The sequence below is a fragment of the Corvus hawaiiensis genome, chromosome 2 (assembly GCF_020740725.1).
Source record: "Corvus hawaiiensis isolate bCorHaw1 chromosome 2, bCorHaw1.pri.cur, whole genome shotgun sequence".
Classification (NCBI taxonomy): Eukaryota; Metazoa; Chordata; class Aves; order Passeriformes; family Corvidae; genus Corvus; species Corvus hawaiiensis.
The window spans coordinates 18,966,743-19,110,921 of NC_063214.1; the positions used below are offsets into that span (position 1 = coordinate 18,966,743).

The 144,179-nt window shown below is 42.3% G+C and overlaps 1 protein-coding gene across 6 annotated transcripts; it reads left to right on the forward strand.

The window, feature by feature from the left end:
- Nucleotides 1-867: 867 nt before the first annotated feature.
- Nucleotides 868-99,563, forward strand: UVRAG (UV radiation resistance associated). Of its 6 annotated transcripts, none has more exons than XM_048293623.1 (15): nt 870-1,077; nt 16,287-16,404; nt 17,855-17,889; nt 19,670-19,831; nt 20,631-20,705; nt 25,270-25,355; nt 39,747-39,852; nt 41,720-41,846; nt 42,734-42,818; nt 43,295-43,382; nt 43,951-44,011; nt 46,058-46,223; nt 67,587-67,665; nt 85,792-85,883; nt 97,607-99,563. In XM_048293623.1, exons 1-15 carry the CDS (start codon nt 997-999, stop codon nt 98,307-98,309), a joined length of 2,064 nt encoding a protein of 687 aa, XP_048149580.1. In that variant the 5' UTR covers nt 870-996; the 3' UTR covers nt 98,310-99,563. The 6 variants fall into 6 exon arrangements, with proteins under 6 accessions (XP_048149584.1, XP_048149585.1, XP_048149580.1 ...); XM_048293624.1 differs by lacking the exon at nt 870-1,077 and adding an exon at nt 11,396-11,415; XM_048293625.1 differs by lacking the exon at nt 870-1,077 and adding an exon at nt 18,744-18,823 and having other exon boundaries at nt 16,368-16,404.
- The last annotated feature ends 44,616 nt before the right edge of the window (nt 99,564-144,179 follow it).

A 144,179-nucleotide genomic window follows, 5' to 3' on the forward strand; every position in this document is an offset into this window, starting at 1 on the left:
ACTTCTTGAGCTCTGTCAGATTTGGTGCTGTGACCACTTTTCCTGGGGAGCCTGTTCTAGTGCCTAACCACCCTCTGGATGAATAACCTTTTTCTAATATCCAACTGAAACCTCCCCCAACTCAGCTTCAGGCCATTCCTTCAGGTCCTGTCACTGGTCACAAGAGTTAAGAGATTGGTATATGCCCCTCTGCTTCTCCTCCTGAGGATACTGAAGACCTCAGAAGTCTACACTCATTGTTCAGCCTCTTCTCCAGGCTGAACAAAAGAAGTTACCTCAGTCACTCCTTATAAGGCTCTCCAGACCCTTCGCCGTCCTCATGGCACTCCTTTGGACGCTCTGTAATAGCCTAAGGTCTTTTTTATATTGACATAAGATAGATGGATGTGACATGGGGCAGGCTGGCCTGTTGTGGGGCAGGTGTCACATGGGGTAGGTGGATATGATGTGGGGCAGGTCAGAGTGATGTGGACGGGATGGCGTGGATGACGCTACTGCCGATCCACAGTGTCGGGCCCAGCCCCGCAGCCCCTCCGGTTGCCGTGGCGACCACCCCTCCCCCCCCTTCCCCCCCTTCTCCTCCCCTGAACTATTTCCGTCCCACCACGTGATGACAACAGCGCCGCACACGTGATGGAGGGCGCTCTGTCAATCAAACTGAACCTCTTCCAATCACTGCCCGCTTCTTCGGGCACCGTCCCGCCTTCCGGAAGCGGGCGCTCTAATCGGCGCCGGCGCTCGTTCCAGCGGTTTGACAGGACCAGCGAAGAGGGGCGTTGATTGGCGTCACATTGAGCCAGTCGTAACTCCAGAAGGTGGGTGGCTCCCGCCCCTGAGGCCCGAGGACCAATGGGCGTGCGGAAGGCGGTGCTTCGCCCACCCCCGGCACTGCGGTAATATGGCTCCGTAGCGGCTGGCCGGGTCGGCGTTGCTGCCGCCATTAACCCTTGCGCGTCCGGCGGCCTCGGGGGAGTGGAGCTGGGACCCTACGTGAGGATGAGCTCGGCTGCCGGTCCTGCCGCATTACCGCCGGGCTCCGCCGCCCGCGCCCTGCATGTGGAGCTGCCTTCGCAGCAGGTACGGCGGGGCCTCGGGGCGGCGCTCGGAGGGGGATGAGATGGAGGAGGGTGTCCTGAGGTGAATCAGGGGTGTCCCCTGAAGTATGGGGTGTTCTGAGGTGAAGGGGGTGTGCTCTCTTAGGTGTGGGATGCCCTGAGGTGTACAGAGGGGCTTGCTCACTGACATGTGGGTTGTTCTGGGCTGAAGGGAGATGTTTCCTGAACTGAGGAGTGCTCCCTGAGGTGTATAGGGGTTCCTCTCTCGCGTGAATGGGGGTGCTCCCTGAGGTGTGGGGTGCCCTGAGGTAAAGGGGTGAACAGGTACTCCATGACGTGTCAAATGGGGCTTCTCCGAGGTCTGGGGGTATCTGAGGCAGAGTCCCAAGCTGATGGAAGGGGAGTCCCTGAGGCAAGGGGGAGTTTGAGCACTTTTCTCTTAGGCTGGTAGGAAGGCGAGAGGAAGCATGGGGCTAGGGGTCTGTGCCTGTCTCCTGGGGGATTCAGGTGGTGTTTCCTCTCCCAGGAAACTACTTCTGTGCCTACAAAGGATCTGGGGCAGATTAAAGGTGAGAGTTGCAACAGGAATAACACCCTGAAAATCGGTGTTAAACTAGGGCACCTCGTGAGGCCGGAGCAGCTCCTCTTGGCGGGGTGAGGAGCGAGTGTGGCTCTAACATGCGGTGTATTCTGAAAAGTGGTGAAATGTTCCCTCCCCATTACATCCTTCCGTTGCCTAACTCTCTTTTTCCTGTTTGCTGATAATTGGCTTTTGGTTTACTGGGCATCAGTCCCACGTTTTAATTTTGGAGAGCATTAGGAGGAAGGTTAAGCGAGGAAGCCTAGTTTCTGCCTGAGCATTTAGCAATCCCTATCAAACTGACTCTCTGCCCTTTCCCTTCTTGCATGTGCTGACTGTGCAGGTTGATTGTACAGGAGCTGGAGCAGGAGTGGTGAAGGAGGCAATAATTAGCAAAGTTTTGCTTTTCTTTAGAAATACTGTAAGATGTGAGTCGTGTTTTGGCTCATTGACTCGGTACAGTCGATGTTATTATGAGGTAGACACAGGATCTGTGTTACTTGAGCTACATATTACCAGGTGGGAATATAAAGAGTTCCTAGAGAAAAAATCAACAGATGTTAACTTGAAGTGGAGCTATAACTTCTCTTTTGTTAAACATGTTTTAGCAGACATCCACTTAGGGGCAAAGACAGGGAATGGAGGTGGCTGTTGGCCACCCAACCCTAATTTGTGAGCAAGTACTTATTCTGAAATGTGGGCCTGCTCTATGTTAATGAACATAAACACTGTTCTGTATGAACAGGAAACAGGGGATTGTCCATGAGATCAAGTATGGCCTTCTCCCTGCTGAATTTTTGGTTTTATTCTTTCTCAGGCTTGTGCAAGGACCAAGTGAATGCTGCAGGGAGAAGCCTGACGTATTAGTCGTTGGACTTCATTTGTGAAAGTGAGACCAAAACACAGGCTTTTTCTCCTAGGAGCAGAAACTTTTGTAGGAGTTCATAGGAGCAGAAACTGAGTCATCAGTTATAGGATATTCCAGTTGAGTAAATATTTATCGAGGATGCTTATGTGTTAATTGTAGCAAGTGTAAGGCTGTGACGGAGACTGAGGTATTGTTCTGCTGTGCGCTCTACTAACACAAGGATCGTATGCTGAGGGATCTGTGTACTGTGTCGATACTTGGAATCAAATTGAGAGGCTCAGCTGAACACACTGATAGCAAATCACCCTCTTTCTCTGTATTATCTGAGCTCAAAAGTCTGAACTTACTGAACTGCAAGATGCCTTGAAGGCGCTCAGCACACTGGAGCTATTTTCCTGCAAAATTATGAAAAAGAAAAGTCATTCCCAGTCTGTTGTACCACCTCTGTAATGCCATAGTCTGACTGATCCAAGCTATGTGGTGCTATGTAAGGTAAGGTGATGGTTTGCTACGTGCGAGCACAGAAATCAAATTGGTGATTTTTTTTAGTAGGCAGTTTTCTCTAGAACACCCAGTGCTACATTTTTTTCACTATAAGGATTGAGAGCAGGATGGTCTGAATCCTGGCTCTAAGTCTCTCTAAAGACAAATTCTCACGTGTGAACTTGAGGTGAGTGCTTTTAATGACTGAAGTGACTTTTAAAGGGCAGAAGTACTGAAGGTTTAATTTGGTTTTAGTCTAGCTCTAATTGTTCCAGTAACATTCACATTGATTAGAAAACAACATTCCTACTACTGACGCTTTTGCAGGAGTGAAAAGTCAAGTATAAAACCTTTTGCTACTGTGACCACACTTGTGGCAAAACTGACCTCTTCTTTAATTTGTTTGCGGGGCAGGATGACCAGGGCAAAGAATGCCTTTTGCTGTTGTATTCTGCATTTTAAGAGAAAGAAATAGAGGATATGGCTGTAAGGAGATGCATCTGATTAAGTATAAAATTCCCATTTGAATCCCTTAGTAATTGTGACAGGATGTTCTCTTTTGCTGTAAGAGTGAGCACAACAGAACTGAAAATGTGAAATAATTGCACTTTAGGAGCAGAGATTTTTTAGTAATATATCTTCTCAGCTGCTCAATGCAAGAAAACTGGGAGTGTCATGATAATTTAAGGATTTCTGAATGCTTAAAACAAACAGTTCAATCCTGTCATTGTAAGCGGTTCAAAGCAACGGAGGGGTTGGGGGACCCACAACTTTCAGACTCATATATCCTCAGTGGAAGGGACTGGACAGAAAAATGCAGCCTTAATGTAGAGAGGCAGTCATACCACAGTCAAATGATCTGTTGAATGTTACTGTGCTAATTGCTGGCCAAAACAGATTTCACGTGTGGTTGTCTAGTGACAGGAAAGCACATAGTCATGGACTCCAGAACCAGTTCCTGGGAAAGGGGGCATGTGAGGGAGGGAGATGTATCTGCTGAGTATGGATGTGGTGGTAAGGAGGGAAGGGGTAAATTGTGCCATTGTGCACAGCCATGAATGGTGTCAGACCAGGTGACCCAATATGTTCTGTATCTTTCAGTTCACAAACATCTCTTGACTGATAGTGACAGTTTCTGTGGAGAGATGCAGCAATGAGGTTTCACCTACAGGTGTCAGAAGTGTATGTTTAGGGTAGAGCAAAACAGAGCAACTGTTAGTGTAACTTCTCAAGGACACTCTGTAGCTGCCATTAACTTTAAGGCTGGGATTCCTAAATATCCAGTTGGAGTTTTATGCACTTCTAAGAGTTCAAGAGCAGTGCTTAGCATACATGGCTGCTGTGGCTTCTATACTAGCTTAACTCTGGGAGCATCTCTGCCCTCTGGATTTAACTGTCCAACCAATTCCTTACCCATCTTGCAGTCCACTTGTTGAATCCATCACTCCAGTCTGGAGAGAAGGATGTTGTAGGGGACCACGTCAAAGGCTTTACAGAAGTCCAGATAAATGACATCTGTAACTCTTCCCTTGTCCACTGCTGTAGTCACCCCATCATAGAAGGCCATTGGGTTGGTCAGGCAGGACTTTGCTTTGGTGAAGCCGTGCTGGCTGTCGAATCACCTCCCTGTCTTCCATGTGCCTTAGCACAGCTTCTCGGAGGATCTGTTCTCATCTTCCCAGGCACAGAGGTGAGGCTGGCATGGTGGTAGTTCCCAGGGTCCTCCTTTCTGTCATTTTTAAAGATGGGTACTATGTTTCTCCTTTTCCAATCACCTGGGACTTCACCTGACTGCCGTGACTTTTCCAATATTATGGAGAGTGGCTTGGCAACTAAATCAGCCAGTTCCCTCAAGACTCTGTGATGCATCTCATTGGCTCCCATAGACCCAGGCACATTCAGGTTCCTCAGGTGGTCACGAACTTGATTTTACAGTGTGAGGGGCTTTGTTCCACCAGTCCCCAGCCATCCATTCAAGAGGTGCAAGGAAGAGAGGTTGTCATTGAAGACTGAGGCAAAAAAGTTGTTGAGTACCTCAGCCTTCTCCTCATCTGTTGTTACCAGTTTTCCAGCATTATTTATCAGGGGGTAACATGTTCTTTGGCCTTCTTTTTCTGGGTAGCATACATGTAGAAGCCCTTCTTTTGCGTCCCCTGCCAGGTTCAGTTTGAGATTTCACTTGGTTTCTTTCTTTAAAGATGTGTATCACGCATACACAACATTTTGGGCAACATGGCAGAAGGGGATGATTCAAAGTGTGCTGGCAAATGTGTTTGACGGGTCTCGTGTAGGAGAAGGGAAGAAAGTTACTGTATGGGTCCAGGGCTGCACATGAATGAGACTTTGAACTAAAACAGTGAGAAAATAGTATCTTTTAAAACAATGTTACTCTTGTTATATATTCTCCTGAATAATATGAAAAAAAAGACTGACTCGTAAATATTTTACTTCCTCTTTCCTACAAAATATGGAGGGGGGGAGGTAGGGGAGAAATCAGAATAGTGGATGGAAAGTGTTGTATTGGAATATTACTTTCATTTCTCTTTGACACACACTGTCTTTAAATGCTGAGTGGGAGGGAAGTGCTGCTCTAGTGAAAACACCACAGTGTGAGTTGTGACCTGGTGATCTTAGTTGTATCCATACCCAGCTGTGTCAATGTTTAGTGTTTGTTAGAGACAAATTAGGAGGAGTAGTTGTTAAAGGCTCCGGAAAATTGTAATTTTAGCCCAGAAGGCTGGCTGGTAACCTGGGGCTGGAATTTTGCTATCGGCAGTGTACTACCTGTATTCCCTAAGGGATGCAGGTGTGTTTTGCAGACCAGATGGTCTGTTAGTAAGTTAGAGAGAGACAGTTCTGTCCGAAAGCCATACTAAATCAGTCTTCATGCTTTATCTGGGATGTTTGGGGTGGGTTAGGGAATGCTCTTAACTGAGCAACTTGTTAGCTAAAGACCGAAGTATCATTTATGAAAGGAAGTTGACTTATTTGTCCTTGATTTGTCATCCAGCAACAAGATAAGCATTATTATGCTTCAGGTTATTAATCATCCAATGCTGTTTGCTTGTGCAACCTAGAGCATTCTTAAGTGCTTCTTTAAGGTCAAAATTGCCTTTGCTTTGATTTTGTTGATGCTCTTGGCTCCGTAAGGCTCTGTTTACTTTTGGGTCCTTCCTTCTGAGTATCATCTTGATATTCCCAGGTTATTCCCACAGCTAATGTGGACTAATGCTCCCTTCCCCAAGGTTACGTTAAGAGGCTTAAGGGACTTCTCACCTGCTGCAGTGTGTTATTAATGAGGTGCAACTTGCACCCTGATGTTCTCTTTTCTATCCGGTGGGTTAGTTTCCATGCTGTGTCAAAGAAGCAGTTACAGTTTCAGTCTTTCATCTTGGGACTAAATACTTACTTAGACAAACTCAGAGAAAAACATCAATAAGGAAAGATGCTATTTCTAGCTATCCCTTCTAAAAGGTCTTGGTTGAAGATGGAAAGACTGTCAAGTTCCCTATTATTTGCATCTTATGTAAACACCTAGCAAGAAGAGCTTTGTCTGGCCAGTGGGCAGTACTTGTAAGATTTTCTTAACCATAGTTTAGAGCAATTATTTTAGGGTGTGCTGACAGTTGTTACTCTTTGGAGCTATGGTATTTGCCAGTTTGTTGGATGTGTCACTCTCGATGTTATAGTGACCATAACCAAACACAGCTGTTGAAACAACATACTTCATTTGCCCAAGACCCTGCATAGGCTCATGATTTTGCTTTTGAACCTTTCCTCCTAACATTAAGTTAATTCTGTGTTTTGAGTCTTGTTTTGCCACACCTAACCAGCCATCCTGTTTGTGTCTTCTGTACCTGCCCCTACGATATGTTTTAAATAACAGGCTTTTACAGTCTTTCTGCAGAGATTAGCACAAATTCTGGATATGAAAAAAAGGATTAGGGTGCAGAATATTAGTGAGGTGTGTGAACATTATGATCACTGCTTACATCAATTTTAATCTTAGTTGTTTTATTCATTTTGGGGTCTAGAATAAGTGGTAGATTTTCTGTGTGTGATTATGGGGTACAAAGAGAAGATTTCTTGTGCCTACGGAACAGTTATCAGCTGTTTACATAATTTCATGGGGGTAGAAGTTGAGTTCTGAGTTGCTCCTCAGTGTAAATGCAATTACTTAGTGAGGAAGGAGTTTAGAGAGTTATCTAGTAGGACAGGGTACAGGGGAGGATAGGCCAAAGAACACAGCTGTCTTTCAAGAGTAGTACATAGTCTTAAATATTTTTCAGTTATAATATAGTTATCTGCTCTAATTATTTTCTGATGCTACTGTTGTTTTAATTAATATTAAAGGAGAAGATCATGCCATAGACTTAACATACTTTGTTAGATCTAACACTGACTTCAGACATTGCATTCTTTAACTCCATACTGACCTTGCAAAGGACTGTTTTGCGTTCAGATAGCTGGAAAAAATTATACTTCTGTCAAGTATTGAGATATTCCTTATTCTTCCTGTTTCACTTTCTCCTTGTGTGAATTAGGGAAGACTTGATGTCTTTTGAACATCTTCCATTTGCTGACTGTTCCTGGTGAAGCTCTCAGTACAGTACAGAAGGAGGAGTAGCTATGGCATGGGGTATGGATGATTAGAAACCTGTATTGACCCTTGATGTGTTCAGGTGAAAGCTTCATAGCTGTTTTCCTTCTTAAGTGAAACTTTCAAAAGTCTTTCAGCTGCCCGGAAACATAAAGGAAAGGAACTGTAAACTAAAATTCACAATTGTGCATCTTGGAAAACTTTGAGCCCATATTGATGAAATAACTTTCACTTTTCTTGTGGCCATTTAGTCTGGGTAAATGACTCTGCACAGGTTCAGTGTATCTCGTTCCTTGCATAAGATCTTTGGGAATGTGAGGTATGTGATGTATGTGAGTGTATTGCACCTTCACAGGATAAAAAGTGCAGTTGTGTTCCTACAGTGCATCTTTGAACTGGTGGTGTCCTCAGATCTGATTCCTAGTAGAAATAGTTTTTTAAAGGCAGTTGCAAGAAAGTAGCTAAATCTTAAAAAGGGAAATGAGTTCCTGGATGGCTGTTGATGACTTGACATGAGGAAATTGAGATATGAAGGAATCACAGTTATAAGGAGAACCACAAGTGATTCATTGAACTAATTATGGCTGCATAGCTTTGAGGCACTTGCTGTCTTCAAGTGTGTGCTGGAAGGACATTAAACAGAATTCCAAAATCCTCCTTATGGTGTGTCCCACAAAATTGCATACTAAATGCTTCTGCTTTGCATCAGAAGTAGCTCTGAAAGCCCATTTGATTCTCTTGATTCTGAAGTGTGGAAAACTGTTACATGGCAAACCTTACAAATCTTCCTAGCAAGTGTGTAAATTGGAGTACAAGTATTTTCTTGCCCTTCCTGTGGTTTTTAAGTAACCATACATCTGAGTAGTGCCTAAACTTCCCATGTGCATTTCTTGGATATTAAAAGCTTTATATTCTGCAGCAGAGTTGACCCAAACCTTCTGTGTGGTATGCTCCACTTAAAAAAAAAAAAGGTATCAAATTGGAAAATGAGGCAGCTTGAAAACTTACATAAAATTAAGTAAGAATTCTTGTCTACTATTTAACTTCCAAGAGATTGGATCATGTGATTGCTTCTTAATATTCAAACTGGCATGGAAAGGTGAAAGCAAATAGTGAAAATCTGAGGAAGCTGGAAGGTGCAATAATTAGGTGTAGAGCAGTGCTGTGATAATAAATAATGCTCATATTGGCCAAATGTAGATAACATTTTGATAACTTTTTTTTTGTTTCAGGATTGGAGGTTTTATGCTTTTTAAGAAAAAAAAAATGACCCTCCTCAACCTGGCTGGTATGAGATACAAAGCACACAGCGCCCTCTGTTTAAATATGACTTAATTCTGACAAATACTCAGACATCTAAATAGCTGACATTGCAAACTCAGGTCTGTTCAGTCCAAGAACACTGGCTTTGCTGTAGTAACGTTTATGTTGCTAACTAATCTTTGCCTCCTGCTTTAGTGCTAAAATAGTTGGAAGGATTTTGCTTACATTCTTCCAGAGCTTCTGTGGGTCATAAAGCAAGGAACCAAGCTACAAAATTCATGTGAAAGCCAGATAAAAACAAAGTGTGTACTATCTTATACAGAGGTCAGAGCTGATCCTGATCTGAGAAAAGAATTCAGGGAATTTACTCCTTGACAGAACTGTCAGGGCACCAGTCTGAAAACAGAGATGGTGCCCAGAGATGAAGACTGTCTTGGTGTGTCTTGATTAGAAAGTATTTGGTAAGTAGGGTGCTCCATTAAACGCTAAGGAAGGAGACCTGGTCCTGAAATTTTAGCCACTGTTGAAAGTTCTGTGTTCTGGAAATACAGATTACTGCAATTATGCTTTTCAGCTCATCAGGCCTCTGAGAAAGCCCTGAGTGGTGATGTAATTTATGTGAACTTCTATTTTGCTTGTACAAGATGATTTCCCAGCCCTTAATTCTAGTTTTACTGTTGTATTTACATTTCAGGCAAAAGTAAGTTTATTTTTTTTTTAATCCCCCCTCCATTCTTTTTGAATTAGAAATGTTTTCTTGAACCTGTGTGATGCTTTACACTTTACATGGGTTGTATGGAAAGTCATCAGGAATGGGTGAGTGGGGCAGCCTTTTTCAAATCCAGTCGGATGTATAAAACTTTCTTCCTGGGAAATTGTATTTAAGCTTTATTCTGGAAAATGTAGTCCTATTTACTAAGTTCTTAAAAAATCTGCCTGTTCTAATATAATTTCTGAAACTTGGTCATGGCCATGAGTGCAGTGGCCCCACTGTCACTTTCTTAGTAACATCTGGAAGTTTTCAGCCAAACCCTCCATTCACAGAGGGGGCTCTTTGATGGCATATTGGATGGTTCTTGCTGGAAGAAACCAAACTGCCTGCCTTGCTTAAGTTCAGATACTCTCTTGACACCTTTGCAAATTTATTTAACATGTCAAAGGGCCTGCTGAGAGTAGAATTCATGAACAGCTTTGCTAAAAGAGCTAAAGAGGGAAGACCATGCTGCTGGGAGAAGGCAGATGTGGGACAAAGAGAAGACGGACGTCCCCCTTCTCCCAGCTGTGAGCCACTAGATCATCTCAGCTGCTGACAGCATGAGAGGCTCCATGTGGTAAGAATGGGCTTTGCTGTTGCTCATATTAATGACCTGAGCTTCACAATTGATACCCGCAGCCAGAGCTAGAGTCAGTGTGATGGCTGAGTACCAGAAATAGAAAATAGTGTTTGGCTGTGTTCTCATCCAGCTGGGATATACTGACATTATTTTTTTTCCCCCAGGGTTATCAGATTCTTGTAAGGGAATAATAAAGTGGTTAAGATGGAAGAAGAGTCAGAACTCTCTGTGCTTGCTTTTGCTACCCATTATGTGACCTTGAACAAATAATTATGAAATTCCATGAATACTTGAGGCTGTTGTAGGTAATCCTGTTCTCCTTGTGCTTCCATGAACAGTTCAGACCTTGTGTTAACAACAATGCACTTCTCTCTCATTTGACTTACTCCCTTTTCTTACCTCCCTGTTGTGCCATCTCTGCTATGATTTTTATCAATTATACCAGATTATTAGACAAAAAACAGTGAGTAGCTTTATCACTTCTGTTTCTCAGGCCTGGAGGAAAGCAAAGAGCGGCATCTGGATCAGCTTAAGCCATAAAGAAACTGAAAGTGTTGAAGTCTGCCTGCTCTGTCCTCTTTTGTGGTGGGCACATCTGTGTAGCTGTAGGGGGCTGAATTAGAGGAACTCACCCAGATGTTGAACTACCTTTTGGTTCTGGCAGCTTTACCTTGGTTCAATTTTCTGACACTCACCATAAGACTGCATAAAACACATTATGCAGGATGGGAGTAAGTGTCAGGATGCATTCTGACAATGAAGTGAAGGTGGCACAAGTCAAGGTGGCATTCTAGGCAGAGGTAGTGAAAGATTATGGTATCTTAGTGTTGAGGGAACTAAAGCATGAAGGGACCAGTTAGTTTCAGTCCTTTAGACCTCAAAAGACTTGGTAGACTATCTGGAATCATCTGATGAAAAAGCCGTCTTAACAAGGTTGATGATGAAAATACTTGATTCTGGAGCAGTCTGACTTGTTTATGGCCTGTGGTAGATCTGGAGGCGTTCCCAGAAAGTCACTGAATGGGAACACTAGATATATTACATAACTGCAAATAGCTCCTCAGAATGATGAAAACTTGAGTGCTTTTCTTTCTCTGAGTTTTGAGAGAAGCTGGCAATCGCTGAGCAGGGATGGTCTTGCTGCACTCCACAGCAGCTCTATTAAGATGCTGTTGTAGAATTCCAGGAAGCTGCTTTTCTGCCTCTGCAGGCATGAGGGATGAAACCTGATGGTAGGTTCTGCTCTTCAGATCTCTCCTACAGCTTTCCTGATCAGACTCTACATATCTTTGGGACAGCTCTCTGCTTATAACCTGTGCTATCTTTACATGCAGCAGTGTTTATAAAATACAAGCTACACGGGATTTCTCCTAATGGAAAATTAGTGGATCTCTTCTCCTGGTTTGCAGTCATTTATCTTCAAGATAGAAGGAAGCACTAATTTCTTTCATGTGAGTCAACGCACAGTTGCTATATAGCAGTTGCTTTTAATCAAATGCAACTTAGAATGGCAATTAAAGCAAATGATAACAAGGCCTGCTATGTAATTTCACTGCTCCATTGGCTTTCTTGGGAATTGCAAAGGTCTAGGACAATTGTAACCAAAATAACTTGTGTCACAAAACCCCTAGAATGAACTGTTAGACCTGCTGTACTACCGTGCTAAGCACTGATCCAGATATGCCACTGTTAAGGCTGCGTGTGCTGAATTGAGAGCTCTTGGAAAGGTTAAATAACCTTTTCCATAGTGTTAGTTCTGTAAAAATAACATTTTTGCTGTAGGATATCTCATTAAGATGCTTGCTTGTAGATGCCTGCCTGAGGTCTTCAGTCCTGTATTGCTGGTAGCCTGTAAACTCTTTGAGGAGGTAGTGGTGAAAATTAGCTATACTTATTGCATAATTGGCTTTTTTTTTAATGAAAGCAGATCCTGCACTATCATCCTGCACTTATGCTGGCCTTTTTGAAGTTAAGTGGCTCAGGAGGCTGCCAAGGCACTTAGATTGTTTTTTAGCACTTGTATTTTGATTTTTTTAAGCTGGGCTTTTTGGAATGTTCTGGCTGCAGACCATCTTATCCTAGGGGAATCCTCCCTCATCATGATTTCTTGACACTTTTATAGAAAGAGTAAAATAGCTGAAACTTGTCACTAAAGAAAAGGGACCACTTTTTAGCACTTCACCTAAAAGGAGAAGGAAATGAAAGAATTGTGGGTTATTTGCATCTATGGTATTCAACATAGAGTGTGCTGGTTTATTCTTTAAAATTAGTTGCTTTTGCATTTTGAAATGCTCTGGTACCTCATTGTGAACTGCCTTCCCCTTGGCTCGTGGCAGTGCCAGGCTCTGTTGCTCCACAGACACTTTAAGCTGGTGGTTTCATGTCAGCAGTTCTTTGCCTTTGGCATCTTGTTGCTGCACTGTTGTCTCCTTGGTCTGCACAGCTGCTTGTCCAGCCACATGGTGAACCATATTGAGAAACTGAGCTGGTGAAACTAACCCAGGGAAAGGGAAAGGTGGTTAGTTTCCATCCAGACTGGTTCCCAGATATGATTCTGTGAGCAGCTGCACAAGTGCTTATTTAGGGTGGAACGAGTAAGAAAGGGTGATGCAGGGCTGGCAGTATTTGGCTGTTGCCAGTGCTAGCTGAGCTGCAACACAATGGGGTTTTCATTTTGTGTATTCCAACATCTCCAGCAGAAAATTATATGAAACGCATAGGAGGTAACACTAGAGATTTAAAACTTCCCTTAAAATAATATTTACTTTGTCACAAAACAAAGCCCTTGATGAGGAATTCTAGAGCCTATTTCAGTTGTCTTTGGGTATGTCTTTGTAGCTGACAGTCTCCCAGTTGAAGCTAATTATCTTTGATCAGGAGAGATTAACTAACTCTGAATGTTGCCTCCGTAGAGTTTTGATGAAATCTGAATAATTCAGTATAATATCAGCGAACATAGTGGGCAAACTGGAAGTGTATTTTCAGGATTCAAGTCCCTCTGTCATCATGACCTCACACTAAAGAATGTGAATGATAAAATTGTCTATGTCTTTGGAAATTTGTTCCCTATCGGCCAGGCTAAATGGACAAGTAATGGCATAGGAGAAGGAGAGTGCTGGCTAAGCTGGAGATTCAAGTAGACATCCATTACCTGTTGCACATTGTCTCGGTTTGACAAAATTAGGAGGAAACGTCCTCAGATGAACGTATCCTCTAATGGAAGGCAGGTTTCGGCAACGCCTCCCCCACAGGTTTCAAAGGAGTTCCTTGGAGGAAAGTGGAAAAAAAACTCTGTTTATTTAACAAGCAGGGTGCACGCAGGCACGAGAAGAAAATGAAAAATGTTAGATAATAAAACCTCTCGCTGTGGAAAAGACCTGGTAGATTCAGAGTCCTTTCTGCAGGTGTGGCTCTGCTGTCTCCGGAGCTGGGGTGCGGCGTGGGCCCTCTCCGGACCTCGGTGTGGGTCCTCCCGGTGTTGGTGTTCCGGACCGGAGCAAAGCTGAACAGTTCTAGGAGTAAAAGAAGAAGCCTCAGTCCCCGGAAAACTTCTTACTTCAGCTAATGGACGAGAAGCTAGCTAAAAAGCAAAGGAATGCAACTGTCTTCCCTGCTGCAGAGCTGAGAGCTGGGGAGAGAGCGTGGGAGCTATCTGTGTTCTTTGAACACAGCCGCCGAAGGAATTTCACTGCCTTCCACCCCCTCCCCCCGATCTGGCTTAAAGGCACAGCCCGACGATAGGGACTGCAGTATCATACAGTCACCCCAGGACACACACTGAGTTCTGAACTGTGTTGTGGTCTCATAGCTCCAAATTTAATGATCCTCTTCCAATGGGTTTGGGAGAAGTGAGACTTTAACCTAAACTCCAGATCCTGAAGTCACAAACCATGGAGATAAGGACTCACATCTTGTTCAGAGGTGCAGGTGTAGGTTAGGACACTCGGCAGCTTTTTTTTTTTTTTTCCCAAACCTCATTGGCCTCGTGTACTGTGAGTGGCAAGAAACTTGTTCGACTTTGCTTGAGAGCTAATCAAGGAAACATACTACTTAAAGCAGGCACGCAAATTAGTTAGCAGTCCTTAAGAGAGCTGGAGAAAGTTGCCCTCTTTGTTAGTGTGCTATGTGGGCTGTTCTTTGTAAGGGATTAAAGGAAAAAAAAAAGATACCAAAAATGAAGGGAATGAGCATGGTAGTTGATTTCTGTGCTATTGAAGTTAATAAAAGAGAGATGGCACATAAAATTCTTGAATCATTTTTATAGGTAGCAAAATGCATGTTCAAAGACATTTCTTAAGGAGCGTTTCAGTTGCACATAAACACAGCCAGCAAAGCTAGCCAGCTTTGAGATTAGATGTGAAAAAATGTTCAAGGTCCATGTGGCTTCTTTTAAGTGAGGCTTAATCCTTCTGTTGACATTTTTAATACCAGTTTCTAAGAAAATAAGACCATGTAGTCCCATAGAACGTTTTGTGTTGGATGTTTTTTTTTGTTTTTAATTTTGTAAGTCATGTATATACTAGAGATACCTGGGCATCCTATCTCTCTGTTTTTAGTCTAAATCATAAATAGACTTTGAGTGGAATGAATCCATCAGTGATTTTTAGGCTGTCACACGAACAGAAATGTAATATTCCTCATACCTGTCCATGAAGGAAAACTACTATCTTGCTGAAGTGGTGTTAAGTGATATAAAGTGTCATACTGTGATTCTAAAACAGATGATGGCCTTTTACTCTTGTTTAAAGCCTTTTAAGACAAGCTGCAAACAGGAAAATTGTCTTTTGGTTTCAAAAGCATTTAAAATGTGCTTTTGGTCAATCTGCTTTTAAGGTGGATTCAGACTTACAAGTGAAGAAGCTTTTGGGAAAAAAATGGTGTAAGATAAACTCTGAGGTAAAAGCATGCACTAAACTAGTTGTTTGAGGCTTGTTGGTGGATTTTGGTGATCCACAAAGTATGTGGAGCCATTTGTCAACATCCCCATGGTATTGGGTGAGACACTGCTGAGTTGAAAGATTGATTGGGAAAATAGGACACTGAAGGAGTTGGTGAGAACTTTATGTATTTGAAGTGGCAGTTCGCTGAGTGCTACATTCATGGGAGGCTGTTTGAAGCATGGGTCTTCGAAGTTACGTTAGAAACAAAAGCTAAGCAGCGATTTAAGAGTGACACTCTTGCAAAATTGCTTTTTGCAATTAAAACTAGTTAAATTTTATGTGAAGTTAATAATGTAAAATATTTGTCAAAGATTAAGGGTGTGGTGTGCCTTGAAGCTAAGACTTTATGCACAGCTATTAAAGCTGTTTGGCACAGAGAGGTGAGAGAGAGAGATTGATTTGATCTGATGATTTTCATTCAAGGTGCAGTATTGTAGTAAACCAAGATAATGTTGGAGTTGGATGAAATCACTTAAACTAAATGTTTTAGTGACATATCCTACTGTCTTAATTCCAAGGGAAAAGGACTTTCTCATCATAGCAGATGGTAACTGACAGTTAAAATCTCAAATTTCACTGTGCCCTTAATTTTCCCTGAAAATCTTGATATGTCTTCCTGATGTATTTTATTTAAGGTTGTTAGAGCAATTTCCAGGATTATTGTGAAATCAGGAAGCTTTGTTCAGCCAGTTCCTAATGGCTCTGGATTAGGTGGTGGTTTATGGTTGAGCTCTTTGTCCACTAATGCTTGTTGAAAATAGCTTTGGCTGGGAAGTGTTTCCAGTGCGATGATGCAGAACATCTGGGTGATGCTGCTGCTGTGTTTGAAGCTGATAGTGTCACATATTTGCTTGAAACTGCTCGAAGAGTTTGGGTAATTAGACATGTGGGATAAAAATGACATACAGGACATGAGTAAGAATAGCTTCTCTTGAATATCAGTGTTGCTTAATCCAAGCTTGTAGGTGCTTGTTGCTTGTCCTGTGGCTTTGCTGAATCCTGGCTGTTGACACTTGCTGTCTGACAGAGAAAATGTAGTGTTTGGTGGGATACTTTTTTCACAACAGTGCTTTGTGAATCATTAAAATGCTTTGGAAAAAAAAAGAGAAAGGGTTTGTGTTCAATCTAAGAAAGTTCTTTGACTCTGTTTTTCTTATTTTTAGCGTCGGCTTCGTCATCTTCGGAATATTGCTGCACGTAACATCATCAATAAGAATGGTTATCGCCTCTTGGATACGTACTTCACTCTTCACTTGTGTGGTAACACCAAGATCTACAAAGGTAAACCAGGCTTGCTGTCAACCTTTTTGCTAGCTAATCTTTGAAATCTTTGAATTCTTATGATAGAAATTCTCTCTTTTTTCTTTCCCCTCCCCCTTGACAACTTGCTGCCATTAATTACATCACCTTTGCTAACACTGGAAAAGAGCTCTTTAGTTTCCTCAACTTCGTAAAAGCTTTCAGTGTTAGCAGCCATGGAAGCAAAAGAGATGGCAGGTTTGGTAGTCTCTTAAATCAGCCTGTTTTTGTCATTGCTCTTCCCCCAGTGATGATGTAAGAAATTGGGAACTTCCAAGGGCACATAAAAGTGAAAGCTTTTGGAACTTTAGTTGTCTTTTTTGGAGAAGAGTATCCAACCCTGTACATGCCAGTTGTTTTACAGAATATACATCAGCACACAATGTTATCAAAGTTTTCAAAAAATAGAATTGTCAGCCAATGACACGAAGCATCCAGGCATCTGTTCTAGTTTGGATAACTGTGTTCAAGCATTAGATCTCATCTCTTTCTTGCTTTGCTTTCCCACTACAGTATATAGCTCTTCATTGTGGAGAGATGTTATTAAAAAATACGTTTTTATTCTCCTTTTGGTGTGATCGGAGATGAATGTTGGTTTTCTCCTAATTTTTATTTTCATCTGGCACAATGCCAAATCTGGTATCTTGCTTTGTTTATTTTTTTTAGAAGGATAAGAATACAAAACTTTAGCTTGCTGCCTGGGCTTTGTTGTGGTGGTTGGTTGAACCTGTCACTTATGACTGTTTCTGTGGTGTTCAGTGTTAGGGACTGTTTTGCCCTTCACCAAAGCTTTATCCTTGGTCTCCAGTGGGCTGGGATATTGTACAAAATCTGTATTCCTGCCTCTAGAGCTGTCTGTCTAAAGTCTTTAAGCTCTTGCTTTGGCTGGGAAAGCCAAGCATCAGGAGTTGCTTATTCATACATCAGCAGTTGCTTATTCCCATTTAAATACAGGGTTGTTGGCACCTCTGTCAGGTAACTTGACTGTTCCCTCTCTGAGCACCTGGAACAGGTCACCCTCGCTCTACAAGAAAGCTCTGTAATTAATTTGTCCAAGCTTCTGTGTTCCAGGAAGATGGTGTGTGGCAAACCAGTTACTTTGCAAATGTCATCCAAATACTATTAAGTACCATGGCATGTTCTTTCCACAGAAATCGAAGCCTCAGTAAACTTTGAGAATTATCATGGGTATAAAGACGAAATGCTACATTTAAATAATGACTTGTAATAACTAAGTGTGAAAGAGTAATTTTAGTCAAAAGCATGACTACATTTCAAAGTCTTTCTCATGAATCAGTTACTAAAAAACTGGACCCACTAACGTTTGTCTTTCTTGAGTGTTAGTTATTTTAACTTTTTCTGTTTCAAATACTAAGATTTGTATCAGTATTTAAGGTAATCTAAAGGTGCTTTTTTACTTATTTTCCTTTAGAATTTTATAAGAGTGAGGTGATCAAGAATTCTCTGGTAAGTTCATTTAATGTGGAAAAACTTTGTTTTAAAAATTATATTTTCTGCAGTATATTGATTTCTCCACTGAATGACAACTGTTTAATGTGTCTTTCCACTGTTCAGTTCTGTTAGGAGCATTGTGTTCTTCTCCTCCTTTTCAGATTCTTTTCATGAGGGTTAGAATAGGAAGCTACTGAGTAGTAGAAATGCTGATTTCTATTAGCATCTTTGTGTTGTGTAGGAAAACAGCAAGGAACATGTACCTGCCATATATATACATAAGTTCTTTGAAGAACTAATAGCTGTAAGAAACTGAAGTTTGAAAACATTAGGTTTTCCAAATTTTTCAGTTTAGATTAGTGAAGGGGCCAGAACTGAACAGTTTATTACAAATGAGGAAGGGTAGTAGTAGGATGGGAGTAGGATGTTGCAAATGTTGGCTAAGGGAGTTTGAAAACCTGCTGAAGACTTTTTAATGCCTGCATTAACAAGGTAGAACTGCTCCATTTATAGCACCCTGGATAAATGCTTTGAAACCCTCCTGAATGGAAGAAAAGCTGTCTGCATACTCAAGACTGCTAACTTCTCCAATTTCTCTCTTAAGTTGATAGGATTTTTAGTTCTCTCTATTCTAAATCAGGAAAAGGAAAAACAAAAAGGGAAACTAACTACAGAACATAAGCGATGGAATAACAAAAATCTAAATAAAAGATGTCTTGAGGACATCTGTATATCACCTATGGGTATTTTAATGACCTGGTATTCTTGTGCCTGAATAGCTATGAAATATCCTTTCTTGTTAGGAGAACTTGATTAATGCATTTCTTCTGTAATACTTACTGGTAACTTTGCCTCTCCCTTCTTTTCAGAGGCATCTTATTCGAAATTGGCTCATCCCAGTTCAGGGATGCTTGGCCATTTCCAAGCTGCTTAAGTGCTAGAAGGGAAGGCAAGTTCTTTCATGGGGTGGTCGGTTCCTACTTTTTGTTTTGGAGGAGCTACTGTTTCTGTGTTCAGCAGAGGAGGGAGAGAAATATATATAAAAGCACTTTCCCATTTCTGCTTTTGGACACCCTGTTGTCTCTTGGCACTAGTAATGTTGGATTGACTTGGTTTTCTTACAGCTTGGGTCAGTTCTTTGGATGTTGTTAGAGATGAGTGGAAATTCTTGGAACGTTGTGTTTGCAAATCCGAGTTCTGATGGAATTTGCAGTTTAGCTTAATGTGTGCTGCTTCTGAAAAGCTCTGGGTGCAAGTCTGATCTCGTGGAATAAAGATGAGCTTTTAGTGACAGCATTTGAGGATTGAGCATCAGTCAAGGAGGAGTAGAATGTGAACAAATATGTCAGCAAATTGTGCAAATTTAATTATTGGGGAATAGATCAGCATTTAACTTTGGCAATACAAGCTATATCCTGGTTTTCAGAAGCTGAATTATAACTGTGAAAGGAATGTTACTTCCATTTTGAAAGTTCCTGATTTGGTTAAACTGAATTAGTAATTTCTGAAGTAAATTCTTTGATGTCTTGTAATGGAAGGAAGCAAAACCCATTCACAGTTTCTGAAGTACTTTACAGCATGTACCTTTTAACTGAGGAATTCTCTCTAGCAAACAGTGTAAGGAAGCAGCAGAGATTGCTGGCTTCAACTCTTTGTGAACCTTGAAATGGCTGTTGTTCCTCATTCTTAAGATTTTTTAAAATCTTTGAGGGGGGCTTTGCTACTTTTTGAATTGTCAATGTTTGGACTAGTGTCAGCCTGTTTAAATTGTATTTATCCTTCTTTGAATACTCAGAATCCAACATGGAGGAGTCTGGACTTTGGAATAATGCCTGATCGTCTTGATACCTCTGTCTCTTGTTTTGTTGTGAGGATCTGGGGTGGCAAGAAGGAGCACTTCCAGCTTTTGATTGAATGGAAGGTCAATCTAGATGGGTTAAAGTACTTGGGCCAGCAGGTAACGTGAAAACATTTTTTCTCAGCTTTCTTCTTAAGGAAACAAAACATCTGGATTAATTAATGTGTAGTATGCTAAGAAAGGAAATGAGTCTTCAAAGGTTGTATTTTAAAGTTTGATTACAGATATATGTTAGTTTACATCAGAGCTTTAAATCATAAAATCATGCAGTGGTTGGGGTTGGAAGAGACCTTAAAGATCATCCAGTTCCACCCCCCTACCATGGGTAGGGACACCTTCTGCTAGCCCACCCAACGTGGCCCACTTCCAGGCATGGGGCAGTCACAGCTTCTCTGGGCAGCCTGTGCCCTCACCATCCTCACAGCCAAGAATTTCTTCCCAATATTCTATTTAACCCTACCCTTTGGCAGTGAGAAGTCATTCCCCCTTGTCCAAAGTCCCTCTCCAGCTCTCTTGGAGCCCCTTGAGCCAGTGGCAGGGGCTCTAAGGTCTCCCTGGAGCCTTCTGTTCTCCAGACTGAGTTCTCGAGTCTTACCTCTGTTAAGTTTCCCGCTCTCTTAGTTATTTTTGTCACCTGTAAATACAATAATAGGAAAGACGCTCCAGCTAGTGTTTCTGATTTCAAAGTAGAATGGCTGAACATAGTAACTGTTGTTAAAGTATGAAGCAAACAGGTTTTCCATGGTTAAATTCAGTTTTCTCTTGAGATTTTATGTACTTCTAGAATTACAGGTGATGAAAAAACTGCTTTAGACTCTTGGAACAATTTTTGTTCATTTGGTGTGAAAATGTGCAGTAAGCTGGCTGTAAACTGATTTGTTTTCTTCCTTCCCTACAGATCCATGCAAGAAACCCAAATGAGATTATTTTTGGTCTCAATGATGGTTATTATGGAGCTTCATTTGAACAGAAGGTAAAGGTGTCTTGTATTTGTTCTGGCTTGTTGGTACTGGTGACAAACTGAAAGTCAATCAGTGAGCTTGATTTTTCACATTTGGATGCTCAGAACATTAAAATGCATTGTTTTGAGAAGAAATTTTTTTTTGACATGACAGATAAGAACTAATATCTTGCCTTGGTTACATGGATATCTGTGGTGTTTTGAAAAGACTTAGGGTGTAGCATTTAAGGTCCAAAAATCCTTTGGTTACTGAAAATAAGCTTTGACTATATTCTTTGAGGCAGCCATTTCATTCAAACATAGGACATACTGAAAATGATGTTGTTGTTAAGACTCATTTTCATGGCAAATATAAAACCACAAAGTTTTGGTTATCAGCCTGAAGCCTAGAGTTTGTAGGTCTTTACTGGGAAGCTGTTTATTTGCTCATGCTGCACCTGTTTTACTCCATGGGTTTTTTCCCTCAAGTATCCACTACAGTATTTGTGCCTGTCCAGCCAGTATTGCCTATGATTATTGCCTCATTGATGATGAAAAGATTTAAACTTACCTGTTGTAAATACTGCATCTGACAGGTTTTTTTAATCCCAAATTGTTGCTGGCAGTGCTGTGGTACAGATAGGTTGTGTTAAGGAGTCCCTGGTTGGAGAGGAGATGACTCCTTGACACACAGCTGCACTTTCTGCATTCAGTTTTCCTGAAGCAGGATGCAATTGTAGTTCTTCAGGATTTCGGTACTGACAGCCTGGGCCTGAATTCGAAGATGGGGACATTATCTTCTTTTTCTGATTGTTGTCAGGACTTGTTCCCTAGCTCATAAGGTTTAAAGGTACTTCTTGGTTTTGGTTATAGAATCATATAATAGAATCGTTTGGGTTGGAAGGGATGTTCAGGACCATCTCATTCCAGCCCCCTGCCATGGACAGCGACACCTCCCACTAGACCTGGTTGCTCCAAGCTTCATCCAACCTGGCCTTGAACACTTCCAGGGATGGGGCAGCCACAGCTTCTCTGGGCAACCTGTGCCAGGGCCTCACCATACTCACAGGGAAGAATTTCTTTGAAATATCCAGTCTAACCCTGCTTTCTGTCAGTGTGAAGTCATTCCCCCTTGTCCCAGACTCACAGAGTCACAGAATATTCTGAGTTGGAAAGGACCCACTAGGATCATTCTGTCATTTCAGGCCCTTCTCCAAAGTCCCTCTCCAGCTCTCTTGCAGCTCCTTTAGGCACTGGCAGGGGCTCTAAGGTCTCCCCAGAGCCTTCTCTTCTCCAGGCTGAACACTCCCAGTTCTCCCAGCCTGTCTCCAGAGCAGAGGGGCTCCAGCCCTCAGAGCATCTCCATGGCCTCCTCTGAACTTGCTCCAGTAACTCCATGTCCTTCTGATGTTGGAGATCGCAGGATGCAGCACTGCAGGTTGGGTCTCTCACCGTGCAGGTTCCTCATTCTGTATCTCTGTTGCAAATACAGTCATAGCCTGTCAGGTAGAGAAGCAAAGTAGGAATCTCTGGTAGCATTACTGGTGGACAAATTCTAAGTAATGCAGGCAATTGTAGTATAGTAATTGTCTTACCTGAATAAAAGAACCATAGCCAGAGCCTCTTTCTTGTTACTGTCAACTGATTCTTCACTTTTTATTCTAGAGATGTCATAAAACTTTTAAATTGTATATCCTTGATAATATATAGGTATTAGGAGTTTTTACCTTTCTTCCTCTCTTCTGTCCAGCAGCAACTTGGCTGTTGCTGAGATGCTGAAAAAAAATGTTATCTTTGAGTCATGTTCTTACTCAAGTTGCAAGTTTTTTACTGCCGTGGATACTAAAAAGGTTGGGTTTCAAAGGTTTCAAAACCCTTTGTGTGTGCCTTCTGAGAGCACTGAAGGGTACTCTTTCTTTACTATAGATGTCTGACAGTAACTCTTCCAGTGTTTACAGCTTCTCTTCTCAGTATAAATACAAAAGTGTGCTGCCAATATAGCTGCTTTGTTCTTGATCACATTTGACTTTCACATAATTGTACCTCCAACTTCTGGACTTGAACAAGTTTATTATTATTTTGCAGCAGTAAGTTTGCTGGAATATTTCAGCAGGGTTCTGCTACTTTCATCAGAACCATGTCCAATGTATTTTCCTGTTTCCTTTCTGGCACTAGACCACTGAAGCACTTGTTCCTCTCTGTTTCACCCTCTCTACTAATCATACACTGAACCTTTACTTGGCGTTGCTTGAACTGGACCAATGTTTAAATAAGATAGATGTGCGCTTCAGGAATTTATTCTGAAGCTGTTAACCTGGATTCAAAGTGTTCCTTATCCTTGAGCAGCTTTCTGAATCTGATTTTGTCTGAGGCTTCATGTTTGTGTGTAAAACCAGTATTCACCAAGATTCAACATAATCAATTCTGGATGCTATAGTAGCTTTCCTAAAGCCAGGTTTCTCTTCCTCTGGTTTCCTCAATGCCTTCCTGACTTACAGATTGCCTTTCAACCATTTTATGTTTGCTGCTTCCAACTGATAGAACTCACCCTTGTTCTTGCAGTGATACCTTTTCAGAAAGTACATTGAGGGAAGCAAGTTCTAGTTAATGACTAGCTTTCTGTTGTCTCCTTAAAGAAGTAAAAGCAGAATTAGTCAATACAGCTCTCTGTAGCTCAGAATAATTTGACTATTGTCAGAGGCATGGGGAAAAGAAAAATAAGGTGTATTTTTTTAGGGATGCTGAATTGTGGCTTTCATTTCCTTTCATCAAGAAGAAAAGACCCTCATCTTTGGAAAGCTGTATCTCTCTCTTTTTTTCGTCTGTGGTCTCCATCAATGTAGGTAGAGTCTTTCCCCACATATGCATATTCTTTAAGTATTTTTTAGCAGCTAGATCCTGGCCACTCTGCCCAAGCAAAGCCTTTTTGTGTGTTTACAAGTATATGTGCCTATATCTAGTAAACATGGCAGAGAAAATGACATAGTGCTCTTTTGGAGGGTAAACTTCCTAACAGCTAAGTCTGAAACCCTTACATTACATGTTCTATAAATTTCCTCAGGGTAGAACAGTTTGCATACAGCACTTGGTGCCTGACTCTTTGGAAAATTCCTTTCAACACTGTAGCACAGGGGAAAAAGAAAAGGCTGAAAGAGATTGCTGCTGCAAATTCTTTCACTTCTAAAACCAGTTATTCTAGGTCAGTCTTCTTTTTCTCTGAAAAATGTTGCACTTTGCTTTCTGAAGGCAGTGTTTGTTGAAACACCATCAACTTCATGCTGTTAAATCCTAGAATGGTTTGGGTTGGAAGGGACCTTAGAGCTCATCTAGTTTTACCCCCCTGCCATGGGCAGGGATACCTTCCACTAGATCAGGTTGCTCCAAGCCCCATCCTACCTGGCCTTGAACATTTCCAGAGACAGGGCATGATGATGCTGGTACCTTGTGCATTTTCAGTTTTCCACCATCCTAGTTCTTTCAGACATTAAGATGTTTTTATTTTGGTATTTTTTTATGGAAGGCTGTCTGGATTTCAGAATTTAGCATCCAGTATCTTGGGAATGGAAATGAGGAGCTGAGAGAGCTGCTGGGATGGTGTCCCTGTAGCAGTGTGATGTGCTACATAGCATGTAGAACTCAGGATTATTTAGGTGGAACCATATTTTTGGTGGAAAGGAATGTCTGCTGTATGGCCTATGGTTAACACAGTTGTGTCAGGAGATGTTGACGTTTAGCTCTGAATTTCAACATCATCTATATGGAGACAGACTCCTGTTGCGGCAAGAAAGAATCTGTAGGCAGGGATTGTGGTACTCAGAATCCATCTCTATCTGTTGCAAAGCTGGCTGATCACAGGTACCAGGCGGGCTGCTTTATACACTAAAATAAGTGCCTTTTTTCCTGCAATCCATAATCTTTCTGACAGTGCTGCTGGGTGGCTTGACCTGCTTAAAATTTACTTTATCATGTAAAGGAACACTTCCGAGTTTGTGGCTTTTCTAGGAATTTGTGTGACTGTGCCTGATATGGAAAAGCTCAATATATGGCATTTGAATCATAAGGCATCGGTGTTCGTCTGTTACTCTTTTGATCCCTCTTGTGCGGAATGGACACTTTGGTCTCTTAAAAGAACAACTTTGTGTTATTCTTACTTTGTAACTTCCAGAAACTTGTTCACGTTTCTCAAAACTAAGATTACTTTGATCTTTTAATGTGTTACAGCATGGATAAAGGATAGAGCTTTATCTCGTGGTCATGTAATTCTCTGGCACGTGACTGATTGGGCTCTCAGGTCTGAAGCTGAAGAATGGCAGTGCTGTCAGTTGCAGTTTTCAAGTGTTTCTGTTCATAAAATTCAGTTATGGATTAAAGTTCAAGAAAACACACTGTGTGTCTAGAACACAGATAAACTGATAGGTCTTTTATACCTTTTATAGGTAAGTGGTATTGTTTCTACTTACCATAGATAAAACATGTATAAAGAGAGATTTAAAATACACTAAATGCAAGATCATTTATTCTACTAAAAGTGCACGCTCTTAGTCAAGATGGATTTTTTTAAATTATTTTTTAAATAATAATTCTTCCTTGTCTTAAGGATCACTCAGATACTCTGAAGAACAGTCTTCTCCAGGTGGATCAGAACTGTGTTCGTAACTCTTATGATGTCTTCTCTTTGCTTAGGTAAGGTTTTTGATAATATTTTGTAAAAGTTATTGTAACTTTTCTAGTGTGTGTGTGTGTGTGCGTGGAAGGGATCTTTCCAAATATTAAAAAACCTCAACATTCTGGTGTGGAATGTGCAAAGAAGATACCAAGGTTTTGCCAATTTACTTGCATAGTGAGGAGCTGGGGTGTGGTGTATGTGTGTTCTGTGGACATCACTGGGCTTCTTACATGTGGATTCTTGAGTGCTCCGAACTAGGACTGGCTGTGGAGCTGGCCCATGGACATGCCTTGTGAATGTCAAAATCATGGAGCTTCTTTGTTGGAAAGTTTCTGTGGAAAGCCCCTTCTCTGTTCTCAACAGCAATAAAATTTGTTTAAATACAAGAGAACATATGTCGAGACCCAGTTATTCCAACACAGATGTGGTCTAAGAAAGGTACTGTGGTTTTTTGCTTTTGGGTGGCTACTTAAATGTCTGTGGTGATAAAAAACATGAAGTGTTAGTATTCAGTTAAGCAAGATGTCCTTTTTCAGATCTGCTTTAATGATGATATTAAAGCAGAATATTAGTTACTAGAAAATATTAGTTATGAAAAAGTATAATTGTTGTCCACCACTGTCAGTAGGTTGGTCTTGAGGAATCTTTGTATAAATTGCATTTTACAAGACAGGTTAATAACTTCAGGTCTGCAATAAAGGCAGTAGATGTGCTATGAAGGAAACCCTTGAGTAGGAGATGTTTAATATGCTGTCAAAAGTCTATGTAAAAATACATTTGACTTTTTGTATCAGTTGTACAAGTTAAATCCATTTGATCGTGTTGACAGTAGGTGTCAGTGTTGCCTGTCTGAAGAGAGGAAAAGTTAACTTAGGTTGCCTATTCAGATGTCCGTATTTAAGCTCTCTTAAAATTTGAGTGTGCTGTTTCTTGAGTCTGTAAAGCATATTTAAACTGAAGGCTACTTTCTAAATGTTTGTTTTCCGTGCTTTTAGTGGGAAACAACCAGGGGGGTGTTAGAAAGTTCTGATTACATTCTGGCACAGTCCATTAGAAGAGAGCTCTTGTACTAACTAACATTAAGTATACCCTGAATACTTTATTCATGAGTGTTTTTCACATTTTGTGTGCACATCTATGTAGTATGAAGCACGTTCCAGAAAAAAAACTCACTATTCTACTAACTGGTCATTAACTTGACCAGCTGGACCCCTGTCTAGCCCTGTGTAATTGATCTGTAATCCTTCTTCTGAACATGCCTGACTGGTTTTCCTCAAGCTTACAAGAAATGAAGATGTCAGCTGTGATAAAATTCATTTTGCTGAGTGCCTACCAGTGCTGTTTTGAACCCTGACTACTGGAGCTTCTCTCAGTTTGGGGGGATGGAAGAGTCCAGGCTCAGTCTCTCACAGTGCCTAAGCATGCTGTTGGGTTTAGTTTCTGATAAGCTCTGTCTCTGAGCTGAGACATCCTCCTTTTTTATTTTGTCCCAAAAGAACAGTGTTTTCCAGGCCTCAGAACCAGGCCTGCTGCTGATTGTATTTCAGTGGATTCTGCATGCCATATCAAGGGGGTTACATTGCATTGTGTAGTTCCAGCAGAAGTTAAAACTTGTAATTTGTGACTCTACCTAGGTGTCATTTTTGTCTGATTTCATTGTAGCTGGGAAAGTTTGTCAGGAACTAAGGCAGAGTCCTCTTGTGTAGTTTAGAATCCTTTCTATTCCCTCTCACATTAACTCTGCTTTTTTACAGGTGAATTTTCTATACTGCTGCTTACCTTTGATATCAAGCTGAATAGCCTGGTGTTTGTTTTAAAATAATCTCTTGTCCCTTTTTGTCACGTGTGAGGAATGAGACAACTCTTGGTTCTTAATTAAAATAATTAAGAACAATTTATTAAAAGAACAATCAGAAAAAAAAATTCCAAGTACAAAATAATTATAAAGCCAAAAAAACCCAAAAACCGGGTCTGCAGTGATTAGAGACCTTGTTGGCTGAACCGGCTCAGAAGTCCCAAGGCAGAGACCTTACAACGCTGTGGAGACTTCAGCTACCCCAAAATCTGAATGGTTAAATTGCCTCTTTGAAAGAGGTAGAGGCCTGTGCTCCTACCACCAGGCTTCACCAGCAGCTAATCTGAGGTGAAAATGGCCCCTCCGAGCTGGTGGCCAGCAGTTTTACAAAGTCTGGGTCCTGCCCATGACCGTCCGCTGTCCAGCTTCCATGGTCCTGGATGATTGGTGGTGTCTTGAGGTGAGGTAATCTCAGTCTGCCAATGGCTCGCTGCTGTCTAAGGGAAAGATGTCATCGGCTCCAAGGGCGGGAAAAGTCCTCATTAAAATTCCAGGTTGCCATGGTGCTGAGCTGCCGACCAATGGCCAGGTTCTAAAAATAACTCCCTGTCGGTTAGAAGGTCTCCTTCTTGGCAAAGCTCAAAACTCACTTAAAACTTAGAAAGGTTAAGAACACTTGGTAAAAGGTCTAAAATTGGGTTATAAATATTTCAGAGAACTCTTAAAAACAGGGTAATTAACTTGGACACATACAGGAATTAAGACATTGTGGGTTTTTACAATTTTTAGGGACTAAAGAGGGGAACAAACTTACGGAACTTAATATTAACAAAGGATTTTTAACGAGGAATTATGTAAAACACTCTTTAACCAACTAGTCAGGGGAATAACTTTGGAACTTAATAACTCTCAACTGGGTTGATGGGTAATTTGAATAAACAATAATTAAACAATTAACAATTAAAAGTTGAAAACACTTAATATGCAAAGGCCAACACTCCATTTCATATATGACATCATGTGTCCTTTGTCTCCTACCAAGTAATTTAGTTTGCCACCTCCTCCAGGAGTCCATGCTTGAATAACCAGCCCATGAACTCCTTCCAAAGATAGTTCATATGAGTGTGTTCCTCTTTGAACAGAAGAGAGAGATGGGCATAATTTGAGTTGTGATTCATTAGACAGAATGTACTTTGGGAAGAAATGAGTTTCTGTCTTCCTTCTTCTGTCCATTGGCTGTAAAGAGAATATTGAGGTGTCCACACCATAAAGATTTGCATCTGGTCACATAAATACCATGTTTTGAAGAGTTTCTCATGATATTTGTGTGTAGTAAAAATTCATAAGCTGCACATGTGGTTTCCTAATATTTTCACAATAAATATGAATATGAAGAACAGCTTGTACTGGCTTTATTTAAACTTCTACAAAAGGAAGCAAACCCTGGTGACAGTGGGATCTGAGTCCCAGTTGTTGTGGTGGTACTGTGCTGCCAGATGTGGCAAAGCCACTGATAGCCAAAATGGAGAGAACTGGTTCTAGCTCATCCCCTAACTCTTGACTGCTCAATGAGAACTTCTGTGGTTGATCTCTGTTTCAAAACTGCTTTTGGGGGAAGAAGTGATGTAGTTTTTATCCTCAGAAGTGAATAGATAAAATTCTGAAGCTTGTGAATAGACCTTAATGGAAAGTGTATGCTTGGCTCAAATTATGTTGATTAAAAAAATTAATTGGGAATGAGAGTGTGTGAACAGTAGAAATTTTTTGTGCAGCGGATTAAAATATTGCTTGTGTGTTCAGATGCTGAATTACATGGATTTACAAGTTAATTAAGCAGGAGGAAAAGGTTAAACATTCAGGCAACTCCTCTTTACACAAAGGAGGTCTCAGCACCTCTTACAGCTCATGACTTTTTTTGTTCTGGGACAGGGAAAAGATCTTCAGGCAAACATGATGCCGCTTGTAAGTTGTTTGTGCCATGTGGAATTGACGGATGTTCTTCCAGCCATTTGCTTTAAAAGGGCTAACAAACAAAAATTCACCACATCAACTGGATAGCTCAAATTTTGAGGTTTTTGTCCCTTGTCATATTTCTGGAAAAGAGATCATTTAAAGACTTTCTAAACATTATGTTGCTGGTAGTAATAGTTATAAAGTAACATGTTTTACCTTTCACACAGCACTTGGGATGGGCCAGATTCATCTGAGGTCATGTTCTGGACATGTCTCAATAATCAAGTTCCCAGCACGTTTGCAGCACTAATGAGAATAGGTTTATATTTAGTGTTCTCTTGGTTTTCTATCCTTCCTTTTCTTAAAGCTTTGAAAAATAGATACTTATTATTAAGTGGTGTTGGGAAGATGAGATATCACTAAAGAAAGGGCTTAAAATGCTATGTATTAAAATTCTACTTCAATTTCTAAATACAAGAATTAATATAGTGTATTCTGCAACAGCTTTTTGTGTTGCTGTGACACTTAGAGAGCAATTGGCCTGTGCCTCTGAATGTGTGAATGCCTGAAATCCTCCCATATTCTGCCTGGAGACAAAAAGTGCTCTAAGAACTAGTGAAAGTCTGCCCCACTGAAGTTTTACTTCCTGTAGTTTTTATTACTCTATTCAGAACTGCCATCTCTGTGGCTTAACTGTTCTTCAGCAGATGGCATGGTATGTTTATGGTATTTAGCCAGCCAGTTAGTGCAGATTGAAAACATTTTGCTTGTGTTTTTGTTTAAAAAAGTGTTCTTTAACAACAAAACCAACAACAAAATCTGATACTGTCACAATTTGAGTGCTGGGATGGGTAAAAAGACCAGCTCCAGGTAGCTGCTTAATATTGTTAGTGTCTAATCTGGCAGAATTTGATTTTAATAATATTTCTGGTATTAGTTAATGGGGCAGAGGTATGCTTCAAGTGACAGGCTTTGCTTCAGGGTTTGCCATCTGTAATATAGGTGTTCATTTAAAGAAGAGTGCGGTGTCTTGTCACTGAAGAGATATTATTTAAGAATACAAATGTTGGTAGTGTTTGTCTGTGATCCAAAACTGAGATATTCATAAAATCACCTTTGAGTGACCCAAGGCTAAAACATACTGACATGATATAAAATCAGCTTTTTGTTTAGCTCTGCTTACTTTAGGAAAGATGTTTTTAAATAGTTATTTTGCTTTTATTTAAACTCTTCCATCTTTATTAGCAGTTTTATTGAATAAAAAGAAGTTGATCTTTGAAAATAGAAATGAAGACAAAATATATGGTCAATGTAGGCTGCTGTGGAGCTTAAAAACTTATTAGTGGCTCCTCAGAGTAGTTTCTCTGAGACTAGAGTCACTGAGATTGCATATGCCAAATGTAGTAACTGCCTTTGTGCAGCTATTTTTAGCAGATAGAAATTATGCTGAAAGTGAAGCTGTTTTTCATAAGCTCTGAGGAGGGAATAGTGCAGTGCACAAGGGCCTCGTGGGCTTAAGCTGCTCAGTGCTAAGGTGTATCTCAGGTACATTGACTTGTCTTCTGTAAACCGGTCCATCTTGATCAGTGTCCTGTCTGACAGGAGCTCAGCCAGACTTTGCTATTGATTTATTGATTTTTTGCTATAATTGATTTAAGTAGCAGTTCCAAACTTTAGGCTTCCAGTTGTTTAGTGGGGTTAAAAGGAGGTAAAGGAGGAAGAAGACATGCTCTCATCACCGGCTATCTGACTTCAGAGAGTTGCAGAGCATCTGATAAATGCAGAGGCGAGCCATGCAAAGCTGTACTGCCTTTTGAACTTCCCTGAAGTTCCTCTATTTCCATCTTCATCTCCATGAAAGAAGTGAACCCAATGGAGCTAGGCACTAGATGGGACTACATGGAAATGAGTTGCTTTTGCTACCCTATTCTTTTTGGCATGCTGGTAGCTGCATAGAGATAAGGGCAGGCAGAAAAGACCTAGTTAGTTAAATTTCAAAATATGCACTGATAATTAAGTCTCCTGTTTCTAGCTTTTCCCTTTGCTATCCTTTACTCAGAGAAGGGTCCCAAGTCATAGCTGTGACCAAAACCTCTCTAAATACAGTTAGGGATGTTCATGCGGTGGAACAGTCACATACCATCCTTTTTATAGAATGTGAATGGGTCAGGAAAGGTGATCACTAATAAATAACCCAATGCTCTTGCAGTGCCTTGCTCTAGCTTTTTCTATGAGATCCTAGCAATCAAATTGCAGACTTTTGGACTTCAGTGTTGATACTGCTGCTGCCATCATCCTCTCCCAGTAGATGTGGAAATGCATCATCTTAACTGTGGAATAAGTTGTAGGATTCCTCTTACCTGCTCTTGAATCACAAAGTTCCTCTGCTAAAACATCCCTTTGCTAGTGATAAGCATTGGGAGGGTTTTTTTGTGATGGCCAAGTTTGATGTTTCTAAACAGGAAGATTTGCACCTGGAAGACTTAGCACTTTGTACCCAATAAGCAGCCAGGACCAGGCAGGCATCCCCCCTTGGCTTTGGACAGGCAAATCCAGGTGGTCTAAGGCCAGGATGAATTAATAAGAGCTGGAATCAGACCTCTAGAGTGCCTCTGTATGCTTAATTAAGCCGTCCTGAAATGGATGAACAGTTTAACAAGTGTCATCCTTCTTGGCCTGAAAACTTTGTGGGTTGGAATTGTGCTGTGGTGGCTTCCTGAGAAGCAGCGATGGAGATGAAAACTGGGGTCTGATTTTTCTCTGTTTTGACAGGTTCCTTAGGGATTTTTATTAGTGGCATCAGACTTCCAGACAAATACGTTCCCAGGCATTTTACTCTGTGGTGCTGAGCTGTATGGGAACTGAGGCTATTCAGTCATTAGAACACTCAACTTACAAGCCTGCCTTTTGCCAAAATCTGTAGCAGAGAGTGGCGTGGGTCATGGCAAGTTGAAACAGTCCATGAAGCATAAGAACAGTAGGTGTTTTTTTGTATGTTAACTGCTGGGTTAGTAGTCTGCTGCTGCTCTGATCTTCAATTTTCCTAATATATCATATGGAATAAACCACCCTTGCAGTGGCACATTTTTAGCATAGGTATATTGCTAGTTTTTGGTCAAATTTGGTTTCAAAGCGCTTCTGAGAGGAATTACACAAAGCTTTGCAGGACTTCAAAAGTAGCTTTATTCTGCCTCTTTATTTGTGACAATATGTAAAAGATGGTGTCAATGAAGCAATACTGAGAAGTCAGAACCCAGTCCTGCTCCTTTTTCTGGCTCTATGAAATTAATGAAAAACAGCACGTTGTAGAATCATAGAATAGTTTGGGTTCAGAGGGACCCTTTAAAGATCATCCAGTTCCACCTGCCTGCCATGGCAGACCAGGTTGCTCCAAGCCCCATCCACTCTGGCCTTGAACACTTCCAGGGAGGGGGCATCTACTACCATCTTAAGCAACCTGTGCCAGTGTTTCACCATTCTCATTGTAGAAAATGTCTTCCTTATCTTTAGTCTAAATAGCCAAGTGTCACTGAAGGAGAGTCTAAGTAATTTACTGATGGATATCTGAAAGTTTCTAAGAAGGAAGATTTTGTGAACATCAGGACTGTTTATTTTTGTTACATCTTTGTCATGGATTTGGCCATGAGAATGGTGCTGTGAGTTGCTTTCTCTTCAGCCTGGGCAAAGATTTTGGTGAATGCAATCATGTCTCTAAAATCCTCAGAACTATCCAACCACAACAGGGAAAGTCAAGGCAGCATTTTGACTGAGAACAAATAAAAGGGATTAAAGATCTTGCCCTGGGGAAAACGCTCCAATAAATTTGCTAATTAAAGCAAGGCAGGGTGGGGAATGTATGGAAATCTGAGAAGCTGCAGAACACTCCTGAGAGCATTATGACCATCCTTGTCAAATGGGAGTTTTGACTACTATAGCTGCAGAATTCCACTTCTCTTGGAAGAAAACTCAGATTTGAATTTGGGGGTGGCTTCCAGGAGAAAGTGCAGCAGTATGAAGCTTTGAAACATGAATCACCTGAATATTGGCTAGTGTTCCACCTCCTTCTTCCTCCACTGCGTAAGCCTGTACTCTGCGGTCACAAGCACTTTATCAGTTGTGTGACCTTGAGTGGAAGAACACAATCAAGTGGAGAGCAAGTGGTCTCTTTCTGGCGGGGGGCGTTAAACGCATTCAGTCTGAATTTGTGCATCTTTCTTTTCAGTTGTTTAGTGAATCCCAGTCTTAGGCTTGCTCACTGTCTCAGAGTGAGAATTGAAACTTCTATGAAGATTTGTTAGGAAAAGGCTCTTGAATTCTGCTGGTGATACTGTCCACCTGGCAGAGTTGTCTTCACATGTTTATGCACTTTGGAAATTTGATTTGCATCTAATTTACCTTTTTTACTAACTACAGTGTCTTGAATATGATTCTGTGTGCCCTGGCAGCAAGGTTTCTGTAATCACAAACTGAGAAAGAACAGAAAGAAGCTTCCTCTGTAATTGGCCACATTGATTTTTGAATTAAAAAAATCAACCCATTAATCCATCCATTTAACTGGAGTTAAATCTGTGAACTGGAATAAGAGAACTAGAGACATCTCACATTTTGTCGCTTCATTTCTCAAAAAAATTGACTGAGTTTTACTTTAAGGCTCTCCTCTTCCATTCATGCCCTGTGAGTATTGAAGGTGATCTATATCCTAGCTAGCTTCCTTAAATATTCCTTGAACTGGAGGCTGGAACTTGCCCTGCTGCCCATTTAATAAAAGTGTTTTTTCGTTTTCTTTGTCTCCAAATAGCTCGAAGCATTCACTGTTGCAGTCCTCAAATCCACATGGACTTGATTATTTTAAAACTTGAGTCTTAAATATGTAATGCTTACATGTAAGTGATTTACATGTAGGATTCAGAATTGTTTGAAAGAATGATGGAAAATTATCTGTGCTGTAACAGCACTGTCTTGTGTGAGTTTCTTACAGCATTGGTTCTTGTAGAGGCTTAATGTCATAAATGTCTAAGTCAGACTTGCATTTTATTTCTTCTTACTCCCTACTGTCTTTTCTTGCCCTACATCTGCTTTTGACAAATTGTAGGTATAGGTTTCCGAAGAAGTTGGAAAGGGAGTATATGATTATAAATTGGAATTTTTTTCTTGTGGGAAAGCAGATGTAGCAAATCATGGTTTAAGGGGTTATGGAAAAAATGTTATAGCTGGCTGGCACTCTCCAGAATCTGAATTTGTGGACTGATATAAAGTAGTGTGCCTTCCAGTTTCTGAATTTAATAGGAAAGTCTTTAATTTTTTTTTTTTCTTTAATAATAGGTTTGGGTACTTTACTTCCAGGACCCTACATGTCACTTATTGCCAGAAGTGTTCCATTCTATTTTCTAAATCCCATGTAGTAATTCTCAGTTTAAATGTAGTCTTGCTGTAAACAAAGGTTGTTCTGGCAAATAAGACAAGAGGCATTCTCTTGTGAGAAGGAGCTGCAGTATGTGACTGCTATAATTAATTGATGTATTTATGGCTAAAAGTTCTGTACATGAAAAATCCAGATGTGTCTGATAGAAGAAAAAAGATATTTGGAGTGGATGATAGAACTGCAAAATCATGTATCAACTGTCTGATAAAGCTGAGACTCTTTCATTAATGTAAATATAAGCATATGTTATCTTAATGTTGGGGGTTAAGATTTTTCCTTTTGTTTCTTTCTCTCATGGAATTTTGTCCCATGTGTTGCTAAGAGACAATAATGACTGCTACTTAATAGAGACAAAAGATGTAGCCAAGGAGGAGGGGAAGGGCAGCTGGTTGTACTATTGTAGCTGAGGGGGCATCTTGGGAAGGGCAGAGATACTGTGAGATTTTGGCTGGGGGGTTCGGGGCCAGGCTCGGCTTCTCTCTCTCTCGCTTTTGGGGTTGGAGGCGGGACAGCCAGGTGGTCTGCGGTCACAGCCTGGAGGGTTTGCTGCCACTACGGAGCATTGTCCTTCCACTGAGTCTCCTACTGTGCGTGAGCCTTTGCTCATTAGAGCAGCTGTTGAACTGGGAACTTATTAACACCCAATCTGACTGGAAAGGACCCTAACCATCTATTCAGGGGAAAACCTGGGAGCCCGACCCTCTTCCTATTCCCGGACAGCATTTCTCCTCAGCTGCCTGCAGCAGCCATGCTCCACTGCTTTTTGCTGCTGCCTTGGGCTTTTTCGCTACACTCTAACCCAGCACCCGGTGTCCCCCTGACCCCCGTGGCTCCTGCTGAGACTGGAGTTTTCTGTTACATTTTGTGTGCCACCCCGCGGGGTGTGCCTGCTGCTGCCATCCCAGCCACCACTCCGAGGTTTCTGCTGCAGTCCATTTTTGCCATCCAGCTTGCCTGCCATTACCATGCAACTGAGCTCGCACCACAGCGCCCCCTGCAGGCGCGGGGAACCATCGCACCCACCCTGCCTGGCCAGGAGCCACCAGCGCCCCTGCCGGCTGTGAGCGGAACTGCACCGAAGGGGAAAGGGCCCGACAGCCGAGAGAGGCTGGCACTGGGTTCCTGGTTCTGTTGGTTGTTGCTGGCATAGTTATTGTTGTTTGTTTGCCTTGTTTTATATATATATATTTTTTTTTTTTTTTAATATATATATATATATATATATGTATGTATGTAAAAGTAAAGAACTATTATTCCTTTTCTCATATCTTTGCCTGAAAGCCCCTTAATTTTAAGGTTATAATAATTTGGAGGGAAGGGGGTCACATTTTTCTATTCCAAGGGAGGTTTCTGCCTTCCTTGACAAACACCTGTCTTTCAAACCAAGACACTTAATAGGCACAACTCTCACTACACTCCAGCTTTCAGTTTTTTAGAGATTGCAGCCAGGAATGAATTTGCTATACAAACTAGTAAATCACTGCACTAATGCACGAGCAAGAGAGACCAGAATACTGCAGCGTGTCTTAAAGGAAAGTGCTCCAGCTGAACCTGAAGACTCACTGCAGGCTTGAAGAGAGTGAATCTGTTGTTACAGCACATTCCCAAGTTGTAAAGTCACGTTGGACTGCTGCACTGTTCAGTCCTGGGAAATAAGGAAGACTGATTGGTGTTGCATACAAGACAAGAACATTATGGCAAAGAAATCCTGTAATGATGAAGAAGTCCAAAACTTGGTAACCTTTTCCCCCCCACCCCCCTCCAAGCCAGTACCAAAGTTGGATTGATTGGTGGAACACTGTATGCTAGAATGGTTTCAAATCTTACAGCCAAGGTAGAAAGTAGGTTGTAGACCTTTTTTTTGGGAGGGTGGTGGTTGTTGGGGAAAGCAATTTGAAATCAGACTTGAAAAGCCTTGAGGAAATAACCTAAATAGCCTGTATTTCAGGAACCTGGGATCTAGAAAGTGAAGAGGAGAGATGTTGAAATTTTATGTGCTGGGCCTTTGTAGATCAAGTAGGGATGCAGCTTTGTTGGTCTTAGCTTATAATACATGGATTATGCTTTTAAAGTATCCAGCTGTCTTCTGAACTGTCAAAGGAAGGGAGAGTGTTTTGTGTCTTCTTTATCTCCCCCATCTCAGAAAGCAGGTGCTATGGGAATGGAAGTAGAACAGCAGCATTGTGGATCTCCACCTCCAGTCAGTCTTAGGATGCTCAGGAGTTTTAATGTCTGCTTTGTTTTCTGGTTCTTTCCCAGGCAGCAGCATGGAACTAGTCTGATGTTGGACAACTGCACAGCAGCTCTCAGGGCCCCAAGCAACAGCAGTAAATCTGTCACACTTCACGTTCCAATTGCTCTGCTTCTGGCTGACCGTGGCTGTGAGCTGCTGCACACAATGGATGACAACACTGTTGGCTAAACTATCCCTTTAAAAAGTCTGGAGTTTCTGCTGTAACTGGCTTGGCTTTCCCAGTTGCTGGAGGAAATTTGGTAGCAGGCCAGTGGCCTCTTCACACCCTCAACTACCTTTTAAAGTGCTACAGAAGTGCTAATTTTAGTAAAATATATTAAAAAATAAAGTCTTGAGCAATGTAGGAAGAATCCCACGTTTGCTGATGGCACATAGGTGATACCATCAGTTGACTCATTGTTAGCAGTTACTAAACCAAGCAGGACTGTGCTCAAAGCACAGCTTGTGCTGATATTAAGCTGTAGCATTGGACCTGCGTTTAGACTAGAAATGGAAACAAGATGTGATCAGTTAGGGTTGAAGTTTCTCTCTGTTCATTTTGTATAAGTTTTAATCCAGATTTATTGCCTCAGCTTGCTGATCTCCATTGGTGCAATCATAATTGCTTCCACCAAAGTCTGCTTGTGCAGAAGTGATGGACAAAATTTCCGTGTTGGCATTCTTATAGCTTAGTTTGTGTTCCCCTTGTTGGATGACCAAAGATTTCCACGTGCAGACTTTTTTTTGGCTGAGAAAAAGACTTCTGTTAATAGTCGCTGCTTTTGTGACATGAAGTCCCTAAAATTTAAATCTTGGAAGATTTAACTTTGGGTGTGATCATTACCATTTTAAAGTTCTTAGAACAACAGTGGATGTACCGGGATTGAGTCAACCAGTATCAGTCATTTTTCTGTCTTGAAGTGTAAATGGCCCTATTTGGCATCAAGGCAGCAAAGTTTAACTGTGCAAGAAATGAGGGGATGATGCTTGGCTTAAAAAGAAATCAATTTCTTATTAAAACCAGATTTTATTGCTGAGTTATTTTGTATAGCAGTTTTTATATGTTAGGAATATGTATTTAGATACTTGTTCAATTGGGTGAATCAGTATTCCATTGTATGTATTGTTTAGAGAAGTCAGTCTCAGTAGATGTTTGTTCCTTATCCTTTGGGCATGGGTAGGAGAACTTAGTTACTACACAGTTTGTAGATTGTTAATGGGTATTGATCAAATCACTGTGAGGAATTCACATGGCAAATGACCTTTCTAACAATTTCTCCGTTACGTAAATACTCTTTCAATGACTAGATCACCTTCCAGGAGGTTTTGCTGCCTAAATGGAGTGTTGTGAAAACTTGTAAGACTTTCTTTTAATCACCTAATGGACTAAATCGAGAATATTCTTCCAGTGTTAAATTACATAAAAAGGAAGGGGAAATGTCACTCAGTTATTACTCTTTACCTAAGAGTTTTAGCTTGGCTTTCTTATGTGTAGAAAGAAAACATGCCAGACTTTCAGAAAGAGACAAGTTGGAAAGTGGAAGTAGAAAACTTAGATCCTGTTGGATGACGTGACAGCAGAGCTCTGAGTGATGTTCAGGATGGTCAGGAAACCTTGGCTTTGACCTGCGTAGCAATGTGTTCCATAGCCAACAGCCTCAGGATGCATTCATGAAGGTGGGAGGTGTAAGAAGTAGTTCCCAGTAGGATCAGGGTTTCCAGGAGATCTCAGTTCTTCATTAGGTGTGTTAGACCAAGCCCATGGGTGATGCAGTACTCTTGGTCTCAGCAGTCTTAGCCCCCTCCCACCCCCTCAGCAGCCAGCAGAAATGTGTTGCTTGATATGGGGTAGGGTATAGCTGCCCCTGACCAGCTCTGTGTCTGCTGGTGCTATGAGCAATTTCAGAAACTCTAGAGAAACCAAAGAAATCACTTTGATTTTTGTTTTAAATTATGCTATTACTGGTGTTCAGGAGAAGCAACCGTATGAAGGAACTAAAGGCATCTGGTGACTTAAATGTATTCATTTAGAGTTACAACATGTAAAAGTCCTAAATCACAAGATCTTGTTTATTAATATTACTAGCACTGTTTGTTTCCATGTATAACTCCTCTCTTTTTCTAATAAATACATTAATTTCTACTCCATGTTAATTTTAAGAAAGATGTTCATGTCTCTCTTAGACCTGGTTCTGCCATCTTTTTTCTCTGCCTGTTTTTTTTTTTTTTTCCAATAAATATGGCAAATAATTGGTTTTCTCTCTTCACCCTGAAGCCAGTGCTAACAATCAGTAACATATCATCATCTTTTCATGCTTCAAACGTGATTCAGTTAAGAAACCTCTATTTTTGCTACAGAAGGGCCCATAGCATAGTGGGAGATAGTGAAGAATGTTTCATGTTCTTGGCTGGGGTAGCTGTGTGTTAGCTAAAGGATACTTGCACTTTTTCTAAAGCTGGCCTGTGTTAACAATGCTTGTGTGTATCTATTTTCATGTTAATGGTGATTTAACCAAATGAGATACCTGTAATTGCATGCTCTCTCACCTGCAGCCTGATCAGCATCGGTTGAATTGAAAAATTGAAGAGGAGATTTTGATATTTGATTGAATTTAAAGACTTGGTGGTTTTCTTCATAAACTATGCAAGTTATCACAGAATGATTTGGGGTTTTGGGACCTTAAAGCTCATCCGGTTCCAACCCCCTGCCATGGGCAGGGGCACCTTGCACTAGAACAGGTTGCTCCAAGTCCTGTCCAATGGAGCCTTGAACACTTCCAGGGATGAGGCAGCCACAGCTTCTCTGGGCAACCTGTGCTAGGGCCTCACCACCCTCACAGGGAGGATTTTCTTCTCAATATCCAGTCTAAACCTGCCTTCTTTATGCTTCCTCATTTGATGTTTTGAAATGGAAGCTGATAGTCCGAGTCTGCATTCCTGCTGCTGGTTTTGAGCTGTTTGCACGTGTGGGGAACCTTTATCACAGCTGTAACTTCTCCTTGCAGGCTCCACAGAGCTCAGTGTGCAATTAAACAGACTCAGGTAACTGTTCAGAAAATAGGAAGGGAGATTGAAGAAAAGCTGAGATGTACATCTACAAGGAATGAACTGGTATGTTTGATTTATTAAAACCTTATTGTATGGGCTTTCTGAAGCATCTGACTGATGTCTTGACCGTAAGCTTGGGGGTTTTTTTAACACTTGAAATCTTCCTTTACACCTGTCATTTCAAATGGAAACTCATCTGAGAACTGTGTAAGGTCATGAATTTGAGTTATGTGTGTTACTCGGATTGCTAAATTGGTTATCCCGTTTTTACCTTTATTTTGTACAATCATGCTATCAAAGCGTAAACTTTGCCCAGTGCACGAAAGAGGTCTTTCAGCGAAAACAAACTTCTAATGATTTATATGAAACTTGTCAGGAACCTGTGGTGGATTTAGAGTGAGGTGAGTCTACTGACTGTATCTTCTTGCACCCTGACTCCCTTTGGATGAACAGAATTCATGCAAATGCTGTTACTCAAGTGACATATTCGTTTCAAGCAGAAATTGTACTAGATCTTACAATGGCTTTTGACAATTTGTTTTGCCTGCTCTCCTCCTTTTTCCAGAGAAGTCTGTTGGCATTAGTTTCTGCTTTCTGTTCAGGAAAGCTGATCTTGGTTCAAAGCAATGAGTTGACAGAACAGGAGTGGTTTGTGGTGACTTCATTATGTTGGTACTCACTGGTATGTGTCTGGTGCCTTGTACAGGGAAGGGCACATTTGCAGTGTGAAGTTAATTTATTGCTGTAAAGCAGATTCTGGGTCGAGAGTACTCAGCTAAGTTCCAAAAGTGTTGAACTAGTTCAAGGATTTGACAAAATGGAAAAAATGGGAACTTATTTACCCACTGTAATTACAGTGGTTACCCTGTAGATGAAGAGGTGAAGAAGTCACCTTCCGTAAGGGGCAATGTAAAATCTCCTGTGAGTCATTCCAGCCCGGAGCTTCTTTGCCTTCTGCTGGTATTTTGACTGTTTAACCATCATCTTGTCAGTTACGGATATCCTTGTCCCTCCTTGCAAAGGCTTTTCATTTTTAAATATCTGAGAGCAAAACTGTATCATACAATCGTAGTATGTTTTTGGTTGGAAGGGACCTTAAAGATCATCCAGTTCCAACCACCTGCCATAGGCAGGGATACCTTCCGTTAGACTAGGCTGCTCCAAGCTCTGTCCAACCTGGCCTTGAGTACTTCCGGGCATGGGGCAGCCACAGGTTCTGTGGGCAACCTGTGCCAGGGCCTCAGCACCCTCACAGCCAAGAATTTCGTTCCCAGTATCCCATCTAACCCCGCCTTCTGGCAGTTTGAAGCCATTCCCCCTTGTCCTGGCATTTCGGGCCCTTGTCCAAACTCCCTCTCCGGCTTTCTTGGACCACTGGCAGGGGCTCTGAGGTCTCCCTGGAGCCTTTTCTGTTCTCCAGGCTTAACACTCTCTCAGCTATTTCTTTGTATCCTCTTACTCTCATCATCTTGAAGCTGGGAATTGAATCTAACAGTGCAGCTTGAACATCTCCAGCCTTTTTCCAGCTCCTGCCTCCACTTTGTATGGACTTCTTACTGCTCACCTTCCCTCTTGCTGGTGAGCCCTTTGCTAGGGAATGAATGCTCATCCTGCTGCTAGTGCTATGCTGTCAATTTTTATGTCCTGCTGAAGCACCTCTCTTAATTTTTGCTCTGGGCTCAAGAGAGGAGATGCATCCCACAGGAGGAACAAGCACTGTGGCACACAGCTGAGTTGCTTTCCTTCCAAAGCAGCAAAATGATTAAAGTCTTTGGAAATCCGTTTCCTGTGGTAATCTATGAACTCAGTTCTTAGTCAGGCAGGTGCTAGTCTTGTCCTGTTTTTTCCTTCCCTCCTATCACCTTTTTATGAAACTGCTTCTGTGCAGAGAAACTTTTTTTTTTTTTTAAATCTGTATTTCTTCCCACAGAAAAAGGAGAGTGAATGTTTACAGTTGAAGATCTTGGTGCTACGTAATGAACTGGAGAGACAGAAGAAGGCCCTTGGTCAAGAAGTAGCCTTGTTGCATAAGCAAAAAAGTACTTTGCTTGACAGAGGTAAGTGTAGAAACCTTAGCCTAGTTTTTGACCAAAATGAAAGTGCTGGTTTCTCTTCTATTTTTATTGTCTGGCTCTAATGTGCTTGTGTTTTTTCTTCATCTGAAATTTGCAGCCAGGTGTAATTTCTTCCCTCTCTCTGTTATACTGAGTTTTAGACAATGATTTCTGGTATCTTGTGTCTAAATAACTTCTTACTATGACACCTCTCCAAAGCAATCTTAAATCTGTGTTTAACTGACATTTTATGAGAAAATCAGAACTACAGTATAGTACAGTAAACATTGCCATGATAAAGGGACTTCATAATGTCATGAGAGAAGTTTCTGTACCTGTGATTTTGATTCCATTTTAAGTGTTAGAAGACAAAAATCCCTCGTAATATTTTGATATGTAAGTGACAGATGAAATGCTCAGTTATCTTCGTATCATCCTTTACCAGGCAAGTCTCCTATAGTGAAATGCTGTATCACTGCCTCTTTGGAGGTCACCAACTACATACGTGTCTGATCTTACTGCAGGATTTTTTGTTTTCAGTACTTAGCTGAGTCTAAGAATGATGGTTTTTACCATGTACTTTATTCTGGCTATGCAAGTATTAAGACCGTATAACTGGATTACTGCACTGTGTGATTGTGAGAGGAATAGGTATTAAAGGAGGATGAAATCTGATGGGTTGTATTTGGCTGGTGAATGGTGTGTAGTGCATGAAGACAGGTGCTCCTCCTGTGCTGGCATTCTCTAGTTTGGGACCATAATATGGAAAATGGGCCGGTAAGAATAAATGGAGGATTATTGCCAGCATTCTGTCAGTATCTACTTTTTAAACTTTGGATAACTAAGAAAATACTTTATTTTTCTTTTTCCTGATTCCTCGTGTTGCTTAGAAAATGCATTTGGGACTGAATACCAGAAACTTGAAGAGCATAATGAATCTCTCCATGAATTAAGAAAGGAATGCACTGCTAAGAGGTAAAAAGACCTATGTTTGTTCTGTAACTGGAAAAAAAAGACAGGGTTGAGAGTAGGCCATTGAAAATGGGACTTCTGGCACCAAATTCTTCCTCATGTTGCCCTGAAACTTTTGTTAAGACATCCCTGCTACAATTTGTAGATATCTAAAGTGATAATTACCAGTGGCAAGCCTAGAAGAGAAGAAACAGATGCTTGGTTGTATGTGTAGACTCTGATAGGACTTTTAGGTCTGTTTTAGTGTAACACAGTTTTGTAACCCCTGATTCTTGCAGTCAAAATATGTCTATAATGTATGGTACACCTGAAAACAAAAATGAGTTTTGTGTGCAGTATTATTTTTTTGGGTGGATTTACCTAACTTTTTGGAGGATAGGAACTGATCATTGGAAAGCTGCAGAAGGGATATGACAACTTAATACCTTTCTATGGAGCTTTTGAAGAAAATAATGATTTTGGAATCTCTTTCCCCAAAGAGAACAGTTTTTGAAGACAAATGCCCAGCAGGCTATTCGATGCAAGCAGTTGCTGTCGGAGCTATCCTACATCTACCCTATTGATTTGGTATGTTTTCAACATCCTAACAATCTGCTCGATGTGAAATGGACTTCCTATTTATTATACTGCAAGCAAATGTCATGCTTTGTTTGTGATAGAATCTTCTCTTTGCTCATCCTGTTTATTTCAGCTTTTTCTTACATTTGGCCCTTAGATTACAAACTTTACAGGGAGGCAACTTATGCCAGCACCTCTTACACAGTCTCCTCTATAAAAATAGAATAACTATAATTTAATGGATGTTTTCCATTTTGTGTACAATTACATAAAGTAACCCTGATAGTAGGCTAGCTGAGTGCACAGAAACGTGTTAAAATGTTGAGCTTCAAAATCTTTTATATAACAAATTAATATGAAGCTCCTCACCCTTTAAAAATTTGCATTTATTTTCTGAACTATGTGAGATGTGGATTAAAATACTGTGTCAGTCACTCTAAGTTTAGTTGAATATTTAGGGGTTTTTTTATTTTTATTTTATTGTTTGTTAGCTTTGTTGTTGTGTTTCATGCAGGTTTTTGTGTTCTGGATGTTATTGTTCCAGTCTCACTTTCCACTGTTGATTTTAAATTTACAGAATAACCAAAAGGATTACTTTGTTTGTGGAGTCAAGCTTCCTAATTCTGAAGACTTTCAAGGTAGCCGCATATGCTTAATGTAGTTGTTACATTTAATGCTGCTGCTAAACTTCGTAAAATTAAGAAAACTGGTAGCAATAGCTTGGAGTCCAAATTTTTGACCAGAAAGATCTAGACTAGAAGAAAACTTAGGAATCATTTATTGCTACTTCCTAGCTAAAGCAAAGGAGGTTTCTGTTGACTCTTAGTAAAGCACGTCTGTGTTCTAAGACTCCATATTGAAACACTGGAGCAGGTTACGTAGAGAGGCAGGGGAGTCTCCATCCTTGGGGATGCTCAGAACCCAGATGGATACAGTCCTGGGTAACCTGTTGTGGGCAAACTGCTCTAACCCGGAGGTGAGGACTGTGCCATTCCCAGAGGTGCCTTCCAAACTCAGTGATTCTGGAAAATATTAGTGTCTGACCTAAAATTCCATTGGAGCTGCCTTTAGTCCATAAATCTTGGCGGGGCAACAGGCATGAAGCCCCATTTGGTTTGCTGTAGTTGCTGGTGAACTTGCCAAATAAATACCTTGCAAAAAAAGACTTTGAACCTATCTGACGGTATGGAGTACATTGCAAGTGACCTTCTACTTTAACTGTCAACCCTCATCCTACTGCAGAAGCAAATATATCCTGTGCCTGCCTGTATAAAAGTTGCACAGGTAACTGCATACATTCATCTACAAATGTTTGACGTGAACTGGAAATTCATTAAAATCCCCTTGAGGATTTCTTGCCCCCAGTACTTGTTCACTCTGGTTTCTTGAGCAAAAACCTCCATTAATTGTCTAACTCTTTAAAACCACCCCATAGTAATTAACTTGTACTAATAATATGTATATCGGATGCTAGAATATTGGAGGAGTAATCTTTAAAACAAATTAATTTGTCAGTAGGACAAAAATCAGTCTATTGCTTTGTTTCCCGGATTGCACTAAATGTGGTAATGAACTCAGTTTGCTAACTCTCGAGGAATCAGTGGTGTGCCATCTTCTGGCCCATTTTCAGTTTCCTGGTATTAATTCATTGCAAAAGAATTACTAATTCTTTCTCCAAGTCTCTAGAAATATTGTATTTTGAGGAAGAAGTACTAAGCATTCAATTTAGTGAAATAGGCAGTTAAATTTGAAACCCAGCTGTCTGGCATGGGTCTTATCTCAGACTCAGTAGATACTATTTTTTAAAAAATCAGGCGTCTGAAGGATAAAAAAAAAAAATCCCTAAAAAGCCAGTTTTGCTGCGAATTTTGAAGCTTTTTTACAAAATCCATTTTGAAAGAGGTGTAACTTAAATATGTATAGCATGATAGGCTCTGTCATGAGCTCAGTAGGGTTGTTGAATATCATTATAAGCTTTCTTGCAGGTCCTCTGTTTCGCTGGTTTCATGGATACATCAGAAGGGATGAGTATTATGCTGTTTGTATCCCTTAAAAAGAATTAAAAATAAAGAAAAGAGAAAGGAAAAGCCTTTATATAGCCAAAAGATGTAGTTTGAATCGCAAGACCTATGTGTATTCCTGGCAGGTGAAGCTTAAGGTTGAAACCTTAAATATCAAATTGAAAATGTTACTTTAAAACAATGGGTTAATCTTAAGTTTTTCCAATTATTGCCAGAGAACAGAGTTCATAGCTTGGGGTTGGTGTCTCTCTAACTGATCTCACTCATGAATAAAGTTAAGGAAAATGCAAATTTCCCCTGATCCCACGCAGATGTGTCAAATCCATCTAGAGAAATGCAGAAAGCTTAATACTTGAACTTTTGTCTTGGGAATTTTGTTTTGCTTTTCCCATCTCTTCTTTACTCTCCCCCATCCAGGCAGTGTAGCTTTGAAAGTAAAATCTGCAGAACAAGCCATCACTCATTTTTTGTGCCTGGTCACAAGAGGCAAACACAACACAATGAAGTGCAAACACTTGCAAAGCCCTCCAAAATGACTCCAGGCCTCCTGTTCTTGAGTTCTGACTTCTGAGAGCTGCATTAATTGTCATTCTCTGAGCAATAAAGATGAATATTAGGTTTCAGTGAATACAATTAATAATGGAATCTTTTCATCGTTGACAGCAAAAGATGATGGAAGCATTGCTGTTGCCCTGGGCTATACCGCTCACCTGGTTTCCATGATATCCTTCTTCTTACAAGTGCCACTCAGGTATCCTATAATTCACAAGGGCTCCCGGTCTACAATCAAAGATAATATCAATGACAAACTGACGGAGAAAGAGCGAGAGTGAGTATGTTATAAACACACTGATGTACTTTGTTCAAAACAACAAATCAACACCAAAAAAACCCACCTTAAACAGTTTTGGGTAGTCTGAGGTGATATGGAATTTGAAGTTACTGTTTTCAGTAGCCGTGGAACAGTCGTTGAGTTTCTCTTGTTGGAATTCTGGAATGCAATAGAGTAACTCAGCTTTGTTATTCTGGGTCTGTTGGCACATATATGGGTTTAATTTGGTATCCAGTAATGCTAGAAAAACTTAAATAGTGTTTTTTAGTGTTTCATGAGTTTTGGCTTCTGTTTGGAAAACTTGCCTTCCGTGTTTTGCTACTGGCTGTGGGAATGAACTGCAGATACCAAGTGTAGCCTCACTGGAGAGCTGCTGCTAGTGCTGGAGTAGTGGTTGATAAATGGGAGAAAACAAATAGCTTTCTTTTAACACAGAATTTTTTAATCAATTGAAAAAGCACAGTAACCTGCTGCCTACTATAAATCAAAATATTCAGTATAGAGCTTTTCATTTGTTCTGTAATCATTGTCTTTGAACATGTAGCTACATTGTTATTGTTTTCCTTCTAGGAAACTATCTTGCTGTCTTTAAATTCACTCCCTGAATGTCTTCTGCGTTTTGGAACTTTGCCTATTTTCCCGCTGTCTTTGCACCTGTGTGCTCTAATATGAAATTAGTGGCAATTATTGGTTAAGGTTCACTTTGTTGCCTGAAGCCACTGAACTCCCAGGAACTGAACACTGACCATCGGTGGAAGGCCAACTGCTCCATTCAGTGGCACTGGCACAGTTTGCCCAGAGAGTTTATGGACTACCCATCCCTGGAAGTGTTCAAGGTCGGGTTGGATGGGGCTTGGAGCAACCTGGTCTAGTTGATGGTGTCCCTGCCCTGGCAGGGGCTTGTGTTGAAATGAGCTTGAAGACCCTTAACAACTCAAACCATTCTGGGATACTGCAACCCTCTATGTTTATAGGTGGCTGCAGTCAGGCTTGCAGCGCCAATAACTTCGTTTTTCCACAAAAGTTTGAAAAAGGAGCAAAGGAAATGACTGAGGAGAAATGAACTTTTGGAAAGTAGTTGACTCTCTTGACAGGAAGCTGTGAAAAGGCAAATTCTTCTCTTTGGAAATATGCAGTCAAAAGTATTACAACATTTTAACTAATTCCTCATAATCCAAATCAAGATGAAAGGGTTTTATTGTGCCTAGTTGACAGGATTGGGATGCTTGAAAGTGTCTGATTTCTCTTTGAAGGTTAGTGACTTTTGGCAGGACAGGCAAGGTAATTTGCCTTAAAATTTAAACTTGCTGAGGTCTTCCTGTTTTGACACCATAAAATACAACTATGAATCTTAACCAGTAATTGCCACTAATTCTGTAATTATGTCTTGTAAAGTAGTTTTGATACCATTTTAATGACTTATCCAAACACACTTCCTAGGTACCTTAATAGAACATTGACCTGTTTTGCTTCAGTGTAGTTCTTGAAGCAGATGGTCATACTCCTGCCTGTACATCACTTTGAAAAGAGTTGCAAACTAGAACATCTGTATATTGAAAACAAATTTCAGAGTAGTAGAGGTCCTTGTGTGTGGCTGTATAAAGATTAATTCAATTTCCTGTTCTCTCAGACAGATTGGAAAGTTTAGTCCTTCATGCTACAGCCTTCCAAGCTCTTGTGACTTAATACTTGAGTTCACAACAGATTCCTGAAAAGGAGAAAGTTTAGCTAAATATTATAATCCCTGTTGGGCTATTTACCTGTGTTGTGCAAGATTTTTTCAGGATTAGCTCCTGCTAGAGATCTTACCTTCCCAGCTATTGGAGAAACAATCCTATCAACCCCAAGGTCTTACGTCAGCTGCCTTAAATTGCAGTTTTCTTTCTGATAGATCATTTTTCTCCCTTGCTCCTTATTATGTTGAGCACAGCAGTTAAACATGCATTATTAAATTTCTTTATTTCAGTCACCTGTCCTTTAGCAGCTTTTCAAACTCCAACATAAATTGTTGAGTAATTGCAGTGAGGTAATCTCTATATTTGATCTTTACTATAACACATAGCGTCCTCATTATTGATTAGGTTAAATATTTTACTTGGCTTTTTTTTATTGCAGGGTGTTGGAGGTTAGGATTTTTCTTGGTTTTTTTTTTTTCTCTCAGGAAATTTTTCTCCCATTTATTGCCTAAGAGATGGGAACGATGGATACTTAAGAGAGACAAAAGATGTGGCCAGAATGGGGGAGGGGTTGCAATTTGCTACTATCTCTTAGCTGGGGGTTTTTCTCTTGGGAAATGCACAGATACCGTGAGAATTGGCTGGGGGTCGGGGGCTGGGCTCAGCTCTCTCACTCTCTCTCTCAGGATTGGAGTGGAGACACCTGTGGTTTTGGTGTTGGACTGCTGCTGCCTGGGGGATTCGTTGCCTCTGCGGAGTTTTTTGTCCTTCACTGCTTCTCCTTTCTGGGGGTGAGCCTCTGCTCGAAAGAGCAGCTGTTGAAGTGGAACCTTTTCAACACCCGGCCTCACTGGGAAGTGCAGCCTGACCCCTCTCTGGAAGGAGTGTCTCCTGGCTGCTTGCGGAAGCCTGGCTTCCCCTGCCCTGCCCTGATGTTTTCTGCCAGTTCTTCGGGCTTTTTTGCTACACTTTTTACTCTACAATTGGTATCCACCCGGAGCCCTGTGGTTGCTGTCACTGCTTTGGAGTTTTTGCTACACTTTGTTTTGCCGCCCCGGGTGCGCTTGTCTCTGCTGTTCAGCCTGCTGCTCTGAGGTTCCTGCTATGTGAAAAGCTACAATCCATTTTGCCATCCAGAGTGGCCCTGTGACTGGCTCTTTCCCAGGAGTTTGCAAAGGGAGCCCCTTTTCTCTCTCTCCTCCGGGCTGAGGCGCCCTTAACCATGTGGAGAGGTGGCCGAGCTCGCGCCACAGCGCCCCCTGCAGGCGCGGGGAACCATCGCGCCCGCCCTGCCCGGCTGGGAGCCACCAGCGCCCCCTGCCGGCTGTGAGCGGAACTGCACCGAGGGGGAAAGGGCCCGACAGCCGAGAGAGGCTGGCACTGGGTTCCTGGTTCTGTTTGTTGTTGCGGCCGGTGGTGCTGTTTGTTTGTCTTGTTATACATATATATTCTAGTAAAGAACCGTTATTCCTTTTCCTGTATCTTTACCTGAAAGCTCCTTAATTTTGAAGTTACAATAATTTGGAGGGAAGGGGTTCATATTTTCCATCCCAGGAAGGTTCTCGCCTTCCTTGGCAGACGCCTGTCCTTAAAACCAAGACACAGGGTTTCTCCAAGATCCTTATTAGGAGTTTCTAGAAATTGTTCGTTGGGGTTTCACTTGAGCAAATTCATAAGTACAGGTGTTTGTTTTTAAAGTTATACTGTATAAAGGTGTTAACTACACTTTCAAGTTTCTCTACCAACTTTTCTAAGCCCTCCTGTTGAGCTGGTTAAATATTTTGAGAGCTTTCACAAGGTAAGTAACTTCTGGGAAATGCTTCATTTGATTCAGATTGGTTTACTTGCATGATCCAGGTCACTGGTCACTTCTATGAGGACCTTGAGAATTTTCAATTTTTTCTGCTACAATAACTGTTATATTGGGACTTTGAAGTAGGAGGCTGTGGTGAGAATTTAGCACTTGTCTGACCACAGTACTGAATGTAGAATGAAGTATAGAGTGACTGCCAGTAGCATATAGGATATGGTCAGCCTTGTAGTTGTAGGGATATTAGTGTTTATAATTTGTTCGATAACTGTTCCCCTTTTGTATTCCAAAACCTAATTTTGGTACTACCAAAATGCTCTTAAGTTTTCTCCCATGATGTCTATTTTCATGACTTTTTGAATTACCACACTAAGGCAAGAATCTAATTTTTACTAAATTTCTCATTAATTCACTTCTTCCCTGGTCCCTTTTAGCATCTCCAGAGTGCATGCAATATGTAGGAAATAAGAATTCTCTGAAGTTCTGGAGTCTGAAAGATTTCAAAGCAATGAGTGCACTTTGAGTTGGTTTGCAGAAGATGCCGTGTTTGGCAGGAGTGTTGACCTGCTGGAGGGGGCAGGAAGTCTCTGTTGAGGGATCTGGACAGGCTGCATTGGTAGGACAAGGCCAGTTGTATGAGGTTCAAGAAGGCCAAGGGTTGTATCCTGCCCTTGGGTCACCACAACCCCATGGAACGCTGCAGTCTTGGGGCAGAGTGGCTGGAAAGGTGGGGAGGGCCCTGGGGGTGCTGATCGACAGTGGCTGAACATGAGCCCAGGTGTCCCCAGGTGGTCAAGAGGCCAATGGCACATGGCCTGTACCAGCAGTGGTGTGGCATCAGGCCCAGGGCAGTGGCTGTCCCCCTGTGCCAGGCACTGGTGAGGCACCTCCGATCCTGAGTCTCTCTCAACAAGAATGACATTGAGGAGCTGGAACATGCCCAGAGAAGGGGACAGAGATGGGGAAGGGTCTGGAGCACCAGGAGAGGCTGAAGGAGCTGGCTAAGCTCAGGCTGGAGAAAAGGAGGTGCGGAGGGGACCTTTTCACTCTCTACAACTCCACAGGAGGGTGCAGCCAGGTGGGGGTTTCTGTTCCCAGGTAACAAATGACAGAATGAGAGGAAACAGCCTCAAATTGTGCCAGAGAAGTTTTAGGTTGGATATTAGGAAACATTTCTTCTTTGAAAATGTTGTCCAGCCCTGGTACAGTCTGGTACAGGGGTAGAGTCAACATCCCTGGAAGGATTTAAAAGCCATGTGGATGTGGCACTTGAACATAGGTTAGTAGTGGCCTTGGCAGTGCTGGACGAGGGGTTGGGTTTGGGATGTTCTTAGAGATCTAAGAACCTTAATGATTCTATGATTCTATTGATATGTAACTCCCAAATTTAAGCTACTTAGACAGCAACATGTTTCACTCTTCAGTGATGAACAAGCATGTTTGCAGAATAAATCACCAAAATTCTTTGGCACTGTTCTGGTGGAACTGAAACCTAACACTTCATCACATGCTCAGCAACATAGTGAGAATGCTGAGATGAAACTATTTCTGATATGTTCTGGTACTGTGTCTCTCAAGCCCTGTATTTAATGCTTCTGTTAGTCTGCTCCCAGATTTTTAATAAAGAATGGCTCCCAGTTTAGTGCAAAATAGGGATTGTTATGTCTGGAGTGAGACATACTTTGTGACATTCTCTGTGTTGGTGTTGCTGCTCATGTTATGGTATTTTTTAATATAAACAGCTTGGAAATATATATGTATCCCTCTAAGAAAAAAAAAAAAAGTTTTTTTAAGTTTAATCACCTCTCAGGTATGCTTTGTATATCTGGACAAGTGAAATGCACATTCAGACCAGTTATTTATGTTGAACTTTTGCACTGTCATTCCTACTATGTCTCTTAAAAGATTTTCAAGGACTCTTAACTTCCCTGCTAGGTAACTTGGAACTGGAAGCCGTTTCAAGAAATAGTTTTACTAACATTATTTCTCTGTAATAATAGTACAGAGAAATCAAATAGTACACACAATCTGACTGATGCTACAACTTCTTCCCACCAAAATGTGTTAAGGGAGGACTAGTAGGAGCAGTAGTATGAAAGTGGCCACCTCAGTGTCAGACTTCAGGTTGGGGAAAAAAATGAAAGGGAAGAAAATGGTATCAATGCCTAAAAAGGTTTTATATTTAAAAGGTAGCAAGAATGTTGTCATTTGCAAGCATATCTACTGGAGCACTTAAAGACATTGCAGAGTTGTCTGATCTTCAGGAAGGGCTATTTTTTTTGTCATATGTTTAAATATTGAACTTGTTGCTATTCAATGTTATAAAGGTCAAAAGTAAATATAAAATTTAAAGGTAATGAAACAGGACCTGGACTGTCATGGAAGAAACCTGATCTAGTCTGGCGCATTTTTTGCAGGAATATTTGACATTAGTTGATCTGAGGTAACAGTAAACAACTGCAAAGGTTTCCTTGGCATTTTGTAGTTTATAGAAAGATTTTTTTTTTTCTTTCACTCTGCCTGACAAATACAGACAGCAAAGGCCAAATGGTTCAAACAGCTACCATGCAAGTCTTGGGCATATGCATTGAGGCATCTGACATCTTTGCAGTTGTTTTATTACTTTGATGTACCTCAGGAACCAAAAGTTGTATGAAATGATATAAGGGGGAGTGAAATTGAGGATGCTACCTTGGGTTACTTGTCCTGTCTAAATACCTTCTGTTGTCATTAAAATAAGAAACATCTGTCTGTTGCAATACTGGGTCCTCATAGAAAACAGGATCAAAATACAACTGAATAATAATAGTAACTAAAGGGGATAGGTTTGTTCCTGAAGTAATTTCCTGGAAAGTATTTCTATGATGTGGAGTTATACCTCAAATTTGTCTTTTTCTGCAGCTCATCTTGATCATTATTGAGCACCTCAAGCATGCCAGAAAATTGCAGTGATTAGTCAGTTTTTGTCTTGATGTTTGATTTCTCTAGGTGCTGATACTTTAAAGGCTAGTTTGATTTCATTGCTGTAGCCCTTGTGGGAAGGGCAAATGTATAAATAAAAAAAAACAGGTCACCCTCCACTGGGATGGTGCAGACTTGTTGCAACTGAAGAGTGTATCAAGCATGAACCACAGGTGTCCTTCTTGGGTCTTCAGAGTGGTTCTGGATTCCTTAAGGTTGCAAAGCGTTGAGTAAGTTTATCCTAACACAGCTAAAGTTGATGTACAAGGTCTGCAGCACCTTTCCGTGTGGGGAATGTTGATGTATCTCCACAGTTTATTGACTGAACCTTGAACTCAAACCTTAACAGACTGGATTACTCCAGTTTAGGGTGCTTTTCATTAGTTTAGGGAAACAAATTCCAGAGAAGGAGAAATTCAGGTTAAGTAAGTCAAGCAGGACATATTTTGAATCTGCACATACTCAAGCAGTTATTTTTGGTACAATGGTGTGTTTTAGACCTACTCATTTGCACTGCTCAGGAAAACTGGTTTGTTGTGTGTGGTTCACACAGTGTTAAACTATGAAAACTGAGTTACTGACAGTGGAAGTTCTGATGTAAGAAATTTCAGGCGTCTGAATAAAGCAAAGATACAGGACTCCTTGCCAGTTCTGCTCCAAAACTGCCTCCAAATTATCTTTCTCAATGCATTATCTTTAATGTCTTTTAAGTGTGGCAAGGTGGATTTGTGAATAAGTGGAGATAAGTGTTGCTGAACTGGCCTATGGATGATTTTGGTGCATTTGCAATCCACTTGTTAAATGAGCATAATTATAATAACAACCATGACAGTGATCCTCCTTATTGTGTCCTTACTCCAGTTTGGAAGAATGGGAAAATCAGGATTTCAGCTGCAGTAGACTTAGTACAACACCACTAAAGTGGTTATTGCTCTGTGCCTGGTAATAGATAAGTTACTTGCAAACAAAGCAGTCTGAAAAATCACAACACAAGCATGTGAAGAATTAACTTTTCACCGATGTTAAGATTTTCCAGCTCAATTGAGAAGTCTTTAATCATATTTGGTATTTCGGCTGAGATAATGAAATGGCAGCTTTGGGAAGAAATCTTGGCAAACTTAGATGGAGGGAGATGGTTGCTTGAGAACTCTAATAGCTATCAAAGAAAAGTTGATTCTTTGGGGTAGATTGAGTGTGTGTTAAGGGTTTAGCGTATTGCTTAAAGAATGCTTTTTGCCATGAACTTATCTTGAACTGTATTTTTACATTCTACAATTCTTGAGGATATTTAGCCAGAATCCTGGCTTATTTGATTCTTGATTAGCAAAATAATGCTTTTGCCTTCATTGAGTCAGCAGATATTGCTGTGTATAGATTAAGAATTAGATCAGGTGTTGTTTAATAAATTTAGATACTGTTAACACTGTTTCTGGGAACTAGAAGTTTTTACATGCTCCTGGCCAGTCTGAGAAAGCAGATTTTGTTTACTGCAGTAGATGAGACCACTGACCCCAGACATCTGAGACCAGCTGAGAAATGTTTCTGTGAAGACATACTAGTCTTAATTTACTCCCATTGGAACACTATGCTCCTGTTGAGATTTTTTTTTTTTTTTTTCAAAACATTACTTCATTTTTTTAAATAAGCAGGGACTTGAAGAGTCTTCTAGTTAAAAGTGATCCTTCAGTGGCAGTGAGATTTAAAGTTCTGACAGCAAGGTTGTCTGCTCTGTCCTTAGAGATAGTCCATGTGTTCTGACATCCATTGTGGCTTGTATGGTGCAAGCCTCAAATCCAAGCTGAAATATGTCATGGGAATGCCCAATTTACAAAAAGCCATCAGTGTCACTGGCTCCATGGATTCTTTTCTGTGGTTTTGAGGTGTTAGAAATGATTTGCTGAAGCAATAGAATGATACCCTCTTGTACAAAGTGGTGACTGTCTTTTCAGGAACTGCCTGACTTTCATAATCTGGGTCTTTGTTTTTATTTTCTCTCCAAAGTCTGTACATATTGGAGCTATCGTGCATTCCCCAGGAGCAATGTCACAGCAGTTACACTTGTCACAGAAAGATGCTTCTGCTTTTGATTATCATCATCTAAACTGTTCAGAAAAGCATTTTGAAAATACATTTCATAAACTAATGTTTTCTTTTCCTAGTAAACTAATTATCTATGTATTGTACAAAGCTTGAATGGGGATATGCTTTTTCCTCATGGCACTCTGTATTTTTGTCATCAAATTTGTTTTAAAAGTGTAGCTTTTTCTGTTAAGTAGGAGCTCAAAACCATATAGTATTTGAATTTTCTTATGATTTGTAACTCATAATGTTAACAGATGTCTTAATCGGTAATTACAAGCAAAATGCATGCTTGTAATCCTTTTCTCTGCCTTTTAATTTAATTTTGGGTCTTCTGTGGAAGATCTGTGCAGTCTCTGCTCTGAAGCTGATAGAGCTGTGGTGCAGCTTATCTGAGAAGGAAACAGGTTTTAAAGCTATGCAGCCAAAGCTTCTTGCACCTTGATCTTCAAGTGGAGTGCTAAGATGTTGGGAATGCTGGATATTTTGGTGCTTGTGGCTCTTGAGCAGCCTATTTGTCCTGGTATTTGATTTGAGGTGTCCTGGGGAATTGTGATTTCAAGTGAGCTGTCTGGACAGTGGTGGTCCTTCTCACTTAAAAGGCTTTCAGGGTTTAATTTCTCCTGGTTCAGAGAAGCCCCAGGACTTAAAAATAACACAAGCTTACTCCTCTGGATACGACATTCCATTAGAATGAGCAAACAGGATGTGGTGAGATTGGAGGAAAAATACTAGTTCTTTCCTCCCCTGCCTGCCCCCCTTGCAGACCCCAGAAGGAGGTGAGGCTGAAATAACTCAAACTTCAGTAAATATTTAAACCTTTTTTTGTACACTCCTCATACTTCAGACATATCAAGCAAGAACTTTTGACTTTTTTATGCCATTATCTTATCTGGCTTGTGCTGCTTAGTCCTATCCTGGTGTCTTGGTTTGAAAGACAGGTGCCTGTGAAGGAAGGCAGGAGCCTCCCTTGGAATGGAAAATGTAACCCCCTTCCCTCCAAATTATTATAATTTTGAAATTAAGGGGCTTTCAGGCAAAGATATGGGAAATAGGAATAACAGTTCTTTGCTAGTATATATAACAAGGCAAACAAAAAACAATAACTATGCCAGTAATAACAAACAGAACCAGGAACCCAGTGCCAGCCTCTCTCGGCTGTCGGACCCTTTCCCTCTCGGTGCAGTTCCGCTTACAGCCGGCAGGGGCGCTGTTGGCTTCCGGCCAGGCAGGGTGGGTGTGGTGGTTCCCCGCGCCTGCAGGGGGCGCTGTGGCGCGAGCTTGGGGAGCACACAGTAATGGCGGCTTGGCTGAGCCAGGAAGGGATGGAAGAAAGGCTTCACAAACCCTTTGGGGCAGCCGATCCTGGAACCCCAGCAGGACCCTCGGAAACAGCAAGCTGGAATGGCAGGAATGAGCACAAAATCCCGGGTGGTAGATGAGATGTATCAAACTCCACAGCTGTAGTGGGAGCCACCGGACCTCTCGGGAGGCAGGGAGTGCAGAGCTACAGTGTAGCAAAGATTCTGTGCAGTGGCAAAAGAATGGTGGGGGTGGGGCAGTGGCGGCCCAGCTTCCAACAGGGCAGGGAAAGGCAGGCTCAGGATCCTGGGGTTTTTCCTCTGAGGCACTGAAGCAGATGGTGAAAAGTCCCTCTTTTAGTGAGGTAGGGTGTTAACAAGCTCCCAGTGCAATAGCCTCTCCCACGAGCAGAGTTCTAGTCACGGTAGAAGAAAGGCAGCAGAAGGCAGAACCCCGTGGTGGTGATGAATTCTCCCCACAGTGACTGCAGCCTCTCTCCCCTCCAAATGCCGAGAGAACAAGAGAGCTAGGGGTTGCACTCAACCTCATTTTCCCAGTCCAAATCTTGCAACATCTCTGCCTTCCACAAGGAACCCCAGGTAAAAGAGAGTAGCCAGCTGCACCCCTCCACTGAGCTGTGGCCATATCTTTTGTCTCTCTTAAGTATCCAGTCATTGTCTGCTAGCAACATGTATGGGGGAAAATTCCTTAAGAGGAAAAAAAATCAAAAGGAGAACTCCTACAACTCCCAACACCTTGTGTAGAGTCTTGTATAGTATCCATGGTCTTAAGCTTGAAACTCATTTTTTCCTTAACTAACCCATTTTTAATAGTGTTGTGTGAGGCACATTTGTTCCCCTAGATCTCATAGATGACTCTGGTATGACACCAGTGACTTACAGTCACAAATATTACATCAGTTCTTTATCTGTAAAATAGTGAATAACTGGGTTTCAGCTGCATTCTGCCAAGTCTGCTCTGCAGCCACCTCCCTGCAGTCATTCTGCTTACTGTCCTTGAAAATGAGAAGTGAAAGAAAAAGCGAGGTTGAGTTTGTTATCTGACAAATTTGATGCAGTTGGGAAGGAAGTATCAAAGATAGTGTAAATATGGTGATGTGAAAATGCAGTGGTGTCAGCTTCATTTAATCTTTGAACTAAGATTCTGATTGGCAGTTAAATACTGGGTAATGTCTTGATGTACAAATGGACAGCAGTGATGATTGGTGTGCTCATGATTTGGGATTGGAACCAGCACTGTTTAACTTCTTAGTCAATGACATGGACAGTGAGATGGAGTTTGCCAATGACACCAAGCTGTGTGGTTCTAGAAGGAAGGGATGGCATGCAGAGGAGCCTGGACAGGCTGAAGAGGTGGGCCTGTGCCAGCTTTGTGAAGTTCAGTCAGGCCAAGTGCAAGGTGCTGCACTGGGATTGTAGCAATCCCAAGCACAAGTTCAGGCTGGATAGATAATGGATTGAGAGCAGCCCTGAGGAGAAGGAAAGTGGGTAGATGAGAAGCTGAACATACCCTGTCCATATGCGCTGGCACCCAGAAGCCCTCATGTGCTGGGCCGATATCATGGCATGGGCAGCAGTGGAGTGGGAAATTCTGCTCCTGTGTCTCACTCTGGTGAGACCCCACCTGCAGAGTTGCCTCCAGCTCTGGGGTCCAACATCAGAAGGATGTGGAGCTGCTGGAGTGAATCCAGAGGAGGCCACAGAGGTGCTCCAAGGGCTGGAGCCCCTCTGCTCTGGAGGCAGCCTCAAGAACAGAAGTCTCCAAGGAGACCTGACAGCCCCTTCCAGTGGATAAAGGGGCTCCAGGAGAGCTACAGAGGGATTTTGGACAAGGGCCTGGAGTGACAGGACAAGAGAGAATGGCTTCCCACTGCCAGAGGGCAGGGTTAGATGGGATATTGGGAAGAAATTCTTCCCTGTTGTAGTGGTTTGGTCCAAAATACTCATTACTGTTTACCTGACACTGTACCGTGCCGTAAATCAAGTCCCTCCTGATGGGAGAGAATTTGCTAAAAGTCCTTGCAAGGAGTTTTGAAGATAAGCCAAGACTTTTCCTTTAGTTTCAATGTTTCCAGATAGTTGTTTATTAAGTCTTATCAGAGGAACAGAGCCACTAGCGTGACCCAGGTACAGCATAGAAGACAGAAAAGCAGGAGTGAGTGCTAAGTATCAAGATTTACACAGCCTTTTAAAGATATTTTAACCAATAGTTACTAAAAACCTACATTATTTTCACTTTCCTGCCAATTATTCAGTAACACGGCTAGGAACTGCGGAATTTTCTATCCAATCATTCCAAACTACTTTTACTGCAGAACATGGAGTAGTAGTAGAAGAAGAAGGTTTAGAGAACAACAACAATCCTCCATTTTGATATTTTTTACTCTTATCTATGTACAAAGAGAAGCCCAAAACCTCTAAAATTTTCACCCTGTGACAATCTTACATAGTAATCTATCACCTAATTCACACCACTGTATTTTCTAGTTCTTGTCTGACTGTTGGTCATTTTTTCCAAGGTTTGAAGCTAAAACAGTGTTGTTCAGGGGGGTAAGAACCCTTAAAAACAGGCAGAGAAATATTTTTGGCACTCTGGGTTCCTACATTTACCTTCTGTGAGATAAGAATTAGGAGAAATGCAAATCAGGCACCAAACTTAAAAGAATATAAAGAAGTTTATTAACAGACCTGAAAGAAGAAAAAAAATTATACTACACCTTCAGAGCACTTCTCCTTCCCCCACCTTTCTCCCTTCTCCCAGTGGCAATGTAAAAAGACAACCTTTGAGATGTTAAGTCTGTTTACCACTTCCATAATAACCTTGTTCAGTCCATTTAGGAAGAGGAGTCTCTCTTGACCGTGCTATGAAAACATCATCACAACAAGACAGCCGCCCAGGTTGGTTCTCTGCTCGCATGCGAGTCCCTTCCCCGACTTGCAGCTTTTCCCACAACTGCTTTTGAGGGTCCACTCTTGAAATTACTGGGGTAAAATTTTAAGGTTGAGCCGTTCAGAAACAAAAGTTCTCTTCACCCATCTCTGGGAGCATTTCATCTCTAAGAAAAGAGGCCCTTCTCCTTCCCCAGGAGCAAAGGGTCTTCCTCATCTTCATCTTTAGGACTATCTCTGGGAGCATCTCTAGGAACTGAGGTTTTCTCCTTTCCCATTTGGAGCAAAAGTCCTCATCTGGTCCATCTCTCCCTGTTCAAACTTCTCATGAAATTACAGCTGCGTCAGCATCTGCCTATCTCAGCGCAGGTGCTTTTGCTAACAAGCATGAATTGAACACTCCACCCCCCATATCTTCATGAAATTACAATGGGTACTCTGACATATCATAGCTTCACAACAGAATTTCAGCTTTAAGCATCTCCTCTTTCTCTTCCCTCAGGTTTTCAGCTCTTCACAGCACTAAAAGGGTTAATGTCACCCAGGCCTTGCAGCTGGAATGAAGCTTATTGCTGTTGGTCACATGCTCTTTGCTGGACAGTGGTGCAGCTTCAGCTGAATCTTGGCCACAGTGGAGGGGGGGGAAGCCGAGCCGCTCTGGCTGCCCACAGCAGGGCTGTGGGGGGGTTTCTGCGGGTGGAGCAGGGCCCATCGGCTCCAGGATGGCCGTGGCCTGGCCTGAGCAGGGCCTGGGCCGGGCCCTCTGGCCCCCGCACGGGGCCCGCAGCCATCTGTCCCAGCACTGGAAATGAGTCAGAGCTGGGGGGGGGGGAGGGGAGGGGATTCCTATTCTTAAGTGTGGATCACAGAGGCGGTCACAACTTTAAGTGGCTCAAAGAATTGTCCATATTCAAGCTGGCCAGCTGATAGGTTCTGTCAGGTCACAGGAAGCTGTAAGCACCCCTTTGCAAGAACATCACTTCTGGGACTGTGCTTGCTAACCCATGACACCTGTGAGGGTGGTGAGGCCCTGGCAGAGGTTGCCCAGAGAACCTGTGGCTGCCCCATCCCTGGAAGTCTGCAGGGGCAGGTTGGATAGGGCTTGAAGCAACCAGGTCTAGTGAGAAGTGTCCCTGCCCATGGCAGGGGGTTGGAACTAGGTGGGTTTTAAGGTACCTTCCAACACAAACCATTTTGTGATAATTAAAGCGTATGTGTCCTAATTTAGCTTATAAAGCTGCAGATATTACTGGTTCTTAAAGTTCTGAACCATTTGGAAAGTTAAGGCTATGTAACATGATTCCAAACTAGGTTTGGAATTTTACTTAGATTTGCCAAATGAGATGTAATATGATACTTAAATTGTTCCACATTTCAGCCTGTGCAAGACAGTTGGATGTGATGTGTAAAAACCATTATTTTACTGACTTCTTCCCTTAAGAGCTTTCTGAAGTAGAGATTAAACTTTGAGACTTTAATATAATTTGGGATATGGCAGAGGTCTGAACAGAAGAGAGAATAAAAGATCTAAAACATATGGTGGATTGTCGAAGTAGAAGCAGGTGAAAGCAGTTAAAAATGAAGCAATTTCATAAGCTTTAAAAATAGTTTGTATTAAAGACAGGTGGTTATAGACAATAAAAGTGGGCCACCAGTATGTTGGTACATATGTGATATTTCTGGATGCAGAGTTCATAAATCACAGAACACAACAGTAAATGTATTTGGACTTGAATTCGTAAAAGATACTTGAGGTCTGAAGTAAACGTATGGAATAAGGATTCTTTCAACTTTTCCTAACATTTACCATCTGCCTGAACCAGGAATCCTGTAGTGATTTACTTGCGTGTTCATCAAGCACTGAAGTGGCTATGTAAACCAGCTACAGATGAGCTAAGGATATGAAATTAAACGAGATCTTGACGGCTGATGAGTACTTGTTGAGGGCCAGCTGGGAAAGGTAGGACAGTGAAGAGTTTTTAGTGGTTAGAGCAGAATACTTTGCACAATTTATATGAGTTGTAAGAATGGTCTAATGCTTAAAACACCACAAGTAGTCTAATCATAGTTTTAGCTTTGTGTGCGGGTTCTCGATCCCCACATGTCCTCCCTGGATGGGGGAGAAAGTCCTTGTCAGGAGTAAGAGACAAACGGGACTTTTGGATCTTCTTGGTCTTCAGATTGTTTATTATATCTTATCAGCAATTTACGTGCTGCTGGCATAGCATGAAGCAGAGAAAGTACCAAAAGACACAATACTGGAAATTCAAGGCCCTTTTAAAGGTAAATCACCCAATTGTCACCAAGAATGTACATTATTTTTACTTTTCTACCAATGCCTAATGAACTATCTATTCACGTAGCCCTGTACTGCAGCATTTCCTAACCAATCATTCTGTGCTACCAACACTGCAGAAAATGGAGTAGGTGAAGAAGAAGGAAGAGACCTGAAAAATGACAGGAGTCCTCCATCTTGTCTTCATCTACTAACCATACTAATAAACCTAAAACTCTAAATTTTTCACCCTGTAACAAACTATGTGTTATACTACCACCTAACTCACACCGTTGTAGATTCTAATTCATTCCAAAGCCTTGGCAGCCCTCTCCATGGACGAAGGTTAAAAACTGTTTCCCTGGGGGGATGGGCCCCTCAGGACAGGCAGAGAAACATTCCCTGCACTCTGGGTTCCAACAGCTTTGAAACAGGCCTTTGGTTTTCCAGAATCAGTATCTGTGGGCAACTTTAAAAGATCTCTGTCGCTGTTGAGGCGGTCACGACACATACAGACACACCAACTGCTCTGGGCAAAAGCTTACCCTTAATACTACGTAGCCTCTTTTATACAGTTTCTTAGTTGTTTACATAGTTTTAAAGCACAACAAACTTGATTCAACCAATCATCACACACCACTATGTGAACACAGGATAGTCTTGCAGCATGTTTTTCTACCTCTAATTCAGCTATGCCTCTTTCCCACAGTCCTTCTCTAACCAAAGTAACAGGCCTGAGCTGTGATTTTACAAAAGCAACAAGGCCTTCATTTTATAAGGTTTTACCTATATGCCACAGATCTCTTTTTCTGTAGTCAGTTTTCTGGTTTTTAAATGCATCAGTACTAGTGAGCAGTTTTGGTTGAAGATGCTGTATTAGGAAATTGTTGCCTGTGCTCTTACAAAACCAGGGGTTTAGTCCATTCAAAAGTCAGTAAGAGATGGGTTGCAACCCCTTCTTTTGTTAAGAAATCATTAATACTCCTTATAAGGGAAAAAAACCCCATCAGAATGGATTATAGATATGAACTGCAGGCATCACACCTCAAAATGTAAACTTGAAAATGAAAAATCCTTGCAAGAGGCTTTTCTTCATCATCTGCCCCTGAAATTTCTTGGTTTTACTTTCAGCAGCACATGAGCACAGTCTCCTTTTTTACATCTTGAATCATGAAAAAGACTTAACAGTGGAAGATGACTTAAACAACCTTCCTAACCCAAGGAAGGATGATAAAGTTTATTTAGAGGAAGGTTTTACCATAGCTGAGTGTACAGGGCAGTTTGAACTTGCCTTAGAGGTGATATATTAGACTTCCTTGTGCCTGTAGCTTTATGATTACAGGATGATCTCCTTGTATCTGGATGAACAGTAATATGGAGTGGTAGCTTGTGGTCTCATGGAGTGGGCTGCAGCCTCTGGATCAGATTCCTGCAGGGATGCCATGGAATCACAGAGCCGACTTCCGGCAGAAATGCCTTCCGGCCCCTAGACAAGCACAGCTGGCAAAAGCATTCATCTGAAATCCTGTCTGTTGCTCCTGTGCTGCCACCAGATAACAAATGTGTTGAGACATATTCAGGAGTCCTTCTTGAACTAAAAATTGGAATTTGCCTTGGTTTGACACTGAGATTTCTGTTCAACTGTTTGCATCTGAATGAGTCAACTGGAGTAGAAATGCTGACAACCAGCCACCATTGGCTTTTCATATTGACTGGAAACACATATAATAGGTTTCTCTTTTTTAATAGAAAGACTTTTAAACCAGAGTGGATGATTTAGTGTCCTGTCTAGTCTTTGTAACCTTGATGTGATTTACTGTAATGAGATTATACTTTAAGTTTCTTAGAGTTATGTGTGTTTCTTATGTCTACAGTGTGTTCTACTTGATCAAACACCATGTTAAAATAAAGTCTAATTAGACTAAAGACCAACTCCAAAGTAACAGCTCCCTGAGAGTCCTGTTGATGGTGTAGTGGGTACCTTTAAGCTTGGTACCTACCAGAATGATATACTTTATGCAAATATTCAAACTAAATATTTAAAAACTTAGTATTTGTGAAGTGTTGTGAGGTCCTTGAATTCAAAACTTAATTCCATTGTTGATGGTAGCGTGCTGGTTCTGTAGTTTCAGTGTGGACTATAAGTAGAATTTCAGCTCTGTTTTTTATTTAAAAGTCTGACTTGCTGTTACTTTTCCCCATCAGGGTAACTGTGAACCAAGCACGTAACCTCTGCCTCACTTTTTCACAACTCTATTGAGCCTTGACCTGCTCGCACTTGTTTCCTTACTCATTGTGTATCAGCAGATCCTCTATAGGTTTGAATATTTGAATAGATAGATTCATAGATAGATATTCATAGATAGATATCTATTGAATAGATAGTGCCTTTGATAGAAAAGCGAGTTTTAAGCTGATGAGTTCTGTATCCAGTAGCTGATGTACGCTTAGGAAGTGTAGCAGGAATTAATAGGGAATGGATTGAAATAAAGCGGTGGATAATGACTTGCTGAAACTAAGATTGCAGGTAGAAAGGAGGGGCTTATTCTTGGGAACGCTCCAAGCAGGAGAGATGGGAGAGAGGTCAAGTGGGTGAGGATGAGAGAGTTAAGGTTAGGGCAGATGGCCTGTCATCTCTTTTCTGAGCTCTGCTAAAATGAATTTATTCAGAGATTATTAAAAGTGTCTTTTAGCTGCTTCTATTATTTTGTTTTGTTTTGGTTTTTTTCTTGTCACATGTGAAAAATGACAATCAAAACCTCTTCTTGTGGGGCTGGGAATGCTTGGGTCTTGAACGTAATAGTGTTGGTTCACTAGGGGAGAAACTGTTCAGTCATTGTGGCATCACTGTGGAAAAACACAAGTTTTGTCCAAAGTGACATGCCATGGAAGGGAATATGAGCTATGTGCCTAAAAATGTCCTGCATATGTTTTGTGGTTTATTATAGATATGCAGTGTGATGCAGCTGGGTAACACTGGTCATCTTACTTGTATCCCAGTGAGCCATATAAAACAGAACGTGACTCAAAAAAAATTAGTAAAAACTTAGTGTTTGTCGCAGTCCTATAGGATTAAATAAGCAAAACATGAGACTCCCAAAACAAATGTAAGCTTTTAAGATCAAGAATCTTCTTTGTGTTATCTTAGACCTTCAAGGCACATATTGACCATCTGGTTCAAATCAGTCTGGTGTGCAGTTTGGATCACTTTTATCCAGAGTTCTCCACCTTCTAAATTCAGAGTGGGGCTTGTTTAATTTCAGCATCTCTGGCACAATTCTCATAGATCCTAAAGCCACCTTTCTGCATGCCTGCTGGCTGATTATTCCCTTAATCACTCCTAGTCCTTGTGCTTTTCCCCAGCACAGGCTCTTATCATTGCTGACATATCTTGAAAGCAGTGGAAACACCAGTGCAGAAGCAGCTCCAAATGGGTTAAACCTGTTACAAGTTACTACAGATGGTGGGTTTTTTCTTGCATCAGGTTAATGTTCTCTAAACCAAGATCTTCTTTACGAGTCACTATTAAAACTGCTATTGCTGTATTGCCTAGCTCTTTATATTCAGAAATACATCATCTACTGTAAACTCAGGGTGTGTTAGCACTGTATTTTAAGAAGCCCACATGCTATTGAAATGTCATATTCCGTAGTTGTATGTAAATGTCAACATATTTTTACAAAGGCGTGCGTGGACCCTTACTGAGCAGAAGCTGTTTTGTTCATAATTCCTGCCTGTTCACATGGCAGATGTATGGTTTCCTAGAGTGTGTAAGTACTACTCTGAGGAAGACCAGAGATCAACTTCTGAGCTCTGTTCTGTACTGAGAACAAATTTCCAGCACTTGATAACTTCTCTCAGATGTTCTTTTCTGTTGATTATAGAAAGGGTACCTGTAGCTTGTGTTTTTTCTTCTTTCCACTAAACATATCACACTCCTTCGAATTTTTCATCTCAGAATAAGTATCTATGTTTTGCTTTAAAGGAGCTTAGTGATTTTTTTCCCCCAAATATATCAGCAAGAATGGAAAGAAGGAAGGTACACTTTGGAGTAGAATAGGTAGGTGAACGCCATTTTGAATTTTATTATGTGTTTTGTGATTATAAAAATACTAAAATAATGTTTTTCAAAAGTATTTAGTATAACTAAATCCTTACACAGCAGACTCAGCTTTTTGCAGCATGCTGAAGGGAGAGATGAAGCTTACAGTTAATGCTTTCCTATGGAGCAGGCAAGAAGAATTTCATGTAGGGAGGCAGCAGTTCAAGTTGGGTTCAGTTATACTCACTGAAGCACTATAGTGTTCAGGTTCCTCTCCCTTGAGCTTATTGCTTGTGACCAGGTTTAATGGGTAAGCAAGATAACACACAAAGAGAGGGGCATAAAACTTAATAATATTTTTCTCTTGAGTCATAAATGTATATATGCCAAGACATCCACTGACAGTTTTCAAGACTTTCATGTGATGATGTTGTGAAAGCTGACCTGAGGATGTATGTGATTTAAAAGTGTTTCAAGATTAATTAGTCGAAGTTAAAGGATAGAAATGTGAATATTGGCAAAGAAGCAGGATCAATGTGATAAGCAGAAAAGCCTGATTTTCCCTTTTAAAAGGGAAATGTGTGGGAGATGTCAGTGAGCACCATAAACCAGTTTTTACCCCCTTTCTATACTACATGGATTGAAGAGCTGTGTGTATAGTAAAAAAATACATGGTTCCCATTACTAATGACTTAATGAAATGCTACCTTCTAGGGAAACATGGTTTGTGTTCCTAATGGTGCTTTTATTGTAAAAAAAGTCGGTTAGTTTTAGACTGTTAATTGTAAAGTTATCCTTTAAATCTAACCCTTGCTCTGTTTGGGTAGTGTAATTGGAGTTACTGAAATGAATTCCTCTTGCTTTGTATTTTACACTTGGAGTAATGTGTTGTGGAATTTTTGTAGCACGTGTTCATTTGGAAAAGTTTCATTTTCTTGCATGGGGAACTAGTTTGATTTATAGTTCTATTAAGCAAGGTGAGCTAGATACATACTATTCACAGAGATTTTTATGTTCCTCGACTTAAAGACATGTAGCAAGTTTGAAAGTAGCATAAAACCTGAAGCTGACGTCTCAATATTTGATCTGCTGTGATTGTGACCTGTTAACCTTTAGCTTTAATGGCACTATATAATTCTTATAAGTTGCAAATCTACTCTACTGTGGGGCTGATGGATGATAAAATCCACTTTGCCTAATCACCTCTCCAGAATGTGTGTTGTTTCTAGTAGATACTGATCTCCTGTATTTGTTATCTTATGTTTGAGAGAGACTTCGGTTTCTGGTGTAGCGTGGGGCTTATGCGGATAATTCATTCAGCATCTTGATTAGGAGCTGCAGGATGTGGTTCATGAAAAGACAAAAGCTTGATTCGCGCTGTAGTTCCCATAAAAATAAATTTTAGTTTGTACTAAGATTGCTGAATTGACCATGATGACCTCATAATCTCTGGTGCTGAAGAGTCAAAAGACAATCCTAAGTACAGGGTACAGCTGTTAAAGCTGTTTGAGAAGTGCATCACTTAAGCAGAGATTCTTTAAGCAAACATATAAAGTTATATTCTTTAATGCAGAAACTGTCAAAGAGTTTCAGTATTTAAGGGACTAATGCTTTAGTTCTCTTGTCTCACATAGCAGCGCTATGTTCTTATAAACTGTTTGCTACATGCGGGTGTTTAAAATGGTGAGCAATATTTATTACATAGGAAAAATAAGGATCAGTAATATAATATTTGCAAGGGCCATGGTGATCTATGATGCTGTGACTCAAGCCTTTGGTGCATGTGTGAAGTTTGTTGAATCACTTCTATTCTGAGTGTTGTTCTGGTAAGTGAGCCTGCAGATTTCTTCTCTGTGTAAAGGGTTTTGTGCTCTGTCAATCACAGGATAATGATCAAAAGAGAACATCTTTTTTAAAAGATTATTTTTGTTTGGAAATGAGCTAACCAAATGTGACTGGCTGAATGCAGAGGGATAGCGTGAGATCTGGAATTGTGCTATGTGCTTCTGAAATTACACTTTGATTGGTGAAAGGGATGTTGCAGCACTGGGGGAATTGTGAAGTGTCTTTTAAAAACCTGAAATACTTTAAAAAATGGAATTCCATAGCTGGGTTTTGACATCAGTTTTAAATGCTGATTGACTGGAGTTGCAGAGGGTTCCTAAATACATCCTGTGTAGTCAGCAAGGGAAACTTTTTAAATCTTTACCTTATCAGAAAAGGAGTCTGGGGCTTTTTGAAGTTTACATAAGCATCTGAATAATTTCACCTTAAATGCTTTTCCCCCTCTTTTTTTTCCCTGTCAGATTTCCTTTATATCCAAAAGGAGGGGAGAAGCTTCAGTTTGAATATGGAGTTTATCTTCTCAACAAAAATATAGCACAGGTTGGTACACTCGAGATATATATATATATTTTTTTTTTTTTTTTTATTTTTTTTTTTTTTTTTTTTCATCTGTTCTCTGCTTGGTGTCAGTATGATGTGAGTGTGCATATGCTGTCTTGTGATGCTGCTCTCTGTGGTGAAAACCTGTGAACTAAGAGAAATGTCCTTGAAAACATTATTTTCACTTACCTTACAGCTTTGTGCTTGAGATTTTCTTGTGGTGCTTAGAGAAGGACTTGCCAGATAATAATGAATCTTTTCTTTTCAAATGGTACATTCTTCGAGTCTATAGACTTCACACTGTTTTGAAAATTATAAATATTTTCTGGTTTTTTATTCTATTGTACTTGAAGATCCATTAATGTAATTCTTGCTCCTGTGTCTTTAATTTTGCTCTATTATTACTTCAACTAATATTCTACCCTTATAAGAAAACACAACACATGGAAAATATGAAGTATTGCAAATGTGTGACTTTAAAAAGTCCTGTCATACACCTTACTTCTTGTTTTAATGTATTTTAAAAAACATCCTTTACTCTGGAAAATGCAAGAGACTTTGCAAACTTGTATTTGAGATGGCAGTAATATCTGCAGCTAACACGTTTGGTATGGAATTCAGAGAATCTTCAGACAGCTGGTCTGAAAGAGGCCTGTGGAGGCTGTTTTGACTGGTACGTAGTCCTAGAGCAGGGTCAACTGCTCTTATGCTGTCCCTGCTGATGTTCTGTGAAGAAAAGCCTGTGATATAAGTACTCCTTAGTTCCAGTGCTTGACTGTCTTGGCCACTGAAGACATCTAATTTCTGACATCGAGTCCAAACCTGTTTTCCCTCTTTATATATTATAATAATCTGATCCATTTAAGTCTCTTTCTCTTTGAAAACTTCTATGCATTGAAAAAGCACTTTTCAACACTCTTCTTGTCTCAAATTCTCATTTGAATCCACATTTTCCTTGAGATGCAGTGCCCAAAGCTGGGTACAGTGAGCAACTGTTGCTTTCAAAACATTGAGTAGGATGGGAGAAATGCTTCCCAGATCTTGTCCTTTTACTTCCAGTTCATTGGGTTCTAATGGGTTTGTACTCTTAAAAGCCTAGCAGAATGAATCTTACGATTCTGTGCAACTAACAGCTCCAGGTATCCTCTGCACATGAACAAAATAGTCCATTCTGAATTTGTGCAGGTGACTCGTTTAATTTACATTTTACATGCTTTACCTTGAATGTATTCTTAAAGATGAACTTCTTTGTTCTTGATCATGATTCTGCTATGGTGGCGTAACACCGGAGATTGAGAACTCAGTCTCAGCTTTATTCTGGCTGCACCTGAACCTGGGTCCAGATTACCTAATTAAAATATTGGATAGAACTGGGATTCTGTTATTTCAAGTGGAGCCCCACTTCACCAGCACTTCAGTTGTAGCCATGAACCATTCATTATTACACCCAAGAGTACTTTCTCTGTATTCACTCATAGTTCATCAATATCCCATTTCCCCAGAATGCTTGTGAGCATATTATACCAGAAAATGCCAGGAGATTTAAATTTCAACAGAAATATGACATTTCTGTTTCTAACCTGTTTGAAATTACATTAGTCTTAGAGTTTTATTCTTGAAAAATATGATCTTTTTATGCTTAGTTTCTACTAGTTTTGCTTGTTTTTCCAGTTTTTTCTTCCATCACTTTTTTCGCCATTCCTTACCTAAATTGAAGTAAGGCTTCTGAGTCTTTCTGTGTTACTTGTTTTTTAAGCTTGGATTGCATTTACCATTTTCCAGACTTGCCCATGCTTAGTGTTTTTTGGACAATAACCTCTCAAATTACTTAAAGGCTAAAATATCTTAAGACAAAGTTAATCAAGTGCTGCTAATCTTGGAAATTCGCTTAGCCAGGCTGTTAATATATCTTAGACTGTGCCTCTTTGTTGGTGGTATTAGTAATGGCAGACAGCTGTTCACACTTGACCTACAGAGGGAAAATTAGTGAGAAAAAGGATTAGTCGTTCCTTCAAATGCTTTGATAGATCTCTCTCTTCATTACTATCAAATCAATGCTTTCCTTAATCTCTGCTTCCTATTTCCTTCTGCTTACACTGGTTCATTCTGTAACTTGTGAGTCGTGATGCTGCTTGCTTTGCCTTTCAGCCCTTCCAGGTTTTTACCTTGTTCTGGAGTTCGCCATTCAGTTATGTGATGCAAGCAAGAAGCTCTGTGGTTTATGTCATCGAAACAATGAATTCTTCATTGAGCCCATGGTGGTTGTCTTTCCTGTTCATGTAGTTTGGGTTAATTGACACTTGTGCCTGTAGTATTTTTTTTTATTGGATCTTTCACCACTTCACTTGGTTTCCTGTTTATCTCTTTGACTTGTCACCTCTGAATTATTATCACTCTTGGACCTACTGTAACTTATCATTCTGATTTTTTTGTCCTGTTTCTGAAGGACTCTGGGTAGTTGAACACACAGTCACTCACCCATGTTGCCTTCCAGTTCCTTGCAGTTGGTTTCTGAAATCACTGGCATGTGTTTAAACTCACAAAAGTAAATGAACACTTTAAGCATGTATTGAGTTTCCAAGTCTATGTGGGGTCATTGGTGCTGGTGCAAGCTAGTCAGTGGCCAGACTTTGAAGTGGTTGGTACAACACTAGTGGTTCACTTGTTAATACTTGAGATTGTATGCTGTTGGATATAAAAGCATAATAAAAGTAAACCGGAATTACTGGGAGTGCTTCTACTACTTATTTAATCATGGAAGTGTTACTGATGTCCGCATAAACTGTTGTAGTCACCTTTGTTTTGATGTCCTTGGTCAAATATTGCTGCTTTTTATAGTTCTTCCAAGGGGAAATTCCTTTATGAAAGCAGAACAGGTAGATAGTGTGCAGAAATGCATCACAAAACCTCTGTGCTCTGGGGCTGATTTGACCTAAAAACCCAAGATTGTTTGAATCCTTTGTGTGTTCCTTGGGATGCTGGAACTGTTGAATTTACGTAGCTTTTAGCAGACCTTATGGCTTCTTTTAGAGAAGCTTCCAGATATGCTTAGTTCTTGTGAATGTGTGAAAAATTAAGTTTGGATGGAGAATGAGCAGCTGCCTCTCTCTTACCTCCAGACTATCACCCAAAGGTATTGGCCTTAATTCAGAGAAACAGTCCTCTTTGTCAGGAGTAAATGTAACTCAGTGCTTAATTCCGTCTGTGTGCTGTGGGAAGGTTGGAGGTGCCTGGGAAGAATAGTGGCGAGTTTACTGGAGCATGAAGACAAGAGCTTGAATCATTCATGCAAGTTTTGATCACTGTGACAAACAAAGAGCCCATAAAAATGATCAACTTAAAGAAATACTTTGAAACTATTTGTTTAAGCTTCCCTGGTTTCACAGATTTTTATATTTTTTTTTTTTTTTTCACAACTACCTGGAATTCTGGCAGCAAGGAGAAATGTGAGTGTGGAAGAAGTGAGATGGGGTTGATATTAAGTAAAATTACTGACATAAAAACTCTTCTAGATAAAGTGGTACTGTTTTGTAAAACAGCAGGATAATAACAATGGAAACCACATCTTGCACTCAGGAGAATTCAGCTGGAATTAGAAACAGCTCAGTGCTGGCTTGGTAGAGTATTTTTTGGAGAAACTTGCTTTGCTGTTACATTCCGAAGTTGAAACAATGTGTGTTAATTCTGAGAGTTCATAATAACTTCCATCTGTATGTAAGCACAAATTGTTTCAATACCCATATTTTCTGTTTGTAAAATTGAATCCCTCACAAAGTTCACAGAGGAGCTTTTTGAGTTGGATAATGTTAACTAAGGCCATACATTTCCAGTTAAGATTTCAGTTATTTTACTCTCACTGGCATAGAAACATGGGATTTTTTTCAAAGAGAAATTAGTGACTTATGTCTAATAATGCCTGTCAGAAAAATTCACTGTCATTGTCAAAGGTGGAGTACAATACAGTTGCTAAAAATGGGAGTGAATTGTGCAGCTCTCCAAAGCATTAGACAGTGGGAGAGCATTTGGCAAGTACTAGCCCCATAAGCTCTGCAGCTCCTAAATTAGGGATGTGTATGGAGTATCTGAGGAAGCTGAGGCTTTAGCAGGAGAAAGAATTGAACTCTCATTCTGGTATTCAAAGCGGAGTAATGGAGATTACACCATGAAAACCTCTTGTTATGGTAGATGAATATTAGGAAAACCCTGAAGCGCGTGGTGAGGTTTTTTGTGGGTGATAAGTGAACACAGACCAGGGTCAAAATGGCATCTCTCAGAGTTCTCTTTGTTTGGAACATACAATGTGGGTGGCACCCAATTCTGCTGGAGCACAAACATGGACCTTGTGGAGCTGAGCTCTCACAAGTGCTTGAGCAGTGGTCTTGCTGCTCCAGGTTTTTTCATCTCAGTTAATTTTTTTTATAACTTTGAAGTGGGAGATATTGAGAGTGCAGTGGCTTTAGTTTTGAGTTTCAGGCCTGTAGAAAGAAAGCATCTTTACTGCTGCTTTACTGGCTGCTTTGCTGTCTTTTTCCTTTGTTCCCAGAGCCTTAATTGCTTTGGCCTGACTTCAGTGTTGGTTCTTCATTACATATAATGAGATGGTCTTAATTTAGTGACCTTCCTCCTTGAGGTGAGTGAGTCCCTAGTGATCACACACAGTGTTACTGTGGGAGAATAACTGGCCCAAAATTGTATACCCTGAAAGATGAGGGTGGTGAGGCCCTGGCACAGGTTGCTCAGACAAGCTGTGGCTGCCCTATCTGTGGAGGTGTCCAAGGCCAGGTTGGATGGGGCTTGGAGCAACCTGGTCTAGTGGCAGGGGGTTGGAATGAGATGAGCTTGAAGGTCCCTTCCAGCCCAAACTGTGGTTCTATATTACATGATTTCTGTCCTGTATTGGTCATTATGTCTAATGCATGTATATATGATGTGTAGCCATTGAAGAGAACATGTCCATCTTGTTCATGAAAGTTCCAATTTCTGTAGGTATTCAAGGGTTTGTCTCTTGCATGATACTTGACAAGTATTATTACTTGTCCAGTTGCAAGATTGCTTGTAGAGGACACAATTTCAATATAGCTGTAAAGCTGGTTTCTTTAGGTACCAGTAAGCAGGGAATTTACTGCAGCTGGTATTTTGCACAGGGCAGTCAAGTTATTTACACTCTAAGTATCAAATGATTTGCTATTTCTGTCAGCCACTGAAGGACATCAAATTAATTTGTCTCTTGTTCTTCTGGATTTCTTATTCTAAGTCTTAGCTTTACCACAGAAACAGAGGGCAGCTGTATGACTATTGTGAGACCCTTTTCATTCCTTTGCTGTGACCTTGGTCACTATCTCCATCTGGCTTTGTTGGACATGGCCTCAGGAATGTTGGTGTTCTGTCCTTGTCTAAATTACTAGCTCTTGAAAAGTAGACCTGCAAATAATTTGGACAATTTTACAACTCTTTGTTTTCCTACTGCCAACCCAATGAGTGAATGTCTCTAGTCTTACCTCAGTTCATAGAATCATACAACAGTTTGGGTTGGAAGGGAACTTGAAGACCATCTTGTTCATGGGCAGGGACACCTTCCCTAGACCAACACCTTCCCTACACCAATCCTAGACCAGCTTGCTCCAAGCCCTGTCCAACCTGGCCTTGAACATTTCCAGGGATGGGGCAGCCACAGCTTCTCTGGGCAACCTGTGCCAGGGCCTCACCACTTTCTGAGTAAAGAATTTCTTTCTAGTATCTAATCTAAATCTGCCCTCTTTTAGTTTACATCTGTTCCCCTTTTCCTATCCCTGTCTGCTTGTGTAAAAAGTTTGTTGCTGGTGTTTGTTAGTGGGATCTCTGTATATGGTGGCAGGCAGAGCATCACCTTCCAGGCATTACTTCCAGGTTTAGTGAAACCTGTGGAATTTGTTGCACTGCATGAGTTAAGGTTACTTTTTCTTCTGTTCAGCCTGAATGCCATGCTTGGGATCGTTTTGCAGGGAAGGCTTCTTTTCTAATCTTCATTTGTTTTGTCAGACCATATTGAGTTGTGTTAGACTGATATTCCTATTCACATTGGCATGGTTTGCTCAGCCCTGACCAAAGAATAGTTCTGCTTTCATCTGACAGTTATTAGCAACACATGTACTTTGCTATTTGACAAAAAAACAAAGTGTTACTCTCTTGTCAGCTCCCCCAAGGCTCTTTTTGTCATCAATAGAGTACAGATCCAGGGAAGTAACTGGTGTCTAGCCCTCCTCTTGTGTGTGCATGGCCACTGTGTCCACGTGGTGGCAGGTGGCATTTACGTGCTTTGCGTAACCTGCTTGAGAAGCTGAGCAGCCAGTGCTGCTTTCGTGGGAATGCTGCATTGTGGGTGAGTTGCTTGTCTAATGCACAAGGTAAGTAACATTCAGAGCAGCATAGAAGAAAAGCAAAATACTTGATATATTTTAGGTGTAGTCAAAGTGCTGTCTTCCTCCATAGCTGATGGAATTAAAGGTGAATGTTTATGTACTAGCGCCATATGTAAGAGACTGAACTGAAACTCAGCTGTTAAATGTGAAATGAGGCAAGAGGTTCAGTTTCTGGCTCTGTTAAACTATCAAACATGAGAGAAAATCAGCTCTATAATAGAAACTAATAAACTTTTCCATGGGAAGTTGAAGGGCAGAAATGTTAGGTCTAGAAATTTGTTTTGGCAATAAACACTATGGAGCAGAAGTGTCTTCAAGAGTTCTGTGGGTAGTGGTGTATATGCAGTGGTTATGGCCCTTTGAGTGTAGGATACTGTGACTTGCACACTACATCTTTTATGAGGCCCCTAAACTAAGATCATAAAACATACAGTTCAGAAAGAATGCACCGTCTGAATCTGAGGCCAATTTAGCTACATAGGGAGAAGTGTTCTTAAAGGAGCACAGGTTGAAGCCAGAGTCTAGTCCTTGTCTTGTGAAGTGCCAAGCTTTCATTTAATGCTAAAAGGAAGGGACTGCACCTGAAAAACCACAAAGTACCTTCTCCAGCTATGTAGAGCCAAAAGCTCTTAGGAGAGGTTTCATTCCTGAAAGTTTCCTAGGGTGACAGTGAGCTGATACTTAGCCAGATCATTTAGAACTGGGGAATTTATTTATGTTTTTTGCAAATTTGTTGGAAAGACTTTCTTATTTTCCTTTCCTATCGCCCATGCCAAGATAAAATATGTTGAAATGAGACTGGATTAGTTGTAACTAAAGTCCCACTTTCATTCAGCTGAAAGCCTGCCTATACTTGTTTGTAGGCAAAGGCCAATATTGACTTGCTCTGTGAAGGAGCAGATCTTGGGTCTTCAACCCATACAGATCCTGGCACCTGCACCTGAAGCCCAGGCAGTGCTGGAGGCTCCTGCAGCTATGGTGGGTGACTGAAGGGATGGTGCACTTCTCATATAGGACAGGCTGGGAGAGCTTGGATTTTTCAGCCTGGAGAAGATATGGCTTTAGGAAGACCGCAGAACCCCTTCCAGGGCCTAAAGGAGCTCCAAGACAGCTGGAGAGGGACTTTGGAGAAGAGCCTGGAGTGACAAGACAAGGGGGAATGGCTTTCCACTGTCAGAGGGCAGGGTTAGATGGGATATTGGGCAGAAATTCTTGGCTGTGAGAGTGTTGAGGCCCTGGCAGAGGTTTCCTAGAGAACCTGTGACTGACCCATCCCTGGAAGTGTTCAAGGCCAGGCTGGATGGGTCTTGGAGCAATCTGGTCTAGTGGAAGGTATCTAGGCCCATGGCAGGGGGGTTAGAACTGGATGAGCTTAAAAGTCCTTTCTAACCCAAACTGTTCTGGGATTCTATGAATAGGAGAGGTAGCATCATCAGCTGTGCTTAGTCAATCCTCCAAAATAATTTTGGGGGACCATCCTTGCAGGCATGTTCTGTGTGTTACATAACTTTTGTACTGTGTAGCTGTCATCATCTCTGTGCATTAGCTCTTCAGTCCACAAAGTTTCCTAAAAAAAAAGGAGTATGTCTTTAAAATAGAACCAAAATTGAATAATCAGAAGGTAAATGGATTCCTGATATAGTTGATCTGACATAAACACGTCTGCCAACTTAAGTTCCTTTGTAGTATATATAACTTCTGTGTTATAAAACTGAAGTGGGAAGTTTCTTATCAAGCCCTGGCACAATGTATCAGTGTAGGAAAAAGCTGTAGTGTATAATTTTTAACAAGTAGAGTGTGTGCACTGGAGGCAAAGCTGGACATTCAAACGTAAAATGTTCACACCTTTGGAATTCCAGGACCTGCTTTGTAAGCCTGTCTCTTCCTTCGGAGCCTTCTCTCTTTCTGCCATGTCACCCATTTCTAAATGGATAAAAGAAATTATGGTAAAATGCATGTCATTTCTTGAAACTTCACTTGCTTTAATGCATAAAAATTCTTCTCATCTGTTATTTGCAAGCAAGTGACAAGCTGTGACTTGTGGGGTTTAGATTTTTTTTTCCTGAGCTTCTGTTTATTTTCACTTCTTCCCCTGCATTCTTTGTTTTTCTGTTGTACAGTTTAATATGTATGTTTTGACCTCCTCGGGTCAGGATTTGTCTCATACTTCTGTGCATAAGATTTGGCACATCAGGGCACAAAACCTGTTTTGAAAGCTTTTGGTATGTCAGCTACTTAATCATCCATAAATGCCTTTCGGACTTTTTAAATACTGTGGTTGAAGTTTAGAGCAAGTTGTTCTCCAACAAATGGAATAAAAGTGTCTGATATGTATTGGCTCATTCACTTATTGATCAGTCCAGAATGTCTGGAAATCCAGAGCTTTGAAGCATTTTATTTTTCAAGAGACTGGAAATACTGAAGGGGTTATTGCATCTCTCTTTGCTGGACTTTCGTGTAATTCATGTAAATATTTGTGAAGTTAATATTGTGTAATTAGAAAAAAACAAAGTTCTGGTTCAATTTAGCATGTATAAATTAAAGTTTTCAGGAAGACCAGTCCTGAACCTGTCCTTGGTTTAATGCTCCCTGACCTCAGGTTTTAAGTTCAAAATATCATACATCATATGAGAAACCATTTTACATATTGGTGTGTTTTAGTGCCAAGTGGAGTTCACTGAATGCCAGTGTTATCCTAATAGGAAGCAAGTTTTTCATAGGTTAAACTGTTGATTCTGTACTCCTCAAATGAGAGGGCTTCCCATTTGAGTCACAATCTAATCTTTTTTTTTAGAAGTCAGTCTCCTTTGTCCACTGACAGTAACATAATAGATACCTGGAAAGCAGTTCAGCTGAAGTGCAAGATGTGGCTGGGAGCAGAGAATCCCCAAATTCTTCTTCCATTTAAGCTCTGTGTCATGGGCTGAATCATTTGCTCTTTGAGTAAAAAGCTTTCTTGAAGCAAGAGCCTTATCACCTGAGAGAGCCAGGTTCACAAACCTGGATGAATGAACGGCCAGAAGCTCAATTTCACCCATTTTAAAACAAGGGCTTTCCCAAAACAACATGAAAGAGCAAATAGCTGAAAGATTTTGTGTTTACAACATCTAATGGAGCTCATTGTTTGCCCACTGAAATGATTCTGCAGGTTCCTTTCCTGCAACATCTTAAGGTACGAGGTACAGCTGGACTGATGTCATATGGGAAAATTGCCTGGTTTTGGAGTGGACTTATTAAAATGTGAAAGTAACGAACAAATGGAGGAGGAGTGTGTAGCACTATAACCCTAACCATATATTTTCTCTAATTTCCATGCCGGACAAGGTGGGAGAGTTCTCTGTACATACCTGTGTATTCCCTGAGAATATTGCCCTTCTGGTATTCATAGGTTGATATTTGGTTTATATAGGTAAAAAGGAAATTTCAGGTATGCAGAATTGGGGCATAGTTCTTGGGGACCTAAACACATACAGAGGATGTCACGTTTAAGATGGAGGCACAGAATGTTACTTATCTTTCTCCTTCTGACTTTTGCACATCTGACCTCTTGTTCTGTGCCCGATGTAATGATTTTTAATACAAAAGCTCAGGATGAATGAGGTCATAGGAAATAAGTTTGCCTATGTCCTATAATCCAGTAAACATCAATTTGTGATACTGAACCCTTTTAAGAAGCTCTGACCTGAACCTGGAAAGGTTATGCTCTATAGTTTCATCTTATCAAGCTATAAATGCAAGAAGACTGCAGTAAACATGGTTCTAGTTATTTGAGTGCTTCACTGGGAAGCGAGGGAGATTTTTTGGAGGCTAGTAACTGCTCTGTCTTCTAAATTGCCTTTTTTTATGTTATTTTATGAAACAGTTGTGGCATATGAGGCGCACCTTTATGGGCATGGGGGCTCATATATGTTAAGCCCATAACTGCTAAGTTTTACGGGAGTATTTTACTTACACGAGTAGCTGTTTCTCCCAGCCTGTCTATGACAATGGTTTCTCATATCCTTACTGGGACACCACACTGAAACCATGAAGGTTAATGTTTGAGACCTCTCTGGAGAGGTGCTGTGTTTACTCTCAAGGAGGGTTCATAGATATCAGTGAGAGAGTTCTTGAGTAAACGCAGCTTTTGACTCATCTAAATGTTTAGTTCTACAGTGCGTTCCACTTGTACTCAAACACATACTCCTACTTCCTTATTTTCTTGAGATCTATCTCCAATAAACACTATATTGCTGTGAAACCAAAATCCAGTATTAAATATTGCTGCACTTTTAAAAATTAGACTGAAATTGCTTCCTAAATATTTGGTGGAATAGTACAAGTTGCTGTGCATTTAGAATTGAGGCTGCTGCTGTCTTTGAATAAAGATCAGACTTTGTGTTTTGGTGAATGCAAGAGGAAGAAGCAGCTTAATATAATTCTAGGACAAATCAAAGAAGGTAAAAGGGAATTAGGTCTGTTATCAGATGAGAATACAGTTTCCCTAATCACTGCTGAATCACTCCTGTATGTAAATTTCATGTATGAATTTCCCCTGCCTTTCAGATGGAAGTGAATTTAAATTCTCCAGGCTGAGAGGAGAGGAAAGGAGACAGGCTGTTCTTGGGGCAGGAGGAACCAGTGGTGAGAAAAAGTTTCCATCTCAATTTGATGCAGTTTGTGAGAACTGAATCAGCCAGAACTCTGTGAGGACCTTTTGCTCTGATGGTAGAGATCAATGTTTCTAAACTGTACTAGTGACTGTGTTGGTTCAGGACTGCGTGGCATCTCCAATGTTAGTTATCACTGTTACAAGTCAAAGTGAGAGAGTGAGGGGCCCTCAACATCAGAAGGATGTGGACTTGTTGCAGCGAGTCCAGTGGAGGCCGTGGAGATGCTCCGAGGGCTGGGACCTCTCTGCTCTGGAGACAGCCTAGGAGAGCTGGGGGTGTTTGGCCTGGAGAAGGAAAGGCTCAAGGGGACCTTAAAGCCCCTTCCAGTGCCTAAAGGGGCTCCAAGAGAGCAGGAGAGGGACTGGAATGACAGGACAAGGGGGAATGTCTTCCCACTGCCAGAGGGTAGGGTTAGATGGGATATTAGGCAGAAATTCTTGGCTGTGAGGGTGTTGAGGCCTTGGCACATGTTGCCCAGAGAAGCTGTGGTTGCCTCATCCCTGGAAGTGTTCAAAGCCAAGTAGGACAGGTCTTGGAACAATCTGGTTTAGTGGAAAGTGTCCTGCCCATTGCAGGGGGTTGGAACAAGATGATCTTTAAGGTCCTTTCCAACCCAAAGCATTGTAGGATTTTGTGATAACAGGAAATTATCTTATTGATGTCAGCCTCTCCCTTGTAAATGTGGGACAAATCACGTTAGTTCAGACTAAGCATGCTTCAAAAATAACTGATTGTAACTACCCTTTGAAGGTACAGCATAAAATGCGGTTGTTATCTCCTGTTACTGCTTTGATTGCTGTTTGTGTGCCTTATTTACTATTTCTAAATCAAAATTGTGGTGGGTGTCCTTTAAGATGGCTTTAGTGAAGGCTTTAGGCACACTGGGTCAGCTTGAGGAACTTGAAAGCATATGCTCAATGGATTAATGAAGGACATGGGTCTTCAAGGATGTGGATGCAACTTGCCTTTTTGTTAGTTTAATACTCTTTAATAAGTTGCAAAATAAACATCTGCTTTTCAGGTGTAACTCTGGGAGAGGGAGGCAGGTATATGAAGATAAGTCATAATTTCTATTGAAATAGCTGTTGTATTTGAGCACTTCCTCTTGCTTGGATGAGGGCACTACTCTCACTACTGTGGCAGTCCTCTATTTGGTCCTTCTGAAAGCAAGATTGAGGACTTTAAGACTTTAAGACTTGTTATAATCACAGTGGTTATTTTTCTTTTTTTTAGTTCCTACTTCCCCAAGAAGCTTAAAAAAAGTTTTAAAACCCATTTGGTTATGTTTACTTCCAAACTGTAATTGATGCTTACTGACAGTCTTTTTAAGTATGAAAAATGAAAATGATTTTTAGATGCTTAGTTTGGAGGTACATTATCTAAAGAGCTATTTACATGTTACACTAATGTTGTAGCTTAAGAGTTTTTCAGTAAACCCACATAGGTGTTCAGAGCTAGAGCAACTAGCCAGATTCAGTAAAACAAAGGCAAGCAACACATGAAGAGTTCAATAATCTAGAATTTTATAATTGCCCCCAAAAGGTATAAACACATGCAACTGTTTATATAGCAGCAGGCATTATTTCACTGATCCCCCATGGTTGTTTATATAGCAACAGGCATTATAACAACACTTCCTGTTTTCATTATTGCAGTGCTTAGTCATCTGAATCCCTGCCAGTACTCCTTCATACTCTGAAAAGTCATCCAGGATCTTGTAAAACAATTAACTGTCATTTTATTAAAAATTTTTAAAACTTTATATTTCTGTCCCAGTGTTTGACATTCTCTGAAAACCTTATGCAAATGCTTGGCTTGTGACCAGCTCTGCAAATTTGAAACAACGCTTTTGCTTCTATTTTTCTCTGTAGGTTTTCACATTTGTGGAGCAGATGTTCTTTTGAAATTCTTGATGCTGTCAAGAGATACTCCTCATATAGCTGAAAATAATTCAAAATTGCTTTTGACTGCCTTAATATTTCAAGATCTTTGCATAGTGTAGTAGTGGGTTGGGTCCACCTATTCTGTAGGTACAGGTGCTGCTACAACATCAAGAGCCAGTTGCCTGCAGTGGGGACTAAGGGAAGTCCAAAATACAGCAGATTTTGGCATAGACTTGAATATTATGCACAATATGTACTAAAGTGGCTGCTATTTTTGAACTTTAGTAACTTATTCTGGCTGTTAGACTGCTTTCACGTGGCTTAGAACAAGATGAATATAGCTGGGGAAACAATATGAGAAATGATGAGCAGATGAGTTTAGAATTGGAGTCCTTCTGCACTCCCTCCAAAAAAAGATATTTGAGTCCAGGTACTCTGTAGTTTCTGGCTGGAAGTAAATGTATATGCTTGTATACTATTAGTCATTAAATACTGCTGCAGGAATTAGGATAGGAAATGGACAGTTGTTCTTTGCATATAAATGCAGGACATTATTCTTTTTCTTAAGAGCGGCCGCAGAGTGGCAAACCCCCTAATTTTGATCTCGGGTGCAATCTGCAATTACCCAGAAATAGAAAGATAACTAAATGGTTTCTTTTTAAGCCAACTTAAATGAAAAACTTTAGTAGTCCTATTACTTCCTATGGACTTCATAGGAAAGTAACTGAACCTTTGCAGGTTTGTATTTTAGTTAACAAACGAGGTATCTCTGCTGGTAGATTTGATGAATGAACATTTTGCTGTGGAATTGTTACCTTTAGGAAGGCAGTAAGCTTTTCTGTTGTCTAACATGATTTTAGGTTTTTAAGTCTAAGTCCTGTTGATGAAATAAATCCTTGGAAGCTGCTTGGTTGGCAGTAGAGCAGAGATGCTCAGATTGGAGCTGGTTCACTCCTGGGTATGGACACCTTCCAGTGTAAGTTCAGACCGTTGCAGAGAAGGAAATACAGGTAGAAACTGGAGCAGCTGAATATTATTTTTTCTCATTCTAAAGAGTGTAAACCAATTATGCCCATTTCGTTACAATTTAACTTCAATTTGTTGTGTTTCACCTACAGCTAATACTGTGGTTTTGTTAGTATTAGTCTTTTATGGAAATTCAGTCTTTAAACACTTTCTTAGGAAGCTAATACAAGTTTTTTAAGAGTAAATCTACCTTTCATTCTGAGAACTGCTGTTTTAAATGCAGTTTATTTTAACATTTATGGGTTTTTGTGATATTGGAATATATATTCATAATAGAAAATACCCACTGGTATGATTAGCTGGTCTTCTGTAGAGAAGTTAGCCTTAAAATAAATGTATTATTCTATTTCTTCAGATTTTTCCCTACAGGTAATTCCTTAAATTCTTCTGCCTTGAACTGTTCATGAAATACGATGCATCTTGTCTCCTATATCTTGTTTCTGTGGAGTAAGTGTTGCTAGTAACTAAAATGAGAGCAGCACTTGGGAAAACAAAGCTGTATATAGGAGCTATTTATTGGTATGGAAATCAGAATTAATATTTTATTACTGGAACATCATTAATGATTTACTCAAAGTCCTGTGGAGAATACATGGTCTATGTGAACACAAATCTTGGACAGATCTTCGCTCCAATTAAAACAGGCATGTTTTGTTTGGATGGCTGGGTCTGTAATATCCTGAAGAAACAAGCTAATCTTTAAAATCTTAAATAAAATGCTGATTTTGCAAATTATTGCATTAGAAACTTAGTGTGGAGACAGGTGACTTTTAATAGCAGCAATTGAAATTTGAACTGTTTCTTAGGAGAGTCAAGGCAGCACACAGTTACCTCTGTCTGCTCTTGTTTTCCTGCCCTCTTAATTCTTATGAGCAAAGCAGCTTCTCCCTACATTCTTCTCTTTTTAGAATTGATTTTGATGTTAAAGGGTATTTGTGTGAATCCTACTGTAACAGGTCACAGGGGATCATAGAATGGTTTGGACTAGAACAGACCTTAAAGATCATCCAGTTCCACCCCCGCTGCCCTGGGGTTTCCTCTAGACCTGGTTGCTCCAAGCTCCATCCAACCTGGCCTTGAACCTGCCTTCTGTGGGCAGCCTGTGCCAGGGCCTCACCACAGTCACAGCCAAGAATTTCTTCCCAATATTCCATCTAACCCTGTCCTCTGTTAGTTTGAAGCCATTCCCCCTTGTCCTCTCACTCCAGGCCCTTGTCCAAAGTTCCTCTCCAGCTCTTGGAGCCCCTTTAGGCGCTGGAAGAGGCTCTGGGGTCTCCCTAAAGCCTTCTCTTCTCCAGGCTGAACATCCTCAGCTCTCCCTGCCTGTCTACAGAGCAGAGGAGCTCCAGCAGCCCTTGGTGCATCTCCATGGTGTCCTCTGGACTCCGTCCTTATGACTGTTGTTCAGTGCCTTCCTATTTATTGGATGAGGTGGAGTAACTGGCCCTGCATGTGTGGTGTTGGATGCTAAAAAAATTAAGCTTAAGGGAAGGTGTATGAGAAGTGCTTTATGGTTTGGGGAAAAAACTCAGTTCTTAGTAGTTTTTGGTTTTTTTTTTTTAAATTGTTGGAGGGTAAGGAGAAGAGGAAGAGGAGTTCTGATCCTTTAGGTAAAAAAAGTTGGTTTTTAGCTCCTTCCACCTCCATGTTCCCATTTGCTTGGTGTTGTACCTGTAGTGGCCTGCATCACGCAGCAAAGCAGAGATTTCTTTATCAGGATATGGGACACTACTACAGAATTACACGAAGCAGGAGTTAACCTTTGCTGCATTAATGGAGAGGTAATTTTGGATCCAGACTAAAACCCAATTTATCAGCTGATTTTTGTATGTTTTTTTCTGCCCATAGAAGGCACATAAGTTTTTCAGCAGTTTCTGGGTTTGTAAATACATCATCATCAGCTTGTATTGATGCAGACACAAGGCAGTATTGCTTCGCTTTTAATCTGTTGCAAAGTCAAAATAGTATGCAGGTTTTTCTAGAAGTTTCATGAAACTTGCATGCTAACTTTACTTAATATGCATCCCTACTATTGGAAATACAAAAATGTCTTTTAGTAGAAGCAGTAGTTTTGCTCATGTTTGGATACTGTGCTCACCCATGCCTTCCTCTGATCTGAGCTGTTGGAAACAGAGAGATCCCTTAATCCACTTTAGTTTTGTGCTCTGAAACCTTAAAATCTATGGATGAGTATAAAAAGGGGTATTCCATGAACTTCTGATTGTTGGAGGAGGAACAAATGTAAAGTTTTGAGTTTGATGGGTTTTTTCCTTCTTCATTTCTTTTGCTCCAGGCTAGTTCTCCAGTTAACCAAATCCACTATAATCCCATCAGGAGAATGTGGTGATGGTTTTGTAATTTATTTTGTGTGGTTGTCTTAATCCAGGTTCTGTCATTGTAGCAGAAAATACGAACCCAAGCCCACCGTATGATTTGGCTTTGTCCATATGGAAATAATAAACTGTAATAAATGGCTGCCTGTTGTACAATGTGGTACTGAGGGTGTTTTTCTTCCAAAGTAATTTTTCTTTCTGAAACTCAGACAAGCATAAAAATCATTCCCAATTTCAAGTCTTCTCTGTGAAAAACTGATTGTTTGGGAGAAGTCAGAAATTTTTGAAACTTAAGACACTTTCCTGCATCTTACTGTCAGGAATTATGGAAACAGGTGTGTAATTCTAAAGAAAAGAAATTTAACTTTGAGTGGGACTGTTCTGTGTTTCAGCAGGTAAATCTATCAGCATTGAATTTGTGCAGCATGTGCCTGTATTGGAGTCCAGCAGAGACTTCCAGAGGATGTTTACATATGCTGAGAACTGCTTATTAAGTTGGTAGTGCATCATTTTAGTAGTCTTAGAGATACTGGAATGTAGAGTGTCAGGGTTTTTTTATATTTTAACCTCACAAGAGATAAATTTCTCTGCAAAGTTTCCCTGAAATTTTGAGATTCAAACTTGAAAGACAGACTTTTTCCCTTCTGTGTACTGTTTTCTTCAGAGGTATTTTTAACTTGGTGACTTGTTAAACATGGAGTTTATAATTCCTAGCAGTGACAGTCATGTCATGTGGCTGTCATTTGATAGTTTGAGGGTAAGAACAACTTATAGGAGTCAATATTTGGGTTGAAGTACGCCAGTGTTTATAGCCTTTTGCTTCGCTACGTGGCATCTGATTTGAGTGCTGGATTTAATTATGATGCTAATAACAGGAGTTTAAATGTTGATATAAACTGTATAAGGAGCACAGATATTGATCAGTTGTGTGACAATATGTATTTTTATTTGTTGATATTACTATAAGAATTCTATTACTGATTCCAGCATATTGTGATACACTCAGACTGACAAGTACACACAGATAAATATTTGGAATTCATTAATATAGAATATTGTGTTGGAATTTGGTCTCTTCCCGTAATGGCTGTGTTTTTAAGCTGTGAGCCTGCTCTCCTGTTGCAGATAGAAAATAGGAAAATTATAAGGAGATTTAAGAGTCAGGTTGACTGATTATTTTGTCCCTGTTCTTGTGATGCCTTTTCCTGGTCTTAAAATCAAGTCATACATGGTTAGAAGGGGAAAAGGGATTTTACCTTGGTATTTATTTTAAGGATCCTTAGGTGTACACATCCAGGTCATATGCATCAAGATGCACCCCGCTGAGTCTATCTCCCCAACATTGGGTATAACATTATAGGTTTTACTAATTAGCATATCTATCAAAGATTCCCCAATGAGAGGCTCAAGTGAGCCCCCCTCCCCAAGGAACCTTCCCCTGGATGGTTCTATCTTGGTTTACAGAATGTGTTCTGGAGAGGACCTTGGGGTCTGGGGCACACTGATCCCTAACTACGAAGCTTCTAAAATGTTTAGTCTCTTAGCTTGACAAACAAGTTTAAGAATGTAGGCAAAAAGCACTAGGAATACAGAAGCTGTAAAAAGGTATAACGGGTATAAAAGAAAAGGCAAAAATCTTCATGGCATCACTTGGGCGGGTTTCCTAATACAAGTAGTAAATTGAACATTTTCTTAAGGAGAATAAATATCTTGAAAACTGCTGGATAATCATCCTAAACTTCCTAAAAACCTAGTAAATTAACTGACCGTGATGTTATGTTCTTTGGGATTTGGAAAGCTGTGCTAATTTTAGGGCTTTTTTCTGTTCTTGTAGCTTAGATATCAGCACGGGCTGAGTACTCCAGATCTAAGGCAAACTCTTCCTAACCTGAAAAACTTCATGGAGCTTGGGCTAATGGTTAGATGGTAAGTATTTATTTTTTGTAATTTAAAAGAAAGAGATGGATGCTACAAAAAAATTGAAGGTAATGATTTGTCACAAACAAGCATCTCCTCTTCACAAGCTGAGCATGCTTGATGAGATTGTGACCTTCCCAAAATACAGACCATGTAACTGTCCACAACATTCTACTGTTTTCTTACGCTCTTAAGTTCTTCCATATGATGGGCCCACAACCCTCCTCAGAGGTTGATGTAGCAGGGGAATCCTGTTTGAAAAAAAAAATGTTCTTCACTAGAGGGAGGTGAATTAATTGTTGTCTTAAGACTGTATTTAATGTTTGGTAGCAGGTGCACCTTCTGTATCAAACTGCTTTAGCAGAACAGGTCATAGCCCAGGCAGTCCCTGACTGTGTAATTCAAGTGAGCTGCATGGGAATCTGAATGATAATCAATACAACCTCTCTGTAGTATAATTGCTGCTAATGAAAATAGCTGTTGCATGTTGAGCATTGTTGCTAAATGAGAAGCTACATTAACAGATAACTGAAGGTTATAGTATCTTCCAGGGAAATCCCATGTACTTCTGCTCTGATTCACTCTGGAGGATTCAGACTCATCTTCCACTGTCTGCAGAATCAAATGGGACAGGTTTCTATGTTTTAAGGCTAAAGTTAGTTTAGGTTTATCTTGGAGCAGTTGTATGAGCAGGAGGCTTAACCACTTTTCCTTAAACTGAGGTGAACTTTACTAAATGTGGAAGCACAGTTTACTACCCAGTGTATTTCAACAAATAATGGTTTGTATTCACATGGTTTTAATTTATGCTCTTTGAATTGTGTGCACTCATGCAGTCTCTTGTTTTAAACAATTATTTCATCCTGCATTCTCATCTTATCATAGAATCATAGAATGGTTTGTTTTTCTGCCCTCTTAACTCTCATGAGCAAACCAGTTTCTTCTCCCTCCTGTTTTCTCTTTTTAAAATTGATTTTGATATTAAAAGGTGCTTGTGTGAATTCTACTATAACAGGTCACAGGGAATCATAGAATGGTTTGGGCTGGAAAACACCTTAAAGATCATCCAGTTCCCACTCCCTGCCATGTGCAGGGACACCTCCCACTAGATCAGGTTGCTCCAAGCTCGTCCAACCTGCCCTTGAACACATCCGGGGATTGGGCAGCCACAGCTTCTCTGGGCAACCTGTGCCAGGGCTTCACCACCCCCACAGGGAAGAATTTCTTCCCAATATTCCATCTAACCCTGCCCTCTGGCCGTGGGAAGCCATTCCCTCTTGTCCTGTCATTCCAGGCCCTTGTCCAAAGTCCCTCTTCAGCTCACTTGGAGCCTCTTTAGGTACTGGCAAGGGCTTCAAGGTGTCCCTGGAGCCTTCTGTTCTCCAGCCTGTTCTACAAGCTGAATACCCCCACCTCCAGGTTGCTGGTTGGAATCTTGGCTAAGGAAAACAAATACAGTAGTACAAGAAGCCTCTTCTTTGAGCAGTACTGTAAAAAGTGTTGCTTGATGGAAATTCAGCTCAGCCAACACAGGAAGTAAATAGGTCCTGAGAAAAGGAAGCTCAGTCCCTTGTGCAGTGTTACTCTGTAAGTAATTTCAGGTACAGCTGAAAAGATTCTCCCTGCTTTTCTTTTTTCCTCTAGCAAGATGCATAAAGAAAAGCTTTCTTCATTGGGAAATTATCACTGTGAGTTTTTGTGTGATATCCATCACAGTAGTGTAAAACTCCTCAGATGATCTGTGGTCCCCTCAGCAAATCTGAAAGTGAAAGGCCAGACTCTGACTTCTGTAGCACTTCTCTCTGCTCATTGGTAGAGAGTGGAAGGGGTGCAGGTCATGGTCCTACAGTCTTGAATAAGCAGAAGTGGATTGACACTGAAACATGTGAAATGGGAATAATTTTCACCTGTTCTTCCCTTCTGGCATGTGCTGGCTCTGAAGAACTGATCTGGAAACTTTAGTTATGCCTTGGAGGTTTTGCCACCATACAATCCTGTTGTTGTTTTCTATAGGTGATGCACAATCATTAACAAAACAAAGCACTTTTTTTTAGCTGGATAATATTTCCATGCAGGAATATTAAGCATGGTTCTTCAGGAATATCACATTCCCTTCTTCCCCCCACGGATGTGTATGCCTCATTTCCTTCTCATCTCCAGAACTGGTATGCATAGTTGTTAATTTTTAACTTCTTTTTTTTTTTTAACTGATGATTCCAAACAATGCTTCTTAGTGCTTCCTAATAATATAAATGGAAATGAGGCTTTACAGGGAGTCTAGCTTGAGGGGAAAACTGGCTAGACTTACATAATTGGGCAGAATACAGATGTGCACAGTCCTGTGGATAATACCTGATTATGTACATTGAAACAAGCAGAAAAACCACTAGCTGTTAAAATGAAGACTTGAGGGAAATTTTTGTTTTCAGGTTAATGTGAGTCATCTGATACCCTCTGACACAAACTGTAGTCAATAAAATATTTCCAGGTTATTGTTTGTTTGCAGGATAAGAGCAGGGAGACAAGAGGTTTTCTTACCCACATACTCACTTACACTGCCTGGTTTGTTTGGTCCTGTTGCTGGTCTTCATTTTCCTTTCTGAGCACTGTAGCTGGGTTTTCTGAATTTCACCACCATAATCTTTACCATTTTAGATTTAAAACAACCCCAAAAAATCCTCCCTGGCTTTTGTAGAAGAGCTCACCTATTTCATATATCTATCAGAGCAAATTTGGCTTTAAAATCCCTGCTTCAGTCTTCTATGAGTTCCTTCTATATGTTTTGCCTGGAGCTCTGGGCTAGCCTTTGACCCTTTGGAAGGTCTGCAGAGTCCAGTGTCTGTGCATCAAGGTTTAGTGGCTGGTTCTCTCTGCCTGGTGAGATTTGTGTTGTTTTGGTTTCTCAGACATTACACTGAAATGATTAATAAATGTTTTCACATTCCAACTTGTGTGATTTATTGCAGCAAGCTTGCAGGTCTAAAGCTGTACTTCCATCTTCATATCTCTCCTGATACCAATATCCTTCTGTGTTTACTTTTCTTCCCCCTTACCCCTACTGCAAAATATTATTGTGCTGTATGCAGACAAAATCAAGACAAATCTGTTGGTTCCCTCACACACTGTTAGAGGCTATAGAGCTGCAAAAACTGACTTTCCTGGTAATAAATCTGGATGTTGACTCTTAAGGTGAAAGATGATGAGCCAAAGTTGTTGTTGATTTAAACTGTCTCTGTTGTGGTCCCCCGAATCTTTTCTGTTTCCTTCTGGGAATAATTCTGTCTGTTTCCAGTTTTTTTAGTCCTGGAGTTTCACTGGCTTCCAGAAAAGTAGCTCAGTTTTTTAGGTTGGCTGTTGTGGATGCAAAAGGCCCTATGCAGATTTTCTCTTAAATTCTGCTTCTTGTGAGCAGGCAGTTTATTCCAGCATTTGAGACTGAATCATAGAAAGGTTTGGATTGGAAGGGACCTTAAAGGTCATGTTGTTCCACTTCCCTGCCATGGGCAGGGACACCTCCCACTAGACCTTGTTTGCTCCAAGCCCTGTCCAACCTGGCCTAGAACACTTCCAGAGATAGGGCAGCCACAGCTTCTGTGGGCAACTTGTGCCAGGGCCTCACCACCCTCACAGAGAAGAATTTCTTCCTAATCTCTAATCTAAATCTCCTCTCTTTTGGTTTAAAACCATTCCCCCTTTTCCTGTCCCTCTCTGCCTGTTTAAAAAGTTGCTCTCCCCATATCTCTTAGGTCCTCTTCAAATCCCCACTTTCATATAGCCTGTACATTTTTAATACAGTTTTATTTCTTTTTGCATGTTCAGATTTACCCTTCACAAGTTTAGGCTCTTTAGATCATGGCTGCATTAAATCAAGAGACTGACTCTTTTTCTCTCCTATTCTTCAGCTTATTTTGTTTTCGCTCTGTAACTTAGGAGGGATAGTATTTGTGATTAACAGAAAGTAAAGAACATGCTGCAAACCCAAGCAGTCCAGCAAGGAGATGTTTCCCTAGTGAACAGACAGTAGACTTATCTAATACTGGCAAATACAAGATACTCCTTTGGAAGGGCTTGTCTTAGGCAGAGAGATGCCCTTTTGTGCTGCATTTAAAGGCTTTCCTGAAAAATACTTGAGTGCCAAGGCTTAAATTTGTGTTTTGAGGGTATGTCTTGATTTATATACTTCTAGAATCAAGAGGAGCCCAAAACTTCTTAGTTATGAAAACTCTGGTGACTTAATTAATGAAGATTTCATTTTTTAAAAATGTGTTGCAGAATTTCTTAGCTGCCAAAAGATGCAATTTCATCTTAACTTCGTATTAGCAGCCTTCCTGCTGCTATTGTACATTATTTAACCAGTAATCTCTAAGAAGGTGAGAAACTATTAGTGCTTTTTAGCATGGTTGACATGATATTGGCTCTGAGCTGCTCATGGAGCTTCAGGCATTTCAGATGGCTATAAACCAACTAAAACACCTTCATTTAGTGTTCTTACTGCCATGAGGTCATAGTTTGCAACAAAAAAAGATCAAATGGTGCGTAAGTGTTTGCAGTTTTTTTAAGCATTCTCATAGCAAAGTGCTGTAGCTGTGGAGTTTGGCTTTTGGCCAGGCAATCAAAGTTTAGTATTTTGTCCAGCTGTGTTCCAGTAATGTTCCTCAGAGGAAACATTTTGTGGGGAGGAAAAGATACATATTTGAGCCTGTGAATTGTATTTTGTCCCTCATATTGCTTTACAGTTTCTCTGAGCCACTTGCAGACAGATTAAACAATCACAGGTGAATCTGACTGAAGAAATTCTATCAAAACTGCAACCAGAATGTGTTCACTAAGAAAATAATTTCAGAAATATTTGTGTCTTATTTCAGTCACTTTATCTTGCCTGTTTACAGTGGGGAGTATGTCTTCTGCCTTAGGGCTAAGAATGCTCAAACTGACTATTTATTAACTAGTGAAAATTAGTATTTTGGGAGAAAATAGCTACTACGTCATTTTGCTGCCAGAAAAACTTAGAGCTGAAGTCAGATAGTTAGAATTGGCTTTTGAGATTTGGATGCAATTGAAATATTGAAATTGGTGATGATGCTATTCTCCTATCTATAATGTCCAATAAACCTGAGGCTTCTCTTTTTTTTTTTTAATTTAAAAATCCTGCTTTCTGACAGGAACTGTTCATAGCCATATGCGTGACCAGTTCTAGTGTCATCCAACCTGATGACTAAAAGTCATTAGGACCTGATGACAGTTAATCAAATCAGTTTTTATACTCCACAAGTCACAGGCCATTCTTTTTGGACAGGCGTCCATGCCTGTTTGCTGTCTCAGGAGACCAACCAAGAAATTGTTGCTGGAAGCTGAATCAGCCCAACCCAAGTAATTCAGCTCAAGGCTGTGCCTTAGAGTAAAGGCCTGTACTCCTGCAAGCCAAATCCTTCTCACTGGGGACAATACCTGACAGTCTCTAAAGTTTCTGAGTAACTGGATGATCGTTTTCTAACATTACTTACTTTTTTATATATTTTTATATATTTTTTATTAATTTCATGAGCTGTGAAGCTCAAAGAACAAGGGGCAGTGTCTTTAAACTGACAGCTGGTGGGTTTAGATTAGAAATTAGGAAGCAATACTTCCCTGTGAGGGTGGGGACGCCCTGGCACAGGCTGCCCAGAGAAGCTGTGGCTGTCCCATCCCTGGAAGTGTTCAAGGGTGGGTTGGATGGGGCTTTGGAGCAACCTGGTCTAGTGGAAGGTGTCCCTACCCATGGCAGGGGGATTGGAACTAGATGGTTTTGAAAGTTGGTTTCAACCCAGACCCTTTTGGGATTCTATTCTGGGATTCTTTCTCTGGACTTTGCCTTGATGTGAATGCTGTGAATTCTTGTAACAGTACAGCCTCAAAACAGAAATGGAATAGACACCCTCCATCGGTTCCTTGTTTTCATAGGGATTAATAGCAACCTTGTATTTCTGAGCTCTGTGCCTCTCTCTTAACATTACGTTTGAACTAAAACCTCAATATGACTTCCATTATCACCTGGAGGGAGGTGATGGCACAGGAAAAGATGTAAGTTTAACCCACTATACCCAGAGCCATTATGGGTTTGTTTTATTTGCCTGCAAGACTATGACCATTGCTCTAATTAAAAGTCTATGGAGAGCTATTTATCTTCTCATGTTTGCCTTGTAGACACGTGTCACTCAGTCTGAGCTTGTTGCCTAGGTTGCCCCCTGTGATTAAGAAGAGGCATCCAGGGAAGATGACTTTCCCACTGGCTCTCAATAAGGGATTACCACCCTTCTCTCATTTTCCTTCTCCAGTGACTGTGGAAAGAGCCTAGGCAATTACTTCTTGAATGGCTGATCTCCAAAGTCCTTCATACATATTTACCTCTATCTAGATGTCTTAGTTAATATTTGATAAGCAGATAAACCATACTACTGACTTCATTCCTTTGTTCTCAGATTTGGGCTGTTACCCCTTTATTTATTCCTGATGGAAGCTCGACCCATCCTATTCATATTTATTGGTAACAATGGACAGTTTCTGAACTCTGCTCCCTATTTCTCCAGCATCTTAAAACCTGGTTTTAAAGTCTTAAGGTCTATTTCACCGCATGTCATTCAAGGAACCTGGCTGCAAGTGTTTTTTATTCTAATACATTAGTTTGAATACTTGCACAATAAATGGGGATAACTTCTGCTTTACTGACCTATGAGAAGTTATTTTGTAGATGAGAGAGATTAACAACTTACTGCTGCTATGTTTAAATCACTTGGAAAGATCATTCTGCCAGTTAAATTTAGTAAGGAAGGGAAGATTTTTTTGGCTTCTGGACTAAAGAGGTATTGTTCAGGCATACCTAACATGTTAGCTTGCGTAGCCTTGTTGTAACAACCTTTTAAAGAACTCTCCTGGTCCTGCAAACTAATTAATTTCTCACCCATTTTCCTGTAAGGTCTAGTTTTACAAAGGAATTTAGGAATGTTTCTTCTGAGGTGGAATTCAAACTTACATGCCCACTGCAACAATTTTTAAAGCTGTTTTTCTTGTGCTAATTAGACACCTCAGTTTTCATTTTGGTTTACTCGGACACTTAAATTTCTTCTGCCTCATAGAAGAGTTGCTACTGTGCCTAAATTGAGCTGATCAACACTTGCTGAAGAATCACAGAATATCCTGAGTTGAAGGGATGCACAGGGATCATCAAGTCCAACTCCTGGCCCTCACAGGACACCCCAACAATTCCACCCTGTGTCTGAGAGCATTGTCCAAACACTCATTGAGCTCTGGCAGCCTTGGGGCTGTGACCACTGCCCTTGGGAGCCTGGTTAGTGCCCGACCACGCTCTGGGGGAAGAACCTTTTCCTGATAAACAACCTACATCTCCCCTGACACAGCTCCAGCCATTCCCTTGGGTCCTGTTCCTGGTCATAGAGAGCAGAGATCGGAGCTTCTGCTCCGCTGCCCCTTGGGTGGCAGCTGCACACTGTGGGGAGATCCTCAACCTCCTCCAGGCTGAACAAGCCAAGTGACCTCAGCTATTCTGCAGGTAACTTGGGGTTTGGCAATTAGGCAGTCCTATGCCATACTGGAGTCTCTGTCCTTTGAAGAGTTCAATCTAAGATAAATTAATTTGAGCAAGTTTCCAACACAGCACAACAGGTAAGAGGTATTACTCACTCAAGATGGCAAAGAGACTGCCTTGGGTTTGATCTCTCCTAGAATTACCAGGAGAATTACCAATTGCAAAACAGTGTGCCCCTGCAACTTCAGGAGCTGGGATTAAACCTAGGTCTGCTTTCTGCTCTTCTTTATCTCTGTGTCCTCCTCATCTGAGATGGCACTTATTCTTGTGAGGTCTTGCACCTTGTGCTGCAAAGTGATGTATTCAACAGGAGGATCTACTCCATACCCATCTATAGGCTGCTGTTCAGGCCACTGTGTTTGTAAGCTGTCTGGGCGCAATTCTGACTGCTTATGTTCCAGGCAAGAGTTTTTATCGTTCAAATATTGTGTAAAGAGTAGATAGTCTTGTCACTATTTTGACAAACGCACATCTTAAATCCACAAGGTACAGCTTGAAATTCTTCCTGAATTAGATTTTAGCCTCTTAAATACCTATTTTAACCTGTGCATGATTGAATAAAATCCAGAGAAGTGGCAGAATTTCCTATAAACCTTTTAGTCGTTCTGCCTGGAAGGGGAGATGGGAAGCCCTCACTGCTATACAGGGTGTTACAGATCTGATGCTTTGATGTCAAATTCTTCTTTTACTTTCCAAGGGATACAAGTGTCCTGTACCATAACTTCTGTAGCTGCCATAGAGACTGTTTCTGCTGTTGCTGTGGAAGTCTCTTGGTGAAGCTGAACACAAACTGTTGGCAGAACAACTAACATGATACATCTCTGCATCTGGAATCCATTGCACATGAAGAAAAAAAAAGTTATCCTTCCAGTAAATCTTGTATTATACCTAGTCTTGGGGGTTTTTGCTGGTTTTTTTTGGTTGGTTGATTGGTTTGGTTGGTGGGTGTTCTTTAATTATTTTTTAATTATTTTTTTAAATTACTATTTCAAATGTGGGGATTGTTTCTCTGGATTGCAGCCCCCCTTGGTTCCAGTTCAGCAGGAATATGTTTCCATTTCCTGACATCTTGATAGAAACCAAGTGGAATTATTTTTATCATTGCTGTTGTAGGGGGTGTAGCACTGACCGTTTCGGGGAATGGCCCATTTCTTTTGGAAAAGGATGGCAATCATAGAATCATTAAGGTTGGACAAGACCTCTAAGGTCATTGAGACCAACCATTCCCCGAGGCCAAGGTCACCACTGACCTATGTCCCTAAGTGCCACATCCACACATCTACAATAAGTGGCCCTTGAGTTTGAAAAGAAGATCCTGTGGGAATAGTGTCCACCCCATCTTCTTGCATACTCACTATTTTAAATGCTAATGGGCAGCTGATTTGTCAGATAGGTCCAGACTTAAAAACAAATTAGATACAGCTCATTCTAGAGCTGCAAAATGCTCAAAACTCTCTTGCCTGAAGGCTCCTTTCCTCCAGGCTTGAATCAGGCTTAGGCTGCTCTTAGCAGAAAGACTAGTCCCAGCCTGTGCTTTGTACCCAGTTTTGTAAAGAAGAGGGGAGAAGGAAGTCCAGTTCTGTTACACAGAGCCACTGCTTGTCCTTCTTTCTGTGGCTCAAGGTGGGACATGCATCTTGCCACATCTCTTTGGCAAGATGTGCAAATCATCCTGTTATACACTGTCCTGCCCAAAGAGGAGAGAGATATTCAGCTCTGCAACATGGGTCTATCTAGAATAGGAAAGGCAGCAAAACCTTAGATCTCTTGCACTGAAATGCACCAGCTGCTTCTTTGCAAAGTGTCCTATAATTTGAGTAGTGATCTGTAGTACTTAGCTATCACTTGTCCTGAGCAATTAGTTCACATAAAAATGGGATGATATGTCCTTTGACTCAGTGAAGTGTCTAGAAAATCTGTCTTTGTGAATATTTGTGCATCTTGGAATTTGGGTAAATTCCTAGAACTTGTCATTTAACTATAAGATAAACAGAGTCTCATCAAATAAGTAATACAGAGTATTTATTTATTTTCTGAATGAAGGCAGAAAGCACTAAACTGAGGGAAGTGAGGGCAAAACAGACCATCCCTAATATATCTGCAGTGCAAATTGCCTGAGTAAAGTTCACAAGTGTCCTGCCACAGATTCTTGCGTTTGTCATATTACTTCATTCTAAATATAAGTGGTTGATGGTGTAGGAATTGGTTGAAAGACAAAGCTGTTAAGGCTTTGTGGAGTTTGCATTCAAAAGTCTGAAACAGCTGTTGAAATCTAAGAAGAAAGTTGATGGTTTTGCTGCTGCCTTCATGTGTGGCCCTTACTGTGGTAGCTGGTATGGGGTCTGTAGCTCAGACCCAGGAAACCGTAACGGGTCTGGAGAGATGGTCCCGCGAAGAACCGTCTTCTTGGAGCCTGTGTAGTTTTCCCTCAGCCACCGGAGTGCCTTTGCAGAGAGGCTAACAGCTCTTTAGTGATTTTCAGCTAGTGATTTCAGCTCTTGCTCTGTGAGGCAATCTCCAGGCCAGACCAGGAGGAGAGAGACGAGAGGCCCGTATAGCAGTTCCGCATGAGGCAGCTTTATTAGCCTACACCCTGCAAAGGGAGGCTAGGGACGAGCTTTCTAATCTCACAGGGGCAGAGGGCTAGATTTTATAGGGGTACAGGGGTGGGTGTGAGAGGGTAAAAGCCAGTGGGTTACAAAGGATCTGCATAGGATCTCCAAGAGGATCATGGGTCTGTGTCCTCTCTCGCCGTAACTGAAAGGTGGCTGCCTTTTCCAGGGGGAGTCTGCTGCGAGGTTGTGCAATCTCCCTATCTCAGCAGGCTTCTCTCCAGGGCAGAGGCTGGGCATACCCCACACCTTACCTCTCTGCTTCACTGTCTGCAAATGTGTATTCTGAAAAACAGCTTCTCCTTAAGGTGATTTGAGGGTTTTGTGGAAGAGACAGAAGCCCTACAGAGGCATTTAGGGGCAGCCTGGGAGGAGTTAATATGGCAAAGGAAATTCAACAGCAGTAGTACTACTCACTGCCTTCCCATGGGGACGCTTATTCTTCACAGAGGGACTTGTTGCAATCTACTTTATTCTATTTACAAAGGGGAGCAAAACAAGAAAAGTAATGTGGAAAAGGATCCGAGCTAGGGACTACTCGTAACTGCTGTTTCAAGATTTTCCCCTGCCAGACAGATCCCAAAATGTGTCAGGCCTTGAGCAGAAGGTGTTTCTTTTAAATGGAGTTCGTGAAGGAGTTTCATACTGACAGTGGTTGAATCTTAGAGTTGTATATTCAGCAGATTGATAATAGCTGTTTTTTAACTTTTTTTCTTTAATTTGGAAGGAGAACGAACCAGCTGCTTATGTTAATGTACAACATACTATTTGCATATAGGGTGATTATGTTTGGATAAGTATTGAGCTGATGAAGGAAAATTCTCATAACACACCCAAGATGACGTAAAGTTGATTTTCCAAATCATAGAGCTTGAGACGGTGAAAGTGGCTTGTGGAACTGTATTAAACAGTAAAGTCAGACTTGTAAATGAATCTTGATTAGTTCATGTTCTTCAAGAAACAGAGGTTGACATTTGTCCAAAAAGTTTTGGAATGACTGGCACAGAAAAGCAGAAGATCTGGCAAGAATAACCCTCTGCAAGTAGTGAAGTTGGTGTGGTTTTTCTCCTTTGTGCAGTTGTCAGGGAAGTCCGCTGTTGGATTCTTTACTCATAGAGGATTCAGCCATTATTACTCACTTTTGAAGAGTTTATGATGAGCCAGTACAGGCCATAAATACATAAATATATGGTCAACAATAATATTTCATAAAGTGCAGAATGGTCCTTTAAAATGGTGTTAACAGTACAAATTAGCATAATGTGATGGTTTCTTGGGTGATTGACTCACCAAACCATAGAGCTGTGTAGGTGTTCCTACACAACCTCACTGGTTTTCAGTACAGGTGTCCTCTGGGGTGTCTTCTGTGGTTCATACGGCACTAAACACATTTGGGGTTTTAGCACTTTAGGATATAAGTTGTTGGCCAAATGGAGCCTGGAGTTGTGATAAAATAATTGCTTCAGCCTTTGATTAAACATCTGTATTGCTCATGAGCGTGCCTGATGGGTGTGATCTATTCTCTCCTTCTGTTACAGCGATCGACACCATACATCCAGTGCAATTCCTGTTCCAAAGAGACAGAGCTCTAGCTTTGGCAGATTGGATATTGGCTTTTCCAGTGGGCTTCCTTCTCCAGATAAAGGACTCCGAAAACGAGCCAGCACAGGAAACGAGAGACTACAGTACAAAACTCCTCCTCCTAGTTACGACTCTGCTTTAACACAGCCTGTTGCTGTCACAGCCCTTGTTGGAGAGCTGGATAAAAATCCTGGACCCATATGTTCTTCCTTGGACACCTCTATGGATTCCTCCAAAAGAAATACCAAGAAAGGCCAGGACTTGTGCAGTAGTTTAAACGGAGAAAATGGGAGCCTAAACAATATCCAAGATAGGCAGGAATCATTTTTACAATGTTCTAGTGCAATAAATGGGGCGTTTCTGCCTGGTGAGTGTTCTGACACCATGAGCAATGAGCAGCCCTGTGAGTTTCAGCCTGCACTCAACCCCGTCCTTTGCTGCACTGTGGAGCAGGCAGAGGAGATCATGGGTATGGAAGCAACGGGGTTCAGCGCAGGAGATCAGCTGGAAGACTTTAACTCCATCCCAGTGGAGCATGCTGTAGCAGTGGAGTGTGATGAACAAGTCCTGGGGGAGTTTGAGGAGTTCTCTCGAAGGATCTATGCACTGAATGAGAACATGTCCAGCTTCCGCAGACCTCGTAAAAGTTCGGACAAGTGAGCTCGGACAGGGATTTGATAGCAGACATTGAGGTGAAATCAGTGATCTGGAATAGAAATAAAATTGCACTTATTCTTTATATTAATTATCAAAATAAAAAAGCTTAAGCTGTTCCTATGGTGTTAGACAAATGGACTTGAGCACAGTAACACAGGATTATGGTGTATTCACAGCCCAGGTAAATTTTCATTCTTCTTCAAGTCTTTTTATGTCTGGTATTTATAATCTGTTGGATGTTTTGTGGGGTTTTTTTTCCTTTGGCATTGGAATCTGTTTATAAAGGCTTTCCTGAAAACAACTTCTAGTGCTGATCAGCCCCTTCTATGAATATTTGTTAAATTCTTAATTATTATTTAGAGTTAAATTTATTTTAATCTTTTCAGAAGAAAAAACCTTAAATTTAAAATACTCTTTTGATAAGATGTCTTTACATTCTCCTGCATACTCCTGTGTTTGCTTGAGCAATGTAGTCAGTATTAGAGAAATACCATGAATTTGTTACAATTGGACAACTTTTTGGTTTTTGTTTTGGCTGTGCTCTGTAGCCTTTGAAGTTCTACTTTGCACTGAAGAGGCTTCAGTTGGTGGTGTGAAGTTGCTGGAGAATGAGCACCTGTGTGATATCTGCAGTTTCCTTGCACCTGGTTAATCAGAAATGACATTTGGGGGTTTTTCCACTCCTCCTTTCCTCCATACTTGCTCTTCCTGCCAGTGGAAACTTTGAGGAGTAAATCACCTCTAAGGTTCTGTATAATAATTTCAGCCTGACTGTTCCCCACTGAGGTTGGGCACAGATCTCATTAGTAGAAACTTAATGAACCCAGTACCAATGTGGGGTTCAGCTGCTGCCCTCCAAGGTATGCAGTGGGGACAGCGTCTCATGAGACACTTCAGACATCTTCCAGAAAACCCAAACTGGGAATGAAGCACTTTGGAATTAGGTGAATGTGTGGAATTGCTCCACCCTCTGTAAAAAGGAGGCACTTAACATTATTCATCTGAATTAATATTTTTTTTTAAACCATCTATACTTTGGAGGGAAGAAATTTCCAGTGGTTTGCTGGAGGTGCAGTTTGCTGTTGGGTCACATGTGTTCAGCTGCACTAATGGGAAAGCAATTTGCAGCCTGCTTTGTGATTCCTGGTATGTGTTTCAGTTTGGATTTCATTGCTCTTGCTTTCTATATTGTATACCCAAGAATCTGGGCTCAGCTGTGAGCTCTGAAATATAAAAATATATAGCAGAATAAAAATACTTCATCATGCCTGGCTTTTTTTTCCTCTCCCTCGTTTATTTTTCGTTTATTTTCTTTTGAACTCACAACCTAGTCTTTTCCTAACTTCACTGTAAGGCTAGCTGAAACAAACTTTTTAAAAATGTGGATATGTATAACCTCAGCTTTCTGTTGTCAAAACAAGATGTGTTTGTAAGAACCAGTATACATAATAGCATTGCTCTAGAATATGCATTTCTCCAGGTAACACCTTAATGATTGTATTAAAACTATATTCACATTACTTCTGTTAGCTTTTAATGGTTGTGTCTGTAGTTGAGTCATTGGATCAAGCCTCTCTGCAGCAATTTGTTGGCTTTGGTCTGTCCCAGGATGATGTGGTAGATGAGAGCACTCGGAGACCTTGATTTTGAAACACTGAACATGATTTCAGGTGCAAAGTTGGACACATCCATGAGTATCTTCTCCCTAGAATTAGCTCCTCTGTTCCAACCTCATGAAAACTTCCCCAAAGGAAGTGCTGCAACAGCTTAAGCCAACATCTTTGGAAAGGAATAGGTAGGAAGCTCTTGCTGTGCTTTGGCCTAGAGAGGGAGAAATAAACACCTGAAAGCACAGCACTTAGTAGTGATGAGCATTAAGATATTCTGTCCTGGGCCTGTACCATCTTCTGATACCAGTATAATTTCAGGTGAAATTTAGTAACTAGGTCAGTTTTGCACCCTGTGGGATGGGATCTGGTAAGCTTGAGGCAGCACAGACCTGTTCGTATGCACATTTATGTTCCTGTGTAACAGAAAGGCATTAGCTTGTGTGTGATGGTGACTTTTCAAAGCAACCCAAAGAGTAGTTGTGAAGCCACTATGTTTCATAGCTGAACATGGAGCATCTCAGTGCAATTAAGCAACATGTGAAATTAGGTTTGTACAGCATCAATGGGAATGGGACTTCTTTTTTTTCATTAGTTGTTTATTTCTCAGGTTGTACAAACCAAATGAAGTCTAGTTCTCCTCCCCGATGCTTTATTGCTGTTCCTGTTTAAGCCCTGTAATTGTTAATGTGTCAAGCACCACGGCTGATTTTTGCATTTGTTGCACAAAGCTGCTCAGAAGGGCTTTCTATGGATGTATCTTTAGTTAGCCTTAAATTATCCCTGTGTTTTTCTTCCACTTCTACCACTTTCCATGTAGCAGGTGGTGTGAGGTGGGACAGCATCACAGGGCTGATGAAGCATTGACCAGCTCCTTATGGCTGTGAGGGCAGGGGTTGTACAGACTGCAGCCATGTCACAGCTTTCTCCTTTTGGTGTTTATTTTTTTCACCCCCTGTAAATTACTTTGGAAATAGTGTCGTGAAAGAGAAACAAACAGTAGGTTTGAGGGTGAGATGATGAATCACAGTGTGCTTTCAGTTTTCAAGAGCCTTTCATTTCCTGCAAAGGTGTGACTCTTAAATGTGTGCAACTGTCTTCAAATGGAGAAAGCATTTCATTACAATCTTTACCCCTCATTAGAAATCCTTAAGATTTTGGAGCATATTAGTTTTGGAAGATCAGATCCCACTATATTTTTATAGCAAGCACAACAGCACTGGCTTATCCTTGCTTGACCAGGTATTTAAAATAAGCGAGACCAGAATATCCCATAGTAAATGACACATTAAAGCTATGTTGGCAATTTCAGGAAAGCTCATCTCTATTTATAAAATAAAACTGATTCATATCTCTTAACTTGTGTCTTCTTTAATGGCTCCTTTGTTTTTGTTTTCTTTACAAGCCTGGTTTAAACCACGGTGCCCTGCCCAGCCCCAAAACTCCTTGGCTTATTGTTCATCAAATCAATATTGCTCCAAATGTGAATGGTTGGGCAAGAGGATTTGCCTGAAGAACTGACTGCCTTGCTGGCTCCAAATCCTGTTTCAGAAGAGCTTGTGCTACAGTTCTTTTTCATGCTTCTCTCAAAAAGATGGCATGCAGCTAGAAAAATAGCTCCAGCCTATGTTGGGGCTGGGATTAAGCTGGATTTGTAGACATTTATGGATAGTGAAAATACTGTGTTCCTTCATCAGGGAAGCATTGCTACTTGTCCAGCACCTGTGATCCCAGCTAATAATCAACATATGTCTGCCCAAAATGCTGATGTGCACCTTGAACAAGAGTCTGCTGCATGAGTCTTGGCAGGAGTCTGTCCATGACTCGTGAGTCTCTGGTGGGAAGCGGTGAAGTGTGACGAGCTACAGGGACTCCCCAGGCATCATCAGGAATTTTGGGTTGTTTTTTTTTTTTTTTTCTCCCACCCAGTCTGTCTATCAGCAGAGAGTAAAAACCCAAGACATCATCTGTATAGTCCAGGAGCTGAAGTGGGAAGATACAGGAGAGAAATTTTACTTTACTGAAATACAGTTGCATGAAAGTGAAGAGTTAGGAATGGAAAGAATAAGATGGAAGTGCTGCTGGAAGAGTGGACTTAATCTAGATAAACTTTGAACCCCTCTGTGCCTCATTCTGTCACCTTTCAAATGGCCAGAGAGGGTATGTCTCCTTGCTTTCTGGATTTTGATCTTGTTCAGGTCGAAGTGTTTGCATGTGCTCTGTCTGCTCTGAAATGATCAGGTTTAGCTGGTATCTCTGGGCAGCCAGAGTCTCCAGTCTACAGGCAAGCTGTTCTTAATCCCAGGTAGAAAAGTATTTTCCAAGAGAAAAACCGTTATCTAATCAAATTTTTTAATTGCTGGTTACTTTAATATCACTTTATTGTGTATATGGTAGAATGCAACATTGGTTTACAATTCTTCATTAAACAGTATGAAAGCTTTTTTGCCCTAAATAATTGTGAGATGTCAGGTCAGCTCTGCTGCTGCTTAATTTAGTGGTGAATGTATTGCATTGACTGGCTCAACATTTAATCTGCAGGACTCTTCAATCTTGCTTTACTAGGTTGCTTTTAATAGAATCCTAGAATAGGCTTCTACGGGACCTTCAACATCATCCAGTTCCACCTCCTGCCATGGGCAGGACACCTTCCACTAGACCTGGTTGCTCAGAGCCCCATCCAGCCTGGTCTTGAACACTTCCAGGGATGGGGCAACCCCAGCTTTCCTGGGCAACCTGTGCCAGGGCCCCACCACCCTCACAGGGAAGCATTTTTTCCCCAATATTCCATCTAACCTTAACCTCTGGCAGTGAGAAGCCATTCCCCCATGTCCTGTCATTCCAGGCCTTTGAACAAAGTCCCTCTCCAGCTCTTTTGGAGCCCCTCTAGGCACTGGCAGGGGCTCTAAGGTCGCCCTGGAGCCTTCATCAGGCTGAAGAGTACTGTTTCTCTTTTTTTTTTTTTTTAAGGCAGAGCTGCTCCAGCTCTCACAGCATCTTTTGGTGATGGTGCTTGAACTGTGAGCTGAGCCTGGACTTCTTGAGTCCATCTGGCCAGCTGCCTTATGTATTGTGTTTTTTATGTCTCTATTAAAAAGAAGTTTGCAAATCAGGTTGTATGGTCTCGTCTCAGGTGTTAACTGAAACCATGGATGAGAACTGATTGGCAACTCCTGAGCTGCCATAGAATACTGATGCTTATATAAACAGATGTACATAGAACACTCCTCCTGCCTCAAAATTTCATACAAACTGTATTTATTTTTAAAATGCAGCAATAAGGTAGTTCAGTCAATTAAGCTGCACAAAAAGCTGTAAACCTTGAACATGCAGCATTGGTACAGGTAGAAAACCTGCCAGCCCAGCCATGGTGCTTCTGCCAGGCGCATGGGTATGGGGATTGCACCTTGTGGACAGGGCAGGCAGAGGAACTCCTGCTCTTGGGGGGATGTTTCTCTCTTCGTGTTTCATACAAAAGGTGGCAAGATGGAGACATCACGATGGATTATTGGGTTCCCTATCCCTACCCAGATCTGAATCCCAGCACTATCTCTTGGTGACTGTTCTGCTTGTGAGTATCTTTGGACTTCCTCTTTCAGGAAGGCACTATCTAGCTGGACAGTTGATTGCTGCCAATACTGCCAATGCTAAGTGCATCTAGTTTCGTCTGAGATTTGCACATGCTACAAGCAAGGCATTTTTTAGGAAAAAAAATCTCCTTTTCTTTACAGGGTGTCTCCAAAGGAGGACTTTCACAGACTTCCTCATCCTTCTTTGGTGGAGCTCTGCTGCAGAAAAACATCTGTCTATTTTTCAGCCCTTGCTTTTCTGGTTTTTCTTTCAGGAATCTGGTTTCAGTTGTTGGTCTGAAATTCTTGACAGAGTTTGGGGTTGTCTTCTGTAGTTTCATCTGACCTGGGTAGCTCTGCTCAGAATGGGGGTCCTGGGTTTGGAAATAATTTTCCTGTATTAATCTTCTCCCTGCAAATTTGCAATGATGGTGAAATTTCACTGCAACCCAATACATCCTCAGTGGTTTAATTGGATATGTGAGTGCACAGCAGAAAGACAGAGGACCCTTCTGTTGGTCTGTTTTCTACGGGTTCAGTTGTGCCCTGTGCGGGACTGAGCACAATTCCTTTAGGTGAGATGAAGCATCTGCTGGAGGTTTTGATAATATCTCAGCTTTGGGGTAATCTCACAGACTTTCTCCTTTCTTTCACAGATGTTGAAACTAATGCTGAAAAGAGTGTCAATAAACCAAGTTCACTACTGTCTACATTGCTTTCTAGGGAGTTCTCCTTTGTCTTGATGCCTCCTCTGGAAGATGCTGAGGGTTCCTGTACATGAGCCACTGTGCTTCTGGCTACAGCTTGACACCTGACCTCGAGAGATCTGAAATCAGATATGCCTGGTGTTAGAAGATCTCTGGGCCTGGATGAGTCAAAACTTCTGCCATGGGAATTGCTGGTTGTACTCTGCTCCAGAAGCACATTGGAATTACAGTATGGTTTAGATTGGAAGGGACTTTAAAGACCATCCAGTTCTACCCCCAGCCATGGGCAGGGACACCTTCTAGTATCTAGTGGTCTAGTGGACCAGGTTGCTTCAAGCCCTGTCCAGTCTGGCCTTGAACACTTAAGTGATGAAGTATCCACAGCTTCTCTGGGCAGAAGTCCTCAGTCCTTGGCAGAAGGCAGAGATGTTCCCTACTGTATTGCAACACCTGCACAGCATCAGATACCTGTTCCTTCACCTCAAAACCAAAATGCTGGTGCCAACACTGTTTTTTTTTTTTCCACTGGTCACTACAGATGAGGTTCTAGTGGTGAGTGTTAAAGCTGAGCTTAACAGAGGAGCTATGAGTTCCTCCTTGTGACCTGGCTGTGGTTGCCATGGGATAGGCATTTTGTCAGAGGAGTGTGTGTGGTGAGATGGACGTTCCAACCACTGTGATGGAATTAGAAAGCACCTTTCTGGAGGCAAATAAAGGTAAAGCCACACTGGCTGCAAGGGCAGTTGGGGCAGTGCACAAATGCTCTTCTCCTGATGATCAGGAACACAGGACTGTGCTGGCTCCAAGATACTTGACCTGAAGAGCAGAAACACTGCTCTTCCTTGCTGATGGGCTGTTCCTCCTCCAGCACAGGTTATATTGTGTGCTCAGGCAGGACACCTTCAGTTCCTGTGCAAGAGAAGGACGAAAGCAATTGTATGGTGGTTTCCTGCAGTCTGCGAACACCTTCTTTAAACCCCTGTTTGTCGGCAATTGAATCACGGACCCAGACCGGCAAGGAATCTGAATCGTTTATTCAAAGGAATGAGCTGGTTTTATACACTTTTCTAAGGCACAGTATTTCCTTATATGGCGTGACCTGTACCGTGTTGCCACATCAGCAACACACTTTCTCAATGTCCTTCTATGAGGTGATCACTCGCTGTTCACCCGTCCGTCAGCTCCCGGCAGGCTCCTCTCTGTTGGGGTCTGATGTGTGACACCTCCTCCCCCCAGGGTCTGGTGGACACAAGCTTCTCTGTGTGCCACCATGTGCTCCTTTGTGCTGCCATGTGCCTCTGCAGGCAGGTTTTACAGCTCACAACCCAATTCTATCTTATAATTCCCCATACCTCTTGGCAGGCTGAAAGTTACCTGGAATTCTCTAAAAACATTCCCTATTTTCTGCTTCTCTGTTACATTTGTAACCACAAAAAAATTACTTGATTTGGAAAGAGGTTGATAACGTCACATATTTTTCAGATGGCCTTGAAGGCAAGTGCCCTATGGATTCTGTATGGCTTCTCCGCCTACTGATGTCTGTCACATGTCCCTTTGTGCTTTGTGGGTGTTGGTCTCTTCTCCCAGGGAACAAGTGATAGGACAAGAGAAAACAAGATGTGCCACAGGAGGTTTACATTGGATAGCAGGGAAATTTTTTTTCCCAGAAGTATTGTCCAGCCCCAGCACAGGCTGCCCAGGGCAGTGGTGGAGTCCCCATTCCTGGAGGGGTTTTACAGATGTGTAGATGTGGCACTTGGGGACATGGGTTAGTGGGGGGCTTGGCAATACTGGAGGAACAGTTGGACTTGATCATAGAGAGCTCTTCCAACCTTCATGATTCTGTGATTTTATGTCTGTTCAAGAGTATTGACTTGGGCAGCTAAAAACTCTTGAAACTGCAGCATCTTATTTAATTCCCTGGTAAGTTTAAGCACATTCAACAACGTTCCTGCTGCACGTTTTTACCATCTACCTAATTTCGTTTTAACATCTCACCTTTGGCTTTCATATTCCTCATCGACCAGGTGGACCTCTCCTTTCACAGATCACCTTTCTTGGACTTTGAACACTGATAAAAGGCAAGTGCAGGTCCACAACCTGTGGCAGCACTCTACCTTTGCCTCCAAGTGTGCCTTTAATAACCTTTTCCCCTGAGTTAGCAGGAAATGTTCTCGTGCTGAAGTAAGTGGAGGGCCCTGGCTGGCTTGGCTTGGGATTGTTTTTATAATGATAACTTTGTTCAATAATGCATAGTGTGACAACAAAAAGCAGTTGTTTGGCTACCCTATTGTCCATGGAGGAGACTTGCTGAATTGGGGTAGGATTTATTCTGGGTGAGAATTCCAAGATGCTGTCAGCTTTGCTGGGGACTTAAAGGGCCAAAGAGGGAAGCTTTATACCTCCCTCATGTTAGACAGATATCAGGTACAGGAGTGCGTGGGCTCGCTCTGTGCAGCAGAGCTTCCAGCCTTAATGAAAAGTGTTGCTGCCTTGAGCAGAGTTTGTCAAGCTGGGGGGCAGTGGAGTAGAAGAACATTTTTCACCCCCTTTGGCTAAGCATCTTGAAAACTGTGCCTCAGCTGTGATTTTCAGCGTAAGATAAACAAGCAAAACAGACACCATTGACCCTTCCCTACCTGCCAAAACAATTGAGTCCCAAAACTTTTCATCATTTTCACTACAAGCCTGTCCAGTCCCAGAACAGGCTGCCCAGGGCAGTGGTGGAGTCCCCATCCCTCGAAAGATTTAACAGCTCTGTGGATATGGCATTTGGGGACAAGGTTTTGTGGTGGGTTTTGCAGTGCTGGGGGAATGGTTGAAGTCAATCATGTTAGTGATCTTTTCCAACCTAAATGATTCTCTGAACTGTCTTCTTTCCTGACAAAACCACTGTGAAACAGGTGTGGCTTTAGTTTTACTTAATATCCCTCACTTTAGTGCTAGTGTAGTTAGTGAAAGTAAAGCACTTAGAGGCTCTGGAATCCAAATCATAAAAGCAGTCACTGGAACAGAGGAGAGGAGGAAGAGCATGAAGTCTCCAAGGGTGATTCTTAATTATTTGACTAGGGCAAATGCTTCCAGCCTGAGCTGTTCCCAGTGATTGGAAGCAAGAAGGAGGAGTGGACAAAGGATGGAGATGACCAGCTCCTCATGTGGCTGAGTGTTTGCAGGGAAGAAAAGAGGCTGCAAGTGCCCTGCAAACGCCATTCCTGACCTTGGTAATCCATGGGGGTGCAGGGGCATGGTCTGCCATATGTGCATGTGTGGATGTGCAAGGGAGAAGAAGTTCAATGCTCTCTCAAAGCAAATAAAGGTCTGATCTTTTCCCCAGATTCACCATAAACAGGTTAGAGAACTATGGGGTAGAGATATGAATAAAAAAAGATTTATATTTATTTTATTTAAGTTTTTTTAAAGACTTCAGTTCCATGACCTTCAGTTGGAGGAACCAAACTTCACCTTCCTTTTCTTAAAGTATTTTCTCCATCCAGCTAATTATAAAATGTTGTAGAGTCTTTGTGAGAAGAATTTCGGAGGAAACCTCAGGGAATGTGACATTAACTAGGGAGAACATCAAGAATAATAACATTAGCACCTACTGAATAGAAACTTCAACACAACCATTTATTTAGAGATGGTGTGTATTTGGACAATGCTCTCAGGCACTTGGTTGGACTTGATTATCCTTGTGGGCCCCTTCCAGCTAAGGATATCCTATGATTTGCATTGGATTCTTCTCATCTAGATTGAAATTATTTTAAGATCCAGCATGTGGCTTGTACCTGGGATTTCAGCTTCCACTGAGCATCCCCTTGGTAGGATACCTTTTCCTATCCCTGAATGATGGTGTTACCCCTCTGTGGATGTGAGCCTGTGCTGCCTGCACAGCATACCCCATGGGTGCTACTCTGTGGGTGCAGTGAGCAACGAGTGGCAGAAGAGAATCAACTCTCACCCCAGAGTGCTTAGGATGGAGAATAAGAAATGAATAGAACTCCCCAGCTTTCCAGTCCAGCCTCCCTGCTTCTGTCTGAATCCAGGCTGATGCAGGGGTGTGGATGAAATCCCAGGCACAAGCTGTCAGCAGCCCTTGAACAGGGGCAGCATTGTGGCCACATGCCTGGAAAGGAAGGCATGTTATCCCTCTTGCCCCTGTGCACCTCTCCTCTGGCATCCCATGCTCTGGATTAATTCTTGTGAGCCTTTAGTACAAGGAGTGGGATCTTGTCTTCACCTGTGTCTGGGAGGATGGGAATAATGATTGTGCCTGGGACTTTAGGCTCCCAGAATGACACAAGTGGCTGTGATTTAGATGCATACTAATAGAGGGATTTAGCCTCCCAACACATCTGACCAGTCCAGAACTCTTTGGACAGCCTTTAATGAAACCTCCCCAGCCAAGGAAATCCTGTGCAAAGTAGGAAAGGTGCTGGGGAGAGGATGAGGGGGCTCATCTCCAAGATGTAGTAAGTTTGTTCAGTCTTAGCTGTTATACTTGCACAGGGAAAAATATAAATCAAGCCTGTGCTGGTCTATATCTGGCCAGTTTCACTCTGGAGTTCCTGACAGGTGACTCCAGGGTCCAGCTGCATTCTCTCAGTGCTTATTTTTGACATTGTAATCCAAATTGACGTTCAGCGCTTGAATATACAATAAGTTCATTACAGCTAAACCTTCCAGCTCAGGGATTTCCGGTTGGTAAGTCTCAGAAAAATCAGGATTCCCAGTGGTATCAGGCTGAAAACGTTTACAGATAAAATTCAAGTTTGCAAGTTATGCTAAAATGTTTTTGGAGCCAATGGTATTTTCAGCCCACTGCAGTAGTGCCTTATCCCTCCTTGTCCTATCCTACCCCTTCCTGCCTGAGATTGGAGGCGGAGGCCCCTGCCCTGCATAGCTCCTGAACAGGGTTTTGGTGCTGCTCTCAAGGGGAGTTCATTAAATTGCAGCAGATGAATCCACAGTCCTATGGCTAAGCACATTTCTTGAGCGTGTTTTTGGAACATTAAACTGTTTAATCTTGTTCCACTTTCTAAAGAGCATGAGAAAAATCTGCACAGCATCTTACCCAATCACTGTGGGATCACCCTGATAAATGCCACAAGCAGATAAGACTTGAGATATCCCAATTACCTCCAGGAGTGGGATGTTATCTCCCAATCTTTCCATGTCTAATGAAGGTTGCAACACAGTGGGGTTACTACTTTAGCTCTTGACCTGCTGGTTAATAAGCTGTTGTCATGAGGTGTGAATTTGGCCTGGGACTGGTCTGTGCCCATCTAGAACATGGACAGCAACTCTTCTGCTTCCACCTTCTCCCCTTGATGGAGCTGATACCTTATAAAAACAGATACAGCTCTCTTCATCCAATGGATCTCAGCTGGAATTTGAAGCTAGTTTTCTAATAAGATGAAGGTAAAACAGTCAGTGCTGTGTCCCAAAGGGGAAATATGAAGTGGCTCTGTGTGGGGTTGAGGGATGGGAGAGGAGCCGAGAGGTTCCCCAGCACAGGTGATGCCAGAGTCAGAGGTACTGCTATAAAAAAAGAGATGCATCTCCTGCAAAACATTAATAAGATGGAAAGAGAACAGGAAAGGTCTCATTTCTACACATCCACCACGTGATGAGAAGAAATGCATGGCCACACAGAAAGTGTGCAGTTGGGGTATTTTAGGAAAAAATCGGAACTGTAGGAGTAGGGAATATTAGAGGAGATGATCCAAAGAGACTGTAATCCCTGCTACTGGAGAGTGTGAGAACAAAGACATGGAATCATAGAATGGTTTGGGTTGGAAGGGACCTTAAAGTTTATCTCATTCTACCCCCATGCCATAGGCAGAGACACCTTCCACTAGACCAGGTTGTTTCAAGTCCTGTCCAACCTGGCCTAGAACACTTCCAGGGATGGGGCAGCCACAGCTTCTGTGGGCAACCTGTGCCAGGGCCTCCCTCTTATGGCAACCCTAGGGTATATTACCGTGTCCTGCAGCCATAGGGAGGAGGAGAGAAGATTCAGCAGGCAGGAATTGTGCAGCAAGATTGATTGATTGAATTATTTTACAAACTCTTTTATAGACTTTTTTCTTCATAGTCTAATTGGACAACGATCAGCCACCCCTTGGGGGTGATTGGCTAAAATCCTAAAACATCCATTGTCAAAATATTTTCCTACTATACCATAAACAAGACTTTTCAAGGCTGCAGGTGTTTGGTTGTTTACATAACTCTGCTACCTCTTCTGTGAGCGAGAAAAGTCTCTCACGCGCTTAGAAAATAGCAAGAAAATCCTTGCTAGCAGCATTTTTGTATCTACACCTTCCCATCCACAAGGGGAATCATTCCTGACATATATGATGGTAGAATCAGAGTAAACAAGACTGGAAGGACTAGCTTTGAGGTTTGGTCTGAGGTTACCCAGGGTTTTTGTCAGGAGAGTTTCAGGTATCTCCAAAGGTGGAGATTCCCTAACCCAGACCCCTGTTCCACTGTTTGACCACCTTCATGGGGAAAAGGCTTCCTAATTGGATTTTCTTATCTTCTAACTTGGGTTGTTGACTCTTTTCCTATCACTGAGCATCTCCCATGAGAGCTTGTCCCTCTCTCTTCTCTACACCATCCCAGAGCTGCAGACAGTAATGAAGTCTGTCTTTGCCTGAGCCTCTCTTTGTGTGCCCTGGGCTCCAGTTCCAACCAGCTTGATGGCTTCGCTGTGTTCTCTCACCATTTACCTGGTACTGCGGAGCCCAAACTGGGCCTAGTGCCCCATTTGGCAAGCGCCAAATGGAGAGAAGGAATTACTTCCCTTGTCCTACTGGCTCCACTCCTGCCACCACCATCCACAACATGGTTTCTGCTCATTGTCCCATATTCTTTCCACAAAAGCTGTTCTCCAGTCCAGCAGACTCCAAGCTGTAGACACCCTGAGAGATGTCCCGTCCTGTCTCAGCAACTGAGGGTGGTCTACTAAGGCTCCTGAATTCCTTTCCAGCTCCATGTTTTTGTTCATCCAAGTCATATGTATCCTTAATTCCCAAATAATTCAATTTTAAAAATTGGGAAAAAGTTCCTGCTCTTTCCTCTCTCAGTGGTTTTTAAATTTTACACATCTTAAACCCAAGTAATTTGCTAGTCACTGGAAGTGTAGCATCCTGTATGGCTCCCATGAGAACATGTGTTAAAAGTAGGATTATCATTTGCAGGAGCAGCACAAGAACCAACCTGGTAACATCCTTCTGCAGCATGGGACCTGTATGGAGTATCAGCCATGCGATCAGCTCTTAACCACCAGACCTGGAAACAATTCCTTGCTGCATGCTCCTGCCTGCTGCTCTTGGTAGCTTTTTTTTGTAACAAATTACCCAAGTGCTTTTCCTACAGGCTCATGTTTTTGTGGCAGGAGTGTCTAAAAGCAGCAGCTGAGCTGAGCCTCACTCCTCCAGGAGCTGCCTGGTCATCTAGAAGGGGATGGGCCTCTTCCTGGTGGCCACATGTCAACTTTCCCTAGGATTTGGAGAGCAGAGGCTGCTGTGAGGGTTTGCAAGGAATGAATCCATAGGTGAGAAAGTCCTGCAAAGTTTGATCTCTGAAAATGCCCTAAAGGAAGGGACAGAAACCTGCTCAACCTGAAGTCATAGACCTTGCCGGTTCAGACTGTTTCTGGTGACTCAGAATAGATCTAGGTCTTAAAATTTCACATTTCTAGGACTCATACATTCCCAAATGGTTCCTTCTCCCTGCCTCTGTGTCCTTCCTTCTTCTCCAGCTAAGTGAGAGAAAGAGGCTGCCACTGCCAGGAAGGGAGCATGGGATTCCTGGTCCCCATGGCTTGGTGTGATGTCCAGTTGCTATTACAGCTATCACTTTTGCTGAAGCAGGGATGGTTCAGAACCCTCTGTACTCATCTGAAGTGAGGCTGTGAAAGTTTCTCCTGAGTGGCACTTGCTGCCCAAGGAGCTGCTGCTCATCTCTGAGGAGAAGTTGAGCTGAACTGGGAGATCTGGTGTTCCAAAGGGTGGCAGTGATCTGAGTGCTGGGTTCCTCCCTCTCCTGCACATCTCAGCCTAGGTGGAAATCCAGCTGTTGAGGTTAGCTCCAGCCTTCCAGGGTTTCTGGTTCTGGGGAGCATCCCTCCCATGCAATCAGCACATTGCTTTCAGTGGCTGCCTTCACTTTTGCTGTAGAGGTGAAAACATAAGGGTAAATGTCCACCCCATGATGCTCCTTGGCAAAATACTTGGAGCCCTTTGCAGGGAAGAACAGGATCAGCCAAGCTTTCTCTTTGTGTCTACCATACACTAACACCTTCATGTCCCTGAGGACCACCTTTCAGGCAGTTTTGGGAATCCAGGACCTACTTTTCATCTGAGGGGTGCAGTTTGTGCACTTAGCAACAGCTTAGACCCTGATCCTGGGGAAGTCAGTGCCAAGGATGCTGGCTGATGACACACTGCTCAGGTGACAGGCTGTGGGGAGAGGGATGGGTTAGAAACAGGAATTTGGTTCAGTTTCGTAATGTTTCCAGTGAGTCTCAGTTTACAAATAGTTCAGGTCAACCACATGCTTCTTCTTTGACACTTTTTTGAGGCTGAGGATGCTTTGGGGTTAATACTTTGAAACTTTCCTTTCCTGGCTGCCCCCATCTCCTTGCCTGCCAGGAAATTCTAGCACAAGAGTCAAAAAGGTGCCTGTCTGGATTTACAAGGAGCCGGCACTGAGTTTTTCCCAGGGCATGGCCTGGTTGGTATCAAGAAGTCTATAAAGCATCATGGGTCCTTGGTGCTGAGCTGCTCTCAGGGCTGGTTTCCAAATGAGGGAAGGCATGAGTGGTGCTTGTCCCCCATTCTCAGCAGCATGGGAGCAAGCTGGGAAGACAGATAGGAGTGGTGCTTGCGAAGGGTAGTTTAACATCTGGAAATTATTAGCTGCCAAAGTCACCAAAGTCATGCAGAGTGATCCTCTGTCCTTGTGAGCTTCTCTCCTGAGAAGATGGGAGTTGCAACACCCACTTAGCAGGGTAGTAGTTGCATGGACAAACTCTAGGGCTTGCGTGTGGGGATTTGCTCTAAGAGTTCTCTTCTAGCAGTGTTTGGGATGTTGAGCAACCGATCTACCTTTTGCCATGAGCTGTGTGAGATGAGTATCCCAGCAGTGATCTCCTGAGGTCGGGTGAGGATATGAAGGCTGAAGGGAAAGAGCAGAGATGTTTGAAGTGCAGTTTAAATGATTGTTTTGAGCTCCAGTTAGATTCAAGGAAGAGAAGTGAGCATAGGGTCCCATTCTTTGGTACATCTTGGAATAGGATGTCTTGCTGTATAAGCTTTAGTTTTCCCCATCAGCAATAGAAACAACTTGTGAGGAGCAGCACATGTGGAGCCATTTCTACAAAGCTTCCTCCTTAGCCAGACCTACAGGTTGCATTTTTCCTAGAAGATTAGTTTTCCTTCTTTCTTCAGGATCACACTGTTACTTCACAACTCAGATGGCTCCCCCAAACTAGTCTACAAATCCTGAGGCAGGCAATGCATGGGTAGAAATCAGGAGACAAAGTCTGATAGTTTTCAAGTTTTTTTCATCAGTGATGCCTTTGTTTTCTTATTCTGAAGGATAGGAGAGCTAGAAACACTTGGAAATGCTTAGAATCATAGAACTGCAGAAGGGTTTGGGTTGGAAGGGACCTTAAAGCTCATCTAGTTCCAACCTTCTGCCAGACCTGGTTGCTCCAAGCCCCATCCAACCTGGCCTGGAACACTTCCAGGGATGGGGCAGCCCCAGCTTCTCCGGGCAACCCATGCCAGTGTCTTCATAGTTGTTGGGTTGTGCACATCAAACCTTCCTGCAAGTGCTGAAGTACAGGTGAGAAAGCTGGAAGACTCCTGGAAAGCCAGAGACTGAAGCATCCTGCACAAATTACAGGAGACGAGGTAATTTTGTTGGGTTGTGGGTTCTAATTCTTACGTTAATTGCACAATGGTTGGGTGTTATTCCTTACAACCATCCAAGTCCTCCCAGAAACTGGTCTGTTTGTTGCTGGTGGTGATGGGGAAAGAGAGATGCCACATTGCTTTCCTCAAACCAGGCAGGGAAGCAGGATCAGCTTCAGATTTTTTTGAAGCCAAACATGTCTGAAGGGTTTAGGTCAGGGATTTACAGTCTGCAGCATGGCCCTCTATGGTGAAACATGGGTGATTTGCAATGACTTTCTGGAAATTTCCGTAAGTTTGTACAGGCTGAGTGTGTTGTACAGTGCTTGAGTCCCTCTGAGGTCAGAACCCCAAGAAGAGGGGACTTCTTGAACAGAGAGGTCTGAGCTGAGCCACATCCACTCAACTAACCTAGGAGACACCATCCTCTGGTTCCTCTGCTTTTCTTCACACAGATATGTCTGAAAGAGTGCTCCTGGGTGGGACTCTGAGTAACCTGATTTAGTAGAAGGTGTCCCTGCCCATGTGTCTTGGTTTGAAGACAGGTGTTTGTCAAGGATGGCGGGAATCTCCCTTGGAATGGAAAATGTGACCCCTTTCTCTCCAAATTATTATAACTTTGAAATTACACAGCTTTCAGGCAAAGAAATGGGAAAAGAAAAAACAGTTCTTTACTAGAATATATATATAGGTATATATATAACAAGGCAAACAAACAGCACCACCGGCAGCAACCACAAACAGAACCAGGAACCCAGTGCCAGCCTCTCTCGGCTGTCGGGCCCTTTCCCCCTCGGTGCAGTTCCCCTCACAGCCGGCAGGGGGCGCTGGTGCGCTGTTTCCCCGCGCCTGCAGGGGGCGCTGTGGAGTGAGCTCGGCCGCCTCTCTCCACATGGTTAATGGCGGCAGGAGAGAGAGAGAAGGGGCTCCCTTTCCAAACTCATGGGGGGCAGCTGGTCTCAGGGCTACTCGGGAAGCAGAATGGACTGCAGCAGGAAACCTCGGAGCAGCAGTCTGGAATAGCAGAGGCGGGCACATCTGGGGTGGAAAACAAAGTGTAGTGAAGACTCCTGAGCTGTGCCAGAAACTACAGGATGTCCAGGTGGAGGTGGGCCCAGGGTGTCAGGTTAAAGTGTAGCAAAAAGCCCGAAGCAGCAACAGGAAACATCGGGGCTGGGCGGTGGGAGATGGGCTGCTGCAGGCAGCTGCCACACGCAGTGGGAGATGCTCCCTCTGGAGTGGGGAGGGGGTCAGGGTCCTGGGTTTTCCGCTGGGGCACCCAAGCAGATGGTGAGGGTCCTTCCCAGTGAGGTCAGATGTTGAAAAGGTCTCAGTACAATGGCCGCTCTTACCAGCAAAGGCTCACCCACAATAGGAGAAGCAGTAAAGGGCTGAACTCTGTGGTGGCAGTGAATTCTCCCCCGCAGTGGCATCAGCCTGACCGGTCCCAAGAGCAAGAGAGAGCAAGAAGCCTCGATATCTCTGCCTTTCCCAAGAGAAAGCCCCCCATCTAAGAGAGTACAGCCAGCTGCACCCCTTTCCCCCATCTTGGCCACTTCTTTTGTCTTTCTTAAGTATCCTCATTATCATCTCTTAGGCAACAAATGGGAGAAAATTCCCTGAGAGAAAGGGAAAAAAAAGGGAAAAATCCTTACTTCCAACACCATAGCAGGGGTGTTGGAGCAAGATGAGCTCTAAGGTCCCTTCCACCAAATCATTCTGTGATTCTAGGATGTCTTTCTTCAAATGGAAAGGTTATATCAAGTTTGTTTTTTGGCAACTTCAGCATATATGAACAGAGTAAAAGTAACCTCTGCCCCAAAGAGCTTGAAGTCTAAATGTCAAAGAAGATATAGATGACTGAGGAAATGATGAATCCGTAAATTAGTGAGGAGAAAGATGTTCTCCGTATTTCAGTTCCTTTATGAAATCCTTTTCAAGTATCTTGCTGAATGAGAGTTTTTGCAGCCCTGGCTCAGTGTTTGGAGGCTGCCCTTGAATTCAGGCACTGGAACAGCCCTAGGATTGTTCTCCTATTTTGTTTAAATATCAGAAATCCTCACATCTCCTGGAATATCAATCTGTCAGGCTGCAGAGGTCATTAGACCATTAAAATAATGCATGGAGCACCTGCAGCCTTTGCGCTTTATTGTTACAGCTGTGCATGTGCACATGGGAAGAATTTAGATATGAAAGAGGATAACATTACTGCGCAACCCAGGAACACTGGAGCAACCTGATTGAACAGCAGATTTAGCTACAGAGCACCTGGTTTGTCTTTCCCTGCCTTCACAGCTCTGGGCTGGGAGGTGTGGGGTGATCAACCGCACTTTGCTATGGAGATCACAGTTTGCTCTCTGAATTAAAGCAGGGAGAGATGCAGCATTTTGTGTCAGAGTAAGGCAGTGAACTTGCAGAATAAAGTTAGGGTTGAGCAACCTGATTTGAAAGAGCTGTGATCTCACGGTGACCAGAGGTTGGACTGCAACTTCCAGAGGTCTGTCCAACCTCAATTATTTTGCGATTCTGGTTCTCACCACAATGATGTGAGCCACAAGTAACTAGTTCTGGTGTAAACATCCCAGATGGTTATGGTAAGTGGTGCAAAGTCTAACTAGCCAGTAACTAGTGGTATTCCCCAGTAATCAATGCTGGCATTAGTGAGTGTCTTCATTGATCACCTGGATGAAGTTTGCTTGCAGAAAGCTTGTGGATGGCAGTAGACTTAGGTAGGGAAGTGGCCAATGGACTGGAGATCAAGGCTGGTACTCAGAAGAGGGCCCTGGGCAGGCCTGAGAAATGGGATGTGGTGGCTGGTGAACATACATTACACGGGACAGAGAGTTCTCAGTAAGACGGGTCCCTAGTACCACAGGAGCCACTTTGTGTTGGGGTGGCCAAAGGGGCTTCTCCTGGGATGCTTGTTCTGTTATGTTAATCTGTCCCAGTTTGGATTCCCCTGTTGGCCATTAGCCTCTACTCCTCATCACTCCCCCAGAGCTTCTCCATTGGTCCCCGTTCCCTTGTCCTGCCTTTTCCCCACCCCTGGATAAAACTGTGAGATTCGGGATCATGTTCGTATTTGCCTCTGCAACCTTCGACAGCGTAGAAGCAATAAATGCTCCTGCCGGAACGCATGCAAATGCCCTTCTTGACTCTTTGCTACTGACTGTAATACTGAACCCACCCGTGCATCTGTGGGTGCACGTGGGAACCCATGGAGTCGGGCAGGGATGGTATTAAATGGCGCCTGAATGTGGATGGCCTTGGACCGTCTCTGAGAGCGACTTCAGCACAGCTTCGCCGCTGGAATCAAGTTGCCTCTTGAGCAGCCATTTCCCCCGAAGAAACCTCTGAGTTCTATCAGGGGTCTCGGAAGGGAAACCAACAACCTTCTAGGGAAAGAGAAGACTGGTCTAAAGTGGGTGGACCACCCTCGAGACTTTTATTTGACCCTCTAAGGTAATATGGGTCACTTTTGTGTCCTCTTTTGTTAATTTCCTTTTATCTTGAGGGTTGGGAAGAAAGGGAGATGGGGGCAGAGTTTTCTCATCTCCTGTGAGAAGCCTTTCTCCCAGTTCTAAGAGTCCTTGTTCGTGAGAATTTTCATTATACAAAGGAAGATTTAAAACATTTTGTTTAGTGGTTGTTTCAGCAGTGGTTAGTTGAGTATTTAAAACACTTTGTGCTATGGTTGTTTATGTCTGGAAAAGGTTATTTGCTTTACAAGCTAGCAAAAGCTATTGATAGTAAAACAGTTGGGAAATGTTAACCCCAGTTTAAAAAACCCTTTACCGCTTTCCTCTCCCTGCATCCCTGATCCCTCTGCCCTGCTTCAAGGGAAACCAGGAGATAAGATTCTGCCAGAGTGCACAGGTCCACTACCGTCTGCCTGCCCTCTCCCGATCTCCTTTGTTCCCTGTCTACGGTTGTGCTGGCCAGGCCACCCCAGGTCCTACCCCAAACCTCTTCCCTGTACCCATTTCCCCGGTTTCTTCCACTTTAAATTTGCTTCAAGATCACAGTGGCAGCAGAATCGGTACCGCAAACCCAGCTGCTGCCTTTATTTTTAATTCTCCTGCCTCCATTCCCCTCAAACAAAATGGTGAACGCCACGTGGAAGCTGTGGCGGGCTTTTCGCCCGCGTGCGGTCCCTCTTCCGTCCTGTGCTTCTGTGGGTGCATGCGGGACCCCACAGAGCCAGGCAGGGATGGTATTAGTGGGCTGACAGGAACTTTACCAAGTTCAACCAGGGCACATGTGAGTTTTTACATCTTGAATTGAACAATCCCATGCAACACCAGGGATGGGGTCTAAACCTTAGACCACAGCTCTGCAGGCAAGGACAGACAAGACTCTGCCCCCATCAACTAGTGTGAATAACTGAGCTTTGCAAACTCTTTCTGCCACACAGAAAGGGTGCAGTTCATCAGGTAGAGGCTTGAAGGCTTTCCTGAATAAAATACAAAGGAATGTCCCATGAGGAACTACTGTACAGCCAAGGAGAACAGACCTTTTCCCAGCTGTTCAACACATGCTGCAGCTTTTCCTAAGAACTGCATCTTCCAACCCCTGTCTTTCCACCCACAAGCCCCAAAAATTATGCACTTAGCAAGAGGAGGAGGAAGCTCTTCACCAAACGTTGGTCTTTTGCTTTTCATTATTCCTCTTAAATGGTGAATCATAGAATTATTAAGATTGTAAAAGCCCTCTAAGATCATTGAGTCCAACTAATCCCCAACAAACTACCAAGGTCACCATTAACCTATGTCCCCAAATGCCACATCCAGGGATGAGGACTCTACCACTGCCCCAGGCAGCTTTTGCCAGGGCTGGACCATCTTTTCAGGGAAGGAGTTTTCCCAATATCCATCCTAAACCTCTCTTGGCACAACTTGAGGCTGTTTTCTCTTGTTCTGTCCCTTGTTCCCTGGGAGAAGAGCCTGACCTCCACCTGGCTATACCCTCCCATCAGGGAGTTGTGAAGAGTGAGCCTCCTTTTCTCCAGCCTGAGCCCCACCAGCTCCTTCAGCCACTCTTGGTGCTGCAGCCTCTTCCCCAGCTCCGTCCCCTTCTCTGGACATACTTCAGCCCCTCACTGTCCTTCTTGTTGGGAGGGGCCCAGAACTGCCCGCAGGACTGGAGGTGCCTCAGTAGTGCCTGGAACAGGTCACTGCTGTGGTCCTGCTGCCACACTATTGCTGGTACAGGCCAGGTGCCCTCGGCCTTCTTGCCCACCTGGGCACACCTGGGTTCATTTCCAGCCAGCTCTTAATCAAAATGAAGGAAGAAGACAAAGCCTGGTGGACATTTGCAAGTCCTTCACTTGTATTTGTGCTCTGCCACAAAGTTCCTGTCTGTTAAGTCTTCCCACACAGAGGTGTCTTCAGGAGTCCTTCTCAGGGGCACCATCAGAGAGGTGTCAAAGCATGGAGGTATTCCAGGGATGTGGGTGCTCATACTCCATCAGCTGTAGTGGGGGAGGGTGTGTTATGTCCATAAACACGAGCATTTGGGTTGCTGCTAACCTTTGGTGGAGGCCAGGAAGTTTTTCTCCAGCCTTCACTACCCTGCTGAGATGCTGATGAGGGATTGTCTGGAGATGTTGTGTTGCTGAAATGCCCAGATTTCCTTCCTAGGCCAGACAAAATAAAGAGCTTGGATTCTTTCCTGCATTGGCTGCTGGTGCTGACACCTCTCTGGGGATGGCGCTGGAAGGGCCAACATGCAACTGCCCTCTGATGACAGGCTCAGTAAACACCTTCTCGGGCTGAAGAAGTGAAAAATGATAGTAATTTCCTGCTCACACCAACCAAGCAGAAAAGTTCCCCCATGAAGTTTTATGAGGCTGCAGAGCCTGGAAATATATTAAAGGCAGAAAGGACTAATCAGCGAAGAGGGAAAAACTGATTGAGAGGAAATTAATGCTGTGGAACTTCGTGAAAATTTAGAAACTCCTCTGAAGACCTGGGGTGTGATTCTGACCTGACCCAGAGAGGTGGCAAAACTTCACTCGATCCAAGGCTGCAGGTTTGCAGAGCCCCTTGTGGAGACTTTGACACACTGAAAGTGGGCAGGAACTGATGCAAAGTGTGGACGCAAAGCAGACAGATTTCTAAGCACTGGTGTTTCCCTGCCCTAATGATAGAATAAGTCTATTGCAATTATCATGAGTTTTGTGGGGTCTCATGGTATCTTCAGGAACATCCCAACCACTGTTGTTCCATGGAGGCTGCCTATGCCCTGCTCATTGGTGAGTCCTTCAGGGAATGGCATAGGAAGGGATGTCTTACCCTGTTACAGGGCACATGCACTTACAGGTATGTATTTTCAGATGTCCTAGCTCCAACCCAGAGGTTGAGGCACATGTGGGGACATGTCCAGACCCTGGTTCCTTCTTACACCTTCCATCCTCTGCAGCCAAACTTGGTAGTTTTCCAAGGGCTGGATCTTTTCCCAGCTGTTCAAGGCCTCAGGTCCCAGCTTTTCCTGTCCCAGCCACCTTCCAGAGCCTTGTGCTTATGCTGCAAGCCCAGGAACTTGTGTGGACTTGAAGCACCAGCTACTTCCCATGGGCTGGACAGGAAGCAGTGTCCTCTGTGTAAGAGCCCCAGGAGAAACAACCACTCTGGGGGTGGCTCTGCTGCTCTTCCACTGTGAGGGATTTCATTGTTGCTGAGGAGTCCAAGCAGAGGTGCAAGGGAGAACATAAATGGGAAAAAAATTGTCAAAATGGAATTTAAAAAGAGAAACACTCTAATTTTTGTATGGTTTGTGGTATTCATTGCCTTCAACTTGTCAAAATGCAGAAAAATATGGTAATTGCAGTGAGTGTAGTCACACAACTGTTGTGAAATATTGACTGGGTGACTCTTAGGAAAAAACACCTTTCTTCTTAAATGTGTCCCTTGAAATTTGCTGAAAGAAAAACAATGCTTTCTGAAGAATCCGGTTTGAGCTATGGGGAGACTACAGATATGATCTAGTTGAAGGTGTCCCTGCTCATTGCAAGGGTGTTGCACTAGATGACCTTTAAAGGTCCCTTCCAACCCAAATCATTCTATGATTCTTTGATTTTCCAAATTGAGGGCAACCTTGGCTTTTTGCAATTCCACTGCAAGTTTTCTATATGAACTCATTACTGACCTTGTTGTTAACCTTATTGTGTTTTTTTCATTAATAACGTCCCAATATCATGGCTACCTTTCCCCTCAAGGATCTTCAGCTGCTTTTGACACAAAGGCAGGTTTATTATCTCTGCTTTAGAGATGGAGAAAACAAGATGTATAAATGGGATTGGTCTCATGTAATGGAGCTTTTTACATCTGGACTAATTGCTTGAGACTCCCTTTATCGTTTGTTGGGGTTTTGGGAGTTCCCCTTCTGTTTTTTTCCCTCTTGAGGAATTTCTCCCATATATGTTGCCAGGGAGACAAATTGCTGGGTACTTAGGGAGGACAAAGGACCTAGCCATTGAGGGTGTGGTCCAACAGGCTACTCTCTTTCACCTGGATGTGTGGGCGGTGTGTGCTCTGTGTTCAGAAGGAGAGAAAGGCTGCTGCCATCTTGTCAGCACTGCAGGCTTTCTGCTTTCAGCTGCCTTCTTTCTACCAGAGAAACCCTGGGATTCCCAAACCCGCCTTTCCCTGCCCCCACCACTGTGTTTGAGCCTTCACTACTCTGTAGCTCCCGCATGTCCTGCCTGCCAAGACCTCCCAGGGTTTCCCACAGCAGCTCTGGAGTTTGACCCATCTCGTCTGCCACCCGGGATTTGTGCTCGTCCCTGCTGTTCCAGCCTGCTGTTCTGGAGAGTCCAGCCGGACACCAGGATTGGCTGCCCAGGGGGTTTGTGAAGCCTTTTGTTCCATCTCTTCCCCGGGATCCCAGGCCGCCATTGCCACGTGCTCCCCGAGCTCACGCTACAGCGCCCCCTGCAGCCACAGAGGAGCCATCGCACCTGCCCTGCTCACCGGGAGCCACCAGCGCCCCTGCCGGCTGCGAGAGGAACTGCACCCAGGGGGAAAGGGCCTGACAGCCGAGAGAGGCTGACGCTGGGTTTGTGGTTCTGTTTGCTGTTACTGCCATAGTTATTGTTGTTTGTTTGCCTTATCATACATACATATATATATATATATATATATATATATATATATATATATATAAGAAATAGTAAAGAACTGTTATTCCTATTCCTCATACCTTTGCCTGAAAGCCCCTTAATTTCAAAATTATAATAATTAGGAGGGAAGGGGGTTGCATTTTCTTTTTCATTTCAAGGGAGACTCCTGCCTTCCTTGGCAGACACCTGTTTTTCAAACCAAGACATTGTTTCTGGAGAGAACAGACACTCCTACTCATTACATCCTAATATAGATGATTAAAATAGGTTAGGTGACCAGCTTCAGCATATTTATGCAATGTGTCTGATGGGCATCTACAGAGAGAGGAGGGCAGAAGTAGAGACGGCCTCTCTAGGAGCATTTTTTCTCTTTAACTACACATGCAAGATACTCGTATCTAAATAGTCACAGGCTCTTTCCTGTACTAGTATGTGATGATGGATGGATAGATAACCTTTCTCCATAAAAATATACATAATTAAGGGTAAATTTTTCATTGTCATCTCCAGCTCGTGTTGAACAATTTGTTTTCTTCCTTTTTTTTTTTTTTTTCCATGGAATATTGTTGTGGGTGAAGAGATCTGACCTATGTCTAACATAATATACTTGGATGGGTTTTTTGAGTAATGGCAGTGTTATTGTACAACCTTCAGCAAGAACAATTTGCAAAGTGTTGTAACTTTTGAAAATGACCTGACAACAACTCTCCAACCAGAGTGGTTTTACAGGGATCTGTTCCAGCTCCACAGGGCTTGGAAAGAGGGAGGCAAAAAAAAAGGCATCAGAGGTCTGTGCAAGCTGCCCTTCAGCTTTGTAGTGTTGGTAAAGGGGCCTGGTGTCTGCTATGCAACACCCATGTAAATGTGTTATTCTCTTTGGGGCATGAAAAGCTCCAAGTGCTCAATGTTTTTGAAATAGTCTAAACCTAGAGTCACAAGGTCACCTTTATGATTTTCTCAGAAGGTTTATCTTCACCCATGGCTGTCTACTACATGTGAACAGAGAGCCAGCAGTCTCGTGCCCAGAAGCTGAAGAGACCTTATGGATAAGAAGACAAACACATAACTGTAGGTGTTGTTGCCTCCCTTGTAGTCACACAGTTCCTCTGGGCCACCAGGACTTTGCTTTGGTCCATTTTCTCCAGACTTGCTCATGATAAGATACAGGTCTTTTGAATTTAGGTGAGACCTCAATGCAAGCTGCTACTGTAACAACTGAGGTCCTCATGATGTAGCACAGGCTGCTCTGGTGCATCCAGAACTCCTGGTGCGATTCTTACTTGCTAGGATTTTTAGAAATTAATTTCTTCCTCCATGTGGGGTTTGGGTCCCCTGAGGGGCTGAATGGAGAAGGTGAATGTTCAGAATCAGGCTTCAATTGGCTGAAAGCCACTTGTCTGCCAAGATCTACTTCACAATCCCGTGGCAGAAAGGGCTAATGTGGGACTCCTGTGCCATTGTGCCAAGAGTAACAGCAACAAGAGAAATCGGCTATGGAGTCAGGGTCAGATGGGGTGACACCCTAATGTTAAGGTGCTCTGATGGTTATCAAAGTATTTAAAGAGGAGTTTTGCTGTATGGGTGGGATGAGGAGACTGCAAGGGAGAGGAAGAGCAGGTTCATGGTGAGCTGGTGTAGAGAAACCTTCAGAGGTGTGGTGGGACCCTGAATGGCAGGAGCACTGATACCAGCACCCTGCAAATACCAGTGGAGTTAAGATGGATGGATTTTTTGTTTGTAACAAAGCAGTGACAGAAAGCATCGGCTGGGGAGCCATGCTGGGCATTCTACCGACACCCTCTCGTGTGTGCCACAGCTCTGGGGCCCAGGGGAAGTCAGCCTCTTTCCTCTGATGTCAATGGATGCTGTGGGTCTGTTAATGTGCAATTAGCAGGATCTGGTCACCTCTCTCACTTCACCTGTTCCAAGTGGCCTCTCTTTTTGAGTGTGACAAGGGGAGGGGGCTCAGCCAGACTCTGTGGTTGAAGTCGCGGGCACTGCTGAAATGCAGCAAAGCTGATACAACCATAATGAGGGAAAAGGGCTGCCTTATTAATTACGGCGGATTACAGAGGACAGGGATAGGGACAGGGACAAAGCAAGCCATCCGGGCTGGCAGATTAGATGGCTGGAAATCTCCCCAGATTGCCTGAATCCTCTTAACCATGTTTTAATCATAGGAGCCCCATGCTGACATCCATCTCCCAGGAACCTCTGTCCATGATATCCCTCCATCCAGTGAGACTAAAAATTTGGGCTACAAGAGAGACATCAAGTTCACCTGGACTCCCAAAGATGTCTGACCAACACCCCCTTTCTCCCCTCTGAAAAGAAATGGGCAGCTGAGATGTCCTGACTGCCTTCCCTTGAGAGGAGCCCTTCCACCTTTGTGGTACCAGGCTCCTCTGGAAGCAGTAAAGTTGACCTGAACCATTATTAAAATAATAGAGAGACCCCAGAGGGTCTTTAACCAGGAGACCTTTAATAATTACTGCCTCTAAGGCTGTTGTTCCTCTATTTGAACCAGAGTTTCTCATGCTGAGTCCTGGAGCAGAGCTCAAGTGCATTCCCATAGGGGTATGAGTGCCATGTGTCTTAATTGTCCTTGATATTTTCGTAGTCATGTCAAGGGTTTCCTTGGAAATGTTATATACATATATAGCCAAGAAAGAGTTTATTATTTGCTGTCAGGGGGCAAATAACACCAAGGCATCTCTGAAGACATATATAACATATCTGTGTAATGTGGAGGTTAAAATAAATCAGTAAAAAAGAACCACTCTCTTGAGGGCAATATACTGTAAAATATTTCATCAGAAGGCCTGGATATTATTGCATTTGCAATTAATCTTCTTGGTTATAGCACAGCTTGTTTTCTCCTGCCACACTATCTCTGTTTTGAGCAGCTAGTAGATGTCAGGGGGAAATTCTTTTGGCATTGTTTTTGAGAAAATTCCTGTCTAAGTTGTAAGCTGTTGAATTTCTTCATTTGTTTCAGGTCCGAATAAATGCCTGATATGGTTGGAGATGCCTTGGTATCTCTGCTGTCCCCCAGCTTCTCTGCTTGGTTTGCAGCCAGGGATCACTTCATGCAGCTGGAGGCTTAGCTCTGGCAAAATGATAACCACAGCACTGACCATCTTTCATCCACTCCATGCAAGTCATGGATATTTTATTATTACTAATCCTGAATTTTGCCTGGGTTTAAACACTGGCTTTTGAACATTTGTAACCCTTCAGTTATCAGATCATCATGTTACAAGTGTGCTTTGACTTGATTTTTATGACTGGAATAAGTAGTTGTTGTTTTTAAGATGTGTGGTGGGGACAAATCTTGTATAACGAATAGACGCTTGCAAGTAGCCACGACACCAAATGGACTTTGGGAGCCAGTGTTCGGGGAAGGTGATGGGAAAAGACACTTTGTGGGTGGTTCTTGCATGCAAGGAGGCCATCTTGGTGCAGATGTTCCCCTCCTATCACATGCACCATCGGCATGAACCTCCCCCCCAGGAAGGGTCAGGCTCTTTCACAGAAAGAATTCAGCAGGAAGGTGCCAGAGACCCACATGTCATTCCCTTTCTCCGAGAGTCATTGCAACATATTTTTTTTCACACAGGGGAAAAGGGGAACAAATGCAAACTGTGAGTCCCACAAAACAGAAACACTATTGAAATGTTTTCTTGGCAGTTCTCCTCCTCAGCTGTGCACTTCCTGACTCTTGAGCAAGAGCTGATTGCTGTGAACAGCCCTGCCCCTCAAAGCAATGACCTGCTAGAGAGGGCCAGTGCTCTTGTGAAGGGTCGTGTCTGGGAAGAGGATGCTTAAAGGTAAAAGGTTAATGCAGGAGGAAAGAGAGAGGGTCTCTGACATTTGGAGATTATATAAATGCTCCTGCCTGTTATGTCCCCTGGCAGCCCTCCCTGCCCTTTGAATGCCTTTGCTTTTTAGCCCAGGCTGCTGCAAGTTCAAAGTGGCTTTTCTCCCTGTATTGGAGAAAAAGTGGTTTGGGAAATCTTCTCCCTGGTTCATGATCTATTTTGATTTGTATGTTTCCTCCTAATGTACATGGCTTTTCCATGGGAGGCTGAAAATCATGGAATCATTTAGGTTGGAAAAGCCCTCTTAGATCATTGAGTTCAACCATTAACTCAGTACTGCCAAGCCTACCACTTAAACCATGTCCCAAAGTGCCGCATCTACATGGCTTTTAAAACCCCTTTAGGGATAGTGACTCCACCCCTGCCCTGGGCAGCCTATGCCAGGGCTGAACAACTCTTTGAGGGAAGAAATTTTTCCTAATTTCCAATCTAAACTTCCCCTGCTGCAACATGAGGCTGTGTCTTTGGAGGGTATATATTTGAATCAATGCAATATGTGACAGTTTTGCTGTGATGGAGAGAGGCTGCAGCTGTGGACCCGGTGCTTGGAACCAGAGATGCTTTCTAAACACAAATTACAGGTGTGACCTATGTTTCTTTTGTGCCATGGTGTTTGTTGCAGGCAGGCATCCTTGATGCCTTAAGAGGCCACCTAAAAACAGAGACTAGACAGGAGTAAGGAAATAAAGGTAGGTATTTATTTGAAAGACCTTCAAAAGTACACCATGGGGAGCCAGAGGCTACTGCCAAAACGGACCTCAAGATGGACTACAGGTCACAAGTTCTTCACACTTTTATAGGTTTGGTTCATTTGCATATCAGGGTTAATTCTCCAATTAAAGCTTCAGTTTAATGATGTAATTTCCCCTCAGCTTGCCCCCCTCTTAGAGGCTTTTGATTTATACTTTTTGGGCCTAGGACGGTCTGGGTGTCCTTGAAGAGCAGGCCCGGAGAGGCTTTGTTATGTCTACCTAGCATGAGAGAGCAAAAGTTAACAGGCTACAAGAAACTTCAGAGTTACACACTAGGCAGTATAGGATTTGAAAAATATAAAAGTTAAAACCTAAGGCATCATCCTGATGCACCTTGCCCCAGATCAGGCAAGGCTCATCTGTATCCTTCAAGCAGCAGCAGTGGTGTGGACTCCCACAGGAGCCAGCAAGTTTTCATCTGCCTCTAGAACTGCTCTGTAGGCTCCTGCCTTCCTGGTAGGGGTTGTCACCATCTTGCCTCTTTGTTCCTGGGGATATATGGTCATCTGGGGGGGCACTGTTTTGGAAGAGAAGATGTGACATCATCTTCCCTTTGTCCTCCAAGCCCTCTGGTGAGCCACCATCTCAGAAAAGGGCATTTCCAGCATTTTGGGTCTCTCTTTGTTCCTGAGGAGTTAATGAGATGTAGTAGTTTGGTATTTAGCAGTTAGTTACTGCTATTTTTTGCCTGTGGCTGTTCTGTTTGTTAGTAAATTGTGATTTTTTCACTTATATCTACTTGTCTTTGTTCCTTATTGGTGAAAAGGTATTGGTTGAACCTATAAAGGAAGACAGCTCATTCCAGAGTGTTCTCCTTTTAAATTGTCTTAAACCAAGACACAGACATAAAAGAGATATCATGTTCATTGCTCATTTCTTGGGCTGTGCTGTTCGTGTTCGAGAGTGAACAGATCCTGACAAAAAGGAATTCCCAGCTCACTTTGATAAATTGGCATTTCCCCACAGAGATTCCTGTTACATGTTTCAGCTTAACGAAGAGTAGGGATCATGAAAAGGATGTTTTCCATGACCAGCATGCGGCACAGAGACTGCCCACCCCAGCAGGGATGTTTGCCTGGGGCTTGTGGCAGCCGTCTCAGGGCCACATAGTTTTCACGTTAAAATAGAAGTCTTCTCTCTGTCCGGCAAGAGTGTGGGAAGGGATAGTGAAGGGGGAATATATGATCTTCCCTGCCTGTGCTGAAAGCAGAAATAAGGAATGGTTTGTCCCCGTGGTCTCTGGAAAGGATACATCCCTCACACTAGCTCTGGCAATGAGCATCCCATGTGTTTTCCTATGTGTCCTGGTTTAAAAGACAGGTGTCTGCCAAGGAAGGCAGGAACCTTCCTGGAATGGAAAAGATTACCTCCTCCCTCCAAATTATTATAACTTTGAAATTATGGGGCTTTCAGGCAAAGACACGGGAAAAGGAATAACAGTTCTTTACTAGGAAAAAAAAAGTATATAAACAAACAACAATAACAGCAACAACAAGAAGCCAAAACCCCAATAACAGCCTTTTTCTCACCCTCACCCGTCAAGCAATTTCCTGTTTGGTGGAATTACGATCACAAACAGTAGATGGCACTGTTGGCCCTGGCAAGGTGGTGGCTGCAGTGACTCCACCATGGCTGCAGTGGGCGCTGTTGGCTCCTGGTGAGGCAGAGGGTGGCTGAAGCAAGCTGTGAGCATCCCCAGGGGGTAATGGTGGCCCTGGGAGGAGAGAGAAGGTGGAGGGTGGGGGGTGTTTCAGTTTTCCTCTGGATCTCACATGTCCCGTGTGATTCCCTGGCAATGGCAGCAGCAGCTGGGGTTCTCGTAAGCAGCTGAGAGGTGCTTCCTGCACAGAGAGGGAGGAGATGGGGGCCCAGGCTTCCCCTGCAGCACCAATGCAGCTAGTGCATGTCTCTTTCCCAGCAAGCTCAGGTGTTAAAAGGTTCCAGTCCAACAGCTGCTCTTGTGATCACCAATGGTAAGGAGAAACAGTGAAGGAAAACTCAGCAGTAGCAGCAAGTCCTCTGGGCAGCAGGAGTCCAGCAGCAAAACCACAACCATCTGCCCTCCAAGGTGGGCAAAGGCTCCCTTGCCTCCAGCTAAGAGACTGCTGAAACCACACTGCTTCCCCCCTCCCCCCTAGAACCATTTCAATGGAATTCCAAGACACTCAGCCATGTCTTTTTGTCTCTTAAATACCATCCATTCATCATCTGGTCAGAATGGAAGAAATGGGAAGAAAATTCTCTGAGAGAAAGGGAAAAAAAGAAAAAGCCTAACCTCCAACACTACTGAATCCCTGAGCTATCTCAGCTAATTCAGCCTGACATGAGTTCAATAGGGCATCACAGAAAATGCTTATGCTGGCATTATATTATGCATCCCGTGGAGTCTTTTCCATGTGATCCATGTTGGGGGCTGAGCAGTGGCTGCACACTATGACCATCGTTTGCATGTGCTGACATCCCTGCTGAAACTGATGGGATTACTCACCTCCAGTCCCATGCCAGGCCAGGATCCGTGGTCTCTTTCCATTGCTTGTGCTGGCTAGTGTGCATTAATTAAGGCTCGGATTTACCCTCAGACATTGCAAAATGTGAAAGAAAAATGCACCTCTGTTGGAAGGATGGAGATTTGTGGTCTACAACCAGTTAGAAAACCTTAGGTTAAGAGAATGAACTGCAGCTCTGAGGCAATGACAGACACAGGAAAATGCTTTGGTTACATAAATGGTCATTTTTCAGCCCAGGGAAAGGAATAATTAATATGTCTCATGTTTTAGGGACAGTAAAATGCAGCATTGCAGTTGAAACAATGAAACACCCATGAAGGGGATGAGGGACTTGTCTTTACAAACAAACTGTAGATCTGCTAATAAATGAAACTGGATACTGAGAGATGAAAGAAACAATGGGAAGAACCATAAATTCCATAGGAATTCCACTGATTGACACAAGGAAAAGAAAAAAAGGGGGGGGGATGCAGAAACCCAGAGTGCCAAGAATATTTCTCTGCCTGTTTTTAAGGGTTCTTACCCCCCTGAACAACACTGTTTTAACCTCCAACCTTGGAAAAAATTACCAACGATCAGACAAGAACTAGAAAATACAGTGGTGTGACTTAGGTGATAGACTACTGTGTAAGATTGTCACAGGGTGAAAAATTTTAGAGGTTTTGGGCTTCTCTTTATAGTAAATAGATAAGAGTAAAAAGCATCAAAATGGAGAATTGTTGTTGTTCTCTAAACCTTCTTCTCCTTCTTCTACTACTCCATGTTCTGCAGTAAAAGTAGTTTGGAATGATTGGATAGAGAATTCCGCAGTTCCTGCCTGTGTTACTGAATAATTGGTAGGAAAGTGAAAATAATATACGTTTTTAGTAACTATTGGTTAAATTATCTTTAAAAGGCCGTGTAAATCTTGATAGTTAGACTTCTCTCCTGCTTTCTGTGCTCTATGCTGTACCTGGGTCACGCCAGTGGCTCTGTTCCTCTGATAAGACTTAATAAACAACTATCCGGCAACACTGAAACTCCAGGAAAATCTCGGTTTATCTTTGAAACGCCTTGCAAGGACTTTTAGGAAATTCTCTCCCATCAGGAGGGATTTGGTTTATGGCACAGTTCAGTCTCATAATCTGAAGGTCGTGAATTCGATCCTCACATGGGGCTCGAGCATGAGAGTTCTTACTTAGCCAACAGCCTAATTGATCCAATTGTCTTAAGGCAGCCTCCTGCAGCAGCACCAGGTAAAAGGAGAGCTGCAGAAAACCTTTGTCCAAAATTCCAAGCTGCAAATTTGTCATTACAATCAGATTTATATTGCTCAACAAATCTTTTTTCCCTTCTGTTATGTTCTTTTATCATTTTTGCATTAGGCGTTAGCAAAGAAAGCTTTCCAAAGCTGCATGGACTGCCTTTGACATTTGAGGGAATTGCAGGCCAAATTCTTTCCCCACAAATGAGAAACATCCCTTGTGGCAATTGTAATGGATCCTGGTTGAACGGTGTGCTCATCTTTACTGTTGAATTGCACCAAGATGTTGCATTTCTATATATTTTGTAATTTGGAGTGACATCTCTTGTCTTTATTTTGTTTCAACCCTGGAGAACTGAATACTACACGAAACTCCATCTTTATTGAACCAAGAATTTCCAATTCCTGAGGTTTGTAAGGAGCCTCCAGAAGGGATTTCGTCCAAACATCCCAGCTTTCCACTGGATTTGAACCAAATCGTGAAATTTTTAGATTAGCATGTTTGGAAGGTGGCCATTTGTCTGCTGGTAGACCGACCAAACATGTTGAAAATGGCTTCTTTGGCCTTGTATGAGTTAGACAGATGGTATCTAAGCCTGATGCATTGGCCAAAGTCTCCCAGACATTTTCTTTTGGTTGTTTTACTGGGAAAGCTGCATTGCTTAAGGCAATCAGTGAGATGATAAGGCACAAGTGTAATACCTGATTGAGCTTCATTCTCAACAGCTTTATCCCACACAGGAATCTCTGATCTGTAACACAATTTCTAACACACTCAACAACAAAAATTTACACCATTAACTTTCCCACTTTTTACATAAGGCTCCATCCACAGTTCTTGCACAGAAAGACAACTGATGTCTGTGGCATCGACAGTAGTGTTGACACTGATTCACGTCTGTGTGCTCGCCTCCTTGTTCCTGGAGTCGATTCCTGCTTGTTTCTGGACTTGATAAGGTTTCACAGTTTTTGCTGGAATCCACTTCAGTCCTGCACCTGTTGAGACACAAGCATACCCTTTTCCCCCAAGTTATTAGTTGAAATGGACCCTTGATCTTTCCGGTCTCTAAATCTTTGATCAAGACTAAAGGATTTTCTCTCAATTTTGCCTGAGTACTATTTGAAAAATGCCTGATAATTGGTGGAGTAGGTTCTGCAAAGGAGCTATTCAAGAAGTTTAAAACATACAAAGTTTTGTTCAACCGCATCTGAAGCGTAGCCTCTGCTTCGCCCCTTTTCTGTTTATCCAAAAGGGATTTTAAGGTATGATGTGTTCTTTCAATGATGGCTTGGCCAGTAGAAGAATTAAGAATGCCAAATATGTGACGAACACCCCAATTTTTCAAAAATGTGTCAAGGGTTCGTCCTCTGTAAGCTGGACCATTATCTGTTTTAATTTCCTGGGGAGCACCCAATGATGCAAATGCTTGCAAAAAATGTCGACATGCATGTTTTGCTGTTTTGCCTACATGTAGGGAAGCAAAGACTGCATCTGAAAAGGTGTCCACAGATGCATGAATATTTTTAAATCTCCCAAACGATAGGTATTTTGTAACATCTGTCTGCCATAATTGCAGACTCTGCAATCCTCTTGGATTGACTGTGGATACAGGGGGTTGAACAAGCTGACAGTCCGGACAAGCATTTATGATGGCCTTCGCTTGATCTTTAGAAATGCGAAATGTCTGCATCAGTGCTTGTGCGTTCTGATGAAAAAATGCATGACTCAGTTTTGCTTGTTCAAAAATGTTCGGCAAAGTGTTTGAAATGACCATGGTCAATTTGTCTGCTTGTGCATTTCCTTCTACCAAAAATCCCGGAAGAGAAGAGTGTGCTATGATGTGGGAAATAAAATATTTGTGCACTCTCTAATCTAATAATTTTTTCATACACAAAAGATAAGAATACAGATTCTCATTATCGAATTCTTTCCAAAATGATCCTTCTATTCTTTTAATTATATTTGCTACGTAAGCTGAATCTGTAATCAGATTGAATGGTTCTTGAAACAAATGAAATGCTCAAACGACTGCTGCTAATTCCACAATCTGGGGTGAGCCTTGTACTATCTGAATATCTGATTTCCATTCTTTTGTAGTTGCATTCTGCCATGTTATTACTGATCTATCTGTTTTCCCTGAACAATCAGTAAATAACATTATTGTGTCTAATGGCACTTCACTTATCATGGGTTTTTCTCTAAAGCTTATTTTTGCTTGTAGCAGTTTGTGGCTTGGAAAATGAATTGAGCAAACACCTGAATAATCTAACAATGCAACCTGCAAATCATCTGATTTTTGCATTGCCCAATCAAAATATTTCTTTTTCAAAGGCAGATAGATTGTCATGAAATCCTTGCCTACAATTGTTAGTAACCTTGCTCTAGCTCTGATTATAATTTGGGCTGCTATTTCTAAAGTTGTGAAAATTGTTTTAGGGGATCTGTAGGGCAGAAAAATCTACTCTAATATTAATTAAGGATCTCACTGTGACGAGTCCCATTGAAATATGAGACCATACAGTTGCATATTTTCTCCTAACACTGCAAGGAAAAACGGTTGGCTCAGTATAAAGCGATGTGCTTGTCTCTGTTGAAGAGCTTCAGCAATCTTTTCAAGAGCTTCTTGAGCTTCAGGTGAGAGGGTTCTAGGCGAATTGATATTACAGTTTCCCTCAAGAGATTAAAAAGTGGTGCAAGTTCATAATTTGTGATTCCCAAGATTGGTCTGATCCAGTTGATCTCTCCCAAAAGCTGTTGTAGATCTCGCAGATTTTTAACTTGAGTTCTGACTTGTATCTTCTGTGGTCTTATTGCTTGCTCTGTAAGTCTCCATCCTAAATATCTCCACGGTGAATTTTCTTGAATTTTTGAAGTGGAGATTTCCAATCCGGCTTTTTGGACTTCTGTAATCACACTGTCGCGAGCTTCTTGTAGCTCTTGTGTGGATGCTGCAATGAGCATCATATAAGGAATCATCATAAGATCATCCATATAAGGAATAATTATTACTTGTGGATGTTTCTTTCGCACTGGAGATAAGGCTCGTGCCGCAAACCATTGACAAATGGTTGGAGAATTTTTGGGACCTTGTGGAAGAACAACCCAGTGATATCTTTGCAGAGGTTCTTATCTGTTGATACTTGGGACAGAAAATGCAAATCGAGGAGCTTTCTCTGGATGAAGTGGGATGTTGAAGAAACAATCTTTGAGATAAATGATCACAAGTGGCCAATCTCTCGGAATCATCGAGAGAGATGGAAGTCCAAGCTGAAGTGGTCTCATTTCTTCAGTGACCTCATTAATTTTTCTGAGGTCATGGAGCAATCTCCATGAACCGGAGGTTTTCTTGCAAATCACGAATACTGGAGAATTCCAGGGACTATTGGTTGGTTTTATGTGGCCTTTTTGCAATTGTTCTTTAACAAGACTCTTGAGAGCACTCAATTTCTTCTCTTCCAGGGGCCACTGGTCCACCCATACAGGTTCGTCTGTTTTCCAGGTTAATTTCAAGTTGGTGAGTGCTGCAGTGACCCCTATTAAAAATCCACTTCTATCTTTGTTCCCCATTGTGACAAGGTGTCTCTTCCCCATACTGTGATGGGCTTCTGCACAATGAAAGGACAAATGATTGCTGTCTTTCCTCCTGGTCCTGAAACAATGATTGCATGCTCACTCTGCAGGCACAGGGTATTTCCTCCAATACCTGAAAGCAAGTTCAGAGGTGCCCTCAAACACCATTCTTTGGGCCAAAAGAGATAAAAGATGACTGTAACATCTGCACCAGTGTCCAACATGCCCTTGATTGAGATTGTCTGGTCTCCACATGTTAAGCTGCAAACGAGCACAGGTCGATCACGGCCTATCTGCTTCATCCAACTTGCATGAATGTCCACGTCTTCAATGCCAAGTGAAGCTTGTTGATCAGTCACTGGCATGATCTGTTCTGTTGCATGAGATGGTAAGGCAATAGCTTTGGCTATTGGAGTATTTTCTGGAATAACCAGAAGAGGACGTAAAGGTTGAGCCAAAACTGTTAGCTCTTCATTTTGATCTGCTGAAACAATTGATGGAAAAACAATGAGCCCTATGATGCTACATCTTTCCTTGCCTACTATTAAAAAGTCTTGTCTCTTCCAAGATGGTCCAGTGACCCCTGTGGGTATCACTGCATGATTTTCATTCATAAAACATTCTAATTTGGAAGTTGCCAATTCGCATTGCGCCCCGGGTGGTAGCAATTCTGGGTCACTGGGGAATCTACACATGGTCCGGCTAACAGAGTTTGAGTGACCTTCTCTGATAACTGTTCCCTGTGGGATTATGGATTGAGCTGTCGCCATCACTTGTGTTGTAGTGCATTGGCGTCCCATGCTCCTTTTCAAGTTTCTTGGAAGAGGTAAAAGATTCCCATCCACATCTGTTCTGGCGCGACATTGATTGGCGTGATGCTTTCCTCTTCTACATCTTGGACAGAGGCCTGACATTTTCACATTTTTTTCAGGTCCTGGACAATACTTTTTCATGTGTCCATATTTTCTGCATTTAAAGCATGGTCTCCCAGCGAATTCTGCAGCCATCACTTCTGTGGTGTTACTTCGTTGCAGATCTGAACGAAGTGCTGCTACTTACTCTTTAAGAAGTTTTCCAAGTTCTTTTCCAAAAGCATTTGCTTGGACTGCTGCAACATGCTGAGGTGTGCCCACCTTACTGCATGCTTCTATCATTTCAGCTATGGTTGGTTGACCAAGTATAGCACTGATTATATGTTTGCACTCTGCATTAGCATTTGTAAAAGCAAGACCTTGTAGCAGATAGAGTTTTGCCGCTTCATCACTGACTTGTCTGTCCAAGGCTTGCATTAGATTATCGACAAAAGAGGTAAAAGTTTCAGCAAGACCTTGCTTTATTTCTGTGTAAACGCCTTCTGGGGTTCCAGTTGGTGGAATTTGTAAGATTGCTTTTTGTGCTGCTTCTTTGATATCTATAAGCACATTTCAAGGCAAAACCACTGCCTGATCTTCTGGTCTAGCATGAGTTTCATCACCAGCCAATTGCTCTAATGTGAGAGCTGCGTGTGGTTCTCCTGCGTATTTTTCTCCCAGCTCACGAAGTGCTCTTCTCCATCTTGCATCCCATAGCAGGAGTTATGCATCTGTAAAAATTGTCGAGGCAATACTTCTACAGTCAAAAGGTACCAAATCATAATTGTTAAATGTGCCTCTCAAAAGTTGTTTGAAGTATGGACTTCCCAGTCCATGATTCTTTACTGCATCCATTAAATCTTTGATAACTTGATGATCCATAGGTTGCCATACAGGAGGATTTTGATTTTGTCTGGAATACGTAACCGTCATTACAATACTGTCTGTTTCGGCCATATTAAAATCTCTGTCTTTGAGTCTTTTTTTCCTAATACTTGACCAGTCTGTTGTAGCACACGTATCTCTTGAAACATGTCTGTCAGGTGAAACCATGTCCATACCAGCATTTCGTGGACTTGAAGCTTGAGTGGATTGCAGGGATGCAGGTTCTTCTTCACCGAAGAATCCATGCATTCTATCTTCTTCTCCCCCTCCTGGATGAGGAATAGGGGACGGTATTCGTGGTTGTGCACTGTAAGGTAATAAACGAGGAGTGGCTGAACCTGCCATCGCAGGTGGCTTTGATCTGGATACAGGAGGAGAGGGTACAGTGGATCTGGATACAGGGTACTGCCACCATGCAGGATGGGTGAGGGCCGGGGATCCAGTGCAACAACCTCTTGAGGTAGATAATCTCTTGCACATTCTCTGAGTCGGAAATAAAGATGACTAACAAAGTCATCCGAAAGCTGAAAGCGACGGTGGAAAAATGAGGGATCAGATGCCGGTTGTTGTGGAATTCGAAGCTTTGAAGGAGGCATATGAGAAGTTGGAGTTGTACTGCTCATTGTAAAAAGATAAGATGAAGCTTGAAAAGATATAGGAATGCCTTCTGAAGCTGTGATGGTCACCATATCCTCCCCACTGGGGTCCTGAACAGGCACTTGAGAATGAAAAAGTCCCATAAAATCAGCTGAACGTCCCTGAGAAGTTCGAGAACAATGTGCATGAAGTGGAATGTCTCGCTCTGAGACTTCACTTTTAATAGGGATAATATGTGGTTCGTCCTGTTGTGATGGAAGAGGTGTCAGTATATATTTGAAAAAGTCCTCTTTCTCTTCTGGAGATAAAATTGATTTTGTGTTGCTGAAACTGTGTGGGAGATGTGGTTTAACATTGTGTGATTATCGTGATAATTCTCTGAGTGGTGCTGTCAGAGGGATGACAGGGGGTACATGCGACGGTGACACAGTAGTTGCTGAAATGCCTCGGCTGTACGCCCTTGGCTATGGCTGTGGTGCAGACATGGGCTGTGTTGACACAGAGCTGGTGGGAGCTGTAGCTGCTGAAGGCTTGTACGATGGAGCTGTAGTAGACAATGGAATCGCAGTTCTGGCTGGAGGTGCTGTGCCTACTGGCCATGCCAGCGTAGCAGCTGAGGTGTCCATGTCTGGCAGATGTGCAGGGCTAGCAGCCAGGACTGGGGGTGGGGCCGGGCTGGTAGTAGAAACACTGGGGCCAGGGACCAGGGGCGCAGCTTGGCTGGAGCTAGGGGCGTGGCTGACGCCCTGGCTAGGCCTGGGGGCAGGGCTAGGAGCGGCTCGAGTCGCGAGTGGTGTTGCCAGGGTAACCGCGGTATCTGAGGACGGGTGGGTTATGCCGCGCCGTGCAAGCGTGGAAGTGAGGTTCCACAAACGCGGAAGTAAAGCTGGGTTGGCAGCGGCAGGAGTGATGACATCAGAAGCAGGCGCCACCGCCACCGCCTCAGTGGGCAGTTCAAATGCAGAAGTGGCCACGAATCCGTGCCATGTGGGGGTAGCAGGAGGGCTAGATGGAAACTCCAGGACTGCCCCTGGCTGCACGCATGGTTCATCTGATGGGAGGATCCCGGGTTCAGGATCAGATCAGGGACAGATCTGTCCCTGACTTGTGCTGTAACGGGTGGTTTGGGTGAGATGGAAACTATGCCCTCCAAGGCAGACTCCGTCCTCAGGGAGATGGTTGGGGACCCCGCCCTCTTCCCCCTGGGCATGTGCACGTGAAGGGAACTCTAAAATTGCCGTATCATGCTCCTCCATTGGACGGATCAAAAGTTTTAATTTCAGGTCCGGCAAAAATTCCCATTCCACCTCCGGAATGGCTGCAGACCCCCCTGCCGCCTGCGGCGCGTGCAGGAATGGATAATCCTTTTTGCTAAGAATCTCGGGGACTTTTGCACAAACGTCGCGTTTTCCGCCTGTCCCTGAGAGTGGGAAGGTTTCTAGCAGGGTTTTAGAATCTCCCGCTGCTTTTATGGGTGTCAGCGAAGTCTCCGAGGGAGTTTTAAACATCTCCTCTTCGTCAGAAGCAGGAGGTTCCAGCTCTAGAAGTGTTTCATAAATTACTCTAGCTGGTGGTATTAATTTCTGAGCTGTTTCATCTCTTAAACTCGCGTAATGGTATAGAATAGAATTAATATTCTCCCAAAAAGATGATAAATACAAATCTCCAATTACTGCATCAGGAAACTCTCTTTTTACCCAGGACAGCAAACAACGTATTTCTTTTTTAGATGCTGGTAAGGGATGGTTACGGACTAGGTTTTCAAAACTATGTATTATATTTGCCTCCGCTTGGGACAGAACTGCACCCATAATTTGTTTCTTGGCCTAGTTTTGGACAGCTTACCATGTTTTTGATAGATGTTATCGGCTCGTGATATTGGAGAGTTGGGCACAGGGGAATCTTCTGAAATTCAACAAGGGCAAATACTGTGTCCTGCACCTAGGGAGGAATCATCCCATGCTGGGGACTGACCTGCTGGAGAGCAGCTCTGCAGAGAATAACGAGAGAATCCTGGTGGACAAAAAACTGTCCATGAGCCAGCAGTGCCCTGAGGGCCGAGAAGGCCAACGGTGTCCTGGGGTCCATTGAGAAGAACATTGTCAGCAGGTCGAGGGAAGTGATCCTGTCCTCTACACAGCCACGGTGAGGCACATCTGGAGACCCATGTTCAGTTCTGAGCTCCTGAGGACAAGAGAGACATGGAGGTCCTGGAACAGGTCTAGTGGAGGCTGTGGAGATGATGAAGAGACTGGAGCATCTCTCTTATTAGTAAAGGCTGAGGGAGCTGGGGCTGTTCAGCCTTGCACCTCATCCATGTCTGTCAGTGTCTGCAGGGAGGGCTCAGAGCATGGACCAGGCTCTGCTCCATGTTGCCAAGCAAGAGGCCGTGGACAGAAACTGATGCCCAGGAAGTTCCACCTTGTCTTGGTTTAAAAGGTCTGCCAAGGAAGGAGGGAACCTCCCTTGGAATGGAAAATGTGACCCCCTTCCCTCCAAATTATTATAACTTTGAAATTATGGGGCTGTCAGGCAAAGATGTAGGAAAAGTATTGGGTTTTGATGCTGGCTAAGCGCCAGGTACCCACAAGAAATCGTTCACTCATTTTCTTCTGCTATAGATGAGCAGAGGAGGGGAAAAGAAAATGAAGGCTTCATGAGTTGAGACAAGGATTAGAGGAAAAGCGCTGTAAGGCAAAGCAGGTTCAAAACTTAAACAGTATAAAGAAAATTTATTTTTAACAATTCAAACAAAAGAGTAATGAGAACTAAATTAAATCTTCAGAACACCTTTATTTCCCAGTCCCTCCCTCTTTCCCACTGACAGCACAGAGAGACATAACATGGGGTCTTTAGTCAGTTTGTCCCTTCTAAAAATCTCTCTTGAGTTCACTTAGGGAAAGAAGTTTCTCTTTTTTCTGCTGTGCCATGGGGTCCTTCCCACGGGAGACAGTTCTCTGTGAACTTTTCCAGCGTGGTTTTAACTTTCACAAGTAGCAGTCTCGCCTGACCTGCTGCAACGTGAGTCCTTCCCACAAGCAAACTGTCTTCCCACAACTGTTTTGTGTGAGTCATTAGTTCATGGGGTGCAGTTTTTTAAGGATGAGCTGTTTTAGTTTGGAAGCAAGGGTCCTCTTTCTCTGTCTTCTCTCTCTGTTTGAGTTTCTTGCTAGATTACAGCTTTTCAGCATCTACTCGCTCCAGCAAGAGCACTTGTTCTCACGGGCTGCGAGTGGATCTCTGCATCCCCCCTTGCACTTCATGAATTACAGGGAAACAGTTTGTTGTATTACAGTCCTCACCACGGTTTTGTAGAAGAATCTCAGCTCCGATGTCCAGAGCACCTCCTCCCTCTCCCTCTTTTCACCGACCTTAGTGTTGCCATGTTGTTCTCCTCACGTCTTCACCTTTTCTTTTTCTTTGACTCAGGAGGAAATTGTTGTCTGTAGGTTCATTTATTCTCAAGTTCTAACAATTTGGAAGTTCTTATAAGATTTTGCAGCCCTGAAAAGTTGATTTTGTCTGGGTTCTGTGTCAGGGAATTGTTCACCATGCCTCTGGCTGTAGGCCATGTGGTCCCTGCTGGCACTGCACAGCAGTGCTGGCCACCATGGCATTGGCTCTATTCAGCATCTCTCTTCATGTGGGGTGCTGAAAAGAAGAAGCTGCTGCTGCTGCTTCTGCCTTCCTGCTTGCAGCAAGGCTGGCTAAAAGTGGCTAAACAAGCAAAGTTCATTGCAAGCTGTGCTGAGATAGTGGCTGCCACGTGGCCCCGGCTGCTGCATGGCCGCTTGTGGTGCCAGGATGGCCCCAGCGGCTGCACCAGGATGGGCCCCAGTAGCCACCTTGCCACCCCTTGGAAGAAAAAAGAGAATGTCTGCATTTTTTCCCCTTTTTAAATATGTCATCACAGAAGCATTACCAACTTCACTAATTGGGCTAGTAACCTGCCCATCATCAGAGACTTCAGCAGATGGCTCTGCTGGACATAGCAGAAACTTCCAGGAGCTTCTCACAAAGCCACCTCCATGGTTTCTCCCACTGATGCCATGATGATTTTTTGCCTTTTCTTTTATATGTTTTATACCTTTTTATAACTTCTGTATTCATAGTAGGTTTTTTCCTGCATTCTTGAACTTGTTTGTCAAGCTAGGAGACTAAACATTTTAGAAACATCATAGTTAGGGATCAGAATGCCCCAGACACCAACATCCTCTCCAGAATACATTTTGTAAACTAAGATAGAACCATCCAGGTGAAGGTTCCTTGGGGAGGGGGCTCACTTGAGCCTCTCATTGGGGAATCTTTGATAGATATGCTGATTAAGACCTATAATGTTACACCAGATCTTTTAGGGGTGTGCATTGCGGTGTGCATTTCAGTGCATTTGACCTGGATGTGGTGCACCTAAGGATCCTTAAAATAAATACAAAGGTAAAATCCCTTTTTCCCTTCTAACCGTGTTTGACTCTTGATTTTAAGACCAGAAAAAGGCATCACCACCCCCACCAAAAACCAGGCTGTGTTAAACCAACACAGTGAGGGACTGAAATTATAGCAAAAACTGTATAAAGAAGCTACAACCACAGAAGCCCACCCCTCCTTGAAGATGCCTGACTGGAACTTTGGACTGTGAGTTAAGCCACCTAGATAAGATAAAGGGGACACTATTGTTCAATCATCTCAGGTCTAGGGAGAAACAAACAAGGCTGAGGGAAAGGAATGCATTCACAAGCAAGCCAAACGAAGCAGAGAATCTTCCCTGGCTGGGTTTGGGGTGCAGGAGACCACAGCCCACAGAGGCCAGGTTTACACAGACTCCCCCTCAAATGCAGGGGGAGGAGGAGGTTTCATGTGTGTGGTGTAGCCTCTGGTCAGAGGCAGTGAACTCCCATCCTCCCTTACACAAACCGGTCCAGCTGTGAAACCCCCAATCCCAGAAAGGCCACATCCACCAGACATTCACGTGAGAAGCAGCTGAGGGGGTCTCATAATCCATCAAAGACCCCCCAAAGTGTTCCGCAGACTCATTCCTGAGGCCTTGCACCACAGCATTGCATGTGATGCAAAGTGATGCAACAGATGCAGAGTTTGCTGCAAGAGACCAAGAGATTGTGTCAAACTTCCCCAGCGCCACCTCCCCACCCCCCCCCCCCCCACCCCGAGAGGGGAGGGAAAGAGAGGTACCTGGGCATTCCCACCTGCCCTGAGCATATATTAATCCATTGGATTCTATGCTTCTTGGGGTACCCTCACCACCAAGAAGACCAGCTGGAACATTGTTGGGATCCATAGATTGGTGATATTTTCTTTATTCTGTCTCTGTCACTCTCTTTCTATCCCCCCACCTCTTTTCTTTCTCTTCCTTTCTCTCTCTCTCTCTCTCTCATATTTACTATCAAATAAAATCCATACTATTGACTTTGGCATATGGTCTCGTTTGGACCTTAATTCTGGCAGAGGCATTTCTAAAAACTTCAAAAACTGGACTGTAACACCCTTGTCAACACACTCGACACAAATCTTTCCTGTCCCTCTGTGAAGCAGGCATGACTTGGACACTGTTTCTGGGGCAAGACCCAAAAAGCTTGGCATGCTGCAAGGGGAAAAAGAAAGCAGGACACATGGATTTGCTCAGCTACAAAGAATTGGCTGGAAATGTAAGAGTTCAAATGAACTCTCCAGCAGGAGAAAAACACCAGGCCATCATAACAAACAACAGGAGATACAAGTGCACATTCACTCCAGCGTTGTCCTGCCAGACTCCTGCAATAAAGCTGGGTTTGGCAGAGGAGTGTGGGAGAGGAGGAGCTTAGTTCTCCTGGGGAGGGAGGTGCTGGCAGAATGAGATCAAAATGGCCCTGACTTGTAAAGCAGAAGTGGAAGAGCAAGAGGAGATATGATAAACCACCAATGCCAGCCAAGGAGACACTTAGGACTTGCTCAATCCCTGTCAATCAGCACTGGGGACTCCATTTCTCTGCAGGGATTGATGTACTTCGAGCAGTCATAGAATCAGAGAATGGTTTGGGTTAGAACAGACCTTTAAATGTCATCTAGTCCAACTCCACTGCCACAGGCAGGGACACCTTCCCACTAGACCTGGTTGCTCCAAGCCCTGTCCAGCCTGACCTTGAACACTTCCAGGGATGGGGCAGCAACAACTTCTCTGGGCAGCCTGTGCCACGGCCTCACCACCCTCATAGTAAAAAACTTCTTCCTTAAAACTAAATATGTAGCAATGAGTAGCAATGAACCATGATCTAAAAGGATTTTTGTTTTCCATTTTGGGGTCTCCAATGTCTGCTACCTGTGAACCCTGCTGAAGATTTTACAATGTTTAGGATGTTCACAGCTTCTTCTGTGTAGATCTTCTAGGGTCTAATAAGGACAGAAACCATATACTGGCCTTTACTCAGTGGGCATATTTATATTGTTTCCCTCTTTTCCTCTCCCTCCTTCAGAAAATATGTTGAAACTGAAGTATTTTTGAGACCGCTGATTTTCAGTCAGATTTGCTAGAAATTTGTAGAGGGGCTCAAGAAATACTAGAGGAAAAGCAGACAGTCCATCAGACAGATATATACTCCTTCCCACATGCTTCAAGAGCAACTGAACAAACTTCATCTACTTAGGATGCAACAAATCACTCCCACCTTTATCAAACTCTGGCAGCAAAGAAAAATTGCAGGCTTCAGTATTTCTTAGCAGCGGAATTATGTACTTGTATTTTTCCTTTGTGGTATCCTATTTCTGCAGAAGAGGGAGTTAAAGCCTGCAGCACTGATTTTCTGTAATTTATTTTGTGCTGGCTTCAGGGCGGTGATTCCTATGGAAAAAAAATGGTATAAATGAGTACAAATTGCAAATGATGTGGGTAGGAGATGCTGTGGATGCCTCTAATCTCTGACAGCCAGGGGAAAATACAGATCCTCACATGGAGGTGTAGTATCTCTGTGTGTCCCCAAGCATTACTGGTTGTACCATGATGGCGAGATAGTTTTATGGGTGTTTGATTTGACCAGCTTAAGCACCAAGGAAGGTCAGGCTGCTTGGTGTGTGAGCTGTCACGTGAACGGGAAAAGTTTCAGGGAACTGGTATGCCAACAAGCTCAGTGGACACTTATCACTGCGTCCCGCAGTGGTAGAGAGGAGGAGAGAGATCCAGCAGGCAGGAATTGTGCAGCAAGATTGATTTATTTAATTATTTTACAAACTCTTTTATAGACTTTTTTCTTCATAGTCTAATTGGACAAAGGATCTGCCACCCCCTGGGGTGATCGGCTAGAATCCTAAAACATCCAATGTCAAAATATTTTTCTACTGTACCATAAACATAGTTCTACAAGGTTGTCTTGGTTTTGAAAGACAGGTGTCTGCTAAGGAAGGCAGAAGCCTCCCTTGGAGTGGTAGATGTAACCCCTTTCCCTCCAAGTTATTATAATTTTGAAATCAAGGGCCTTTAGGCAAAGATGTGGGAAATAGGAATAACAGTTCTTTACTATTATATATATAACCAGTCAAACAAACAACAATAATTATGGCAATAACAGCAAACAATCACAAACCCAGTGCCAGCCTTCTCGGCTGTCAGGCCCTTTCCCCTCGGGTGCAGTTCTGCTCGCAGCCGGCAGGGGCGCTGGCGGCTCCCGGTGAGCAGG

Coding starts and splice junctions, on each gene's coding strand:
- UVRAG (XM_048293623.1), top strand. CDS start 997: ATGAGCTCGGCTGCCGGTCCTGCCGCATTACCGCCGGGCTCCGCCGCC. Junction 16,405..17,854: donor TAACACCAAGATCTACAAAG/GTAAACCAGGCT, acceptor ATTTTCCTTTAG/AATTTTATAAGAGTGAGGTG. Junction 42,819..43,294: donor AAGGAATGCACTGCTAAGAG/GTAAAAAGACCT, acceptor CTTTCCCCAAAG/AGAACAGTTTTTGAAGACAA.